This window comes from Schistocerca serialis, chromosome 3, assembly GCF_023864345.2.
Source record: "Schistocerca serialis cubense isolate TAMUIC-IGC-003099 chromosome 3, iqSchSeri2.2, whole genome shotgun sequence".
Lineage (NCBI taxonomy): Eukaryota > Metazoa > Arthropoda > Insecta > Orthoptera > Acrididae > Schistocerca > Schistocerca serialis.
Window position 1 is genome coordinate 953,209,861 of NC_064640.1, and position 144,179 is coordinate 953,354,039.

The 144,179-nt window shown below is 46.4% G+C and overlaps 1 protein-coding gene across 1 annotated transcript; it reads left to right on the plus strand.

Moving 5' to 3' along the window:
- Positions 1-27,707: 27,707 nt before the first annotated feature.
- On the plus strand, positions 27,708-93,653 carry LOC126471340 (circumsporozoite protein-like). Its single transcript, XM_050099460.1, has 2 exons — positions 27,708-28,102; positions 93,305-93,653. Exons 1-2 carry the CDS (start codon positions 27,708-27,710, stop codon positions 93,651-93,653), a joined length of 744 nt encoding a protein of 247 aa, XP_049955417.1.
- Positions 93,654-144,179: the final 50,526 nt, after the last annotated feature.

Sequence of the window (144,179 nt, forward strand, 5' to 3'; positions counted from 1 at the left end):
CTTGATTTCTATATCACCATCTATGGCCGTCCTATCGCCCTCACTCCCACCCTTAAGTACCTTGGCGTCACCCTCAACCGTCGCCTCTCCTGGAATCCCCACCTCCGGACAATCCAAGCCAAGGCCCGCTCCTGACTCAGTCTCCTCAAGCTCCTTTCCGGCCGTACGTGGGGTCTGGACCCCTCCACCATTTTCCACACCTATAAATCCCTCATCCGCCCTATCCTTTGTTACGCCCATCCGGCTTGGATCTCCGCCCCCCCCCCCCCACCTTTTATAAATCCCTCCAAATCCTTGAACGCCATGCTCTCCGCCTCGCCAATCGCATCCGTCTCCCCTCCCCCACGCGGATCCTGTACAATCTCATTCTGTTCCCCCACTTCCACCTTTTCCTTGAAAGGATACGGATCCTGTACACCTCCCGTAAACTCGATCCTCCTCACCCACTAGTCTCCCCGATCCTCTCCCACCTCCACCCACTGCCGCGCCTGTATTCCCACGTCCCACCCGGTCTCCATCTCTCCACCCTCCTTACCCTCTCCCACGGTGGCTTCCGTCAGCTCCCCCTCCCTGATGATGTCCTCCTCCCCTCCATCTACCCCTCCTATCAACTTTGACCCTGCCCCACCCCCCACTTCCGGTGTCCTTTCCTTCCGGCACCCTCCCTCCCTTCTCTTCCCTTCCCTTCTCTTTCCTTTTCCCCCGTCCCCTCCCTCCACCCCTCTTCCCCCGGGCTTCCCTTCCCCCTTCCTCCCTCCCCCCTATCTCCCCCGCCCGTGGCATCTCTGCTCTCCCCTCTCCCTCTCCCATCCCCCCTCCTCCTCCTCCTCCCAGACTTGCACACGCTCAGTGAACATTCGCGTGCCGGAGATCATCGCCATCTGTGTCTCTTGTGTGTGACGTTGTTTTGTGTTTTTTAGTGTCCGCCGTCACGCTTCTCCGTTCACTTGTGCCGTCGGATTCACCAGTGTTCTGTGCGCTGTGTCAACATGTTTTCAGTGTCGTTTTCGTCGAGTGTGAACGGCTCCGTGTTTTTTGTGTATCTGTGACCACTCTTTTTTGCACGTCACTTTGTTCATACTAATTCTCCATTCTGTGTTCTGTTCTTGTCAACACTATGGCTGAAGAGCGGCGTAGCATGCCGCTGACAGCCTACCTGTTGTTTAGGTATTAAAATAACAATAAAGGAAAAAAAACCTAGAGAGATATCTAGAGGGTTGGATCCCCTCCTTCGAAAGCGTCAGATTGCAAAGCCTGGGCTACTCTCAGGGTGGAATCTCCGTCTTCGAAGATTGTGTCTGTCTGTCTGTTCGCCCGCCGCCCGCCGCTTGCTACTGTAGCTGTTCGTCCGTCCGCCTGCTTGCTCGCTGTCCATCGCCGCCGCCGCTGCCGCCGCCGATGCTGTCTGCTGTCCGTCCGTCTGTTCGTCGCCGACCATCGCCGCCGCCGCCGCCGCCGCCGACGCCGCCGCTGCCCGCTGCCCATCGCCGTTCGTCTGCAATGAGTACTCCCACCTCCACTGTCATCTACACCACCCCCTCTCCCACAGTCACTTTCTGGAGTGCCGCCCCTGGCCTCCCTCCTTCCACCTCCCCTCCCCTTCCCCCACTTACCCATCCCCCTATCTCCTCCCCTGCTGTATACCCACACCTCTACACCCTTCCTCCAGCTTCCACACCCTCAACAGCTCCCACTACTACCCCCACTCTCACGTACGCTTCTGCTGCCGCCCCTCAGGTGGTCGGCTTCCCCTCTCTCACCCCCCCCCCCCCCCCCCGTCACTTTGTCACCTGCATCTCCCGCACGCATCACGTTGCGCCGAGCCACCATCGCCACCACTGAACTGGCTGCTTCTCCCGGCACCTCCACTACGCCACAGGGATCTGCCACCCGCCACCTCCTTCTCCTCCCCATTCCTCTCCCATCCTCCCAGCCTCCTGTCTCCAAAAAACGCCAAAAACGCGTCATTACTGACTCTGCTCCCGCCCCTTCCCACAAAAAGTCAACACCACCTCCCCCTCCCCCTGCCATCTTCATGGGCACCACCCCTCCTCCTGCCACCCATACCTCGGCTCCCACCCTCCATACCTTTGTCCTGTCAACTCCCGATCCTAAGTTTCTCGACGCTCGTACCCTCACCATGGAGATACGAAAGTACTTACCTGGTGCTCCCATTTCCCAACTCATTCCCCACAGGGACTCAGTCCTTATCAAGTCCCTGTCCCCATCCTTTCACACAGACTTCCTGCAAAAACTCCCACGAGTTATGTTTGGCCCCCACGCCTCTCTGACACCCTTCCTTTCCACTTCCACTCCTCGTCAGACCCAGCCTCCCCGTCGCCCCCCCCCCACCTACACCACTGTGATCACCAAGCTCAGCCCGGTGATCAGAGGATGAAGTGTTGGCAGAACTGAACTCCCACCCGCACTTGGAAATCTGCTCTGCCCGCCGTATCCACAATGCCTCTGGTCCCACCTACTTCATGCAGGTGTTCTCTGAGTCCGCCCCATCCATTGACCATCTCCTCACCCAGGGTGCCCTGATATACCACCGTCGCCACCCTGTCGAATCCTCCAAACCCCCTCCCCAATCCTACTGTTGCCAGCGGTGCCTGATGTACAATGACCACCTGACTGCCCACTGCAAAAACCCCCCACTTGTCCCCATTGCAAGGCCTCCCACTTTCTTAAGAACTGCCCCAACCTCGCTGCTCCTCCTTCCTGTAATATCTGCAATGGCCCCCATCCCACCTACTTCCACAAGTGTAAAGCTAAACCCCCATCCAGCCACCCCTGAGCTTACAGTCCCAGTCCGTCCCATCGATCCCCCTGTCCATCCCCCATGGCCGAGGACATCATCCGGTTCCTTACCGTTGTACTCCAAAACATTCACCCTTTTCAGTGCCCCTTCCAACAAATGTCCCTTGCCGCTCGCTCCGTTTTCCACCTGAACACCTTCGCCACCTACTCCCACAACCAAGCCCACTTCACCTTCACCCGCCTCGACACCCTAGTTTAAGTCTCTTCCCTTCCCTCTCTTCCCTCCCCCTCCTTCCCGCCATGGTGCAGCATGAGTATCGCATCCTCTTCCAGAACATTCGCTCCTTCCACTCCAACAAATACCTCCTCATGCACACCCTCCCCCACCACCAGGTCGACACCTTCCTCTTGAACGAAACCTTTCTCCGGCCCCACCATTCTATCTGCACCTCTCCCTATATCCTCCACCGCACTGACGCTCCTGGTCCTCGTGCGCAGGGTGGAGTCGCGATTGGCTACCTTAAGCATATCCCCGTCCGGCCACAACCTCTCCTCAATGACCCCACTGAACACCTTATCCTTAGCGTCTTCTTCCCCTCCCTCACCATTACCTGTGCCACCAGCTATGTCCGCTCCACTGCTCCTCTTCCTTATGACTTCATCTCGCACATTGACCGCACCTTCTCCACCTATGTGATTGCCGCTGACCTCAACATCCATAGCCGCATTCCTGCCGCCCTTCGGCGGTGGCATCAGTTCCTCTCCACACTCCAAGGTGACCTTGTTCCCCTTCCCCAGCACACCCGACCCGAAAGTGACACCATCCCAGATGTTGTCATTGCCTCCACCAACCTCCTTGGGCGTATTGCTGTCGCCGTCCTTGGCACCACAGGTAGCGATCACCTCCCTGTCCTTCTCATCATAACGTCTGCTCACCGCCCCCGTCCGGCTCCGCATCATGCACCCCGTTCTAAGGTCGTCCATGACTATCGCTGTGCCAACTGGGTTGCCTACTGGGACTCCATCTCCACCCAGGTCGAAAGCCACTCTCTTACCTATCACCATCCTGACATCATCCACACCTCGTCCTTCCTTCAGAAGGTAACTACTGACTCCGTGGAGGCCCATGTTCCTACTAAAACCATCCACCCACACCATCCCACTCTCCCTCCGTGGGCTGTCCTCCTCCTCCGTGAATCCCGCCGCCTCTATCGCTCCTTCCTGCGCACTCGTGACAGGGATACACTCCAACGCCACCGGCAAATACAGCGACACGAACGGAACCTTATTACAGCAATGAAATGCCGAGACTGGCGTCAGACCTGCACACGACTCAACGCCAACCTGCCTATCAACTCCTCCAAGTACTGGTCCGCCTTCCATCGCCTTACTGGTTCCCTTTCCACTCCCCACTACCCCCTTCTCCATAACGATCGCCCCCTTCCTGACAACCTCAGTAAGGCCAACCACTTCGCTTCCCACCTTTCCGAGGTCTTCTCCATCCCCGATGATCACCACCTTGATTATTCTCTTTTCCCCATCATCATGAAACGTACCGATACCTTGGTCACTCCACTTGCTCCTAGTCTCCAGTACTTGGGGCAGTTGCCCCCCTCCAACATAAACACTCCCATCACAGCACAAGACATTAAACTTATCCTCCAGTCCAAACGCAACACGGCCCCTGGTCACGACTGTGTCACCTACCGTCACCTTCGAGAAAGCCCCTATTCCTTCCTGACTGTCCTTGCCCATCACTATAATGTCATCCTCTCTACTGGCTTCTACCCTGACCTGTGGAAGACCTCCCACGTCCTCTTATTCTTCAAACCCTTCAAATCCCCTTCTGCCACCTCTTCCTATCGTCCCATCTGCCTCACCTCCGTCTTCAGTAAGGTCCTTGAATCCATCCTCTCCCACCGTATCCATCAGCACCTTGCTCAACACCACCTCCTCCCCCTTACCCAGTGTGACTTCCGACCCTCCTTCTCTGCTGACGACCAACTCCTCAACCTCGTTCACCTTCTGCCCTCTAGCTCAACTCCCGTCGCTCCACCATTTTTGTTTCCCTTGACCTCCAAAATGCCTATGGCCGTGTATGGCATCCCGGTCTCCTCTTTAAACTCCAAACCTACGCCCTGCCTATCAATTTTGTCCGTCTGGTCACTTCCTTCCTCTCGCACCGTCCTTACTATGTCACCCTCCACAACACCAACTCCCGTATCTTTTATCCCATGTCTGGCGTCCCCCCAGGGTTCTGTCCTCTCCCCTCTCCTTTATCTCTTGTATACGGCTGATATGCCCAAGCCACCCCCACCAGTCCACCTTCTCCAGTATGCTGATGACACTGCCTTCCTGGCTCTCTATCCTACCCTTCAACAGTCTCAAGGTACCCTCCAAACCCACCTTAACCAGTTCACCACTTGGTGTAACCAGTGGTTCCCCCATCTCAACCCCTCCAAAACCCAGGCAATCATCATAGGCTGCACCACTTGCTCCTTTTGCCTCACCCTTTATGGTCGTCCCATCCAGCTCACCCCCACCCTGAAATACCTTGTCCTCACCCTTGACAGACACCTCACCCTTGACAGACACCTCACCTGGACCCCTCATCTCCAGACCGTCCAGCAGAAAGCTCATTCCCGCCTCCGCCTTCTGAAACTCCTGTCTGGCCGGACATGGGGATTGCATCCTTCTACCATCCTCCACCCCTACAAGTCCCTCATCCATCCTATCCTCTGTTATTGCCAGCATTGCCTGGATCTCCACCCTGATCCGCTTTTACAAGGCCCTCTGAATTCTTGAACGCCATGCGCTCTGCCTTGCCTTCTGTATCCACCTTCCTTCCCCCACACGGCTCCTGTATGAACTGATCCCCTTCCCCCACCTCCTCCTGTTCCTCCAACATATCTGCATCCTTTACATTATCCGCAGGCTTGGTCCCCCCCACCCTCTGGTTTCCTCCTTCCTCTCCACCCCCCCACCCATTGCCGCGCCTCTATCGCTGTATCCCTCCCTCTCTCCACCTCCACACCCTCTATCTCCTTCATCAGGGCAATTTCCAACGCCTCCCCCTCCCAGATGACGAACTTCGCCGTGACATCTACCCTTCCTTCCAACTATAACCTGGCCTTGTTCCCCCCCCTCCCCAGGGCCCCCTTTTTTCCTCTTCCCTCCTTCTCCCAGAGCGGATTTTCCTCCTTTCCCTCCCCTCTCCCCTGAGACCCTGCACCCCATACTTGGCTCTTTCCTTCCCACATCCCTCCCTACCTGGCCCTCTTCAGCACGCCCCCCGCTCATCTCCCCAATCTCTTCCCCGCCCTCTCTTCTTCTTGTCTCCCTCATCTCCTTGTACCTGGCAGATCCTCTGTTTTGATCATCGTCAGTGTGCCACATCAGTGTTGTGTTTAGTGCTGTTTCTCCTGTGCGTCAAGAGGTGTGATTTTAATTGTGTACTGCCCTGAGGTTCGCCATCAGTGTTTGTTATGTGCTATGCCATCCGTCGATACCTTTTATGCTCCAGTCATACTGTGCCTTGTGTTCTTTTAATTGTCGCAGGCTGTGGCTCTTTGTGTGTGCTACTTTTAACCAGTTTTCACAGTTTTTATCTCCATTTTACGGTCACCCCATTGGATTTTTTTTTTTTTTAAATTGCCTTCCATGATGTTCCCCTTTTTTATATCTATGTTCACCATATTCTCTCCTTTGTTATTTTTAAATGTCTTCTATTGTTTGTTCTATGTCTTTCAGCTGAAGAGCAGCGCATATGCTGCTGCCAGCCCGCCCCGATGGGGAATTGAAATACAATAAAGAAGAAGAAGAAGAAGGGGAAAAAAAGAAAAAAAACTGGAGAGATCTCCCACATTGACCGTACCTTCTCCTCCTACGTGATCACCGCAGACCTCAACATCCATAGTCGATCCGCCACCCAGTTATGGCGGTGGCATTGGTTCCTCTCCTCCCTTCAAGGCGACCTCATCCCCATCCCCCAGCACACCCATCCCGAATCCAACTCCACTCCCGAAGTTATCCTTTCCTCCCCTAACCTCCTTGGCTGCATAACGGTGGATGTCCTGGAGCCTATTGGTAGTGACCATCTCCCTGTCCTCCTCACCGTTTCAGACGGTCGTCGCCCCCGCCCCGACCCTAGTACTGACCCTCCCCCAAAGTACGTCCATGACTATTCCCATGCCAACTGGAAGGCCTACCGGGATACCCTCTCCACCCAGGTCGATAGCCACCCCTTCACCTACCGCCACCCTGACGATGTAACCCATGCCGCCTCCTTTCTCCAGCAGACCTTGTCTGAGACCGTCGAGGCCCATGTCCCTACTGTCGCCATCCACCCCCACCGTAATACCCTACCCCCACAGGCCGTCCTCCTCCTCCGTGAATCCCGTCGTCTCTACTGTGCCTTTCTCCACACGCGTGACCCGGACATACTCCGACGCCACCGGCAACTCCAGTGACACATTCGTAATTTGCTCGTGGCTAAGAAACGCCGGGACTGGCGACAGACATGCACCCGTTTAAATGCTACCCTACCTATAAACTCGTCCAAGTTCTGGTCAGCCTTCCATCGCCTTACCAGAACAAAACCCTCCCCCTACTATCCTCTTATCCATAATGATCATCCCTTCTCTGACACCCTTAGTAATGCCAATCACTTTGCCTCTTACCTCTCCGATGTCTTTTCCATCCCCGATGATCCCCAGTTCGATTACTCCCTCTTCCCGGATGCCCGCAATCGAACTGACACCTCTGTCCTTCCCCTCGCACCTGGTTTCCAGTACTTGGACAACATGGCACACATGGAACTCCAGCCCCCTATCACTACACAGGATCTCATTGCTACACTCCGCACGAAACGCAACACCGCTCCTGGTCACGATCGAGTCACCTACCATCACCTTCGTGAAGCTCCTGTCTCTTTCCTCTCCACCCTGGCCAGGCTCTACAATGTAGTCCTGTCCACCAGTTACTACCCCGACCTGTGGAAAACCTCCTGTATCCTGATGTTCCTTAAACCTGGCAAACCGCCGTCCACCGTCTCCTCCTACCGTACCATCAGCCTTACCTTGGTCTTCAGCAAGGTCCTGGAATCTATCCTCACCCGACGCATCCACCAGCATCTCCGCCAGCACCGCCTCCTTCTCGTTACCCAGTGTGGCTTTCGGCTGCCCTTCTCTCCCGACGACCTTCTCCTTCACCTCACTCATCTCCTTTCTGAACAGCTTAATTCCCGTCGCTCTCCAATCTTCCTCTCCCTGGGCCTCGAACGGGTTTATGAACGCGTATGGCGTTCCGGTCTCCTCTTCAAGCTCCAAACCTTCGCCCTTTCCATTAATTACGTCCGTGTGATCGGCTCCTTTCTCTCCCACCGTCCTTCCTACGTCACCATCCATAACACGGATTCCTACACCTTTTTTCCCTCCGCCGGTGTGCCCCAAGGCTCCGTCCTCTCCCCTTTCTGTACCTTTTATATATGGCGGACATGCCGCCGCCGTCACCCTCCATCCACCTTCTCCAGTTCGCCGATGACACCGCCTTCCTTGCCCTTGCCCCCACCCTACAGCGCTCCCAACACCTTCTCCAATCCCATCTTGACCGGTTCATCGCTTGGTGCAACCAGTGGTTCCTCAAGGTCAATCCCTCCAAAACCCAAGCGATCATTGTAGGCAAAACCACTCCTTCCTTCCGCCTCATTGATTTCTACTATCTCACCATCTATGGCCGCCCTATTGCCTTCACCCCCACCCTTAAGTACCTTGGCGTCACCCTCGACCGTCGACTCTCCTGGACCCCCGTCTCCAGACAATCCAAGCCAAGGCATGCTCCCGACTCCGTTTCCTCAAGCTCCTTTCTGGCCGTACGTGGGGTCTGGACCCCTCCATCATATTCCACACCTACAAATCTCTTATCCGCCCTATCCTTTGTTACGCCCATCCGGCCTGGATCTCCACCCTCCCCCCCACCTTTTATAAATCCCTTCAAATCCTTGAACGCCATGCTCTCTGCCTCGCCTATCACATCCGTCTCCCTTCCGCTACGGGGATCCTGTACAATCTCATTCTGTTCCCCCACCTCCTCCTTTTCCTTTAAAGAATACAGATCCTGTACACCTCCCGCAAGCTCGATCCTCCTCACCCGCTTGTCTCACCCATCCTCTCCCACCCCCGCCCACTGCCGCGCCTCTATTCCCACGTCCCACCCGGTCTCCATCTCTCCACCCTCCTTACCCTCTCCCAAGGTGGCTTCCGCCAGCTCCCTCTCCCTGATGATGCCCTTCTCCCCTCCATCTACCTCTCCTACCAACTTTGATCCTCCCTCCCTCTACCTGTGTTTGCTCCTTTGGGCACCCTCCCTACCTTCTCTCCCTCTTCCCTCCCTCCTCCATTTCTCCCCACTCCTCCCCCGGGCTTCCCCTCCCCTGTCCCTCTCCTCCTCCCCCCATCTCCTCAGCCATTGGCATCCTTGTTCTCCACTCTCCCCCACCTTACCCTTATTCCCCTCTTGGCAGGTCCCCGGACTTGCACACGCTAAGTGGACATTCGCGCGCCGGAGATCATCGCCATCAGTGTCTCGTGTGTGCCGTCGTGTTTAGTGTTCAGTGTTCACCGTCACACTCCATCGTTCACCAGTGCCATCGACATCTTCAGTGATTGTGCTTCGTGTCAACAGTTTGTAGTGTGAATTGTCATCGAGTGTGAACGGCTTCATGTTTTTTTATGTTCATGTGTCAAATGTTTTTTTCCTCGCCGTTTTGTTCCAACTCATGTGTCTTCTCTGTTTTTATCATTGTACTATCTTTGGCTGAAGAGCGACGTATTGTGCTGCTGCCAGCCTACCTGTTCTACGGGTTTTAAAATCACAATAAAGAAAAAAAAAACCTGGATAGGTAGTTCACGCTGAGCAAGCCCACTGCGGTCATCGTAGCCAGCGTACGGGAGCCATCCTTGCAGGGCCTCTACTCGGCCTCGGGCTCAGGTAACGGCAACGTGGACTCCGCGCCGCTATTCACGAGACGCCCGGAACTTGGTTTGGTGAAGTTGTATGGTTACTACAGACAGTTTATGTCTGGAAGAATCTCTGATTTAGTTATTGGTAGGCTTGGAGGATCAGTACTACCTCACGAATATTGTTTTGTAAATTTTGAAGAAAGACTTTAGTTTAAATAAGAACGCTATAACTCACACTCTGAGATTTTCCTATCCGCGGACCGCGGATATATTAATTTCTCTTGCACATTTTTCTTGTTCTGTGTTGTAATTTTTCGAAGTGTTTTCTGGATTGTATGAACGACTTCATAACATAACATCACCAGTGCCTCCAAACTTATAGTAGGAAAGTAATTATAATATAGTACAATAAATCGTCTCTAACAAATCAATAAGACGTAACTTAACTTTATAAATGTCTGTTTTGGAAGGTATGCAAAAGTAATTTCGATTTTTTTTGTTATACTTAAATAAATTTCTTGTACCTATGTTAGGTAATTATTCAATGTCTAAAGTCTGAACAAAGAACGCTGCTAATTACGTACAAGAAATATAACTCCCACTGTAATCTCTTTTACTTCATTCTTGTATAACAAAGTGATCGGAGATTGCGACTTAGTGGAGCTGAGTATGAAAAAAAGCCCAAAACGAAAAAAGAACAAGAGATTATCTGTAAAACAACAAAAATTGACACTTTTTTAAAAGTGGAAGTAGTGTTGAAAGACCAGAAACTTCAACAATAAGCAGCAGTTGTTGTTGTGGTCTTCAGTCCTGAGACTGGTTTGATGCAGCTCTCCATGCTACTCTATTCTGTGCAAGCTTCTTCACCTCCCAGTACTTACTGCAACCTATATCCTTCTGAATCTGCTTAGTGTATTCATCTCTTGGTCTCCCTCTACGATTTTTACCCTCCACGCTGCCCTCGAATACTAAATTGGTGATCCCTTGATGCCTCAACACATGTCCTACCAACCGATCCCTTCTTCTAGTCAAGTTGTGCCACAAACTTCTCTTCTCCCCAATCCTATTCAATACTTCCTCATTAGTTATGTGATCTACCCATCTAATCTTCAGCATTCTTCTGTAGCACCACATTTCGAAAGCTTCTATTCTCTTCTAGTCCAAACTATTTATCGTCCATGTTTCACTTCCATACATGGCTACAGTGCATACAAATACTTTCAGAAGCGACTTCCTGACACTTAAATCTATACTCGATGTTAATAAATTTCTCTTCTTCAGAAACGCTTTCCTTCCCATTGCCAGTCTACATTTTATATCTCCTCTACTTCGACCATCATCAGTTATTTTGCTCCCCAAATAGCAAAACTCCTTTACTACTTTAAGTGTCTCATTTCCTAATCTAATTCCCTCAGCATCACCCGACTTAATTCGACTACATTCCATTATCCTCGTTTTGCTTTTGTTGATTTTCACAATAAGCAGTGACACAATATAAACTGGAGAAGACGAAACGGATTTGAACTCGGTGGCCCAAAAACAGGCATCTGCTGAACAATGTAATTTTGAAAAAACGAATATTTATGTTTTCGACGAAGATGCGGTAGAGGAATCATCAGTGAGTATAACAATTGAAGATGCATCTAAGAATCAGACGTTAAGTAATGAACATGTGCAAACAACAGTAAAGCTAAACAACGGTCCCGCTTTGTAGAGACTATTGCAAAATACGGCCTCGATCAAACAAGTCTTGTTACTTCTCTAAAAGTGAAAAAATACATGCTGATCACCGTCTTTTTTGCCAGTGAGTATCTTCCAAAGAAAAATAAAAAATAATTAAGTGAATGACCGAAATCGGCTAGTTTATTCTGAAAGTAAAATATCTGTATATTGCGTGCGCTGTTTGGCATTCGGTCTATTGGAAAAATGTAGAACCTCCAAGTAGCTTAGCACGAAAACTCAGCGCGTCATAAAACTAGGATCTTTAGTTTGAAAGTTAGAAGTGAGATTGATCGCCGACTCGACAATTTACTGCATGTCCAGACTGACGAAGAAATTACTTGTTGGACAAACGTTCTGTAGAAGGCTGTTGCTGTAGCAAAGTGACAGTGTTCATGAGGCCTCACTTTCACAGGAAAAAATGGAAAGTTCGGTGATCTACATAGCGGAAATTATTGTACGATTTTGGAACTGTTAGCTGAATTCCAGCCTCCTTTTAGCCAGTCATATTGAACGATTTGGGCATCAAGTTGCTTATCAAAGACCGTTTGCGAAGAGGATATTCTCTTGATGGGTCATGAAGTCTTAAAACAGGTTGGAGACGAGATAAGAAGGGAGAAATTTTTCCTGACTCATCGGTTCGACACCAGGTATAGCACATGTGGACCAACTTACCCTCGTCATTAGATACATTTTGGAAACAGGCGACCGTGTGAAAGATTTCTCAAGTCTTTGCCCGCAGTGGGACATGAAGCTGAAGAAATGTTTACTGCCATTATTTCGGAACTGGAAACACTTGGCGTAAATATTGAAGACTGTCATGCACAATCATATAATGCAGCGAACAAGTCTGGTGTGTGCAATGGCTTACAAGCTAAAATTCAAAGCCAAGCACCTTTTGCTGTTTTCGCTCTTTGCTCTTGCCATTCTTTAAATTTAATGGCAACTACGGCTGCCGACTCTTGCACAGTTTTTTTTTTTCTTTTGAACGCTAGACACAAGCTGGCAAAAATAAATGACTGAAATCGATAAAAGGAAAACGGTAAAAAGAGAATATCCGACACGTTGGTCAGGTAGAGAGGACGCATGTAGAAGTCTGAGACATTCTTAGAACAAAGTCCTTAATACTTTGGAATCAATCAAGGATGATTGTACCGAAAAGCCGGTAACACCAAACGAAGCGACAGGAATACTCTTGAATTCAGAAAAACTGGAAACCCCGGTAATGGGTGTTGTGTGGAATTTTTTTCGGAAAGACTAAAAATAGTGTTCAAATTCAGGCTTCTACTGTAAATTTGATTACTGTTACCGATATTTACGAATCTCTTTGAAAGTTTTTCGTAGCTGAACGAAAATATTTTAACTATTTCGGAGAAAAGGCAATGGAATTAAGCGTGTCGAAGTAGTATACAAAAGACATGAGGCAAAGACAACCGAAAAGGAAAGAAATTTATGATGAAACATCCGATGAAAACATGAGAATGACTGCGAGTGATAGTTTCAGAGTTAACGCATTTCTCATCCTCATTGACTGACTCGTATCCGAAAAAAAAAAAAATAGCGGCAGGAGACCTACAACAGGTTCAATGAAAAGTTTTCATTTATGACCAAAATGAATGAACTGTCCTCACCCACCCTTACGGGAAAAGCCCTGTTCTTGGAATAAATGTATCCTAAAGATTTAGAGACCGACTTAGTTCAAGAATTTGTACATTTTTGATCCCACCTTTCTTCTGAAAGAATTTTGGTAAAACCATATTCCGAATCATTGAAAAGTCTATCTCGTTCCTGCGAAAACAGTTTACAAAACGTTTATCCAAATTTGGATATAGCAGTTCGCATGCCTCTACGTACACCAGCGACAAATTGTTCGGGCGAGAGAAACTTTTCTTGCTTAAAACAGGTGAAACATTATCTAAGCTCTGCCTTAAGCCAAGGAAAGCCTTAGCTCTTTTGTGCACAGTCAGAACTAATGAACAAGAATTTAAACGATGATATAATTGAATTTCATCATCAGCATCAGCAAAATTGTTCCCATATAATTGAATATATTGTTTTCAAACTGTAAGTAAGCGCAAGAAAAGTTGTTAAATTCCTTTTACCCACTGTACTGTCATACCCAAAAACATCCAAACGACTGGAAATTCTGTTTCGTGTGATTTGCATGCAGCTGAAATAACGTAGCTGTCTTGCAGCTCCTAATCTCTTTGCAATATAGTCGCTTAAGTAAACAAAATGGATACCACAAGAGATCACTACAGAACATGTCCAGTTATAAATCAACACCACGATATTGCAAATACTAGGAAACGAGTCATTATGGATGAGACAGTCCTTAAAGCTTGTCAACTCAATTTTATGACATACGTGACAGTGCAGAATCACTACCACTCATTAGAATTTGAATTAAGTCCGTCACCTAAGTCATTCCAGCAACCTTTAGGTAAAATTAAATATTTTTATGAACAAGAGATGGTGAGACAACACCTGGACTTATAAAATTCTATAACAATTCGAAGAATATTTGCTCTTTAAAAGGTTTTCCCGCGCCTGTGAAACGTCGTTCCTGATACGAGTAGTTTGTCATACTGGTTGTTTAACTAACCGGTTAAAGGCAACGTGATTAACAGTAGAAAGCGATCTATAAAAACATCAAAATTAACATTGTATCACCAGTAATTTCTCTGTACTCATGATTGACGAATTATTTCCGCACATGCTTCAATTTTAAGTAACGTGATGCACTTTTTTTGTTTTGGATCTGGATTGAAACCAACCACCTCTAGCCATTGTAACTAAGCGAAGATTCTGTGCCTGACCGAGACTCGATCACAGCAACGTTCATCATTGGTGGCTAGGCATGAAGAGTCGTGAAGTACCGAAGTTTTCACCAGTATAAGTTAGCAGATCCGATCTTGAAAATTTTTGTGGTCTTCCTGGAATCCTTTCAAGACCGTTATGTCCCTGTTAACTAACCACGAAAAACGTTTTATATAATTTCAAGTAACAGAGTTTACACGTGTTTAAAACGAAGTGCCGTGAAGAAAAGTTTTATGACGGGAACTCGAACCCAGCACGTGATCAGCTAAGTAAAATCAGATGATAGATGTCGAATGTTTTCAACAGCAGCGAGACGTTTTAATTTGAAATGAGGTTACAAATTTTTGCCTGACCGGGAATTGAACCCGGCACCTACCGCCGTTGTTTTACACCTACGAACTGTTTGCTCACCAGCACTGACACGTGACACATATCGTTATTATTCACAACACGTGAAGATACATTAAAAATGAGAATTATTTATCACTTGCAGTTCGGTGTGCTTATGCTAGGGCTTGACGTGAAACCATGAATATTTTATCGTTGGACCAGGATTCTAAGCCACATACGCGCCTTTCGTCGAGACCTAGAGGAGTTTCCAATCTTGGGGACAGCGACGAAATGATCGAACTATGTATATCGTTCCATGTGGATCAGATACCACGAAAGAGGAGATCCGAATTCGAATCCCATCCCTGCACCAAATTTTTCATCGTCTCAAGCTGAAATAGAATAAGATCCCTGTGACTTTAATGATGATTGGCTCATTAAATAAAATAAAGTTTGTATTGTAAGGGAGCTCACTGGCGACAAAGTTCCTGTTTGTCGTGACTTCCGTCTCTGCTATGGCCCAACCTAAACCGGCTCTGCCCCAGTTGGTAGCAAGGGATATGTTTATAACGCGGATTCTGAACTACGGTGCAACCAGATGTTCTTCACTTGGAATTACTAAAGGTGAAGGAGATCTGTTCGTCTGTGTTTAAAATACATGCCATAATAGGGAATCGAACCCACAGTTCCTAACTATGACACGAGAATTAGTCCACCAGACCACTGAAGTCCACATTTGCTACAGTCACTCTTGCATCGAAACGTATGATGCGCTTAGGTTCAAATTAGACACGGTGAAAAATATTCAGTTCTCTATTCACTAGTTAATTATCAGCAGGCTTCCGACGCGGGAATTATGCTGGTCTCATGTCAGTGGTGTGTAAGGCCATCATAACCTGAATTCAAAGCCATTTTGAAATTTTCACTATTTCAAGAAATTTCTTAGGTCGATAAATACCACTGCAGTAATTAAAGATACCATATACTTCGGTTATTACTGCTATTATCGCTGTTAACTTCATTCTGCTGCTACTTACTACACGTGTGCTTTACCTAGTAGACTATCATACCACTTTTATGAACCCCTGTTTTAGACTTCTGTGATGTAATATGTGATGTAACACAGCTGACTAAAATACGATAGCCGGAGCAACATGACATGCATCACAACGTGAATATAAAATTTGCTTTTAATCTCTGAAAAACATGTCATTATTTTTACTACGTATGATGTTTTCAGTCAAAATACACTTACACGCTACTCGAAACAATACTCACAAGGAAGTAATTTATTTAATCTTTTTTCAGAGCATGTAATCGCGAATGAATTTGGCTTCTGAGGCAAAGGAAGTGCTCTCCACCTTGTATCGCACTTCGTTTCCTCCTGTCTTGTCAATAGGTTCTTACTTTCGAAATGTCACAGCTCAAGGAATTTTATGAAGGTCACAAAAATGGCTCTGAGCACAATGGGACTCAACATCTGAGGTCATCGGTCCCCTAGAACTTAGAACTACTTAAACCTAATTAACCTAAGGACATCACACACATCCATGCCCGAGGCAGGATTCGAACCTCCGACCGTAGCGGTCACGCGGTTCCAGACTGAAGGGCCTAGAACCGCTCGGCCACACCGGCCGGCTATGAAGGTCACATTCTTGCGCTTTATGAAGAATACTGTATCTGTGCCATTTTCCATGCCCTAGGACACAGCAAATCTACGACATGTCGTAACGCCCCGACTGGCAGGGCTCAAGATCTAACTCAAAACGACAGCGGATCGTACTGTACCAACGTCGCGATGCCGCTGATGTATGGCTTCCTGCCGCGCAAAATTGCTTGAGTGAACCAATCGACCACTACAGCCAAGAATTATGTACAGTTTTTGTGTTGAGAGTCGATGTTATGACTGGATCGCTATCCGATCACAGAAGATACCAGTAGTAGCCGAGCTCCTGGCAAACACTTGAAGTCTAGCTTGTACAGTAGTCGCACTCTTAGACATCAAATTGAGGACAGATCAACCCTTTGGTGATTAGCAACTGCAACGAAAATAAACACTGACGAGACAGCAGACTCAAATGCTAGGTAATAACAAACAGCATTTTCACTATAAGCAAAATTCGAGGTCGTAAACCAATGCTACTACACCACAAATAGATACACCGAAATATCCAAATGACACTGACAATCGGTATCTACCAGCAGTGACGAGACTAGCAGAATACAGCGTAGATTGACGTTGCTACGTAAATAATGATACGTAATGTATTCCACAGATTAACCACTACACCTTTGTGAGGATGATCGCTGACTTTTCGTAACAACTTCAAATAATAGTTGCTAAGTAACCACACCCAAAGGTTTTTTTGACCCAAGAAAACTTGTCTTTATTTGGGCTATGTATCTCAATAAAAGTTTAAATCTCATAAGTGATACAGTGCCAGGAAAGACTAAACTGCCCCCCCCCTCCACCCACAGAAACTGAAATTCAAGAACAAACAAAAATATTAACAAAAAACCTAGGCGCCACCGCCTCTTTTGCTTTAACCTTAATTAACCATTCAAACAAAACTGAGCCTCTTCAGGCGTTAGCACAACGGGACCCGTTATCGTTCCCAAAATTAAATCAGGTCACTCGTCACTTCTACTAAGTTTTTTGTTTAGTTACGTGCTGCTTGTAAATGGTTCCTTTCTTTTCCCGTCGCTTACCAACTCAACCTACTTGTGCGATCTCTCATATCAAGGTGAAACAGTTCGAATACACACGAGCCAATTCTAGATCCGCTATATGATCTTGGCATCCAAAGAAGAACCAAAAATATGTTCGAGGCTTTCCCTTCTCGATACACACCAGTCACTGCCAAACCACTCAAAAAAACAGCTAGCAACCCAATTACCTCTGGGCGAGCCGCAACCACTAATCATACAACACGGACAGGATACCGAGTTCTACCAATTCCCAAAAATCATCAAATACAGATATCTCTGTCTAACACGGCTCACACTGTATCTGTCACAGCAAAATAACCACCCCTTCCTCCCGAACTGTCCACAGGACGACAACCAATCGACCGCCAAAAACTACAATTTCAACAAACCAGTGTCTAATACGCGACTCTTCAAAATCCCGGAACCTACATATATTCCGTAGTTCGTCGTTGGGAGGAAAACTACAGTCTGAGCTACAACAGAATACTCTACTGCTGTGATTAAGACCCTTTCAGGATTAGGACAATATTTAGCGCTGATAACCTCGGCGTTCCAACAATAATTAGGAACATCCTTTAGCTAAGTGTGAGCAGATCAACCATCCGTCGTCGTCTCAACGACAAAGGAAGGTATTGACGAAACTCGTCGGTTAAGGAAGTGTTGAAGGCTGCCAGATTAAATTTCGCGCTGGCTTACAGAAGGCAAACGCTTTAGTCCTGGGAACAAGTATGTACGGACGAAAAGGTCCTTTCTACGGTACGAAATACTTTATTCAGTGTATATCGACCAAGTGAAGCGAGATTCGACAGCAGATGTATCCATCAGTGGCAAAGGTGTGACCGAATTGCTGTCACAGTTTGGGAATGGTTATCAGCAAGTAGTTGCGCTGTTCTGTGGCAGCTAGACCTGTTTTCTAGTCATTACTACTGCGAAATGTTGAACATATTGCTTTCTTCTGTTCGTCAGTGATTTTCAGGATGTAGAATAATCTTCTAATATGACCGTTCTCCTGTCCACACAGCGAATTATGTAAAACACAGGTTTCAAATGAACGGGCAGTTGAGATGTTGGACTACCCCCCCCCCCCATCCCAAAGGGCACACCCCCCCAGGAGGTCCCCAACTCTTTTGTGGATACGTGCGTGGCGAGCACGGGGCCCCGAGCTATTCCAGCCTTCTTTCTCTCCAGGGCTGCATTTCCTTCCCCTTCCCCTCCGTTCCCCTCCTTGCTCCTTTCCCGTCGCCCTCTCCTCTCCCTCTCCTCTCCCTCTCTTGGTGTCCTTGCTTATGTTGGCCCCCGCTATCCTCCTGGTTCTGTTCGTTTTACAATCCAGCTTCGTTGCGTAATCATCTCCTCCTTTTGGCATTCATTGGTCCCCCTCTGGGGTTTAACCTCCACTACAAAATTTCTCCTCCGTAGTGTGAGCCATTTGGGGAAGAGCACCTTACCTAGTGTCTCCGACGTGCGCCCTCCTAGTACATTCCACCTTCTCTTTCACGCCGTTGTCTGATGCTAGGGTGCATAGTCAGCACGGTAGCCAGCCCGTGTGGTGGGGTCGCTATGTACCCTTTTGGTTGAGCCCCCTGAACACACAGGGATCACACTTCTGATACCTGAGCTGTGACCTCCTCATGCATGCCTTGGAGTGGTTGCTCGTCATCCTGGAGCATCGGAACTCCCGGCAATGGCCGCCGTGCCAGACGGCCCTTGCTGTGGCTGGGTGGCACCCATGAGGAGAGCCCCAGATCGGAGTGGGCGGTATCAGGGCGGACGCTATGCAAATGAAATGCATACGGGTCCAGAACTCTGGCCGTTCTTCTGCGGCCATCTCTCTGCATGGAACTGATTCTTCAAATGCTTCTTCTCTTGCCCCTTCGGCCTTCCCTTCCATGGCTACCCCCTGGGAAGAGGGTCAGGCCCGTCGGCTAGTGGCGAAACATTTCCCCCATTATCTAGTTTGCACCAGGACTGATGGAGATACTTTCACCAATACCAAACCTTTATTCTTTGTGGAACACATTGAAGACAAGTTTGGCGAAGTGGACTCCCTGAGCAAGATGCGGTCGGGTTCATTGGAAATCAAAACTGCTTCAGCTGCCAAATCTGCGGCCCTTCGTGCCTGCACCAATCTTGGCACAATTCCTGTGTCAATTACCCCCCACCAGTCTCTAAATATGGTACAAGGTGTGATTTTTCACAGGGACCTCATCCTTCAAACTGATGAGGAACTTTGGGACAATCTCGAACGGCGGGGTGTTCACTTTGTTCGGCGTGGCCAGAAGGGTCCTAAAGACAATCGCATTGATACTGGTGCCTTTATCCTGGCCTTTGAAGGTGATAGCCTCGCTGAGAAAGTTAAGATCATGGTTTATCGATGTGATGTGAAGCCGTACATCCCATCTCCTATGAGGTGCTTTAAGTGCTTGTGTTTTGGACACATGTCTTCCCGCTGTTCACAGGCCCCTCTCTGGTGACTGTGGACGTCCACTCCATGAGGGGAGTCCCTGTGTTCCCACTCCTGTGTGTGTATATTGTCATGGTAGTCATTCTCCACATTCACCAGATTGCCCAGTATGTAAGAAGGAAAAGAAGATACAGGAGTATAAGTCCCTCGATCGTTTAACCTACACAGAAGCCCGTAAGAAATATACGCGTCTTCACCCTGTGTCCATGACATCTAGTTACGCCTTGGTTACATCTTCACCCCTTCCTCCCCCTTCCTTACCCCCATCCCGGACTCCTCTCCTCCACCCCTCCCCTGTGGCTCCCACACCTTCTCCTCTGGGCGCTGCTCCCCCTCCCCAGCCGGAGAAGTGTCCCACTCCTTCAGCGTCTGCCGGTCAAGGGCGCCTCTCCCGCGATGCCCCTTCCCGGCACCTTCCAGGCCAAAGGTCTGCTGTCGCGCGACGACCGCGAGAGCCGCGTTCTGTCGGCCCCCAGGTCGCCCGGTCTCTTTCTGTTCCTGACCTTGCTGCAGCTGGCTCCTTTATGCCACACAGCCCTCCTCGATCTCAGCCTGAAAAGAAGAAGAAACGTAAGTCCCGGGGCAAAGAGCCTCTGGTGTCACCAGAGGTCCCTTCCCCGACTTCGCAACCGGATTCTGACCTGTCGTTCATGGATGTCGCCCCCTCCTTGTCGGTGACGGGTGGGGACCCGGCGGTGTGACTGGCTTTAGCGTGTTCAGCCCCCATTTAAATCATTGTTCTGTGGTTCTGCAATGGAATTGTAATGGATACTATCGTCACCTTCCGGAATTGAAGTCCGTTCTTTCGTCTTACTCTGCAGCTTGTGTGGTTCTCCAGGCATCTCATTTTACTGATTCTCACTCACCGACCCTCTGTGGGTTCCATGTTTTCTGTCGAAATCCGTGATCGCCGTCGAGCTTTGCAACACTTTAAGAGGCACCCACCTGTAGCCAGCCTTACCACCTTTAAACGCCTCCGCGCTAAAGCCCGTTATTTAATCAAACAGAGCAAGCGGATATGTTGGGAACGATTCGTTTCTTCCCTTGGTTCTACTGTCCCTCTGTCACGGGTATGGGCTACACTTCGCTCTCTCCAAGGTTGCCATCGGCAGTCCACCCTCCCAGGCCTTCACCTCCCAGATGGCCTTTGTACGAACCCATTAGTTCTTGCAGAACATCTATCGGCCCATTTTGCAGTGGTCTCAGCATCAGCCTCCTATCCAGCTGCTTTCCTTCACTTGAAACAGCGGGCTGAAGCTTCCACCTTATGTTTTACCCCTTGTGAGTCAGAATCTTACAACGAATCTTTTACTGAACGGGAATTTCTTTCTGCACTTTCTTCTTCTCATGATACAGCCTCCGGCCCAGATTCCATTCATAACCAACTGGTTCAAAATCTCAGTGCTCCACAACGGCAACATCTTCTTTGGGTGTTTAACCGTATCTGGCTCCAGGGTGACTTCCCTTCTCAGTGGAGGGATAGCATTGTGGTTCCTGTCCTTAAGCCTGGTAAGAACCCCCTATCTGTTGACAGCTATCGGCCAATTAGTTTGACCAATGTTGTTTGTAAGTTACTTTAACGGATGGTAGCCCGTCGGTTCAATTGCGTCCTCGAATCTCGGGATCTATTGTCCCCTTACCAGATGGCTTTCGAGAGGGATGGTCTCCAATCGATCATTTACTTCGCTTGGAATCCGCAGTTCGGCAGGCTTTTTCCCAGCGCCGCCATTTGATTGCAGTGTTTTTTGACCTTTGCAAGGCCTATGACACGGCCTGGCACCATCACATCTTCCTAACCCTTCATCAGTGGGGTCTTCGGGGCCCACTCCCGATTTTTATCCGCCAGTTCCTGTTCCATCGGTCATTCAGAGTTCGAGTTGGTATTGTTTTTAGTTCTCCACGGACCCAGGAGACGGGCATCCCACAGGGTTCTGTCTTGAGTGTCCTTTTCCTCATTGCTATCGATGGACTTGTGGCCTCTGTCGGTCCTTTGGTCGCCCCTGCCCTGTATGTGTATGATTTCTGCATTTGGGTTAGTTCCTCTTCGATGGCATCAGCAGAGCAGCAGCTCCAGGGAGCTATATGGCGTGCCTCTGCATGGACGCTCTCACATGGGTTCCAATTCTCTCCTCTAAAATCGCGGGTGTTCACTTCTGTCGCCGTACTACGATCCACCCTGATCCAGAGCTCTATCTTGATGCCCACCGATTGCCTGTGGTCCCACAGTTTCGTCTCCTGGGTCTTCTTTTTGACAACAAGCTCACTTGGCTGCCCCATATCAGACATCTGAAGGTAGGATGTTACCGTAAACTCAATGTCCTTCACTTCCTTGCCCACTTCTCTTGGGGTGCGGACCGTTCCCTCCTTCTCCGTTTTTATCGTGCTCTAGTTCTGTCTCGCTTGGACTATGGTTGTCAAGTTTATGGTTCAGCTGGTCCTTCTACACTGCATGTGCTGGATCCAGTCCACCATCGTGGTATCCGTTTGGCCACCAGTGCCTTCCCTACTAGCCCTGTTGATAGTCTCCTGGTTGAAGCTGGGATCCCCCCCCCCCTTTCTGTTCGGCAGTCTCAGCATCTGGTGTCTTATGCACTCACTATCCGTTCCTCTCCCACTCCTCCTTCCTATTCTATCCTGTTCCCAGACCATGGACATCGCCCACCCGACTCCCATCCTCAGGCGTGTTTACCGGTTGGGCTCTGCCTTGCGTCTCTTTGCCGTGATTTTCAGCTTCCTTCTTTGTCCTGCCTTCCTCGCTCCCTCCCCTCCACCCCCCCCCCCCCCCGCTTGGTTAGTTCCTCAACCTCGAATTCGGATGGATCTCCACCGAGGTCCAAAAGATTCTATCCCCCTGGTGGTAGTCCGTTCCTTTTTCCGCCAAATTTTATGGGAGTTTCGGGATGCTGTTGTTTTTTACACTGATGGCTCTAAATCTGCTGATCATGTGGGGTATGCCTTCCCGTCCTCTGTCGGAACGGAAAATCATCTGCTGCCACCTACATGTGGGGTGTTTACTGCGGAATTGATGGTAATTTCCCAGGCCCTTACCTTTATTAAACAGTCCCAACACAACCGCGTTTTGTTATGTATGGACTCGATGAGTGGCCTTCTTGCTATTGACCGGTGTTTTTCGCGCCATCCCTTGGTCTCTGCCATCCATGATCATCTCGCTGATATTCACTGTGCTGCTTGTTCCATTGACTTCCTTTGGGTCCCTGGCCATGTGGGTATCCCGGGTAATGAGCTCGCTGATCGTTTGGCTAGGGGAGCAGTCACTTACCCCCCATTTTCTGTAACCCCTCCTGCAGCGGATTTACGGCTTCACATCAAATCCCACTTCGCACAGTCATGGGTCAATTCATGGGAGGCTACTCCCCTGTCTAATAAACTTCGTGCGATTAAGGTGACACCAGGCCCGTGGCGTTCTTCCTTTCGCCTCTCCCAAAAGGACTCGACCACACTGTCGTCGTCTCTGCATTGGCCATAGCAGGCTGACCCATGGTTTTCTTTTGCGTGATGAGCCACCCCCACTTTGTGGTTGTGGAGCCTTCCAGTCGGTAGCCCACATTTTGGTTGAATGCCCCGTTCTTTTGGCTCTGCATGCTAAGTACAGACTCCCCCACACTTTACCTTTGATGTTGGCTGACGATTCCCTGATGGTCTCTCGGTTTCTTCCGGGAAAGTGGTTTTTATTCTCAGTTTTAAGGTTTTTAATCTCTCTCTGGTATTGGGGCAGGGCGGTGAGTGTTTGGGTGTCTCCCACTGTAAGCAGTGTTCGGAGATTCCCGATTCACCTTCCTGACTGATATCCTCTTTTCTTCCCCTTTTACTCTGTTTTTACCCTTTTTTTTTAAGGCTTGGTTAGTCTCCTTTTCCCATACGTACTTTCTACATTCTAGTAGTTGTACCTTTTAAGTCACAGGTGGTCTTGCCTATGCTGCTTCAGCATAGCATTGGGTTCGTTCTCTTGCTGACTTCCCTCGTTTTGTTTTTACCATTGACAACATGACTGCCCCTTTACGTTTTTAGCCTTTCCCCTTTTATTGTTCTGACTTTCCTGAGATGTCACATTTGGAACAAGGGACTGATGACCTTGCTGTTTGGTCCCTTAAACCTCAACCAACCAACCAACCAAAGGGCACATATAGCCAGTGTGCTGGTGCACGCTAGCGCCAACTCACCATGAGGCATAGAGGTTACGAGAGTATTGATAGAGACTAATGACAGACTCACTGGAAACATGCCGCCAATGCCCTCTTGGCCACCAGTATTTAGGATCGCCACTGCAGACCGGGGGCACCCTCACCTACCTTGGACTCACCATTGACTGTCACCTCACCTAGATCCCTCATGTCCACTCTATCCAATCCAAAGCCTACAACCGCCTCCATATCCTTAAACTCCTCTCTGGCCAGACATGGGGGTTGAACCCCTCTACCATCCTCCATACCTACAAATTCTTAATCTGTCCCCTCCTCTGTTATGCTAGTCCCACCTGGATCTCTGCCCCCCTCCCCTAAATTGTATAAGTCCCTCCAGATCCTCGAGCACAAAGCACTCCACCTCGCCTTCCGTACCTGCCTCCCATCCCCCATGCGGATCCTCTATGACCTGATTCCTTTCTCCCAGCTGCTCCTTTTCCTCGAACATGTCTGCGTCCTCTACACCTCCTGCTGACTTGATCCCCCTCATCCGTTCGTTGCTCCTTTCCTCTCCAACCCCCATCCACTGCCGCACCTTCACTGTTGTGTCCCTCCTACCCTCCACCTCCACACCCTTCGTCTCCTTTCCTGAGGTGTCTTCCATCAACTCCCCCTCCCGGATGATGCCCTCTCTCCCTCCATTGATCCCTCCTATGATCTCTGATCCTCGCCTCCCCCTCCCTTCCTCTCTGTCCTTTTCCCGGGCTCCCTCTCCCCCCTTCCTGTTTTTTCCCTGCCTACCTTCTCTGATTCCTTTTTCTCCCCAGAGTCCTTTTGCTTTCCTCCCCACTGTCTTCCCCGCTCCTCCTTGCGCCTGCCCAGCCTCACTTTCTTCTGTGTCATCTTCCTCAATCGACTGCCCCCCTTTTTTGCTTTCCCCACCCTTTTTCCTCTCATCCGTCCAGGTTTTCTTCCCCCCCCCCCCCTCATCTGCCGTAGTCTGTGGGGTGTTATCTTCATCTCTGGTGTAGTTTGAGTGTTCAGTGTTGTGTGCTCCCTTTTTTTAAAGTGTTGTGAACAGAAACCATACTGTCGTGTTTTTTTAATTGTGCCTATGTCCTTATTGTGTGTCTTCATTAGCATCATCAACCCCATGTTTTTTCTATTTTAACTTCTGCAGCTTTCCACCACTTTACTGTTTTTAACCAATCGCCTTTTAACCAATAGCCTTTTTCATATTGCTTATTATCTTCCCATTATGTTTTTGAACTGTTCTATCGGCTGTAGAGCGGCGTATTAAGCTGCTGTCAGCCCGCCCCCCTCTGGGAGGGGGAATCTAAATTCAACAAAGGAAAGAAAGACCAGGGGGCCAGTTTTTTCAGTTCGAGACTGTTGCACCTAGTGAGTTCTAACGTGTCACCGATTTGGAGCTGCAAACTTAGCCTCTAGTACAGAGGCAGGCAACATATAGAAACCTTATAGTGAACATAGCGGACTTCTACTTCGCTGGCAGTGAGGTGAAACTGGAGTATATAGGAAAGCTTGTACCACAGCACATGAAGCTTAAGTTAAGAACCTCTTTGTTTATGAATAAAGAACCTAGTTAATAACTGTGTGCAGTTGGTGTTATAGAATGAGGATACCGGCCTCCAACCAGAATCTCTCCTTGGCTTCCCATGGTACAGCTCTACAGAAACGAGACGACATAAAAGCAGCTAAAGAGAATACAGAAGTGGCGATGAGAACCTTCAGTGAAGAATAATTTGTTTTTTTCTCTTGTGTTTCAGATAGAAGGGGTTCTATTGTTCAAGTTTGATACTTTGTTGTTGTATTCTTGCATGTATCCCAGGAGGGGAGCCGCAAAACTAATCAAATTTCTCTTTTCAGAGACTTTACTTGCTTTTTCGCTGTAACGTATTTGTGTAAACCATGGCTACCCCACCCCCTCAAACGCCTGCCCCCGTGACTCACCACCAGACGGTCAATGTAATGGATCTAACACAGCTGTCACCAGCTCACCAAGCGGCAAAGAGGTTACAATGCTATGGACAGAGGCCAACGACAGACTCGCTGGAAACGCGCCGCTAACGCCCTCTCGGCAGCCAGTATTTAGGATCACATCTGCGAACTGTGGGGGGGGGGGGGGGGGTAGAGGGGTAGCCTCTAGCACAGAGACAGGCAGGGTATTTATAGTAAACAATGTAGACTTCTACTTCACCAGCAGTGAGGTGAAAGTGAACTATATAGGAGAGCTTGTACCACAGCACATGAAGCTTAAGTTAAGTAGCTCTTTTTCTAATAATTTCCGGGTATGCAGCCGGATGCCGTCGACATTCTGCCACGATATTTCGGCCCAGAGACGTCCGGCCATCATCAGGTGAGTACACAACTACTGAAGAGCCCAGGTGCAGTCGCGGTATTTATGCCGAATCTCGCGCATGTTTATGAATAAAGAACCCAGTTAACAATTGCTTGCAGGTTGTGTTACAGAACGAGGATACAGGCCACTAACAAACATCCTCTCCTTGCTTCTCACAGTACAGCTCAACAGGTACAACGAGACGACAAAAGTGTCTAGCGAGGATTCAACAGGCAGAGATGGTGAAAATCATTAGGTGTAAAAAGACCAGCAGCGACATCCAAGCCTTCACTGTCAGAAGCAGTTCATGACGCATTGGAAGAGTTGTCAGAATAACAGATTCATCCAGAAACTTGTAGCCTCAGTCGTTCAAAAGCCTCTTGATTTTAAGTTACTTTATGACTTTTGATCAAAAAGACAGACAAATAGGAAACTTTTTTTGATCACGTTGTGCATGACGTCAGTGCTGATGAAGGCATGAAAGTGAAATCATTTATATCATAAAAAAGCATCACATTAATTTATATTCTCTTTATTTACACACAGGTCAGGACACCGATACCGACGAAAGCCCTGTGACTGAAAAATATCCGCCTTTATATGTTGCGCAAGATGTCGCAAAAAATATTGTTTTGTTTGTTTTTACGATAATTACCACTGTGGTTCTTGTTTATAATTATTATATGTATAAAAACTAAATGTTTCCCAATCGACTTTGTTATTCTGATTAAAAACCCAATGTTTCCCCTCATATAATTTAAAATTAAAAATGGAAAACCCACCGCCATGAATTGTGTTGTTGGACAAAAAGAAAATAATTTTTATTCAATAATGTAACTAATTTGTTAAAGATAACGTAGGTTTGCAAAACTTTCTGAATAATTGGTGGAATGACAAAAGAAAATGAAAGATGAAAGAAGTGCCAGAGGAGGAATCGAACCCAAGACCTCTGGCGTAAGACTTAGAGGCCTAAACATCTACGCCAGACGGCGGCTCGACAACGAACTAACATTTTATACTCATAAGGCAACTAAAATGGATCGATTTTTCCCGGGATTTTCTGGGTAGTGCGTCCTAATGTTTTAACCACATGAGGTGTTAGGGGTCCTCTTTCACCACACAAAATGTCGGACAAATCCCCGACCCCACGGTCGTGCCGTCTCCTTGTAAGAAGTGAACGAGGCACACTCCAGTTCCACCGAGCTGCACAGCCCGCTAGAGTGTGCTGTGCTCGGCAGACGACGGGCTGCCAACCTTGTGTTGGCGTGGCGTTGTAGTATTATCTGTGGCAATGATACTACACCCCTCCCCCCACAAAACGTCGCGGCGTCGTGGAATAAGGCTTCTGACGTAGGGAGGAGGGACCCGGCAGAACTGAGGGGGCGGACAGAGGGACTGCCCGGGATGACTGCCCGCCCGCGGTCCCGCATTCACGCGAAGGAGCGATGGAAAAACCCGGGACAAAAACCTCAGACCGCACACCACCCCGAGGTAGGCCCGAAGGGGGCGGGGAGAGCTCGACGTCCATTGGCGACGGGGGCGACGCCGCGGCTGCGGCGTGCGGCGGAGTGACCAGCGAGGCGGAAACCTCAGCCGGCGGCGGATCCAGCGCTGCTGGCGGAGGCGGCGAGGGCGGCGTCGGGGGCGGCGTCCTGCGGTCGGCCGGCGCGGAGGCCGCGGCGGAATGCCGAAGGGTGGCCGACTGCGGCCGCTGGCAGCAACGGCGGCTGAAGCCCACGCGCAGGAGGGGCGCCGAGAGTGACGACGCATGCGCAGTGGGCGCGCCAGGGAAGCGCGCGAGCCGCCGCAGTGGCGCGGGCTCCGAGGGAGACTGCGAGATGTCAGCATCTGCCGACAAAGTGGGGGCGGCGGAAGGCGGCACAACCGTAGCAGGTTCCTGTGCCGCTTGACCGAGCCGGACGGACCAGAAACAAGATACAGAGCGCAGCCGAGCGAGCGAACGATGCGCCCCTGCTTCCAACGCCGCCTGCCCGTAAAAACTCTGTAGAAGACCACAGCGTGCGGTACGAAGCCGGAAGGAGGCGACGCAGCCGAAGCGAGTGGCGAAGGAGGCCGCAGTTAACTGCAAAAGCGACCTGTGGGCGCGACCGTGAAGCAGTTCATCCGGGGAGTGAGTACCACGCGGCTGGGAGCGGTAGGACGACAAAAAGGTCCAAAGAGCACGCTAGCGAGAATGCGTAGTGCGCAACTTACTCATCTGTGACTCGAACGTTCGGACGAACCGTTTAGCCTCGCCGTTCGACTGCGGGTGGAACGGGGCGGTAGTCAGATGGCGAACGCCATTGGCAGAACAAAATGTTTCAAAAACCTTGGAGACAAACTGGGGGCCGTTGTCGGAGACAAGCACTTCCAGCAGACCCCCCAGACAGAAAATCGACGTCAACGTCCGAATGGTACTCACCGAGGTAGTGGAAACTATCGGGACAACAAAGGGGAAGTTGCTGTAAGCATCGATAACAATCAATCAGCGGGCGTCCCAGAACGTGCGCTGAACCGCCGACCCCGTCGCAGCAACTCAGCAACGATGTCTGCAGCAGGGGAAAGAAAGGCAGTCTGCAAACCAACAGGCTTCACAACAGCCTAACCGTGTACCCAATATCGACGGTCCGCCGCAGATCAAATTATAAGTTCTTTTCCCAGTTACTTGAAAAACCATGAAGAAAAACATTAAGCTGTAGCAGATTCAACCTAGAAATAAGGATAGACGCAGCAAAATTCACCAGTCCCTGTTGTAGGAAAGATATCGTAAAAAAATTTTTTTGACAGTTCAACAGTCACAGAGTTTCTATATATTCGTTGTGAGGTCTGACACTCCTTGATATCTTTGCCAGAATAAATTGAAATTCTCCTGATTTTTCCTTAAATAATTAATGTCACTAAAGAATCAATCCTGTTCTCATTCAACGAAATATTCCTCTTTAAAACCGATCCTCCAGACCACAATCGCCGATAAAGTTTCAAAACAGAATCCTAACACTTCACAGTATCGATTATTTTCAGAATATCAATACGTGTCGACCTCTCACCAATAAAACTTCAACCCAGTCAACCACTGAAGATCGTCCACACACTCGACAAAACCCTCTTAGAACCTCTTCAAGAAGTGAATTTTAATAAAACTTGCAAATCGCACACATAAATAATATTTACGATGCATGTCGTAACAACAGAGTCAACTGACTGTTTCAACTTCCAACTCTAAGTTTATTTAACAGTGGATAACCAATTGACATCCAATTACAAACTTTATCCTTCCACATTCAACATTGTACTCCTTTTCCTTTTTATAAAAAAAAACATCAAACATATTTTAATAATGGTCAGCATGATGTTTCAACGGTTCTTCCAGGCGCCGGCCGCCGACTACGATGCAATAGTGGTTAGCTCTCGTCGTCCGCCGCGTCTGGAGTCCCCACTGGATCATCTTGCTGCCACGCTCGACATGAAAGAAAAGAAAATCTTTTTAAATAACAAGTCTCCACTTAACACACTACAAATAAATATACAGGGTGAGTCACCTAACGTTACCGCTGGATATATTTCGTAAACCACATCAAATACTGACGAATCGATTCCACAGACCGAACGTGAGGAGCGAGGCTAGTGTAATTGGTTAATGCAAACCATAAAAAATGCACGGAAGTATGTTTTTTAACACAAACCTACGTTTTTTTTTATGGAACTCCGTTAGTTTTATTAGCACATCTGAACATAAAAACAAATACGTAATCAGTGCCGTTTGTTGCATTGTAAAATGTTAACTACATCCGGAGATATTGTAACCTAAAGTGGACGCTTGAGTACCACTCCTCCGCTGTTCGATCGTGTGTATCAGAGCACCGAATTACGTAGGGATCCAAAGGGAACGGTGATGGACCTTAGGTACAGAAGAGACTGGAACAGCACATTACGTCCACATGCTAACACCTTTTTATTGGTCTTTTTTACTGACGCACATGTACGTTACCATGAGGGGTCAACTGCCAATTTTTGCACCATACAGATGCCGGCCGCGGTGGCCGAGCGGTTCTAGTCGCTTCAGTCCGGAACCGCGCGGCTGCTACGGTCGCAGGTTTGAATCCTGCCTCGGGCATGGATGTGTGTGATGTCCTTAGGTTAGTTAGGTTTAAGTAGTTCTCAGTTCTAGGGGACTGATGACCACAGATGTTAAGTCCCATAGTGCTCAGAGCCATTTGAACCAGCCATTTTGAAGACTTCTCTCCACTGAGAATTACATGCTGCGTTCTGTTATCTAGGAACTCTTCAATCCAATCACACAATTGGTCTGATAGTCCATATGCTCTTTGTTCATTAAACGACTGTGGGGAACTGTATCGAACGCCTTGCGGAAGTCAAGAAACACGGCATCTACCTGGGAACCCGCGTCAATGGCCGTCTGAGTCTCGTCGACGAATAGCGCGAGCTGGGTTTCACACGACCGTCTTTTTCGAAACCCGTGCTGATTCCTACATAGTAGATTTCTAGTCTCCAGAAAAGTCATTGTACTCGAACATAATACGTGTTCCAAAATTCTGCAACTGATCGACGTTAGAGATATAGGTTTATAGTTCTGCACATCTGTTCGACGTCCCTTCTTGAAAATGGGGATGACCTGTGCCCTTTTCCAATCTTTTGGAACGCTACGCTCTTCTAGAGACCTAAGGTGCACCGCTGTAAGGGGGGGGGGGGGGGGGGGGGGGGCGCAAGTTCCATCGCGTACTCCGTGTAAAATCGATCTGGTATCCCATCAGGTCCAGCGGCCTTTCCTCTTTTGAGCGATTTTAGTTGTTTCTCTATCCCTCTGTTTATTTCGATATCTACCATTTTGTCATCTGTGCGACAATCTAGAGAAGGAACTATATTCCTAACGGCGCTCAGATAGCAGCGCCTTTGCATCGCCTACGGCGTAAAAATGTGCCTTTTGTGTGGTCTCCGGATTGTGACGCTGCTTTCCGCCAGCTCAAATCTGCGTTGGTCAGTGATCGATGTTTGGTTCCTTTTGATCCCTCCCGGCCTGTGATTTTGGCTGTCGATGCGTCTTCACACGGCATCGGCGCGGTTCCCTCGCGCCGCGTACATTCTGTCGATCACCCGATCGCATTTGCATTCGGCACAACAAAACTACTGATAGAAAAGGAAGCTCTAGCTATTGTCTACGGAGTCGCGAAGTTCCACGATTTTTTGTACGGTCGGAAGTTCTATCTGGTTCCCGACCACAAGCCTTTGACGTCGTTGTTCCAGCCGTCCAAGCCCGTTCCAGCCCGTACGGCGCAGAAATTGCAACGTTGGGCAGTGTTTCTGTCCGACTACAATTATGAAATTTTGTACCGGCCTACGCCTCAACATGGCAAAGCGTCCTCCTATTGGTCCGGACGACGCCTTTGACTCCTCCGAATTGTCGTGCCTCTATGTTGAGTCGCAAGACGCAGAGTTAGCCGATGGTTTTCCGGTCAACTTCCGTCGTATTGCTTCCGCGACGGCCGCCGACGCTTCTCCACGCCTCGTTTTGCAGTACATCCGTACGCAATGCCCGCCGTCTGCTTCACAAATTCCTGACCCCCCCCCCCCCCCCCTGGTTCGGCGTTATTTTGCAAAACGCCGTAGTTGTCAGTTCAGCGCGGTGTTCTATTACTCCGAACGGAAAATAATTAATCCCGTGTCGTGGTACCTCGTTCTTTGCGGTCGGAAATTCTCCGCCTTCTCCGTGTTGGTCAGTGGGGTATTGTGCGGACGAAACAGGTCGCTCGACGTCATTGCACCTGGCTTGGTATGGATCGCGACATTCAAGATTTTCTCGCTACTTGTCAGTCTTGCGCGGAGCATCAATCTACTCCCCGCCAACAGTTCTTTGCGTGGCCGACTCCTAATGCGCCTTGGCAGCGTCTCCATGTTGATTTCGCGGGTATGTTTGTGGTGTTTCAAAAGTCTAATCAGGAAACATCGCGCTTCTTTACCGCTTGAGCGACGCCAGGTAAATGTTATTATATACAGGGTGAGTCACCTAACATTATCGCTGGATATATTTCGTAAACCACATCAAATACTGACGAATCGATTCCCCAGAACCGCCTAGAACCGCTAGATCACCGCGGCCGGCCGAGAAGTCTTCCGAAGTAAGAGTGATTTCAGGTGTGCCGCAGGGGAGTGTCATAGGACCGTTGGTATTCACAATATACATAAATGACCTTGTCGATGACATCGGAAGTTCACTGAGGCTTTTTGCAGATGATGCAGTGGTGTATCGAGAGGTTGTAACAATGGAAAATTGTACTGAAATGCAAGAGGATCTGCAGCGAATTGACGTATGGTGCATGGTGCAGGGAATGGCAATTGAATCTCAATGTAGACAAGTGTAATGTACTCCGAATACATTGAAAGAAAGATCTCTTATTTAGCTACAAAATAGCAAGTCAGCAACTGGAAGCAGTTAATTCCATAAATTTTCTGGGAGTATGCATTAGGAGTGATTTAACATGGAATGATCATATAAAGTTGATCGGTGGTAAAGCAGATGCCAGACAGAGTCATTGGAAGAATCCTAAGGAAATGCAATCCGAAAACAAAGGAAGTAGGTTACAGTACGCTTGTTCGGCTACTGCTTGAATACTGCTCAGCAGTGTGGGATCCGTACCAGATGTGGTTGATAGAAGAGAGAGAAGATCCAACGGAGAGCAGCGCGCTTCGTTACATGATCATTTAGTAATCGCGAAAGCGTTACGGAGATGATAGATAAACTCCAGTGGAAGACTCAGCAGGAGAGACGCTCAGTAGCTCGGTACGGGCTTTTGTTAAAGTTTCGAGAACATACCTTCACCGAAGAGTCAAGCAGTATACTGCTCCCTCCTACGTATATCTCGCGAAGAGACCATGAGGATAAAATCAGAGAGATTAGAGCCCACACAGAAGCATACCGACAATCCTTTCCACGAACAATACGAGACTGGAATAGGAGGGAGAACCGATAGAGGTACTCAAGGTACCCTCCGCCACACACCGTCAGCTGGCTTGCTGAGTATAGATGTAGATGCAGATGTAGAATGAAGCGATTATAATAAGTAGTTGTTCCCAACACAGATTGGAGTTCCTTCAAGTTCGTAGGCGCCGGAAGTCTGATCGCACCGAGATGCGACGGTGAGGGGTGGATACCCCGTCCATTAATCACATGGCCTAAGTATTCTATCTCAGTCCTAAAAAACTTGCGCTTGTTCTTGTTACATTTGATACCAGCCTGTGTAAGGTTACTAAAAAAAGTTTTCAAGTTCTGCAAATGTTCTTCAGGGGTGCGACCTGACAGTGCAAGATCGTCTAGATAATTAGAGCACCCTGGAACCGTAGCACACAATTGCTGCAAATACGACTGAAAAATAGCTGGCGCCGAAGCACAACCGAAAGGACGTCGGCGAAACTTTAACAGTCCCAAGTGAGTGTTTATGACAAAGTAGCGCTGCGACGAGTCGTCGAGCGGAATCTGGAAGTACGCGTCTCAAATCAATCGTAGAAAAATACTTTCCTGCACCCAACTTATCAAATATGTCCTCAGGGCGCGGCAAAGGAAAAGTAGCAACAACAGTCTGGGGATTCACTGCGGACTTCAAATCTGGACAAATGCGGTGTCGACCATTAGGTTTCTTAACACACTATCGGTGACGCCCAGCGTGAGGCAGACACGGGTTCTAGGACCCCAACGTCTTTCAAATACACGAGTTCCGCAGCTACTGCGTCGCGTTGCGCATGCGGTGCCGGTACACAGGTATAGCATTGTCTAACTACAACATGCGCAGCGAAATTAGAAGAGCAGCCCAAGCCGTCGGAGAAAAGTTCACTAAACGACGCACAAAGGGAGTCAACACTATCATTATGGTCACTAGCTGAGACGGACAGGACATTGTCTTCCACCGAGAGGGCAAGAAGTTCAAATGCATCCAGTCCGAAAATGTTTGTAGCATCACGCGATTGAACGACGTGGAAAGTCACTGTTCTAATGGTGGGACCGTACGTGGCCTGTGTACTACACACACCGAGCACCGAAATTTCTTGTCCTGTGAAAGCAGTCAGCTTGGAAAGCGAGCAGCGGTGAGCCAAGCAATGCATATGTCTTCTGATTCAATGAAGAAACCGAAGAACCAGTATCTAACTGCAAACGCACAGTACGTCCAGCAATGCGGAGAGTCAAACGGTTTGCGTGCACCGCGCTCAATGCGATGGAGAGTGTCTGAGGAAGTGTGGCTAGGCACCTGACTCGTGGGAGACGTACGTGGCGGAATAGCATTAACGTCCATAGGTTGCTCAAAGTCAGTTCCACGGCGAGAGCCGTTGCGGCGATGCCGCTGCGAATTACGCTAACCTGCCACGTGTGTGGGGTGAGAGTTCAGTTTAGAACATACGGCTTGAACATGACCTGTTTTGTTGCAGCGAAAACACTGAGCCCGACAGGAAGGGCACTTGTCCCGGGGATGAGCACTAAAGCACTCAGGGCAAGATTTGGGTCTAGGCGCGGAAGCATGGTTAGCAAGTTGTTTACGCGCCTGCTTGCGGTGCGGCGAAGCCGGCCGCGGCAAAACGGGGATCTCAAGTTGATTCCGTATTTCTAGATTTCCGGAAAGCTTTTGACACCGACTTCTACTCAAGCTGCGGGCTTATGGGGTATCGTCTCAGTTGTGCGACTGGATTCGTGATTTCCTGTCAGGAAGGTCGCAGTTTGTAGTAATAGACGGCAAATCATCGAGTAAAACTGAAGTGATATCAGGTGTTCCCCAGGAAAGCGTCCTGGGACCTCTGCTGTTCTTGATCTATATAAATGACCTGGGTGACAATCTGAGCAGTTCTTAGGTTGTTCGCAAATGATGCTGTAATTTACCGTCTAGTAAGGTCATCCGAAGACCAGTATCAGTTGCAAAGCGATTTAGAAAAGTTTGCTGTATGGTGTGGCAGGTGGCAGTTGAAGCTAAATAACGAAAAGTGTGAGGTTATCTACATGAGTTCCAAAAGAAATCCGTTGGAACTCGATTACTCGATAAATAGTACAATTCTCAAGGCTGTCAATTCAACTAAGTACCTGGGTGTTAAAATTACGAACAACTTCAGTTGGAAAGACCACATAGATAATATTGTGGGGAAGGTGAGCCAAAGGTTGCGTTTCATTGGCAGGACACTTAGAAGATGCAACAAGTCCACTAAAGAGACAGCTTACACTACACTCGTTCGTCTTCTGTTAGAATATTGCTGCTCGGTGTGGGATCCTTACCAGGTGGGATTGACGGAGGACATCGAAAGGGTGCAAAAAAGGGCAGCTCGTTTTTTATTATCACGTAATAGGGGAGAGAGTGTGGCAGATATGATATGCCAGTTGGGATGGAAGTCATTAAAGCAAAGACGTTTTCCGTCGCGGCGAGATCTATTTACGAAATTTCAGTCACCAACTTTCTCTTCAGATTGCGAAAATATTTTTTTGAGCCCAACCTACATAAGTAGGAATGATCATCAAAATAAAAGAAATCAGAGCTCGAACAGAAAGGTTTAGGTGTTCTTTTTTCCCGCGCGCTGTTCGGGAGTGGAATGGTAGGGAGATAGTATGATTGTGGTTCGATGAACCCTCTGCCAAGCACTTAAATGTGAATTGCAGAGTAATCATGTAGATGTAGAAAACGGAGTGCGTGGGCCCGTTGTGAGAAGCACTAACAGCGTACACGCCTGGCGTCGCATCGAACGCGGAATTTGCCCTGTTCAACGTGTCCTGGCGATCCACCAAATCTAACACTTCTTGCAAAGTAGGGTTCTTAAATTTGAGGATCTGTTCCCGGAGGCGATGATCCGCCACATTTTGCGCGATAGTGTCTCTGACCATGACATCTGCATAGGACAGTCCGCAGGCACACTGAAAGTCACAGTCGGACGTAAGCCCTTGAAAGTCTGCAATCCACGAGCAGTTAGTCTGACCAGGTTCACGCCGCAAGCGAAAAAACTGATAACGTGCAGTCCTTGTAATGTGCATCCAACTTGTGGAGCACGTCGTCATACGAGGTGCATTCAAGTTCTAAGGCCTCCGATTTTTTTTCACCGGACTGGAAAGAGATAGAAACATGCGCATTGTTTTAAAATGAGGCCGCATTCATTGTCAATACGTCCCAGAGAAGGCAGCACCGTACGGCAGATGGAATTTTACTGCCAGTGGCGAGAATGAGAACTGTTTTAAATACTTAAAATGGCGACGTTTTCCTTACGTGAACAGCGTGCAATCATTCGTTTTCTGAATTTGCGTGGTGTGAAACCAATTGAAATTCATCGACAGTTGAAGGAGACATGTGGTGATGGAGTTATGGATGTGTCGAAAGTGCGTTCGTGGGTGCGACAGTTTAATGAAGGCAGAACATCGTGTGACAACAAACCGAAACAACCTCGGGCTCGCACAAGCCGGTCTGACGACATGATCGAGAAAGTGGGGAGAATTGTTTTGGGGGATCGCCGAATGACTGTTGGACAGATCGCCTCCAGAGTTGGCATTTCTGTGGGTTCTGTGCACACAATCCTGCATGACGACCTGAAAATGCGAAAAGTGTCATCCAGGTGGGTGCCACGAATGCTGACGGACGACCACATTGCTGCCCGTGTGGCATGTTGCCGAGCAATGTTGACGCGCAACGACAGCATGAAAGGGACTTTCTTTTCGTCGGTTGTGACAATGGATGAGACGTGGATACCATTTTTCAATCCAGAAACAAAGCGCTAGTCAGCTCAATGGAAGCACACAGATTCACCGCCACCAAAAAAATTTTGGGTAACCGCCAGTGCTGAAAAAATGACGGTGTCCATGTTCTGGGACAGCGAGGGCGTAATCCTTACCCATTGCGTTCCAAAGGGCACTACGGTAACAGGTGCATCCTACGAAAATGTTTTGAAGAACAAATTCCTTCCTGCACTGCAACAAAAACGTCCGGGAAGGGCGGCGCGTGTGCTGTTTCACCAAGACAACGCACCCGCACATCGAGCTAACATTACGCAACAGTTTCTTCGTGATAACAACTTTGAAGTGATTCCTCATGCTCCCTACTCACCTGACCTGGCTCCTAGTGACTTTTGGCTTTTTCCAACAATGAAAGACACTCTCCGTGGCCGCACATTCACCAGCCGTGCTGCTATTGCCTCAGCGATTTTCCAGTGGTCAAAGCAGACTCCTAAAGAAGCCTTCGCCGCTGCCATGGAATCATGGCGTCAGCGTTGTGAAAAATGTGTACGTCTGCAGGGCGATTACGTCGAGAAGTAACTCCAGTTTCATCGATTTCGGGTGAGTAGTTAATTAAAAAAAAAAAAATCGGAGGCCTTAGAACTTGAATGCACCTCGTACAACAGTTCTTCCGGGCGGGAGGTGGGGAAGAGTTTCTCTAACACACGGTACAGTTCCAACCAACGTGGGCATTAAGGAAAGGCAGCCGCGCATTACCTGCAATTTTGTTGGCCTCGTAGTGTGCTTCAAGCTGCGCTCGGTACTCGTCCCAACGTTCCGTGTCAGGGCTGAGGCGCCGGAACGGCGGTCCTGGTGTTGGTGGTGGAGGCGCCGGGGGTTCCGGCTGCGGCGTCGTGTTTGCTTGCGCCGCTGTAGTCTGCACGGCTACTAGTCCTCGGATCGCTGCGAGCAACTGCGTCATCTGCTGCGTCTGAAATTGTAAAAGCTCGAGCAGCGAAGGTTGTTCTCTTTGCGAAGCCACGGTGCAACAAACAGGAAGCAAGCAAATCTGTGAAGCGGGTAGCAACTACCGAGGGCAAACCGGAAAAGTGAGCAAGCAAGTGTCCGCAGAGCGAAAGCACGTCGCCAACCTAGGCGAAACTAAGTGGACAAACACGGAAGCAAAGAACCAGAAACGCAGCTAGTTTAGTGAACTCGGAAATAAGGGACCAGACTCGTCGCCATTTTATTTATTGTGTCTCACTGATTAGAGGCACCAAAACGCGTGGGTGTTTTCAGCTCGTTACTAAATGCAAATAAGTAGGAGGCCGAGTTGATAGGAGCTGAAGGAGTCCAGGTTGCAATAATATGCGGTACGGCGCACTGTTAGAAGGATTATTATTCCAGAAAACACATAGTACAATGAAATTACTTATCTTCAGTAGTCTGTAGGACTGCAGCTGCGGCTATGAACTAAATCTCGAAACGTTGGAATACCATGAATTAATACCACATATTCTCAGAGACTAAGCCTGATGGGCCCTCGTCAGAGAATCAATGCAGACAAAACTGGCTGATGGACGATTATGAAAGTGCGTCTGCCTAAGTTGAAATCTAGCTAAGAAGTGAACGAGGCACACTCCAGTTCGCCGAGCTGCACAGCCCGTTACAGTGCGCTGTGCTCGGCAGACGACGGGCAGCCAACCTCGTGTTGGCGCGGCGTTGTAGTATTATCTGTGGCAATGATACTACACAGAGTACTGTGTGCAAACCTGAATGTCGGCTGTAATGCCTTGGAAACAATGTTGGAACGTCTTGGTAATCGCAAAGTCTGTGCGAGATGGGCCCCACGGATGCTTACAGAAGAACAAAGAACTCATCGAATGGAAATTTGTCGGGATCTGCTGGACCAATAGGAAGCTGAAGGTGACAATTTTCTGAATAGGATCGTCACCAGAGATGAGACGTGGTGTCACCACTACGAGCAGGAATCCAAAACACAGTCCACGGATTGGTGACATGCAAATTCTCCATCGAAGAAGAAATTCCAGACACAGATGTCTGCAGGCAAAGTGATGTGCAGAGTCTTCTGGGACAGCCAGGGTGTGGTTCTTTTGGATGTCCTGGAGCCTGGAGAAACTGTTAGTTCAGCGCACTACAAGGTGACACCGACTAAGCTGAAATCCCAAATTTCCAGGGTAAGACCAGAGAAAACGATCAACTTTCACCTGCAACATGATAACGCTCCATAATTCGGCTGGACTGACTTACCGCATCCACTGTATAGTTCCAATTTATTGCCTTCATTAAGATTTGCATCTCTTTGGGCCTCTGAAAGATGGACTACGTGGTGAACATTTTCAAGACTCGGATGCTGTTGTCAAAACTGTAACGAAGTGGTTACCCTCAGTTGATTCCGAGTTTTACAAGCGTGGCGTGCAGGATCTGGTTCATCGTTGGAAAAAGGGCATAACGAATAGTGGTGACTATGTGAAAAAATGACAGTCTGTAGCTGAAATATTGCTCTATTTAGTGGAGCTGTTGTGATTTATATATCTACTGTAGTTTCCATGAATAAAAATAGGAGGCCTTCCTTTCGAAACGTATTTTCTAAGAAAACAGTTACTTACAAAATGACATCCGAAATATGTTTGGTCACTCAGTAACAGTCGATGGACTTCCAGGACAAGAACAAAATTGTCCTACTCAGTTCACTCACTTTACTTGTAATTTTGATGAAATTTTCTGAACAGTTTGTGCGTAAAACGTAACATGTGTTGGAAATTTTAAGTTGCGGACTGCAAGAAGGTTATTTAATGGGAAAATTACGTCTCTCGTCAGTTACTTTGTGGGAAACCTTCTTTCATCATTAATTGTTGCCACGTTTGCTATGCTTAGGAAACATGATTCTGTGGAATAATTAATTCCAAATCAGTGTCAGATTAACCAGTGCAACAGTGTGACGTTACACCACAGCTCCTCCAGAATAACAAAAAAGCAAATAAGTATGAGAAGCCTAAATCATAAGTGAACAACTGACATATGAAAAGTGTATCACACGATACCGCACCCCAGTGACTGACGCAAAACTATGTGCTTGCCACACAGGCTATGGTATCAATCAGAACGAGACACAGGTCCACGCCTGCAATGCCACCACTGGCCGTAGATTTCCGGGCACCCACTGACTACCCCACCCACAAATACTCTAACAGCCACACCAGCAATAAACAGTGAACGAAGTTAGATTAAGATAATTTATCTATATGTACGAGTTTTTGAATGCGTAAACGCCCGATGATGAGCAAAACATTCTTGAAACGCGTTGCAATATATTAAATTAAACATAAAATAAATAATTATATTGCTTCTCTCTAGCTTAGTCTGTACTACACAAATGGGAGAAAGTTCACATTCTTAAACCCTCAACAGCTGAGTGCTTCTAAAACTGTGGCCATAGGCTCACATCCCGCTAGAATAGTACCGGTGATCAAAAAGTCAGTATAAATTTGAAAACTTAATAAACCACGGAATAATGTAGATAGAGGGGTAAAAATTGACACACAGGCTTGGAATGACATGGAGTTTTATTAGAACAAAAAAAAGTTCACAAAATGTCCGACAGATGGCGCTGGACGGCAAAACGTCAGTGACTGCACATGACAATCATGTATAAAAGGAGCTGTAATGAGAGAGAGAATCAGATGCGCCAGCAGTCGCAGCATGTTGACGTTACCTGAAAAGGCGCTTTTATTGAAGCTGTATTATCAGAATGGGGAATGTGCTAGTTCAGCGTTACGATCCTATCGCCTTAGGAAGGGGATTCGAACGGGTAAAGGTCCGTTGTTAAATGCAGCTGTGGCGAGAATGATTTCGAAGTTCGAAGCCACGGGTTGTTTAGACGCTAGACCCCTAGTGGCCGACCGAGTACAAGGCGTAATGCTGCTGAGACAGTTCAGGAAGAAATGGAGACTGTAGCGGGTTCGTCTATGCACGGGGAAGTCAGCGCTCGTGCAGTCGCACGTCGCACCGGCATTCCATACACTACTGTTTGGTTGGCACTGAGGCGTACCCTCCGATGCTATCCGTACAAAAGCTATCGGCATCATGAACTGTTACCTGGCGATTTAGTGAAGCGGAGGGCATTTGCAGTGTGGGCGTTTCAAAAGATGGCGGAAGATGACGATTGATTGAGTAATGTGTTGTGGGCCGACGAAGCTCATTTCACGCTCGAAGGGTCTGTCAACGCCCACAACTGTAGAATTTCGGCTACCGAAAATCCTAGAACTGTCGTGGAAACTCCATTGCAAGAGGAGAAAGTCACGGTATGGGTTGGCTTTACCACATCTACCGTTATCGGGCGTTTTTTCTTCGAGGAAATGCGTGATTCTGGTTTTGTAACTGCTACCGTGACGGGTGCGAGGTACGCCGATATGTGAGAGAATCGCATCATCCCCAGCCTGGCTGATAAACACCTGCTGGAACGTACGATGTTTATGCAGGATGGCGCTCCACCCCATATTGCTAGACGCGTGAAAGATCTCTTGCGCGCGTCGTTTGGTGATGATCGTGTGCTCAGCCGCCGCTTTCGTCATGCTTGGCCTCCCAGCTCCCAGGTCCTCAGACCTCAGTCCGTGCGATTATTGGCTTTGGAGTTACCTGAAGTCGCAAGTGTATCGTGATCGACCGACGTCTCTAGGGATGTTGAAAGACAACATCCGACGCCAATGCCTTACCATAACTCCGGACATGCTTTACAGTGCTGGTCACGACATTATTCCTCGACTACAGCTATTGTTGAGGAATGATGGTGGACATATTGAGCATATTCTGTACAGAACATCATCTTTGCTTTGTCTTACTTTGTTATGCTGAGAGGCACCCGCATACCTTGCTCATACTGTGGCATCCAGCAGTGAGGCCTGCAAGATGAGTGGTCTGCCAAGGGAGTGGATTCATTTTTTATTTATCAAGTAACATGAACTCTAGTACTCGCAATTAAGTTAAAAGTTATTCTCCTGCTTGGATATTACGCAACGGAAACGCACATCTGACTATTAGTAATTTACACAACTCTGACTGTTCACTACACACTGGCAATACTACATTTTCGTTCTTATTCAACGGCTTTGGTCAACACGTGGCCATCGCACTGCATATGAATGGTGCACACATTATAAATTCTGGGTATCATGGCAACACACTATTCGAAGAAAAAGGTCACCAATCTTTTTCTTTTCACTATCTTATTTATTCCGATAAATTCTATAACCTAAACACACAAATTCTATAACCTACAACAATAACACATGAGAAATTCCGCTCAGTGGGCATGGCTTTACATTGGTGATTCTCTATCTTATGGTCTCGTAATTATTTAACGCTACAGTGCACTTTCTGGATAGGATGGTGGATCTTTTGCTATATCTCACACTTCGACTCTCACAACAATCATCACGAATCTTTCCTCCAGACCGAGCGGTACAAAAGGAACATGCATAACCCACTACCTCTGAAACTACCTTGCTACTCTCCCATGCAAACCACACATACTTAAATCGCATGACATACACCACACTGCAACATGGAATACAACACAAGGAATAGTCACAACATTATCACTTTCAGCTTTCCCACTTCAATTAGTATTTATCCCAGTTTCACACGACACTGCCCCACTTCGTAATTTTTCTTTCCTACTATGGACTCTGGAGGATATATGCACGTCTTCCTGTGCAATGCAAGCCTAGTGGCGTTGCTGGACAGACGGCTGACTCACCTTGCTTCTCTCTGAGTATTATAGTTTGAATCAAGCGTCACATGGAAACATAACACGCAAAGTAATATTAAGAACATATTCATCACACACGCGAGACCTCAACTGATACCATGGACGAGTACTTCTCTTTATCCTTTGTCTCATACACAGATTGAGACTCACACAGTACTCACCACGCGGAAGTACTCGTCTCTAATTTCAAGTCCTGCACACGCCATTTCTTAAATATTTCCAACTTATAGTACACACGCTAGTAATTCAGCTTAACTTAAGCACTCAGAAGTATTTCAACTTATTGCTACACGTGGTTTCATTGTGACCGTTGGTCACTTCCGAAGATTACTACGATCCTCTTAATATTACCTGCCTTACATTTAATTCTCCCCACAAAAGTTCCTGAAATAGAGAAATTATTATTCCAAATTACTCTTTAGTATTTCACATGCATACCATGTCTCCACTCTTTTGTCTTAACGGAGCACACCTAAGACAGGTCTTACCAACACTAGATCCAGCGGCAGAGTGCTGAAACATGGCCGTTCTTCAGGTCCTCTCGCACCTCTGCCGAAGTGGGGGAGCACCTTGCTACCGTATTGGTCAGCCACATTTCAGTTGCTCAAAGCTCCGGTAAGTTTCATCTCTTTGGTTCCACCAAAGGTGACCAAAAGAATGTCTCAAAGATGATCATATATTCACATTCACTATCTGTGGTTAGCAGACGACCATACATACATTCATTCATTTCACAGATCTCACCAAACTGGATGTAGGGATTTATTTTGTGGGAGTGCACATGTGATCAATTAAATAAATAAATTGTCATTCTTTCCCACACTGGTATCCGGCTTCGCTGTATTAATTGAAATCGAGTTATTAGAAAAAATATGTTGTACTGACAAGAATAATGAAGTATGTTGTACCTATTTTCAATGTCGGGTGGTACTGTGCCCTTTAAATGCCAATTATTGCTATTCTGATCAGATGAAGCGCCATCTGTCGGAAAATTTTTGAACTTTTATATTTTTTTGGGTCTAATAAAACCTCATGTCATTCCAAGCACGTGTTTCAATATGTACCTCTCTATCTACATTATTCCGTGATTTATTCAGTTTTCAAATTTATACTGGCTTTTTGATCACCCGGTATATTTAAGGTCAGACTTTTTCCTCCGCCTATACCTTAATTGATAAAGATCGCAACGAGTTTAAGTAACAGATTCCTACTAAACCCTTAAGTTTGTACTGCAATACTGTGTAGGTCAAAAAGTAGTTTTTCATAATCATCAGATGACAAAGTATATCAAATTTCACTGATTATTATGTATTAATTCATAGGTGCTTCTCTGTTGCTTTTTTCACAATTTTTCGAATAATAGACCTGGCAGAATGGAAACATTGGATGATCGTCATACAGATTGTTCATATTTACCTTAAGTATTTCTCTTTAGACCAACAGCAGGATATCTAGTCAGAAAAGCTGATAAGACTCCGGCTAATTTAGGTATAAATCTGCAACGGTGTCATAATTTATGAGACATTCATAGTAGGTGTGGCAGATGAGGGGAGAGAGTGGGTGTGAACGATGGTGTTTTAGATATAACACTCGTTTATCGCCTTGGTAATGGTGTGACATCCTGCGAGAGAAATTAAGTTGTAGCTATAAAAAATATAACACTCTGCGCATGGGGTGCATGGTGTCTCAGCACTACGCTTACTTTGGTGAACCTATTGACATCTTCGGGTTGTCTCAATCTTCAGCATACTGAAGGTTGAAAAACTCTTCATCATAGGCGCTTTTCAGTTTTACTGGCAAGCTTCCGATGCATTTTAATCATAACAAATAGATAACGTGTATCTTTTTGTTAGTTTTTATGGATTTAATGACAATTTTACTTAACGATTGCTCATTCTAGACATAACTGTCAGCGTTTTGTGCTCCTTGTTCCACTTTCTGACAACAGCAACTAGTCCTTTCGCATTAGGAGGAGCTGGAATCGAAGTTGCGACGCGCATACGTTCGCTAGTTTAATTTTCAACGGAATTTTGAGCCCGCATTTTCTGTCGTTTCTTATTGGTTCCTACATAGTAGCCTTTCTTGATATGGAACTTAATGTTACTTGTAGCTTAAGAAGTCTCCATGTGGATGTTACGTTTTGCAATCGACATTGTTGTCTCTTCATTTGTATGCCTGTCTTTCATGAATAGTGCCATTGACATCGACCTGAAGAAAAATATTTTTCAAGTCTCTTACTATAAAAACATGTGTCGGCTACTCATAACGTTTGCAATATAGTTACTGGAGTTGTTCAAAAATGTGACACATGTCTGGCAATTAGCTTTTTAGCTTCCGTACACTTAAGACAGAAACGCACAAATAATTGTGATAGTTAATGATTTGCATTGTTTACTTGCAGTCGGCGCATCGGAGTATTACACTCCTGGAAATGGAAAAAAGAACACATTGACACCGGTGTGTCAGACCCACCATACTTGCTCCGGACACTGCGAGAGGGCTGTACAAGCAATGATCACACGCACGGCACAGCGGACACACCAGAAACCGCGGTGTTGGCCGTCGAATGGCGCTAGCTGCGCAGCATTTGTGCACCGCCGCCGTCAGTGTCAGCCAGTTTGCCGTGCCATACGGAGCTCCATCGCAGTCTTTAACACTGGTAGCATGCCGCGACAGCGTGGACGTGAACCGTATGTGCAGTTGACGGACTTTGAGCGAGGGCGTATAGTGGGCATGCGGGAGGCCGGGTGGACGTACCGCCGAATTGCTCAACACGTGGGGCGTGAGGTCTCCACAGTACATCGATGTTGTCGCCAGTGGTCGGCGGAAGGTGCATGTGCCCGTCGACCTGGGACCGGACCGCAGCGACGCACGGATGCACGCCAAGACCGTAGGATCCTACGCAGTGCCGTAGGGGACCGCACCGCCACTTCCCAGCAAATTAGGGACACTGTTGCTCCTGGGGTATCGGCGAGGACCATTCGCAACCGTCTCCATGAAGCTGGGCTACGGTCCCGCACACCATTAGGCCGTCTTCCGCACACGCCCCAACATCGTGCAGCCCGCCTCCAGTGGTGTCGCGACAGGCGTGAATGGAGGGACGAATGGAGACGTGTCGTCTTCAGCGATGAGAGTCGCTTCTGCCTTGGTGCCAATGATGGTCGTATGCGTGTTTGGCGCCGTGCAGGTGAGCGCCACAATCAGGACTGCATACGACCGAGGCACACAGGGCCAACACCCGGCATCATGGTGTGGGGAGCGATCTCCTACACTGGCCGTACACCACTGGTGATCGTCGAGGGGACACTGAATAGTGCACGGTACATCCAAACCGTCATCGAACCCATCGTTCTACCATTCCTAGACCGGCAAGGGAACTTGATGTTCCAACAGGACAATGCACGTCCGTATGTATCCCGTGCCACCCAACGTGCTCTAGAAGATGTAAGTCAACTACCCTGGCCAGCAAGATCTCCGGATCTGTCCCCCATTGAGCATGTTTGGGACTGGATGAAGCGTCGTCTCACGCGGTCTGCACGTCCAGCACGAACGCTGGTCCAACTGAGGCGCCAGGTGGAAATGGCATGGCAAGCCGTTCCACAGGACTACATCCAGCATCTCTACGATCATCTCCATGGGAGAATAGCAGCCTGCATTGCTGCGAAAGGTGGATATACACTGTACTAGTGCCGACATTGTGCATGCTCTGTTGCCTGTGTCTATGTGCCTGTGGTTCTGTCAGTGTGATCATGTGATGTATCTGACCCCAGGAATGTGTCAATAAAGTTTCCCCTTCCTGGGACAATGAATTCACGGTGTTCTTATTTCAATTTCCAGGAGTGTATTAGTGATCACGGTCTGGCGCCTAAACCCAGCTACAGAAATGCAAATACGACTCACTGACATATGCTTTGGGTATTTCGGCGCTCTGATTGAATCTTGGCAAGACTGCAGGTTATGTTTGGCAGCCCTGTGACTGAGGAGTTACTTCCTGGATGACAGAGAATTAGCCTACAAAATTCACGTGATGTATTCGTATCATTTCCATTAATTAATTTAAAAGCTTTTCACATAAGATGTGAAATAAAGTTATCAATACATGGTTTTGAGTCCAGGAGAGTCATTCGACGTGGAAACTGCAGGTAATCTCGTCTTTTACTTTGCGAGCTTGTCTGTATTAACCAGAACTGGACCAATAATGGAAAGTACAATGCTGCAGTATTCCGCTAGCTATGAGGTAACGTGGTCACTTGTAAACTGGGGGCTGCTTCAGTTCCCGGTTTATTTAGTGCTGAAGGATATATTTTTAGACATTTTGTGACAGACCTATAAACAATCAGCTCGAAAACCAACAAGAAAATTTTATTTACGAAATGTCACATTTCCATACTACGTCGTTGTGACACAGGACTGCAAGTAAACACAGACCGATTCGAAGTACAGAAACAGTACTATCTTACTAATTCGTCCTGATATAGGTATTGTCCTGTTACAGTTACATTATGCTTTATCAAAAAATACTTTCGTCGTATGGATATCATGGTAATCTGAATTTCATCCGAATTAGTACACTGTATATGTTAATAGCATTGTCCATTATTTTATTGAACACAACAGTAAACATCAAAGAGAAGTTAATCATGAAAAGTATATTCTCTCGCATTATCTAGAACAGTCTGAAAATGCTCAGGTAGGGAGTTAAAATTGTCTTCAAACCATGTTTGAAGTGCATTTTCGTCCAGAGAAGAATTTTCTTGACTGATAAGGAGATGGAAAAATATCATTTGAGGGCATAAGATTAGAAGAATGAGGGTATGATGGATGACTTTTCAATCTCACGGATAGTTGTGTAAATGAAATCGGCAGAGTACGTTATCATGTAGTATCAACACGTGTTGAAGTTCTGTAGGTCTTTTTACTTACACTGCAGCCTATATATGTCTTAATTGTTGCCAAAAAATACCAGCTTTGGTATAATTTCCCCAGGGGTGGTTTTCGTAATGCACAACACCCTTTATCAGCCACCCTAAGGTAGCCTAAGCAAAATATTACGTTCACACTGCCATTTGCTCAGACCTCAGCCATTAAGTCTTCTGAGGAAGTTAATGTAGACATCGTAATTAGTCACCAGAAGGAATACTGCATTGGAATTCTCAGTGAGCCAACTGCTGACTGTAACATTGAGTTTATCTAGGCGAGGGTGAATTTGATGCATGGCTGGATGCTATCGGGCCTGGGGCTCAGAGAGCGCTGTGGCCAGCCCGGGTAGTTGAACGTTTCGAGCCAGCCAGGTGCAGAGACAAGAGGGCGTCGCCGGAAATGGGTAAATCCTAGAGATGGGAATTTGGACGACTGATGCTCACCTTTCCTTTGTGAAGAATATGCTGCAAAATTGGTGGAGTGTCAGACACTCTTAAAGATGGCCAAGTTACAAGCTCTTTGAGATTCGACAATAACTCACATCAAATATTAATGCAAGTCTGAATAAATTTGTGATCTCAGAAAAATGAGACGCATCCAATGACACAATAACATCTCAATATCTTTAAAACTACAGAATTCAATATCTTACAGCGAATAAACGTTTTCACAATGACCCTATGAATTAATAACTTTTAATCGCTTCATACGATGTCAACAAACGTTATCTTAGATGATAGCATTGCACTATAGCTATCGTCCCGGAGAGCTATGTATCTGTATCTATTTTATTTATTGATTTACGACGTCTTATATATATTTTTCACTATGCATATGTTTGTCAGAATATCGTATTCTCCACAGTTACATAGCTAGTGAACGCAGCATGAATACCTCATATTTTGTCATACTTGTTTTTGATTTAATGAATAGTGTACTATTTTGCGAGTAGCTTTATTTAAATGTCTATTACAAGTGCTATTAGAAAACTGTGCTTATTTAAATATCGTCAGTCGCCTGTGTTAGCGGACACTTCCTTTGTAAGAGAATGCCAAAAGGCACTCCTATCAAGAAGACATGAATAATTGTTTAAATAATATTTAGCGCAAATCTGTAATCATTTAACGTGAGCACACTTACGCAAGATTACTGGTTTATTTATTTATAGGCCAACTATTACTTACATTTGTAAACAATTTGAGTGTAACCGAATGTTTGTAACGTTTCTTTTATTTAAATATTATTGTAATAAATTAGTTTAGTCCGGTAAGTGGTCAACTTGAATCAAATCATGTCTATAGAGCTTAAGAATAATCTATTTTTGGTGGGGATGTCCTTCAGCTAATGAGAGTTGGACAGTGGCAGAACACTGTGGAGACGAGTCAAGCGCTCAAGGGAGCGGTTCTGGACACTTTATGTCAAGTTCTTGAAGAAGGCAACCTGCCTGAGGTAACGTGTGTGATTCTGTCGATTGGGTGTTGGATTCTGGGCAGTGTACAGCCGCTATGAGACTTTAGTTTTTGAGGACTCTTTTCCGTTAGATCTTGAAGCGACTCTTTTACGCTAGTTCTGGAAGGAGACAGTCCTGTCTAGAGTAATGTGTGCGATTCCGTCACTTAGGCGACTGATTCTGGGTGGTGAACGGCCGCTACCATACAGGAAATCTACACTACTGGCCATTAAAATTGCTACACCACGAAGATGACGTGCTACAGACGCGAAATTTAACCGACAGGAAGAAGATGATGTGATATGCAAATGATTAGCTTTTCAGAGCATTCACACAAGGTTGGCGCCGGTGGCGACACCTACAAAGTGCTGACATGAGGAAAGTTTCCAACCGATTTCTCATACACAAACAGCAGTTGACCGGCGATGACTGGTGAAACGTTGTGGTGATTCCTCGTGTAAGGAGGAGAAGTGCGTACCATCACGTTTCTGACTTTGATAAAGGTCGGATTGTATCCTATCGCGATTGCGGTTTATCGTATCGCGACATTGCTGCTCGCGTTGGTCGAGATCCAATGACTGTTAGCAGAATATGAAATCGGTGGGTTCAGGAGGGTGATACGGAACGCCGTGCTGGATCCCAACGGCCTCGTATCACTAGCAGTCGAGATGACAGACATCTTATCCGCATGGCTGTAACGGATCGTGCAGCCACGTCTCGATCCCTGAGTCAACAGATGGGGACGTTTGCAAGACAACAACCATCTGCACGAAAAGTTCGACGACGTTTGCAGCAGCATGGACTATCAGTTCGGAGATCATGGTTGCGGTTACCCTTGACGCTGCATCACAGACAGTAGCGCCTGCGATGGTGTACTCAACGACGAACCTGGGTGCATGAATGGCAAAACGTCATTTTTTCGGTTGAATCCTGGTTCTGTTTACAGCATCATGATGGTCGCATCCGTGTTTGGCGACATCGCGGTGAACGCACATTGGAAGCGTGTTTTCGTCATCGCCATACTGGCGTATCACCCGGCGTGATGGTATGGGGTGCCAATGGTTACACGTTTAGGTCACCTCTTGTTCGCACTGACGGCACTTTGAACAGTGGACGTTACATTTCAGATGTGTTACGACCCGTGGCTCTACCCTTCATTCGATCCCTGCGAAACCCTACATTTCAGCAGGATAATGCACGACCGCATATTGCAAGTCCTGTACGGGCCTTTCTGAATACAGGAAATGATCGACTGCTGCCCTGGCCAGCACATTCTCCAGATCTCTCACCAACTGAAAACGTCTGGTCTATGGTGGCCGAGCAACTGGCTCGTCACAATACGGCAGTGACTACTCTTGATGAACTGTGGTATCGTGTTGAACCTTGAAACGTCCCCTTAGAAAAATTTATGAATTGCTGGGCTGATAAAACTCTTACATTATTTGATTTTCAAACAGCTGAGCAAAACTGAACGTACTCAGTCATTTCGCTCTTTACCTATTCTGATCAACACTAAACTGACACACAATATCTTTAGCGCAACGCAATCTGACTTTCAATAATCCCTACAAAAGAATGGCCCTGATTAACATTAACCTATACCTTTCACAAATCACTTACCTCACAAAAATCTTCGTTACTCGAACTACTGCAATACAGCGAGCGCCACTACTGCCAGCTATATAAAAGATTCAAACTACTGAAGGCACTAACTACTGATAGGCATAGTTAGCAAATGAAAGATTCTGATAGAGAACAAACAATGTATTTACCTTAATAGTGTTCAAAAGTAATAATATATATAGCAGTTCATGACATCCAATCTTACAAATTTACTGTCTCTGATGGACACACGTCCAGATCATCCGCTCTCAAAACTCCGCCATTTCTCTCCGCACATCCACCACTGCTGGCGGCTCACCTCCAACTGCGGAACGCTACGCGCTGTTAACAGCCAACTGCCCAACACTACAATAGCATATATTACAACAATGCCAACCAGCCACAGACTGCACACAGCATAGTCAGTGATTTTCATACAGAGCGCTACAGGGCGTTACCAATACAAAAACCTAAACAGCCTACTTACAAGCTGCATGGGCAGCTGTACCTGTACGCGCCATCCAAGCTCTGTTTGACTCAATGCCCAGGCGTATCAAGGCCATTATTACGGCCAGAGTTGGTTGTTCTGGGTACTGATTTCTCAGGACCTATGCACCCAAATTGCGTGAAAATGTAATCACATGTCACTTCTAGTATAATATATTTGTCCAATGAATACCCGTTTATCATCTGCATTTCTTATTGGTGTAGCAATTTTAATGGCCAGTAGTGTATATTTCGAGACGTCTGTATGTGCTCCACACCGCTTTGTTTACGGAGGTGAGAATAGACAGAGTATGAGTTACTGTTCTTTGCATCGCGTGTGTTAACTTGCGAACCATCATGTTGAACTCTGAATTGTTTTAAGCTGGTGAATATTTTGTGTTGTGTGATCATGAAATGGACTCAGTTTCCGCGTATCTACACTCCTGGAAATTGAAGTAAGAACACCGTGAATTCATTGTCCCAGGAAGGGGTAACTTTATTGACACATTCCTGGGGTCAGATACATCACATGATCACACTGACAGAACCACAGGCACATAGACACAGGCAACAGAGCATGCACAATGTCGGCACTAGTACAGTGTATATCCACCTTTCGCAGCAATGCAGGCTGCTATTCTCCCATGGAGACGATCGTAGAGATGCTGGATGTAGTCCCGTGGAACGGATTGCCATGCCATTTCCACCTGGCGCCTCAGTTGGACCAGCGTTCGTGCTGGACGTGCAGACCGCGTGAGACGACGCTTCATCCAGTCCCAAACATGCTCAATGGGGGACAGATCCGGAGATCTTGCTGGCCAGGGTAGTTGACTTACACCTTCTAGAGCACGTTGGGTGGCACGGGATACATGCGGACGTGCATTGTCCTGTTGGAACAGCAAGTTCCCTTGCCGGTCTAGGAATGGTAGAACGATGGGTTCGATGACGGTTTGGATGTACCGTGCACTATTCAGTGTCCCCTCGACGATCACCAGTGGTGTACGGCCAGTGTAGGAGATCGCTCCCCACACCATGATGCCGGGTGTTGGCCCTGTGTGCCTCGGTCGTATGCAGTCCTGATTGTGGCGCTCACCTGCACGGCGCCGAACACGCATACGACCATCATTGGCACCAAGGCAGAAGCGACTCTCATCGCTGAAGACGACACGTCTCCATTCGTCCCTCCATTCACGCCTGTCGCGACACCACTGGAGGCGGGCTGCACGATGTTGGGGCGTGAGCGGAAGACGGCCTAACGGTGTGCGGGACCGTAGCCCAGCTTCATGGAGACTGTTGCGAATGGTCCTCGCCGATACCCCAGGAGCAACAGTGTCCCTAATTTGCTGGGAAGTGGCGGTGGGGTCCCCTACGGCACTGCGTAGGATCCTACGGTCTTGGCGTGCATCCGTGCGTCGCTGCGGTCCGGTCCCAGGTCGACGGGCACGTGCACCTTCCGCCGACCACTGGCGACAACATCGATGTACTGTGGAGACCTCACGCCCCACGTGTTGAGCAATTCGGCGGTACGTCCACCCGGCCTCCCGCATGCCCACTATACGCCTTCGCTCAAAGTCCGTCAACTGCACATACGGTTCACGTCCACGCTGTCGCGGCATGCTACCAGTGTTAAAGACTTCGATGGAGCTCCGTATGCCGCGGCAAACTGTCTGACACTGACGGCGGCGGTGCACAAATGCTGCGCAGCTAGCGCCATTCGACGGCCAACACCGCGGTTCCTGGTGTGTCCGCTGTGCCGTGCGTGTGATCATTGCTTGTACAGCCCTCTCGCAGTGTCCGGAGCAAGTATGGTGGGTCTGACACACCGGTGTCAATGTGTTCTTTTTTCCATTTCCAGGAGTGTATAATGACTATTTAGTTTGGGTATTTTGCTGCCGTTCTCGTAACGCTTTCAACGTAACTTTAATCTATTTCATAAGGGTATTTTCTGTCTGTATTTTAATAGAATATCGTGAGACCACTTCTCGTTTATTTGAGATGTTCTTTCTTGATTAAACGTTATTCAACATAATTCTCTGTTGTCTAAATCAATTACAGAAGTTAGAGTAGAACCCTTGATGTTAATTCAATCATTTATCTTTCGTTTTATATTTCTGTGTAATTTATTAATTCACAATCCTAGCCAATGCGTAGACAATTTGACTGCAGGCTCACAGCTACAGGATATTATTTGAAGCGAATTAGCTGCAGGGCATGAAAGCAGACGTTCACGGCTTGACCCTATGACTACATTGATCTATTCTTTTTAAGCAGAGATGTGCGTAGCCCAATTACCTCAAGTACGAGTAACAGGTAAAGGCGCGACTGGTTTGAACGTATGGGTAGCTGTTAGTCCAAATTCTGAGCGTTGTGATGTTGATAGGGGCGTTGTTAGAGGGGCAGACAGTCTGAAAACAGAGAAACGAGACGTAATAGCAAGTAATTCAATGACGTGGTTAAGGGAAGTTCGGACAAATTTGAACTCTAAATTGGGGATATTGTGTACAGAGATGGGTTCAATAAAAACAGAGATATGTTCAGTAGAGGCAAATGTAGCACAAAGTGTAAAAGTTGAGGTGAAGAAAATTAAATCCGATGTGGAAGGGGTGATAGATTCAAAATTAGAAGCTGTAAGGGCAGACGTAGGCAAAATTTCTAAAGAGATTGGTCTGGTTAACATCAGAGTCGACACAGTGGAAATAAATTTCTGGGACAAATTGTAAAAGATAGACTACGAGCTGGGTGGCGAAGTGAAAATCTGTGTGCAGAGGCAAGATGCGCTTGAGGACGTGGCCAATACATCTGCTAAGAGTTTATCATATAAAGCAGCACAATGTGAAAAGGAGGTGCTTAAAATAGAGTATATTTTGAATCAAGATTAAAGAAAAAACCTGTGCAGCATGAACATCTGTTTAAAGACATGAGGGCAAAATTAAATTCTTCAACGACAAATCAAGCTACTACTGCGAGACATGTTCCATAGGTTAATTCAGGAACGACAACGTGTTTTACAAATGATGAAATATACCGTCCAGTCGATTTTCTTGCTGCATGTAGAGACAGTTTGGTCACAGGAACGTCGGAAGAGGGGAAAATTAAATTCACGAAAGACGTCTTGGGGGCAATTAACAATCACGGGCAAATTTAATGAGTGCTTCATTTTCTACCTATGAAGTATTTGAGAGTTGTTTCCTGAACAAATTCTGGAGTGAAACGAAGCAAACGCAACTTCAGAGTGAGTTCCTAATCCGACGAAGTTTCAAACACGGAAGTGTGTCGATGCGGAATTTTTGAGTGCGTGAACTAGCTAAGTTGACGCGTATAAATCGTCCGCTGGCAATGTTAACAGAGATTAGGACGCTCAAGAGAAGACTATCGGAATTTTTACAATGGGATCTTGTCCACAGTCCGTCTAATCCCATTGACGAGTGTTTAGATTTTATTGATAAACTTGAACAGGCGTTGAAATTCAAGCCACACAATTGGAACACTGGACAGGTTAATGGGTACTAGAACTGGAATTATAATAATCATCAAAAGTTATAACCGTAATAATAATTTTCACAGGGGAAATGGAAACGGAAACTTTCAGAACGAACGCCACAACACGAAGTCGGGAAATCAGAGATCACCGCATCTCAGGTTCGAAGATGGCAAAATAAACCGGCGCTGGAGACACATTATTTTAAAAATTCGTGGATGTCGAAAATTTGGCAAAGAAGCCACAACTGTTGGAGGTAGAAAGCTATAAGACGTAAGAATATAATGTGGAATAATTTTAAGCAGCGCAGCAATAGAGAGGTCGCAAGAAATGTTATAAAATGGGTAGAGAAATTTGATAATGATGATATGGGGCTGAATAATTTGTTTTGTGAAAGGGAAGTGAATCTTGGAATGAATGTAAGGTTGGTGGAAAAGTCTCTAATCAGAAGAGTGACTGAGGTAGACCTGAATTTGGTGGAGTTGTAATGTATGACGAATTCTGATGAGGCACCAGCTTGTAACAACAATTACAGTAATGTAGGTGAAAATAATGTACATGGGTTTGTGTCGGAGGAAGTAGATGAAGCTATCTGCTAAGGCGGCGAAGCTGCCGTCTCATCAGCTGGAGATGAATGTTGTGCTATATAAACGAAAGTATGTGAAGGTATTTATGAAGGCGGCGTAGCAATAGTCTCGTCATCTGGTGATGAATTTTGTTATGTATCGGCTGATGTGTGGAAGGGAAGTAAAGATGATGTTTTAGGTGATGAAGTTGCGAAGGTTGAAGGTATCGATATAGATATCTCGGAGGAAGGAGTTTGTGCATTTATTTCTATTGATGGAAGTGAGTCAGTGGCTCTTGATGAAAACATGAATCGTGTATGAATGTTGAAGGATGAATGTGAAAGTGTGTTAGACTGTTTGTTAAAGCATAAGGTGACGGAGGCGTCTAATAGGGGGGGAAATGTGGAGGAGAAAGGGGTAGATCGGAGTTTCTCGGAATTCTAGTGTACTGTGAGTTCCAATGTTGAGCGATGCAATAGCTGCAATTTTTAAAGCGTATCGGAGGTTGACGGAGTTATTGGTGGTGATTTCTATAATGTTTTAAGTAAGGAATCTTATCAGTAACTTCCTGGCAGATGAAAACTATGTGCCGGACCGAGACTCGAACACGGGGACCTTTGCCTTTCGCGGGCAAGTGCTCTACTTGCCCGCGAAAGGCAATGGTCCTGAGTTCAAATGGCTCTTAGCACTATGGGACTTAACATCTATGGTCATCAGTCCCCTAGAATTAGAACTACTTAAACCTAACTAACCTAAGGACATCACACAACACCCAGTCATCACGAGGCAGAGAAAATCCCTGCCCCCGCCGCGAATCGAACCCGGGAACCCGGGCGCGGGAAGCGAGAACGCTACCGCACGACCACGAGCTGCGGACACAATAGCTCGAGTCTCGCTACGGCACACAGTTTTAATCTACCAGGAAGTTTCATATCAGCGCACACTCCACTGCAGAGTGAAAATTTCATTCTGGAAATCTTATAATTTACCGGTGGATATTAATGGAGTTAATTGTGACAAAGTTTGTAGCGATTTGGCTGGTATAAGCGAGGATTCGTTTAACAGAGACGAAGTTTTAAGCTGTGTGGTTAGTTGTGAGAAAGTTGCAATTGCTGATATCGTTAATTCGGGGGAAGCGAACAGTATATTTGATGCTTACATGGATGCTGAAACGACAGGTTTCAAGGGTGATATAAATCCTACAGATGAGTTCTAGGTATACCAGGAGAATCTAGAATTGGATAATGAAATTAAGGATAGTTCTGAAATTATAATGTGTACCATGAACATGGAACGAAAAGGCAGGGGCGTTGAAACTTATCATTTGAGTGTGCAATGTTTAGAGAGGAGTGAAATTAAAAATATCTATCCTCTAAGTGAAACAAACGGTGTTGACGAAGAAAGAAAGTGTGCATTTCTCGAATCTAATAATGGTATTCCAGCTGCGGTCACAAATTTTGTCCGCAAACGTAAGGGTGCGTTGGTGAAAAAGGAAAGAGGGTGCGAATTTGAGCAGGTGAAAAAGCGGGAAAATGTGAGATTCAGAACATACACTGACGAGGAAAATATTGTGAGAGGCAACGGCTGCGGAGTTGACATTACAAATGAAAAATGCGGTGTGTATTAATGTAAGCATCTAAAGAAGTGTGATTTTATGTCTCGTTTTTGTAGAATTTGGGTGATACTTTTGTTTTGTGTAATTTGGTATATTTAAGGTGTAAACGATAATATATATGGAGGTACAATTTAGTGCAAGGAGAGCGTCGATATTGGCCCCTCAATTCTTGGTGCATAGTGGTCGGCAAAACGTAATTAATTTCGTTATTTATGAAAGAGAGTCATATAAACAGTATTGTATATAATATTTGTGGGAGAAATTTCAAATGGTTATCCAAATGTGTTACTTCTAGTATTTTGTACAGGATTCTCATGTAATATGTATAAGTAGTTGGGCAAACTGTGTTCTGGCGCATTATATTCACGTGGGTTGCATACATTCAAGGGCAAGCATACACTAAGAGGTAAACTTCATTGTCTGATGACCCCCTCCCCCACTGTTGAACATATTGTTCTGGCAATTGATTTATAGCCCCCTGTGGGTTGATTTATGACCCCCCAGGGATACTCTGTCCTTCTGAGAAACCACCACCCCTCCCCCTCCCCTGCCCTGCCCCCACCACTCCCCCTCCTCCCCCCTTCTGGGAAATCTCCTCGCCAATACAAACACACCTTTGATATCAAATTAATTAACTGATTAAATCGATAAATTAATTAATCCCTCCCCCTTTGGGAAATCCCCCAGCCCTCTCCTCCTCCACCTGAAAATGGATGGGAAAAAGACTCAATCTGTGCATGATATGAAATTGAAGCTGTGGTCAGTTACATAGCTGCAAATAAATTGTTTACTTACAAAATTCAATTTGCAGGGGTTGGATCTCTCTTTTATTTGGCAGGAAAAGCTCATCATTCTCAGCTATTTTGGAAGATGCAGGTCTTGTAAAATACATCGAAAAGAAGTAATGAAATCGGGATATGCTCTGTCTATGCTGAGCTGTTGGACTGAAAGGTGCAAGTATTATTTTGTCTGGCAACTACATGTCCTAATTATGTAATTACACAGCTTCCGATTGGAGGTGTTGCCTTGTTGGAAGATTTTCGTGTGTGTGCTCACCCTGATGTGCAGGGATCAACTGAGCTACAGCACAGTGCCACCACCAGAGGAGTCCCACTCCCCTCCCAACCCTCGCTGCCTCCCATACGACACACCCCAGAAAAAACTGATGGGAAAAAGTCTCGTGCTCTGCTAGAGAGGTGGAGAGGAAGGATCTCACATCACGAAATTCAAATCAAAGTCAATAATTTATTTCTTTATTTAAACAGTTTGTGGAAGGCGAGGTAGATCTGGGTAGAGCTCACATCTGCACTTCCGCACCCTCACCTACCTTGACAAAATAACTGCAAGCTCCAAGGAATGAATGAAGTGCGGTGTAGCAGCCGCTGTTTGGGGTCTCCCGCACCTGTGTCTGTCATTGAGGCACCGACACAGAGTCCAAGAACTGCCCAAGGTCCTAATTACAGATCAAGATGCTAAATACCACTGAACACAGACTGAATGTCAGCCTCCTTTCATCTTGCAGCCCCAAAAAAAGCATCAAGTGGAGGCATCCCTTTGAAATTTGATACCAAACTCACTTCCCAGTCCCTATACTTGTTGGCACTTAGCCATAATAATTGTTCATAGGTATGAGTGATACGCAGGAAACAGTGTATATCACAAACCTGTCTCACACAAACATTTGTCGACAGTTCTAGCCTGCGTGAGCTTTCGTACACAAGTTCTTGGAGAATAACGTCACCGTGGTGACTCTGCGACTTTCTTCTGAAGCTCCTTGAAATTCTTTTATATTCTGCAAGTCTAGAGAATATCATGTTGGTACTTACTAATATCATTGCGAAGTTCCATATCCCATTTACAGAATAGTTATCACTATTGCAGTCAAAATTTGAGGAAATTGAATTATATTGCTTGGTACAGAGTAACGTTTTGTAGTATTGTATTGAACCGGGACCTAGAAACGACGGATATACTTCGTCCCGCCATAGCCCTCAGTGGTTCACAACCCCACAACAGGCCACAGCAGTCAACCCACACCACTGCCGCCCATAGCGAACCCAGAGTTATTGAGCGGTTCGGTCCCCAGTGATGTCACCCCCCCCCCCCCCCCCCTCGGGAAACGAGTGTAACCTAAAATGTTTGCGTGGTAGAATAATTATGGTGTACGCGTACGTGGAAATGGTGTTTGTGCAGCAATCGCCGACACGGTCTAACTGAGGTGGAATAAGGGGAATCAACCCGCATTCGCCAAGGTAGATGGAAAACCGTCTTAAAAACTATCCACAGGCTGGCCGGTACACCGGAGCTCGACACTAATCCTCCGGGCGGATTCGTGCCGGTGACCGGCACGCCCTCCCGCCCGGGAAGCAGCGCATTAGACCGCGCGGCTAGCTGTGTGGACGAGTAACGTTTACTCAGGACACGATCAGCATTTAGAAGTGTTTCTTCTCTTGTGACAAAAGTAGTGTTGTAGAATTGGGTTATTACGAGTACTAGTCGCCTGGTGTCAGTATGGTTATTCTGGGAATGCTACTCCTGTAGAGTATAAGTCCTGATGTTCAAGCGCTGCGTCGTCACCATTGGTCTCTGGTGTCTGTTCGTTTTTATATATGGGAGTAACACAAAATTAAATTGTGGGCATCTCAAAAAGTATATGTTGCGACATTACAGGGACGGGAAGAAAGACACAGATCAGGATGTCGTTTTTCATTAGACTGATGCTGCCAGCTACAATACCAGTGATAAACAAAAGCGATGACTCTCCTCTTGTCTTTTTCTAACCACCAAGCTGCCCGACTCACCTAGGCAGAGCAAGACGACCCCAACCGGCTGATGTAGGTCAGTGTACCGTTGGGAAATCGATTCACACAGGGGTGTCAGCAACCCCCTCCAACTCTGACCAACCTGTTGCGTACAGCAAAAGGGCTGGGACAACCAGTGCCGAGGAAGTCTCGCTGCGGCTAACGTTTCGTGCATTCCGCGACCCCGGAAATGGAGGCACGAAACGACGCCGTCTCTAGCATTGCTGTTTCAGAGCTAAACGAATTCTAATTTGAATGGTATCATACCTGGCACAGAAGCATGCGCTGCCCTGAGCAGAATATGTCACATATGTCAAATAGAGAACTATTAATCTTCAGAGACGAAGAGAATATGAAGCTTGGTAATAACTACCAGCACTGAGTCACTATAGACTGCCGCGCGGGATTAGCCAAGGGGTCTTGGGCGCTGCAGTCATCGACTGTGCGGCTGGTCCCGGCGGAGGTTCGAGTCCTCCCTCGGGCATGGGTGTGTGTGTTTGTCCTTAGGATAATTTAGGTTAAGTAGTGTGTAAGCTTAGGGACTGATGACCTTAGCAGTTAAGTCCCATAAGATTTCACACACATTTGAATATTTTTTTCACTATAGACTCAGTGTTAGAGGAAACAATGAAAAGAAATAACGACCCACGTCAGCGTTTAATACGACTCTTATGAGTTTCGCAGGATGTACCAAGAACCTGGACTAGAGTTCCAGATGAGTACCAGCTCCAGCAGAAGGAGGGAAGACAGCACATCGTTTTAGCGAACGACTAGCGGGCTGTCGACCGCGTTTTACTCTTTATTCGTAGTAGCAGTATGGCGAATTTTTAGCTCTGGACCTCCGTTTCTCTACGGCGTATTTTATAGACCTTTCTCCACGTCCATCTTTTTAGCTGTCTTCTCTTCCGTCGATTGGGATTGACATGTAGTCGTTTTTAACTCCTCTCTTTGTCTTCGTGTTCCACAGTTTTGACATGGGCTCGTATGACCCTACTTGTTTTTGTGCCCTAAAACAAAACGAACAACAATAACGACCAACGTGACGACGTCTGGAGTAGCACCGAGGCCCACGAGAAAGACAGGCCGCGGCGCGTACGTCACGAAGGTGGGCACTCAGCAGACAAACTGCGTTTCTGCACCTGTTAACTCGTAACTAGGTGTTTACATACAAACGAGAATCGCATCTTCTACTGGAATCCTCTACTATGGAGCCTTACTGTTATTAACCCTACCGTGATCATAAGTCCACAGACCTACTAATAATTTGTTTGGGCTGTACTGCGGTACAATAAAATTAAAATCAAGCCAAAATAGTTATCAGTTACATAAGGCAGCACTTCGTGTATGAAATTACAACTATTAAGAAGAAGAGACTAAATGCTATTAACAAGCCGTTATATCATTTATATCTAGTATTGACCTTAAATTGAGTTTTGTTGTAGCATTGTTAATCAGTTAGACTACACAATAGCAGATTCCAGTAGAAGATGCAATTCTCGTTAGTACGTACGCGTCCAGCTTCGAGGTAACAGGTTTAGGAACGCATTATGTCTGCTGAGCTGAGCGAGCGAGCGAGTGAGCGAGTTCAGGCCTACGTTCGTGACGTACGCCCCGGCCCGTCTTCGTCGTTGGCCTCGAGTAGCACGGACTGTCGGCACGGCTGCCATTGCAGGAGCTCCCCTTGATGCGGCAGCAGAGAGGGGCGCGTCGGCAGTTGTGCGCCCAGAGGCAAAACTGGACGCAGGCGTGGCATCACTGAGTCTCGGTTCTGCGTATACCTGTGGAAAGCTCCAATGAGAACTAAAGTTGTAATTTTGCATTCGTTATCGCCATACGTGTCTGCTATCATGGTTTTACGGAGTAACACTGGATACACAACATGATCACCTGTGTTTCGCATAGACCGTAATGTGGACTATGGGCGCTACATTTGTGATGTCTTGACGCCAGTGGCATACCCTACCTTCGAGATGTCCGTGATTTCATCTTTGAACAAGATAACGCAAAACCGCTTGCTGCTCGTGATTTATAGACCAACTTAGTTTCAGAGGGTGTTCAATTGATAAAGACGTCTCACAGCAGTTGCCAAAAGACTGTCACTCCACCACTCAGCAGCCACTACGATTGACCAGTTCTGTAATAGACTTGAAGAAGCTCGGAATGATGTACCTGTATTTGTCATCCAAGCTCAGTGCGAGTTAGAACCATTGTTGTCGTGAGAGATATCACCTCTGTACTATATTTCGTACCGTGTACTGCATCAAATCACCAGCATTCAATCGTTTATTCTTGTTACTGTATTGTACACCCAGGATGAATAACGTTCATTTATTTGCTATCTTTCCTGGTGTTGCGATTTTGTTGGTCAGGATTGTATCATCATATTATAATTTACATCCATAACACACAAACTTCTGAAATTTCAGAATCAGCGGATTTCAAAAAGGTATGTGGAAAGAATCTAACTGAGAATGAATCCACAGGATGGGAGCGGCAGAGGCAAAAAAGCAACTGGAAGGAGCTATTGGAGGTGTACACATGGTCCGTGGCTGCTGCACGGTTTCTGGATATGTCAAGAATCTGTGGCATTGGCGCTGTGTAAACTCTGCAGTCTACAATATTTTTCGCCAAACTGTCAGATTTCCGTCTTGTGCTCGTCTTTAGTTGTGTGTCCATCAGAGAGAGTAAATTTGTAATACTGGATATCAGGAACTGATATATATATTATGACTTTTGAACACTATTAAGGTAAATACACTGTTTGTTCTCTATCAAAATCTTTCATTTGTTAACTATGCGTATCAGTAGTTAGTGCCTTCAGTAGTTAGAATATTTTATTTAGGTGGCAGTATTGGCTCTCGCTGTATTGCAGTAGTTCGAGTAACGAAGATTTTTGTGAGGTAAGTGATTCATGAAAGGTATAGGTTATTGTAAGTCAGGGCCATTCTTTTGTAGGGATTATTGAAAGTCAGATTGCGTTGCGCTTAAAATATTGTGTGTCAGTTTAGTGTTGATCAGGATAGGTATAGAGCGAAATGTCAGTACGTTCAGTTCTGCTCAGCTGTTTGAAAATCAAATAATGTAAGAGGTTTATCAGCACAGTAATTCATTAACTTATCTAAAGGGACGTTTCAACTGAAACTATGATATTATAAATTACATACGTCTCTGATAGGCTTTATAAAGCGGATCGCTGACTGCGGACGACCGCAGAACCAAAGATACTGTTTCTGGTTTGAGACAGTGGTGTTAGAGAGCGGTTGGCGCACGGTGGTAGGTAGCTGCATGTCAGCGAAAGAGTATGGAGTATTCAGTTTTTGTGCTGTGTTCTGTGAAGCCACCAAGTATCAGATTAATGTAGGTATGTCAATATTGTTGAACACGGAAGCAGAATTCTTCATGCAAGCAAGGTAAAGATGTCAAATAATTATTATTTTTCTTTTGCCAGCGCGTTAGTATAGATGAGTTGTCTGATACTTCGTAATTGTTGAGCAGCCCCAGAATGTACGTAAACTGATTTGATAAAAAGGCTAGTTAGATATTTCACTTTCAAAATGTTTCTAAGATTTGTTAACGGAACTACACGTAATTTGATGACTTGCATTAATGTTGGTTAAGTGAGGTTAGATAATACTTGCTGTATGAATCTCATTGTTCGTGAATGAATTAGTAAAAATGAATTTTTTTGACCAATGTAACGTCAATTGTCAGATGCTTTTGAAAAGACAAACTTAACTTGCAATATAATTTTGCTAAAAAAATCAGTGTTAGTAATTCACCACAATCAGTACCACCTCCCTGTCCAGGACATATGTTTTTCAAAGACGTTGGATTTTTCTTAGATGTTATCAAAACGGTTCAAATGGCTCTGAGCAGTATGGGACTTAACATCTGAGGTCATCAGTCCCCTAGAACTTAGAACTACTTAAACCTAGCTAACCTAAGGACATCACACACATCCATGCCCTAGGCAGGATTCGAACCTGCGACCGTAGCAGTCACATGGTTCCGGACTGAAGCGCCTAGAACCGCTCGGACACCGCGGCCGGCTGATTTCATTTATCAGCCAAAAGAATGTACATTCCAAAGTATGGCCAGCATTGAACACTGATGAGACTGTAGCTAGCACAATTTTTTTTTTTTTCCATGAGAGACGAGAATATATCGCATTCAACCGTTGCTGCTCTAGAGGTAAGACAAATTAGTTTATTTGTTATGTGCACAGGGACTAAAGTTATTAGTTTTGAACAAGGCCAGAGAAATTCATTGCTTAAGGGGCTCAATGAATTTTGCAGTGACTGTATTTCTTTATTGGTACTGGGAGTTCCATTGCCCAATCAGTTCGTATAAAGGTTTTTGCTATAAATGACACAGAGTGAGTGCACCACTTGCAGTTACAACACGCTACACGATAACTCCAGTTCTGTATCCATTCCACAGTTCAGACATTTATTCAACGAAATCTAAAGAATTAATTTTTTAAGAACGTTACAGTGTGTGTTTTGTGTCTTGGGCAGAGAGACGTCATGTTGGAGCGATACTCTTGTTAGCAATAAGAGGCCTAGAGTTCAAATAAGCTTTTAAAAAACATAATGAAATTGTGTCCAATATTTTTGAGGAATTATACATATGTAAGCATTGGACTGTCATTAAAGTAGGCTTCTATGGAAGTTCTCTTGCGACAGTTAAAACCTACATTAGTTAAACCAACATGGAAAGGATCTCTGACAATCCATCAAATCCTGTGTTTTTTTCGTAGCATTCCATGGAAATCCAAAACATGTTATTTATGCGATAAATTATTGTTGAATTGAAGACAGATCGTAGGTAATACCATACTGACATTAGCTCTGTGTAGTGGAACCATGACATGCTTAAAGACAATATTTTCACCAGCCATAGCTGCTAGAGCATAAAAAGCTAGTTCCTAGCCTTGCGTCTGTAGGAGAACAACGAGTCAGGTGGAAATCTCACAACTCCAAAAGAAATGAAAGTGTAGATGTTTCGTGTGATGGATTTCAAAGTTAAAACTATAGGCATACAACACTTAGTTTTAGAAGCCATTATAGGTCCTGATTGTCTTTTTTTTTAGTGTATTATCGACTTATAGTATTGGATCCTATTACTACCAAGTGATTAATTAAAACTACAGTCTTCCACAACAGGTACACAGCCAGCTAAAAACGTCGACTGTAAGTGGTTATGGTATGTTGACATAAGACACAGGGGGTGGTCCCATTATTGTGACTGGATGGTGTATTAACCACACGGTGGAAATGAAGGAAAGTGCGGGAGCGTATTGCCAGAGGTCTACCAGCTGTGCACAGAAGGCCGGACGTCGTATGGCGTCAGGTGAGCGTCACTACAGAGCCAAATGGAGTGTCCTCCATAACACGAGGCAGCTGAAGAAACGGAAAAAGACAGGGTCTGTCAATCAGGGAGCGGTTGTGATCTACTCTGATGGTGTTTTCCATTGCAACATGACACAAAACAACATTTGAACGACTTCACATGGGGAAGAATCATACGGAAACTGGAAGGAGAACGAAACGAGACAAGTGTAGCTCAGGAATTAATGAGTGCTGTTGACAAGGGATCTCAGATAGATTCCATATTCCTAGATTTCCAGAAGGCTTTTGCTTCCTTACAAGCGACTATTAATCAAATTGCGTGCATATGGAGTATCGTTTCAGTTGTGTGACTGGATTCATGATTTCCTCTCAGAGAGGTCACAGTTCGTAGTGATAGACGGTAAATCATCGAGTAAAACAGAAGTGATACCTGGCGTTCCGCAAGGTAATGTCATAGGCCCTCTGCTGTTCCTGATTTACATAAATGATCTAGGTGATAATCTGAGCAGCCCCCTTAAGCCGTCGGCACACGGACCGTGCAGTCGAACGTTAACGTTGAGCGTGCCCAGTTCAACGTGCTGCTGAACGCTCAGGAATGATGCTACTTGAGCATACGGTACGTGGGCCCCAACGAGGTATACGCGATCGCAACGCACTCCAGCGGCAGTTGAGGGATGTTTCTAGTTCGTAAATCGCACTGTTTTCTAAACGGGCGCGCGTAAAATTCCCACGTTATCTCTATTAAAACGCACATTTACCCCATCGTCCACGAAAAGGAAAGTACCATGTCCAATCAATAAGGACAGAGACATATAAAAGTTGCATTACAAGCAGTGGGATACAAATTTGGAATACTTCTCCGCATAAGATAAACGTTATTTCATCATTCCCACATCTTAGTAAAGCCCCAAGGTCAGTCTTACTTAATCACTGTTCCTACCCAGTAGCAGAATCTTCGCAACATGTGAATTACGAAGCGTAAAAGGAGAAGGAGCAAAATATCTCTATACAAGTAGCACAAGCTGTCCTGTAGATTAAGCCAATCGAACAAAGTCACCCCTCAAAAAATGGTGAACTTATATTTACATAACATCAGAATTATAGTATATACTTATGTTAAACTAATAACACAGTATCAGAACCTAATAAAAGCGCCTCACGACTCTGTACTGAAGGGAGACGGCGTGCGTGTGACGTAGGTGGCGTTGTGCCATCTCATTGGTCAACGCTCAGATGCACGCTCAGAATATCTGACATGCCAGATATTGCTCTCAACGTTCGGATGCACGGTCCGTGTGCCGACGGCTTTAGATTGTTTGCAGATGACGCTGTAATTTACCGTCTAGTAAAATCATCAGACGATCAATTCCAATTACAAAATGATCTAGAGAGAATTTCTGTATGGTGCGAAAAGTGGCAATTGGCACCAAACAAAAAAAAAGTGCGAGGTCATCCACATGGGTACCAAAAGAAATCAGATAAATTTTGGGTGTACGATAAATCGCACAAATCTAGAGGCTGTCAATTCGACTAAATACCTAGGAATTACAATTACGAGCAACTTAAATTGGAAAGACCACATAGATAATATTGTGGGGAAGGCGAAAAAAAGACTGCACTTTGTTGGCAGAACACTTAGAAGATGCGACAAACCCGCTAAAGTGACAGCCTACATTACACTTGTCCGTTCTCTGCTGGAATATTGCTGCGCGATGTGGGATCCTTACAAGGTAGGATTGACGTAGGACATCGAAAAAGTGCAAAAAAAAAGGGACTTCGTGTTATCGTGCAATAGGGGTGAGTGTCACTGATATGATACGCGAGTTGGGGTGGCAGTCACTGAAACAAAGGTGGTTTTCTTTGCAGCGAGATCTATTTACGAAATTTAAATCACCATCTTTCTATTCCGAATGCGAAAATATTTTGTTGACACCCACTTACGTAGGGAGAAATGATCATCATAATAAAATAAGAGAAATCAGATCTCGAACGGAAAGATTTAGGTGTTCCTTTTTCCTACGCGCCATTCGAGAATGGAATGGTAGAGAAGTAGTATGAAAATGGTTCGATGAACCCTCTGCCAGGCACTTTAGTGTGAATTGCAAAGTAACCATGTAGATGTAGATGTAGGAGTTTGCTACCGCTCACAGCACTGTTTCACGAGTATGAGGATAATTCCGAACCGCAGGCACTGCTGTCCAAAGAAGACAAGTTGGTCGACCACGATCAACCACAGCAGCAGACGACCTCTACATTGCGCAACAGACAAGAAGAGACCTATGTCAAACAGTGGATACAGCAGATTGAACTGCAAGGGACAGAATCTCAAGTTCCACAGTGAAAGGGCGACTACACGGTATGGGCGGGAAGAACCATTTCCGATGGTGTGAAGAGCACAGACACTGGGCCTATGAGGAGTGGGATTGGGTGCTCATCACCAGTGACAGCAGATCCAGCGTGAGTAGTGATTTTGGACCTATCCTGATACGGCGAGAGAAGGGAACTGTTAATGCACGCAGCAGTGCTGTCGAACATAATCGTTTTAGTGGTTCTTGTCTTATGCTGTGGTGAGGCATAACGTTGCATGGGCGTCCTGACACCCAAGTCTTTGAATACAGTACACCAACCGGTCAACATTACTGCGACACAGTACCCGTTCCCTGTGCTTGTCTTTTCAGGAGTGCTTCAGGCCTGACTTCATTTATATACAGGGTGTAAACGGTATAAGGCGTCAAAATTGTACAGATGGTACATCTCGGTGTGCTTGACAAAAAAGTCTAATGACATTTTCTTGTATCATGTACTTTATTTTTGTATTATTAAAACCTAATGTTCGTAGGATAGATAGCATACGCATTTCTGTCTACGTAGTCAACCGACAGTACACGGCGTAGCGAGCTTATTGCCTGCAATGACCGGGCGGCCAGAGAAAGGCAACGAGCCGACCAGAGGATTGAAATCATTAGACGTGTACAACGACGTGGTGTGATAATCAGGTGGTACCGAAAAAATGAATGTAAACGGTTTTTGGGTTGTCAAGAATGTGTAATTCGCTTTACGTGAATTGAATACAACCATTCTGTTTCTCAACAAGTCGATAACGAAGGTCGTAGTAGTAATGACAAGCTAATATCAAACAATGTATTTCCATTAGTACAAATTCAGTCAGTCACCAAGTGGATAGTTGTGCATTAATTAAAATCAACTGTTTCACCTTTTTACGGCAATGCCATAACGAATACTAAATTCGCATTATTTTCCTTCTGTACAACAACAACGTAACGAAAAGAAAACCCATTACTTCGTTTCCTCTTACACCAATACTACAATAAATGTTCGAAATGACCACTATTCGCTTCTACACATGCTTCATTACGGCGAACCCGGTTTCGTCGCACTCGTTCACACACATGCACATTGCCTTTATGGTATTGGCAGCATCTAAAATCTTCTGCGTCAATTCGTCTACATTATTTACTGGCTCAGCATAAACAAGTTCCTTCATATCCAGTGGATTTAAATCAGGGCTGCGTGCTGGCCATCGACGTGGACCCGAACGCCCGATCCATCGTCCTGGAAATCGACTATCCAAAAATCTGCGTACTCTGTGACCAATGTGGGGTAGAGAACCATCGTGGAGGAACCACATGTTATGACGTATGCCTAACGGAATGTCTTCTAACAACGTTGGTAACAATGTTTCCTCTAGAAACGTTCGGTAATAGTTGCCAGTCAAACGTGCAGGTATAAATGGTTCAAAAGGCTCTGAGCACTATGGGACTTAACATCTATGGTCATCAGTCCCCTAGAACTTAGAATTACTTAAACCTAACTAACCTACGGACATCACACAACACCCAGTCATCACGAGGCAAAGAAAATCCCTGACCCCGCCGGGAATCGAACCCGGGAAACCGGGCGTGGGAAGCGAGAACGCTACCACACGACCACGAGCTACGGACGAACGTGCAGGTAAAACATAGGGCCCAATAATGTAATTATCGATCATACCCGCCCACACATTTACGGAAAATCATCGCTGAAGATGTGTTGGCACTAGGTGGCGAGGATTGTGTACACTCCACGTGTGCATGTAATGGAAATTAGTTATTCCGTTGCGAGTGAAACACGCTTCATCTGTGACGAGTATTTTGTTGACAAAATCATGCTGCGCACTGTGTAACAAAAACCACTCTGAGAATTCACGTCGTGGAGGGAAATCTTGTTCTTCCAGTGCTTGTACGCGTTGAATGTGGTAAGGTCGCAGACGCTCCTCTTGTAAAGTGCGATGAACGACAGTCTGCGATACACCCACGTGGCGGGCGATGCTTCTAGTACTCTGAGAAGGATCCTCCTGGATGCGGTCCAAAATTCTTTCCTCAGCTTCCAATGTACGATCGGCGCGTTGTGGGCCTCTGCCTTCTGCGCGGGGCGGTAAAGAGCCAGTATCTCTCAATCTAAGGAAATTAAATAGGTACTCGTCAGTTGTATTCTATCATGATGTAACAAAAACGGAAAGCATATCAGAACAGAAGATACGTTTCGCATACGGACGAAAATTTACAAAGGTGCAGATAACTACTGTACTTTATTAAGATGTAAATGCATAATAATCGCATACAACTAACGAACTACAATGACACAAACCTTTGGTGCACAGCAGCAAATGTCTTTCGTGCAGGAAGTCGTCGTCGTGGGAAGCGTTCTCGATAAATTCGTACAGCTGCCTTCGCAACACCTTTTGCCTCGTCATAAATTAAATGCATGTCGCATAGTTCAGCATAGTTCAGCTATAGTAAATCTCCTTTCCATCCTAACAGTTAACAGAGTTGGCAGTTGCCTATGTGTTTACGATTTACGCTCGCGATGTCAATACGCGCAGCGGGCAATAACAGGAACCGATTGCTTACGTACGTGCACGGCCAAGTATCTACTTTTCCAAAACCATTATCCTGAGACGAACTGTTTTTTTCTGGGACAACCGTAGGAAATACGCAAACATGTTACTAGACTTTTTTGTCAAGCTTTGCGAGATGTGCCATCTGTATAATTTTTGCGCCTTATACCGTTTACACCCAGTATATTACAATACAAAAACGCGTTGAATAGAGCAGATGGAGGAACACTTGGAACAAGATGAAGTTCGGAGAATGCACTGGACTTCCCGTCCCCCAACTTGAATCCCATTCAGCACGTTTAGTAAGCGTTAGGGACACTTACTGCAGCACGTTCACATGCACCAACGACAATCCATCAGTTGACTGCGCTAGTGGAAGAATGGAAACCTTTACTACAAGAATATCTTATAAAACTTATGGCGAGCATGGGGACATGTTGCAGAGTGTGCATTGCCATGTCGATCTGCGTTAGTATTAGGAAAAGTGTAGGACAAACACTGGATTGTGTCATAACATGGCAGTATGACCACCACCAACAACTGCTTTTTACTAACGATTCTTATTCACTGTAGAAGCGAAAAACCATAGGGCATAGGTCATCATTGCCACACTTCCGGTCACGTGATGTTCTAAATGTGATTGAACTCATACTATATTGTGTGGGCTGTGATTTGGATATCCAATAGTCATGGGATGGGGGCGATAAGTCCAGCAACGACGAGCAACATGCATAATGCTTCTCTACACCCCAAAAACGCGTATATAGCAATGTATATTTATTAAAGTATCAGACCAGCTGTCTATAAAATACATCTCCCAAGCCAGGTGATAATGCTACCCTAGGATCGTTACAATATATGAATAACTTTGACATCGTTTGAAGTGTATTTTTGTAAAATAAAACGCATAATCTAGACTTAACCTTAGCAGTACCAAGGCATTCTCATAACGCACATTACCAAGGGCGGAGGGGTAGTTAATGCAACACAAAAAAATTAAAACAAAAACAAAATTCTTTAACTGTTGAATTAAATTAACTACATGGTTTTTTAACAGCTACTGATCTGAAACTAAGGTCCACAAACAGAAAATACTTTGTAGCACATTCTTAGCAATATAAACGCACGTTCAACAGCGGGTACTACCGACATCATGAGAATGCTAGAGAGACAAGACAAAATTATCATATTCCCATTGGTTCTATGTGTGTGCGAGGGAACGGTAGTATTATTTTATTCTGAATTCTATAGCACTATCCAACCCAATACATGTTAGTTGCACGTCGTATGTATTTGAAATCGTAAAACATAGGTGGATGCAGTGTAAAGTGATATCATTTAACAATCGAAACATATTGATTGCATACTGACATTACTATATGCTAATCATGAAAAGTTTGCTGATAAAGGATAAAAAAGTGACTGTGGGCAACTTTGTTAGCATAAGTTTTGTTTAAGTGGCTTAGATTAGCTCCTAAAGAATTGCTTGGCGTTTGTCTAATTTTTTAACACTATTTATCGTACATTTAACCTTTTTTTCGACTGTCCTCTTCAGCTGTATCAACTATAGCAAATTAACTGCTTTCGACACATATACAAGGCAGTGTTTTGATGGAGAGTGAAAGCGCGTTGGCGAAGGATGGTTTAAGGCGTCGTTAGCATTGACGCTGCTTCATGTCTCATCGCTAGAGCTCTGTAGCTTGAGAGTCTGAACTTAATCAGTTAGGGTCGTTCCGATATCTATATCTGTCTGCTTGTGACATCCTGTGTCCACTCTCTTTTTAGAATTTTACCGACATACTGAAATATGATTGCTATAAAGTGGGCTGGGTATCGGCTCTGAGCACTATGGGACTTAACATCTGAGGTCATCAGTCCCCTGGAACTTAGAACTACTTAAACCTAACTAACCTAAGGACATCACACACATCCATGCCCGAGGCAGGATTCGAACCTGCGACCGTAGCGGTCGCGCGGTTCTAGACTGTAGCGCCTTTAACCGCGTGGCCACCTCGGCCGGCGGCTGGGTATCTTCAGAGTGAATTCCTCCACTAGTATGCCACCACGCATACTGAAAATGAAGTCGCATCCACCCTACCCTTGGACGTGGAGTATTCTCCTAAAAAGCTGTAATTCCAACACATGTTCGTTGATGATCGAAAGTGCTGTCATTTGGAGTCTTCACTCTTATGTTTCAATTATCAATATGGATAATGGACTAACTGTGTTTGACGTGTTGAGACTATTATATATCTGACTATATTTTTAAGTTCGATATCAGTTACCCAAACTGGTGTTGGTGTGAGCTCATATTAAAAAAATAAAATAATAAACATTGTGGTCCACTTACTACTGCAACAGAAATTGCATAAGCACTGTACTAAGGACTTAACTCTAGATTATGGCCGGCCATTGTGGCCGAGCGGTTCTAGGCGCTGCAGTCTGGAACCGCGCGACCGCCACGATCGCAGGTTCGAATCCTGCCTCGGGCATGGATGTGTCTGATGTCCTTAGGTTAGTTAGGTTTAAGTAGTTCTAAGTCCTAGGGGACTAATGACCTCAGCAGTTGAGTCCCATAGTGCTCAGGGCCATTTGAGACGACCAACGCCTGTGCTAACTGAGGGACTCAAATTCCAGACAAAAATTCAAGTACTTATACTTGAGAGTAAAAGTCACTTACGCGAAGAAAACCGAGGACAAATGTAACCATACGAGGGTCGTCTGCTAACATCCGATACTAGCAAGGTGGGAGGGAGGGCATATTCAGTGCGAAGGACCAAACGGCGAGGGGAATACAGCAAAATATGGATCACCCTGAGCGGAGCCCCGGGGCAACAAAGGGGGGGGGGGTCTCAATGTGGAGTAAAAAACCATGGGTGCACCTTTTATGGCCAATACGAAGACGGCAGAGGATGTTAGATTCGAGAGGCAGAGGGAAGAACGCCACATGGTGGGAGTCTCCCCGAATGATTGCGCTTCATTTGTACCAGCTATCATATACACCACCATATGCATTGTGCAAGTTTCTCAACCACTCCTGGAGAGTTGTGGAACACTATTTTGCGAACTGGTGATTATCCAGCGAATACAGGGGGGAGAGCAGTGAGTGTTTGTACCAGTCTTTGATATTTCTACCTACGTCATGGGATGTGTTTGCCGTTATTACCGAGGGAGGGAGATCTCTCATTCAAAACTGATACAGCGGCAATGTCAGGCACCATACGGGTGTGCATTATCTCGCAAAATTGCTGGACTGTGTCTGTAAGCATCGGCGTTCGCGGCAACACACCCACACGTCGGAGTCTGAGGCGATGGCTACCCTGCAGACGACATGATTTTCTCTGGGGTTGTCACGGATACTCGACGACTCTCTACAAGCGTATTTTGCAGCACAGTGCTGGAAATGCAGTATCTTTGGTTGGAGGCAATAGAATTTTACTATGACTTCACCCAATCTTGTAATGTAGAGTGGTATTTCTGATACAATACCTTTGTTTAGAAATCGGTAGTGCTTATAGACTTCTCTATTACGTCATCGACACAACGTACTGTTTCTGCCAATATGGTCCTTTCTGACACTACGACGTCGCGCACTAGTAATGAAGTGGTGTCTTAGGAATGGTACATAAATTTGGACAATGCTGGGAGCAGCATGACGTCGATACAGCGCGATGCGACATTATGACGCGACGTCGTGACACACATAACTCACGTAATAGGGTGAAATTGTGGAAAAATGAGAGTAATTACAGATCTGTCTGGGTGTGTCCTCTACTGGTGCCTCGAAATATTAATTTGTTGCTAACAAAAAGACCTCGACTGATGTAATTTGTTATTAACAATATGACACCGCCTACAACCTATGGTACCCACTCAGGGGTCCCAGTAGTAAAAGATAGAGTTGGGAAGATGTGCCTCAATATCAACGATACCTAATTGAAGCACTTACAGCGTTTAGATTGTCTGGGACCATCATGATGTCGGGAACAGAGGGGCGGATATTGCGTAATGGGACAAAATACGAAAATTGGAAAAAATGCGTAAAAAGTTCGAAAATATGGAATTATGAGAGTACCTAGATATCTACAAGCTGTGGCCTCTGCTGGTGCTACGTAACACTAAACTGTTATTAACAGATAGACCTAGAGTGACGTAATTTGTTGTTAACATATGGACTCCATCTCTCCATGTGCTACTTAACACTACCCAGTTATGAAATAGGAAAACCGGGTAAAAATATGAAAGCTGAGGAAAATGTTGAAAAATACGTAGAAATAAGTATGCTTACGTGTCTGCCTCGATGTGGTCCCTGACAGGGTCGCGTTATATTCTTATTAACAAATACACATAGCCTGTCCCTTTGCTGTCCAACTCCATAGTTATATAAGATAAAAGTGTGAATGGGTTGCTTGATCCTCATTGGTCCAATGTGGCCAGGAGGGGAGGGGAGGACTAGAGGGGCTTTCCACCACCTTTATGAAATGTGACGACTATAGATTTACATCACGACCTTGAATATAAGTAGTACAGTTGCTTAAGTTATTCCCCTGGGTGATCTTGATCAATTACCTGCGGTTCTTCGGTGGGGAGGGAGGGGGGGGGGGGGGGAGAAAGTGGGTCAAGCGAACACCTCATCTAGGTAACGTAACACGGGATTTCTAACACAAGATCTTTATCTTGGCTTTAAATCTCACTGGTACACTACTCACGTTTTTCAAGTTATCTTTCTGTACGTATCTAATCCGTATACACGAAGTATTGCACAACTCCTATTATTAGCTTCCAGGAATTGTATAGTAGATAGAGTTTCGATAAGGAACACATGTACAGAACTATACCGTTGGGATGTAAAATAAGCTTGAAGATGGGATCGCTTTCACCGTACGCACACAGAGAAAACAGTGAACTCTGACCTGTGTGTTCTACAGGAGTCCATGGCATGGGCAAAGTTTCGAGTACCCGTAGTCGGGTTCTCTTCTACGTAACACGTACATCTTCTTCAAAGGCAAGAGTACAACGCGTCTGTGGAGTACCACAGTCAACCCTGCTAGCTACAGACATGCTACATTCTTGCGGCCTTTGTTATAGGCTGATGACGGCGCCTTGTTCTAGGTTTGTGTGCATAACACGACGTGGCAGATTTGAAAGCGATCCGATCTTCAACGTTGTTTTACACCGCTTGTAAAAAGAATGAAGCACCCATAAAGAGAGAAGAACACGAAATGTAATTTGACGGTATGGGAGAGTACAGACCACTGAAAGACCTGAGTCGAAACAAGGCCCCCGGAGTAGACAACATTCCATTAGAACTACTGACAGCCTTGGGAGAGCCAGTCCTGACAAAACTCTACCATCTGGTGAGCAAGATGTATGAGACAGACGAAATACCCTCAGATTCCAAGAAGAATATAATAATTCCAATCCCAAAGAAAGCAGGTGTTGACAGATGTGAAAATTACCGAACTATCAGTTTAATAAGTCACTGCTGCAAAATACTAACACGAATTCTTTACAGACGAATGGAAAAACTGGTAGAAGCCGACCTCGGGGAAGATCAGTTTGGATTCCGTAGAAATATTGGAACACGTGAGGCAATACTGACCTTACGACTTATCTTAGAAGAAAGATTAAGGAAAGGCAAACCTACGTTTCTAGCATTTGTAGACTTAGAGAAAGCTTTTGACAATGTTGATTGGAATACTCTCTTTCAAATTCTGAAGGTGGCAAGGGTAAAATACAGGGAGCGAAAGGCTATGTACAATTTGTACAGAAAGCAGATGGCACTTACAAGAGTCGAGGGGTATGAAAGGGAAGCAGTGGTTGGGAAGGGAGTGAGACAGGGTTGCAGCCTAACCCCGATGTTATTCAATCTGTATATTGAGCAAGCAGTGAAGGAAACAAAAGAAAAATTCAGAGTAGGTATTAAAATCGATGGAGAAGAAATAAAAACTTTGAGGTTTGCCGATGACATTGTAATTCTGTCAGAGACAGCAAAGGACTTGGAAGAGCAGTTGAACGGAATTAAGTCGGGTGATGCTGAGGGAATTAGATTAGGAAATGAGACACTTAAAATAGTAAAAGAGTTTTGCTATTTGGGGAGCAAAATAACTGATGATGGTCGAAGTAGAGAGGACGTAAAATGTGGACTGGCAATGGCAAGGAAAGCGTTTCTGAAGAAGAAAAATTTGTTAACATCGAGTGTAGATTTAAGTGTCAGGAAGTCGTTTCTGAATGTATTTGTATGGAGTGTAGCCATGTATGGAAGTGAAACGTGGACGATAAATAGTTTAGACAAGAAGAGAATAGAAGCTTTCGAAATGTGGTGCTACAGAAGATTGCTGAAGATTAGATGGGTAGATCACATAACTAATGAGGAGGTATTGAATAGAATTGGGAAGAAGAGGAGCTTGTGGCACAACTTGACTAGAAGAAGGGATCGGTTTGTAGGACATGTTCTGAGACATCGAGGATCACCAATTTAGTATTGGAGGGCAGCGTGGAGGGTAAAAATCGTAGAGGGAGACCAAGAGATGAACACATTAAGCAGATTCAGAAGGATGTAGGTTGCAGTAGGTACTGGGAGATGAAGAAGCTTGCACAGGATAGAGGAGCATGGAGAGCTGCATCAAACCAGTCTCAGGACTGAAGACCACAACAACATTATGTTATTTCGGTGATTAGAAACTCGTGTCAAATTTAGAAATAACTCGGTAAGGTGAGCCCACTTATCCGTATGACGTTACACTCCTTTCGGAGTAGGATGCTTTCACCTGTCCACGGGAATTCCTCAACATGAAGATTCATGGCTGGACATAATGCGATGCTACTCATCGTTAATCCATGCTTCCCAGCCACGGAACCACTCCAAATGCAGCCGTCTGTGTTGTCGTGTTAAACGCAGCCTATGCATGGGGCCGTAAATCTCTATTCCAGTTGCTTCTAGTCTCCGACCAGTAATGCAAGATGACACAGAATATTGCATCTAATCTATTACTTGGTCTCGAACGGCAGGCGCAGATGTGACTGGGTCACGATGTTCTTGGTGCACAGTGAGACGATATTCCCTGGCAGCGATCAGACTTCGTCGGCTGGAACCTTGACGGCGGGCATGCTTGCCCTCACGTTGCCATGCAGTCCCACTCTCGCATCGGAATGCCCCACAATACTGGATATGGCACAATCCGGCCAGCCAGCCAAATCGATACCCACAGTGAGGCCACTTTCAAATTCCGACAGGTGCTGATAAACCAGCCGCGCCGGCCGGAGTGGCCGAGCGGTTCTAGGTACTACAGTATGGAACCGCGCGACCGCTCCGGTCGCAGGTTTGAATCCTGCCTCGGGCATGGATGTGTGTGATGTCATTAGGTTAGGTAGGTTTAAGTAGTTCTACGTTCTAGGGGACTGATGACCTCAGAAGTTAAGTCCCATAGTGCTCAGAGCCATTTGAACCAAACCAGCCGCGTCCTTCATAGTCATCCCTCAAAATGTGACGCTGTCCACACTCCTTACATAGCCTACCAAGCCCGGTATGAACACTAAACGCGAAGAGCAAGGATGCAGTCTTGCAGCCGTTCTAGTGTTGAACGCTATCCACAAGGGATTTCAAATTGATTCCTTGGTTCTGGATTTCCGGAAGGCTATTGACACTGTTCCACACAGGCGGCTTGTAGTGAAATTGCATGCTGATGGAATATCGTCTCAGTTATGTGACTGGATTTTTTTTCCTGTGAGAGAGGTCACAGTTCCTAACAATTGATGGAAAGCCATCGAGTAAAACAGAAGTGATTTCTGGCGTTCCCCAAGATAGTGTTATAGGCCCTTTGCTGTTCCTCATCTACACTCCTGGAAATTGAAATAAGAACACCGTGAATTCATTGTCCCAGGAAGGGGAAACTTTATTGACACATTCCTGGGGTCAGATACATCACATGATCACACTGACAGAACCACAGGCACATAGACACAGGCAACAGAGCATGCACAATGTCGGCACTAGTACAGTGTATATCCACCTTTCGCAGCAATGCAGGCTGCTATTCTCCCATGGAGACGATCGTAGGGATGCTGGATGTAGTCCTGTGGAACGGCTTGCCATGCCATTTCCACCTGGTGCCTCAGTTGGACCAGCGTTCGTGCTGGACGTGCAGACCGCGTGAGACGACGCTTCATCCAGTCCCAAACATGCTCAATGGGGGACAGATCCGGAGATCTTGCTGGCCAGGGTAGTTGACTTACACCTTCTAGAGCACGTTGGGTGGCACGGGATACATGCGGACGTGCATTGTCCTGTTGGAACAGCAAGTTCCCTTGCCGGTCTAGGAATGGTAGAACGATGGGTTCGATGACGGTTTGGATGTACCGTGCATTATTCAGTGTCCCCTCGACGATCACCAGAGGTGTACGGCCAGTGTAGGAGATCGCTCCCCACACCATGATGCCGGGTGTTGGCCCTGTGTGCCTCGGTCGTATGCAGTCCTGATTGTGGCGCTCACCTGCACGGCGCCAAACACGCATACGACCATCATTGGCACCAAGGCAGAAGCGACTCTCATCGCTGAAGACGACACGTCTCCATTCGTCCCTCCATTCACGCCTGTCGCGACACCACTGGAGGCGGGCTGCACGATGTTGGGGCGTGAGCGGAAGACGGCCTAACGGTGTGCGGGACCGTAGCCCAGCTTCATGGAGACGGTTGCGAATGGTCCTCGCCGATACCCCAGGAGCAACAGTGTCCCTAATTTGCTGGGAAGTGGCGGTGCGGTCCCCTACGGCACTGCGTAGGATCCTACGGTCTTGGCGTGCATCCGTGCGTCGCTGCGGTCCGGTCCCAGGTCGACGGGCACGTGCACCTTCCGCCGACCACTGGCGACAACATCGATGTACGATGGAGACCTCACGCCCCACATGTTGAGCAATTCGGCGGTACGTCCACCCGGCCTCCCGCATGCTCACTATACGGCCTCGCTCAAAGTCCGTCAACTGCACATACGGTTCACGTCCACGCTGTCGCGGCATGCTACCAGTGTTAAAGACTGCGATGGTGCTCCGTATGCCACGGCAAACTGGCTGACACTGACGGCGGCGGTGCACAAATGCTGCGCAGCTAGCGCCATTCGACGGCCAACACCGCGGTTCCTGGTGTGTCCGCTGTGCCGTGCGTGTGATCATTGCTTGTACAGCCCTCTCGCAGTGTCCGGAGCAAGTATGGTGGGTCTGACACACCGGTGTCAATGTGTTCTTTTTTCCATTTCCAGGAGTGTATATAAACGATTTGGCAGACAATCTGAGCAGCCGTCTTAGGTTGTTTGCAGATGACGCTGTCTTTTATCGACTAATAAAGTCATCGGATGATCGACACAAATTTGTAAAACGATTTAGAAAAGATATCTGTATGGTTCAAATGGCTCTGAGCACTATGGGATTTAACATCTGAGGTCATCAGTCCCCTAGAACTTAGAACTACTTGAACCTAACTAACCTAAGGACATCACACACATCCATGCGCGAGGCAGGATTCGAACCTGCGACTGTAGCAGTCGTGCGGTTCCGGACTGTAGCGACTAGAACGGCTCGGCCACCGAGGCCGGCATCTGTATGGTGCGAAAATTGGCAGTCGACCCTAAATAACGAAAAGTGTGAGGTCATCTACATGAGTGGTAAAAGGAATCCGTTAAACTTCGGTTACACGATAAATCAGTCAAATCTAAAGGTCGTAAATTCAACTAAATACCTACGAATTACAATTACGAATAACTTAAATTGGAAGGACGACATAGAAAATGTTATGTGGAAGGCTAACCAAAGACTGCGTGTTATTGGCAGGACACTTAGAAAATGATGCAGATGGACTAAGAAGATTGCCTACACTGCGCTTCTCCGTCCTCTATTAGAATACTGCTGCGCGGTGTGGGATCCTTACCAGATAGGACTGACGGAGTACATCAAAAAAGTTCAAAGAAGGGCAGCACGTTTTGGATTATCGCGCAATAGGCGAGAGTGTGTGGATACAGGATTTGCGGTGGATGAAGCGTGAATTTACTTTCAAAATCTTTCTTCTTAAAGAATTTACTTTATTTACTAGCGATTCATCAAGGACATTAACACATTTAATCACTGTAGGTGAGCGTGGAAGTAGTTGCCAGGAAGTAACTGATGGAAAATGAAATTACTTTTAACCAAAGTGAATTTTATTCCTATAAGCTTTTCCAAAAACAGATTTAAAATTTTATAGCAGAAAAGCACCCTCGAAAATCAAGTTACAATTTTATTTAGAGGCAGAAAGAACAATATTAACAGCATGAGCCTTTGGGCTGAGAAGCTTGCCTGCTCCCTTTCAACACGGCCGTATTCATGACCGCTCACAACAACCTCTGAAAGAGTACACTGGTGCAAATCTGCAACATACCAGATTACTTTAAACTAAAAAAATTTTAACAATTCACACAAACACGTAAACTATGCACCCCATAAGAGGGATGGAAATGGTACAACACTCAAATTATTTGCCACAGAAACTGCGATCTGTTTTCTTTCCTTTTTTATTTTTTTAAGGACTCTTACGGCGGAAGGGTCTCAACCTTATAACCTAAAATGACTAAATAAAATCTATATAATGCAGACTTACATAAAATGTACAACACGCTCTAATTTACACATATACCAGCTCGAAAGATGATAGGCAAGATAAAAACATATTTCAAGAATTCGACCTTTAAGCAATAAATTCGTTAACACCGAATCCGACAAACATGACATAGGCAGACCGACAGACAGAACGACAGCCACTAACTGCCTAACAACTGCGAACAAGAGATCGACAAGCAAGCTGGGGACGAGAGACTGACCAAGAAAACAAGTAGAATTTAACAAATAAATGAAACAACATATCTCAAGTCACTTAACTTCTAATAAACTGCGATTTCTGGCGAATACCTGGCGCAGCACCCCCAACGCTCTCCCGAACCGTCCGCTGCCAGCCATTTCAACGGACGCAGGAAGGCGCGCCGATCTCCCGTCTCACGGCGTCGCAGCTCGCACCGGCCAGTCCGACGTCGTGGGCCGACCCCTGCCGCTCCCGCTACACGGCGCGGCCCAGTGGACCGACGTGGCGACCTCACACGCGCCGACGCCCTAGACGGACAAGTCATCCCGCGTCTCAGCGCGCGACCGACCAACCGATCGATGCAACCGCCAACGACCACTGCCCGGACTAACTCGAGCAGGCTTGCGGCCTAACACATACTAGCACTACGGACGACAGACACTGACTGCCCCACACCGAGCCGGCTAACCAACTGCCCAGCCTCACTCCGACTGACCCCCTGCCGAGTTTTTTTTCTTTTCTTTATTGTGATTTCATTCCCCTGCCCCATATGGGCAGGGGAGGGCTGTCAGCGGCACAATCCGCCGCTCTTCAGCCGAGTGATATGACAACTTAAAATAATAGTAAAATGTTACATACATAAGGCGATAAAGGGGAACTTAAAACAGAATAATGGGAGAAAATGGAGGTAAAAAATAGACTAACATGGAGACGTTCATGGAGGACAGTTAAAAAAAAAGTCACCAGAAAGTTAAAAAACATAGTTGGCGATTCTTCAAAACTCGGAGAAGACACTGAATGGACATGCACACGTTAAAAGTCAGCCACAGTAGTAAAAACACTCTGGAACAACAACACACTTAAAACCCTCTTGGAGCACACATGACGAAGAATAAAACTGTCAGGCGGGACCTGCCGAGGGAAAGGGCAGAGAGGATGGAAAAGGATGGGAGAGCAAGGGGCAGAAGGGGAAGTGGCGGGATGAAGAGAGTGGCATCAGTGGGTACACGAAGAGGCAGGAGACATGTGGGGCGGGAGACGAAGAGGGAAGACAGGGCAGGAGGGAGTGTAGAGACACTGAAAGGAGGCACAAGAGATGGAGGGGGAGTAGGAGGGGGAAGCCGCTCAGGAGGAGGAAGGGGGAGGAGAGGGAGCCCTGAGGAGGAGGCAGGAAGATCGGGTTAGAGTTGGTAGGAAGGGTAGATGTCAGGGCGAAGCTCATCACCCGGGAGTGGTAGACGGTGGAAGTTGTGTCGGGAAAGGAGATGGAGGGTGTGGAGATGGAGAGAGGGTGGGACACAACGGTAAAGGTGCGGCAACTTGTTGGGGGTGGAGTGGAAGGGAGACACCAGGGGGTGGGGGGATCGAGGCGGCCGACAATATATAGTGTGCGGATGTGTTCGAGGAAAAGGAGAAGGTGGGGGAATGGGATGAGGTCGTAGAGGATGCGTGTGGGGGATGGAAGGCAGATGCGGAAGGCGAGGCAGAGCGCATGGCGTTCGAGGACTTGGAGGGCTTTATAAACCGGGAAGGGGCGGAAATCCAAGTTACGCTGGCATAACAGAGGATGGGGCGGATCAAGGATTTGTAGGTGTGAAGGATGGTGGAAGGATGCAGACCCCACGTCCAGTCGGACAGGAGTTTCAGGAGGCGGAGCGGTTGTGAGCTTTGTTTTGGATGGTAAGGGGATGGGGAGTCCAGGTGAGGTGGCGGTCGAGTGTGAGGCCAAGGTATTTGAGGGTAGGAGTGAGGTGGATAGGACGGCCATAAATGGTGAGGTAGAAATCATGGAGGCGGAAGGAGTGGGTGGTGCGGCCTATGATGATCACCTGGGTCTTGCAGGGATTACCCTGCCGAGCTGATAGCGCCCCTTAAATGCACGTGAACAGCAACTTTTCCTCTTTTCTACCAGAGGGAGACACCAAAGCTGCGATTGCCGCAGCGGCGCCACCGCCAGAGACGGAAGGCGACTGCTTTACACTAGGCGCTGCATCGCGCTCTTCAAAACAGCAAATTTTACCACGGCTCAGTGGACTTCATTAAAATTAAGGCGTTTTTCGTTGCAGCGGAATCTTCTCACGAAATTCCAATCACCAACTTTCTCCTCCGAATGCGAAAATATTTTGTTGACACGACCTACACAGGGAGAAACGATCACCATCATTTTACAGAAAGATATAGGTGTTCGTACTTACTGCGCGATATACGAGATGGAATAATAGAGAATTGTGAAGGTGGTTCGATGAACCCTCTGCCGGGCACTTAAGTGTGATTTGCAGAGTATCCATGTAGATGTAGATGTAGATGTACCTGTTACTGAATGCTGTGAGTCTTAATCATTTACGATGGTTGGAACTTTAATAGTGGCAACTATTTATTTACAGCTCGTACAAAATAGATACGTGTTTCAAAGTTTTACTGACCTCCAAAGTAGTCACCAGCATTGTGTATAACCCGGTGCCAGCGATGTGGAAGTCGTAGGATACTCTTAGCAGTGACAATTGTGTTGATAGTTCGAGCGGCGCAGTCTATTGCCCGACGAATTTGTAGCAGCTCTGAAGCGAAAACCGTGAAATGTTTCTTTCAGTTTATATATCGAGTTGAATTCGCGAGAGCTTTAGTCAGGGGAGTGCAGAGGGTGATATAGCACTTAGCAGCCCCATCAGTCAAACAAATCAGTAACAGCTTTCACTGTACGTGCTTGAGCATTGTCATGCAAAATGATGGTCAGGCCCTGCAGAAAGTGTCATCACTTCTGTATCTAAGCTGGCCGTAGGTTGTGTTCAAAAAATGAATAGCATTTTTCTCTATCTTTATGTTTAACTGTTTACACGATTCAGAACTTGCACTGAGATTTAATTTAGTTTTACTCGTTTGCTCTGACACATTTTGTGACCTTAGCTATGCCTGACAACTGTTTTCCAAGATTAGGCGTGAGGGAAATTAATCTTTTTTTTTCGAATTTACAAACATCTGTGTTGTGTCGGCCGTAATACTAAGATCTTGTCAACTACAGAATCCAAATGCTTAACCTGTTTCTTTAGCAAACAGGCCTGACCAACTCAAATTAATATTTTCATAGTTGCCAGCCGTCAAATGAAAGATGGCGCTGGTCTGGAGGAGTTTTATTCACCGAATTTCCATATGTGGAAATGTTTCACATCGTTTCAGTCGCCTGCCGGAAAGTGTGTTCTTCCCGTGCGTACACTGGCCCCTTTCCTTGTGGATATGTGAGAGTTGTGTCGTATGTGTAATTGTAGAGTGTTGATGAGGGTATGGGATGTGTGTGTCGTTACAGTGCGGAAACGCTGTGACAAATATATCTGAAAAGATCGCGAGCAGAATCGTGGTGTTTTTTTTTGGGGGGGGGGGGGGAGGTCTTGGTGCTCGATTTCTATTTGAGCTAGGAACATGGGATGGTGTAAAAAGATTTTGGTTTTGCTCAGACCAGCGGTCGTTTGTATAGTCATTCGAACATTTGTCATACTGTAGCTGTTTTATAGTATATTACGAAAGGTTTGAAGGACGAACCGAAGCTTTCACTCGTGTGAATCGATTAATTCCTTTTGCAAAAGATTTTAAATGGGCTGAAATTAATGCTCAGATTATGGCACCATTTGTGTATGCACCGTTGGGGATTTACGTGCAAACACGGTCACACTAAAATAACTCCGGACAGGAGCGAGATTGATTATTGAAATTTGGTCTACCGACGCATCGGACCTTGGTCTAAAACAAGTTTTAACTAGATGAAAAACATGCTTTTCTGGGAGGTTAACAAAGTGTGCCACTTCTATGCTTTAAACTTGAACAAAATCACTTCAAACTTTGCACGAAGGCAAAAAAATGGATGAAGTCATAACGAATTATTTTATTATCCAATAATATTTATTCGTTATCGAGAAATAATGGTTCAAATTCCAGGTAAATGTAGCACGTAAAATTCCTTCCTTCTTGAACTGTATGCGTGGAAACGGTTTAACGCGAATCAAATTATAAAATAATGTATTTTTACGGTAAAATTGTAAACTCTCTTTGAAAAATCTAGCTTCAATTGGATTTTACGTGCAAAAAAGACGTTTTCGTCAGTTTTTTACGCGCACTACTTTCATGTTTGAAACTTGCGCGAATCGGTTCAAATTTTGGAAGAATGTAGACACATACATATAATTAATGGTCGTCCTGTTGTTTGTGAAATTTTTACTCGTTGCCATTGTATAAGGAACATGGTTCTAAATGAATTTGCAAAACTTATACTGAATTAGTTGTCACCTGAAACATCAAAATTATGGTAGAATAAAAGCTGGGAACCACAATAAAAATGTCCCTATCATGGCACAAAAAAGGTAAAATTGTCCCGCGCAGAGTTAGGGATGTGAAAGAAGAGAATTAGTTTTAAGACATATCTGGCAGCTTCAAAGATATTTAAATAAAAATATCTTGACATATTTGCGTTTTTTGCGAGTTCACTGTACTTCCCCAGCGCAGTGAGCTCTCTTAGACAAACGCGCTGTTACATATATGGTGAGGAGTGTAGGAACAAATAGACACAAATTTATATGCTTCTAATGAGTGGGATGCGTCTACATGTTTTAGTGTTTTATGGTGGTGGTGGTGATGATGATGATGATGATGATGATGATAGAAGTAGAGGCTGAATCTCGTGGTGGTAAATAGCCTTTTGCTCCTGATTAACAGCAAGGGGGCCACCGAGCTTTACGTCCACATCCCATGCACAGATCATCATGCACAGTATGACATGCCCTCACTTCATGAGATGCTGCAGAGAGCTTTGGAGATTAATCGAGTACTGGTGATCAGGAACTTTACACTACCACCTGTCAAATACTGCAGCAGAAATTTTATCCACCACCAGGATTCGAGTGCATCAGCAACTTCGGCTATGGAGATGGATTATTACCCGATGCAGCGGTGGGTGTACTTGAACTTGGAAGTCTGTGTTTTTTTTTTTCCATGTCGATAACATATGGGCGATCAAATAAAACCTTCTGTAACACTTTAAATCCCGTGAACATTTACGACCGATTATACGTTTGTAGCAGACATTTTGCTCTCTCAGTAAATGCGCTGTTCTCTTCAGCATGAGCTACCTCGGCACGCCTCGAACCTACACGGAATTAAACACCCGTTCAATTGGTCGCAGAGAGTTGCTGGGAACAGTTAGAGTGTGTAGTAGTGGCGACAACTGGAAGCGTTCTAGTCTCGGTAGCAGAAATCGAGTGAAACTGTCGATAAAGTTGGATGTGCGCTATTTTTAGAGAAATCGACATGCAAAACTAATGCAGCCGTGTATGTTCGGAAGGAAAAGAAGAAAGGGAAAGAGTGAGACAGGGAGGGTGGGGGGGGGGGGGCAAGAATGGTCTTTGTTTAAAGTTCTCTTTCCTATTTTTTTTAAAAAAAAGTTACACCGCCAGATATTTTCATCTATTTTGCCAGCTTCAAGAAGTGAGGTTTCAGTCCTAAGCATGTTACAGATTATGATGAAATTTATTTGCAAGAAATTTTTAATTCGTACAACGTAACGTTTGTGTCATTCGATTTCACCTGAGCAGCATGTATTTAGTATAGACACATTAAAAACTCACAGCCCTGGCCAACGCATGACCTGAACGTATGATCTTTGCTTTACTAGGCAGCAATGCTGTCCTGTGCCACGGAGGCTAACCGGATGCTAAATGTTTATTATGCGTTTCCACACTAACTATCCTCCTCCAAAAAAAATGGTTCAAATGGCTCTGAGCACTATGGGACTCAACTGCTGATGTCATTAGTCCCCTAGAACTTAGAACTAGTTAAACCTAACTAACCTAAGGACATCACAAACATCCATGCCCGAGGCAGGATTCGAACCTGCGACCGTAGCGGTCTTTATCCTCCTCCACCAGTCAGAAAGAACTTGGTACGGATGGACTTCTATAAACAAAATATTGTTTTCGGTGAAATTTCGGAAACCTATGAGAGCAATATAGTTAAGGGGTGTCAACCTCCAGAGCAAAGTGTTTGTTATTCTTTTACATTAGCAGAGTCTGGTTATACAGAGTACTTAAAATAAGAAAGTAACGGGGTCGGCAGTTCTGCTGGGGGAGGAACAGCTACCCAGTGATCCGGCAGAAGTATCTAGAACATGATCCTTTTCTATCACTACTCTGCTATTGGCTTGTTATAGCCCAGTGGCGCTCCGGGTTTCCTAGAAATTTCACGGCGTGACGGGGGATGTCGGAGGGACGCTCAGGAGCGATCAATACTTCCCATATGGCTAGCACGAAGCACGTCGGCTTGCCTCGGCCGAAAGGTTGAGCGTGGGGGGAACACGTGGCTGTCTCCATGGTTACGGCCGGTGCGGACGGCTGCTGAGCGCGCGAGGGGAGAGTCTGCAGACAGCGGCTTGCTCCGGGCTTCAGGGAAACCACACCTGCTGTTTCCAAGTCTGCCCGACAGAACGCGCTTCTGCCATTCAATACTAATTCGTCTTTGCCTCGCTTCAGGTTGTTTCCCTCGTGCCGGCCAGGGTGGCCGAGCGGTTCTAGGCGCTACAGTCTGGTACAGCGCAACCGCTATTGTCGCAGGTTCGAATCCTGCCTCCAGCATGGATGTGTGTGATGTCCTTAGGTTAGTTAGTTTTATGTAGTTCTAAGTTCTAGGGGACTAATGACCTCAGAAGTTAAGTCCCATAGTGCTCAGAGCCATTTGAACCATTTTATTTGTTTCCTCCGTAGAAACGTAGATGCTTAAGGCTTAGATGAACTTTCCGTAGGTGCACAAAATTAGGCTGACTTCCAGCTTGCAATAGCAAAACCGTGATACAGCTCTTTTTACCGAAGAGGCTAGAAGACGATTTATTGCAATCTCTTTAAAGCTATAAGAAAAAAGTCAGCAAGCAAATCATATTGAAGGGCTTATGCCTTCACTTCTGTTAAGCAAAAGTATCTCAAAATAACTTTGTGTAGTTTTTCACTTTTAAATCTTATTCCAACTGTCACGTAAAATTGAGCAGATTGTTGATCTATCAAGATCAAGAAAGAACTATTTGTCTACACAGTTACATGATGTTTTGTCAATAACTCGTCATTTTCTTGACTGATGGTTTCCTATTCGAGGGAAATAAAACAAACTGCGCTGCCTTGTAACGTGGCTGTCGTAGGTTGGAGACCCTCCTTGATCATAAGTGTGACTTTCAAAATTGCCGCTACAGAGTGAATCCTTCAAATTGACCGACAGTAATCACGGAAATAATGGCGCATATATTTAAGTCACGAATATGAGATTACACAAATCAATAATCAACATTACAAGGCAATGAATACAGTTTATGACAAGTGTATCAAAATTACGCTGTCTGCAAGGACGAGTACCGAAAAGTAAATTTAAGATAAAAATAATTGTAGAAGCTACTATACGACAACAAAAGAGAGAAGCCAAGGACCATTGACTCGCTATTGTAATTTTCAGAAGAGACTACGTACATAATTACTTGCTAGTGCTGACATTCATATATCAAAATGTGTTCTTTTAGAAAATTTTTGAGTTCACGACGTGAAAACTTTCAGATTAGAATTATGTTGAACTTCCTCCTCTTGTTTGTGCAGTGTAGCAATTCATGGAAAATAAGCTCTAAATTTTCAAAACTAATCGCTTTCATTCGTAAGGTAATGTGCTGCACACCAGATACACTGCATCAGGAACTTTCTTGACTCTTAGGAGCAAGACTAGCACGGAATAAAGAAAAATAAAGTCGCAGTGAGGGATTTTTTTTCTTTCCGTGTAAACATCACTCTCTTCCAAAAGAAGTGCAGTCAGCTGACACTTCATGTGTTAAATTGCTGATTTGAGTAAAAAAAAAAGTGGTATGTTATTTATGCGACTCCAACGATAACGACTGGAGCCAACGATAATGAGAACAAATCCATAAATTAAAATTAGTAATTACTGTTAATATTGTCCACCCCTGGTAGCTAAGTGGGCAGTGCCACGGAATGTCATACCTAACGGCCCGGGTTCCACTCCCGGCTGAATCGGAGATTTTCTCCGCTCAGGGACTGGGTGTTGTGTTGTCCTTGTCATCATCATTTCAGCCTCATCGACACGCAAGTCGCTGAAATGGCGTCAGCTCGAAAGACTTGCACCAGGCAAACGACCGAGCGAGGAGGCGCAGTGGCTAGCACACTGGACTCGCATTCGGGAGGACGACGGTTCAATCCCGCGTCTGGCCATCCTGGTTTAGGTTTTCCGTGATTTCCCTAAATCGCTCCATGCAAATGCCGGGATGGCTCCTTTGAAAGAGCACGGCCGACTTCCTTCCCTGTCCTTCCCTAAACCGATGAGACCGATGACTTCGCTGTTTGGTCTCTTCCCTCAAACAACCCAACCCAACTCAGGCGAATGGTCTACCCGACGGGAGGCCCTAGTCACACGGCATTTCCATTTCCACTGTTAATATTGAATATAAGAAACAATTGTTGTTGTTCATTCTCGTTTGCATGCTGTTAGTGTTAGAACAAGGTGGGCACCAGTCAAAAGTTCAGTCATCGAAGATGGCGGCGATGACGTCAATCAAGATGGCGGATTTTGGCGGGCAGTTTGAATTTAGGCGAGAAAGTGCCACGCCCCCTCGCCCAGAAAAATGGCGGATAGTTCAAATTCCAGCATGATAATGCAACACACCCTGGTTATTTCTACTAAGCAAAGAAAGTGGCTGGAGAAAAGGACTTGTCTTTATTATTTAACCAATTTCCATCAGGTGTGTTCTCCACTGGGTCTGGACTCCAACTGGCTTAGTTCATATCCGTGCCAGCAGAGGGCGCCACTGTGACGTCAGATTATGACGCAAGTACCGTCATTCAAGATGGCTGCACCCGGTGTATCCACCACGAGCTCCATAGCCCAACTGGCTTAGTTCATATTGGTGCCACCAGAGGGCTCACGCCTGATGTCAGATCATGATGCAAGAACCGGTATTCAAGATGACGGCACCCACAGTGTTCACCGCGAGCTTCAGAGTCCAACTGACTTAGTTCATATTGTGGCCAGCAGAGGGTGCTATCGTGAAGTCGGGTGATGATACAAGATCATCTGCTCTCTCGTGCGCGCGTGTTGTAATTGGACACGCGCCATGTCAGCGGCCCGCGCGCGACCTCTTTACATCACAGCCTCGAGCCTACACCTCTATACTCGTGCCAGACGTAGTCTTATGTAAATATGCTAACTAAAGTAACACGCACATTGCGCATCTAACCTATCAATTACCTAAGTACTTAATTCAATTTCAAATTCAATCGTATTCAATAAGTCAATTTACAAGTTCAGTATTCAATGATCAAATGAGAAATTCTACATTTTCCCACTATCAGTGCGGTGTTCATTCATGACCTGACCTAGCACCCCCCCCCCCCCTTAGAGTGCTGCACTCCAATTGGCTACTGCATTAGGCACTTGATTCGATTTCATAGAACCTAGGACTTGGAATCAATTTTCACCGATGCCACAGCCACCTGGACTTGGAATCAAATAGTTAAATTCTCAAGCACGACCCTCAACCCGGCACCACGCCCCCTTACCGACCCATGTTGGTGGCACTAACCTGTACTAACGTGCACTCCTAATTTACGCAAATAATTTAAGTACAGACATTCAAACTCCTCCTAAATAGTTCAGCACAGTTGTATCTAGACACGCTCATTACTCGTAAACTGTCCAAATAACTCATAGCACAGCCTACAGACCTGCTCGCAAAATAATTCATCAACACGCGCAAGCAGCCTCCGCCAACCCCTCTCCAGTAGAGCGCACAGATAGCCCACCGACGTGGCGCGGCCGTCGGCTGTCAAACCACGCACAGCCCCCCCCCCCCCCCCCCCGCCCCCGGGTCCCACAAGTATGAGGCGGCGAGATCTCATTCATACTTCATTTCTGAGAAATTCCATGTGTTCACCTAGACACACGTGATTGGGCGGGAGCTCAGTTGTATGTAGGCGCTGTTGATGACGCGACTGCACAGGGGCGAGGGCTTACTTCAGAGCGTGCACTCCAAGCAGGACCGCGCGTGTGGGGCGTTCCTCGCTACCCCCACTCTAACTGCGGTCCAGCCGGGACGCTGCACAAATCCGTTCCACAATAACAGAACATGCTTTCTCCTTAGCAATACTAACGGACCATAAGTGACGTTTGACTGACACTTCGCCGTGCGTAGTACATACCATCGCAAACGCATCTAGCAACGTTATCAATCTTGTACTCAAGTCTTATTGCTATCTAAAATAATAACCAAGTCTGTTGTTGTTGTTATCTTCAGTCCTCAGACTGGTTTGATGCAGCTCTCCATGCTACTCTATCCTGTGCAAGTTTCTTCATCTCCCAAGTCTAAGTCTAGTAAATTCCATACTCCCCCAGAAATACTTAATGTGCGCTTTTGTACTAGTTTTCGTCTTCTCTCAGCTTTTATGCACTGAAATTCTTGCCCTAACAGAACCTCTTTACGAAAATAGCGCACAATTACGTCCAATGTAGTCCTTCCTCGCTGACCTAACCCCATCACGTTACACCAGTCCTGCTCTCAACATATGCAAATGTTCGCACAGCTATGTAGAGGCTCCCATATCCCAGCACAAAGCATGTTAATCAATCAAACATCATCATTTGCTCTTATCGAATTTACTCGTAGAATTACTGATGCCAGCGGTATCCAAGCAGCATCCACCTCTTCTTTCTGGGACTTTCAGCGGTAAAATTATTTTGCACAGATTGCTAAAGTGCATTACTATTAAACCCTTAAACTTCTCTATAGATCATCAAATGCATGCCATACTCACAACGATATTGGAAGCCAGGAACATATTTACCAGTGTAACTACAATTAAATATTACTATTCATGCTATAGTCTGACACCCATCAATGTACAGTTAATGTCACCTCTTGACTACTCTGCTTCAGTATCTATAGCGCATATAATTTTCCACGAAAGAAATCTCTCGCTATTATCGATGTGCTCAATCTATACCTCTCTCACTATAGGATACACAATCATCCTCTCTAGTCATGCCATAACATAAACCATAGTAACTTCACAATACAATATATACACATTGTACACAAACAGTCCAATTATCTTTTATATCTGTACAGCACCCGAAAAAATTATACTATGCCTACAATCACACAGGCTATATGTCACGATGCTCCCTAGTCCTAGGAAAGCACCGCCCACCTTTTCTTTCTTTCTACAGACGTGACATTCAACCGCAATAAATTATTTTACACTGATCACCATTTCGCACCAGCAACTAAACCTTGCAAAATTGTCTACAGATCATCTAATACATATCAGACTCGCAAGAATACTGGAGCGTGAAACCGAACACCATCCCAGCAATATATCACCCAGTACCGTGTCGATCTAGTAAACATGCAGTTCATATCCCCCACCATACAAAATCACCACTTTTACATCAGCGGCCTGAAGTCGCTCTCAGAACTGTTCTACAAGTTCGCGATCGTTTCCCCTCGACACAAACGCGTAACTGTCTCTGCTTCCTTGCCTGCTTACTTTTCTGTACACATCTCCAGACTCGTCGATCACAAGCACACACTTATTTTTGCCATAATATTATACCATTTTCGCGATACTTTCCATATAAAGCACTAGGCGGCGTCCTACCGATCACTAATGCAACATAATTCCCGACATACAGACTCGAAATCATTTCTCTACAAACATGAAACTTTACCTACGTGGAGCGTGCTCTAGACCACTGACTAACTAGAAATAAAAACATTAAAAATAATTTTTCCACCCATGAATACCGATCTCGCTGATCTAACATACTCCAAATCATCCATATGATTTACATGCCAACTGTTGTATTCTCCAACAGTTTATTGAACGTAACTTCTTCTACAATACAATAGCTGGCTGTACAATAGATGTAGACGTCCATCGATCTAGCCGGAGATGTGGTTCCTCTCGGTCGGCTGGTTCTTCGATCGGCGGTGCAGTACAGTGGCTTCGGTGATATCTTCTCTGAGACTCTGCTATAGCGGTTGACATTAGCAGTGGACAAAGACTGGTCTGCCTTCGACCGGCCAGGCCTATATAGTGAGCTGCAGCCAATAGAAACCCGACGTAGGAATCCGCAGCGACCTCTGCAAGGAAAGGTTCCTATTAATCGACTGGAATCTTCGGCGTGTTTACCTGATGTCTTCGCCTGTTTGGCTGTTGGTTTGTTTCCCTCATAGCGTGGCCGTTATGTGGTGCTGCCTGCCATTTAGGGGGACCCGATGGCAGAGAGTACACACCTCCCTTCCTGGGAGGGGGGGGGAGGGGGGAGAGGAGGGCGCGTCATCCTGCTCAGCCTTGGCGGCCTCGTGGAGGAGGCGGTGAAAACTCGCCCCCGCAGAGTAGGGCGTGGCGTGGCGGGCCAGACGGGCGGAGCTGCGTCGTGGAATAGGCGGGGAAGCCGGCCACGATGGCACCAGGGGCATATAGGTTCATCGACGTCTGCGGGATGCTGCCCGGAAAGTGCGGGCGTCGGTGGCTAGGCTGCGACATCGGCGGTGGCGGTGCCAAGGGCATGGGGGCATCGTCAACGATGGTGGACGGCGCAGCCAGTCGGGCTGGCAGAGGAGCCGGTGGAGCCTGCAGCCGCTGTGGAGACGACGGCTGTTGCTGCTGGACTGGGTCTGGCGCCCCACCATTGGTGGAAGCCAGCACATCCGGGCAGCCGGAAGAAGGCGGCGGAGCAGCTTGCTGGAAAGAAGAGGCGGTCGGAAAACCCTGATGCCGGTGCCGGAGTTGGTTGCGGTGCTGGTGGACGACTGTGTCGGCGATGCGGTGGTCAAAGAGCTGATGGCCTCATGGTCGGACGATCACCCCCTGAATCCATCAGGCTCTCGGGCCGAAACTTGGCACCAAGATAAGGGATCCCGGAACAAAGGGAGCCTGTGCAGCCGGAACCCGTTGTTTGGGTCTGGGCTGAAGGAGGTGCAAAAGGGTATGAGGTTGCCAGCCATGCAAAAGTTCTGCCGGACTATGGAAGCCGATGGGCGTCGACCGATAGGAACTGAGGAACAACGTCAGCAACTCATCCAAAGTGTGGGCGGAGGCATATTTTGTCATTTGGGCCTTAACTGTCCAGACGAGGCGTTCGGCCTCGTCGTTCGATTGCGGGTGAAAGGGCGGAGTGAGGACGTGTTGGATGCCATTGGCAGAACAAAACGTCGCGAATTCCTGGCTCTGGAATTGAGGGCCGTTATCGGTAACAATTGTTATTGGCAACCCTTCCAAGGAAAAAATTTTCTGGAGAGCAGCGAGGGTCGCTTCCGAAATTGTGCTGGTACAATGGATAATGAACGGAAAATATGAAAAGGCATCGGTGACAAGAAGCCATTGGTAGACGAGGAAGGGGCCGACGAAGTCCCAATGAATGCGATCCCAGGGACCCGCCAGCTTAGGCCAAGAGAGGAAGGTTTGAGGTGGCCGGGAGAGCTGTTGGGCGCACGTGTAGCAATTCCGAACCATGTGAGTGACGTTCCTGGTAAGCTTGCACCAAAAGACATGATGCCGGGCCAACGCCTTGGTGCGAGCGATTCCCCAACGGCTTTAATGTAAGAGATGCAAGACTTCGGTCCGTAGATGCTGGGGAACGACCACACGCGGATTGGACGTAGGGTCTACCTACAATAGGACAACATCCACCGCCGACAGCTGATGGCGGATAGAAAAAAAGAACTGAAAGTGCTGCTGGTCACGGGTGGGGGCAGAGCTGGGCCACCCACGCTGAACATAGGAGCGGACACGGCGCAACAATGGGTCATGCGTGGTCGCAATTGCCACTGTGGAGGCCATGATGGGAAACCCGCGCAGGGTGTTGTGGATCGCTTAATGAACTTGGAACACGAGGATGTCCAAAGAGTCAAACGCAGGGTCGGGACCAAGAGGAAGGCAGGAAAGAGCATCTGTGTTGGCGTGCTGGGAGGTGGACTTAAAATGCAAGGTGTAACGGAATTGCGAGAGGATCAAGGCCCATCGTTGAAGCCTCTGAGACGTCTTCGTAGGAAGCCAGGCCTCTGGGGAAAACAGGGAGAGGAGGGGCTTGTGGTCAGTGACAATATGAAAGGCCTGTCCATATAAAAAAAGGCATGAGTTTGGAACAGGCGAAGACGATAGCCAATGCCTCCTTTTCGATCTGAGAGTACTTCAGCTGGGTGGCAGATAGGGCCCTGGATAGAAAAGCCACCAGACGCTCTGTCCCATCTGGAAACTTGTGGGGGAGGACAGCCCTGACGCCATAATCGGAGGTATCCGTGGTCAGGAACAACGGCAGAGATGGATCATACGGCATCAGGCAGGAGGCCGATTGCAACTGGCGTTTGAGGGTGGAAAAGGCCGTCTCACAGGCCGGGGACCAACTGAAGGGGACATTTTTGCGGCATAAGTGATATAAGGGGGCCGCCACCTGAGCGGCCGATGGAAGGAACTTCGGGTAATAAGATATTTCTCCAAGGAAGGATTTCAGATGATGGATGTCCCGTGGGGGAGGCAGGCGGTGTATGGCGTCCACATAGGAAAATGACGGAGAGATGCTTTTGTGTGAAATAACATGTCCTAAATAGGAAATAGAAGGTTGAAAGAAGGAACACTTCTCCTTATTGCATTTTAGCCCAGCCTGGCGGAGGCGAAGAAACAGCTGATACAAGTTGGTAAGATGGGCTGCAGCAGTAGGGCCCCTAACGACAATGCTGTCAAGGTAATTAATGCAACCGGGAAAGTCCTGCAGAAGTTGTTCCAAGAAGTGTTGGAAAATGGTCGGGGCACTAGCCAGGCCAAACATGAGGTGTGCGACTTGGTACAGGCTGGCAGGCGTATTCAGAACGGTGAGGGATTGAGAAGCTTCATCCAAAGGAACCTGGAGGTACGCCCCAGCGAGATCAATTTTGGTAAAGTAAGGACCACCAGCCAATTTACGGAAGAGATCATCAGGGCGAGGGAGCAGAAAGTCGTCCACCTGGAGCTGGGGGTTGAGGGTCGCCGAAAAGTCCCCACAGAGACGGAGACGCCAGCCTGGCTTCTGGATGATGACGAGAGGCGTGGCCCAGGGGCTGAACTGAACAGGCCGTAGCACCCCTTCCTGTTGCAAACGGTCCAATTCGTAGCGCAGCGGCTGCTGGAGAGCGACGGGGAGCTGCCTCGCCCGGAAGTATCGAGGGCGGGCTGACGGCCGGAGGTGGAGGGTCGCTGCAAACCCCTTGGCGCACCCGATGCCGTGGGAGAAGGGATCCTGGAATTCGGTGCAGAGAGAGTCAACTTCAGGAAACGGCACCTGTGGAGAAACCAGATGTACATGATCGTCGTTTGTGAACTCGAACATTTGGAAAGCATCCAACCCAAACAGATCGGTAGCATCGGAACTGTTGACTACCAGAAAAGAAATCGTATGACTGGCAGATTTGTAAGAGACAACCGTCGTGAACTGCCCCAACAAAACGATTTCCTGCCTGTTGTACGTTAGGAGGCGTCGAGGAGCTGGTTGAGGGCTTGGCACTCCTAAAACGGTGTAGGTAGTGTAATTGAGCAGGAATACCGCAGCCCCTGCATCGACCTGCACTCGAACTGGCTTACCCAATATGGTGACATCAATATACAGTTTGGGGGACGCCGAAGACACAACTTGGTTGATGTCCATGGACGTCTCGGTATCGGAGCGCCTGGAGATCGGCGCCGTGGCAGAGCGACAGGCAGATGCAAGGTGCCCGTCCCGACTGCAACGTCGACACGTCGCCCAGCGGTCAGGACAATCCTCGCGTTCATGCTGGGAGTAGCATCCCGGAAGAGATGGAAGGCGCAGGGGTTCCCTGCGGCGGCGTTGCTGGCCCGGCTACGGAAGCTGGTTATCTTCCTGGAACGACCGTCTTTTTTTTTCTTTTCCATACGCCGAGAAGATGCCGGGGTGTTGCGCTGGGGAGTGCGGCGTGAAAGTGCGTATATGGCCGCGACGTCCTCCTGGACGTCGGAAGTCTCTTCTCGGATGGCTGCGACGTCGGCCCATGTTTCCAATCTGCGGTCAGCTGCAGTGGAAACTTCAAACTTGAATGCAATTTCTATGATTTGATCTAGCGACGGGTCCTCCAACTTTAAGGCGTTGTGGCGGAAAGCCGCGTAGGGGGCTGCTTGGATCAGGTGATCCCGGACCATGTCATCTGTGTAAGATTCCCGGGATATGCGGGTGACAAAGTTGCACTTCCGAGCGAGACCTTGGAGTTCAGCAGCCCATTGCCGTTACGTCTGATCGGGTTTCTTTCGACTCTGGTGAAATTCCAATCTTGCTGCCATGACGTGATATCTGAGGCGATAGTAGGAGGTGAGACACTCACATATGGCGGTGAAGGTAAGACTGTGAGGATCACGTGGCTGGAGTTTCGTTAGGAGCACGTACATACGGAAGACATTCCAAGAAAGAAAATAGGCTCTCTGATCATTTTCCTGGGATACCTGATGAATCCGGAAATGTTGACAAATCCTCTTTTCGTATGTTTCCCAATCTTCAGCACCTTCATCGAATGCCGGGAATGCTGGCGGTGCCGGTGGACGGTGAAGACTTTGAATTTCGGCAATCAGTTGCTGCTGCAGTATCGCGAACTGTTCAAAAAGTTGATTCAGTACCTGCTGCACTGATAGATTCTGCTGTTGCAGTTGTGGTTGTGCTTGTTGTGGTTCCATCTTCTTTGGGTTGTCGAATCCTTACTCGTCGCCACTGTTGTATTCTCCAACAGTTTACTGAACGTATCTCCTTCTACAATACAATAGCTGGCTGTACAATAGATGTAGACGTCCGTCGATCTAGCTGGAGATGTGGTTCCTCTCGGTCGGCTGGTATTTCGACCGGCGGTGCAGTACAGTGGCTTCGGTGATATCTTCTCGGAGACTCTGCTATAGCGGCTGCCATTAGCAGCGGACGAAGACTGGTCTGCCTTCGACCGGCCGGGCCTATATATTGAGCTGGAGCCAATAGAAACCTGGCGTAGGAATCCGTGGCCGGATATGTCCCGGCGACCTCTGCAAGGAAAGGTTCCTATTAATCGACTGGAATCTTCGGCGTGTTTACCTGATGTCTTCGCCTGTTTGGCTGTTGGTTTGTTTCCCTCATAGCGTGGCTGTTACGCGATGCTGCCTGCCATTTAGGGGAACCAGATGGCAGACAGTACACCAACTATGGTCTTTCCTATGTCTACACAACAGGCAAACGTATCTTCCACAAGCCAGATGCACACACCACAATCGATCTTCTCTCAACTAAACAAAGACGCGAAATGTGCAGAAGCAGTCAACCGAACAATTTACATGGGACGGAATAACGGTCCAGCGCAAACGCACCATCTTCTCAAATTGCCGCTTGATCACGAAAGCCGCCCATCTTACGATCTCGATCTCAATTGAACGTTATTTGACAATGAGCGAAGTATCGTAAATACACCCTACCGAAGGTGGTGGCTCTGGAAATGGAAATATCTGCACCTGTCTCACGTCTGGACATACGAGGTGTGGCTAGAAAAAAACCGGACTAGTACTGGTGAAACAATAAAACGAATGCAATAAGGCTGAAAGTCGCGTGGCCTGTCACGTGACTCTCGCTCCGCCTACTGCTCGAGTTTCATCTGCCTCCTGCACTCAGTCTGCCCGTGGCGTCTGTTTTAAGTAGTTGACGTTTTGTCTGTGCGTCGGAAAATGTTGAGTGTACAGAAAGAACAGCGTGTTAACATCAAATTTTGTTTCAAACTAGGAAAATCTGCAAGTGAAACGTTTGTAATATTACAACAAGTGTACGGCGATGATTGTTTATCGCGAACACAAGTGTTTGAGCGGTTTAAACGATTTAAAGATGGCCGCGAAGACACCAGTGATGACACTCGCACTGGCAGACCATTGTCAGCAAAAACTGATGCAAACATTGAAAAAATCGGTAAACTTGTTCGACAAGATCGCCGTTTAACAATCAGAGCAGTGTCTGAGTTAACAGGAGTTGACAAGGAAAGTGTTAGGCAGATTCTTCATGAAAGTTTCAACATGAACAAAGTGTGTTCAAAAACGGTTCCAAAGTGTCTCACAATTGAACAGAAGGAACGCCGAAGAATGATTTGTTCTGACATCCTGGAAAACATTGAAAGTGATCCCACCTTCTTACAAAATGTTATTACTTGCGATGAATCGTGGTTTTTTACTTACGATCCCGAAACTAAACGCCAATCGATGCATTGGAAAACTCCTGGTTCTCCATGACAAAAGAAAGCACGAATGTCAAAATCGAAATTCAAGGCAATGATGATTGTTTTTTTTTGACATCAAAGGGATTGTGCACATTGATTGGGTACCAGAGGGACAAACAGTGAATCAGCATAACTACATTAGCGTCCTGGCTACCCTACGTGAGCGAGTACGGAGAAAACGGAACGATTTGTGGAGAAAAAAGTCATGGATCCTTCACCAAGACAATGCCCCAGCTCACAGTGCGTTGTCAGTGCAGACGGTTTTAGCAAAACACAACATTCCCATCTTAGATCATCCACCCTACTCACCTGATTTGCCCCCTGTCACTTTTTTCTTTTCCCTAAAGTCAAGTCAACTTTGAAAGGAACTAGATTTCAGACTTTTGAAGCAGTAAAAGAGAAAGCGACGGAAGTAATGTATGGACTTACCGAAAATGATGTGCAGCATTGCTATGAACAGTGGAAAATTCGTATGGAGCGGTGTAGAGACCGAAGAGGAGAGTACATTGAAGGAGTTAACATGAAATTGTAAATAATTGTAAATAAATGTTTTTTCCAGCATCAGTCCGGTTTTTTTCTAGCCGCACCTAGTACACTTCCCTTTACTATCACAGCACTCCAAGTCAAATCCATACCCACCTCACGACTAGACATAGTCATTTTCTTTACACAAACACACATACTTTATAAACCTGATGCTGAAATGCGAACATATCACGCACCCAGCACTAATACCAAGTATAATATTTCGTCAATAACTGTTTGCCTACGATACGAAATAATTCTGACCCAAAATCAACGATTCATGTGAATGTCTCGTACGTTCTTCTTACGTGTCCTGCCACCATGTCATAGACGTAATCAACCAGATGTCAAAGAGAAAAACTCTGTCCCAACAGCTACTGCGTGTTACTGTCACAAGCAGTCTTCGTTCTATAGGTGCACACAAGTATCCATGTTAAATGCTATACCCGTTTTACAAATCGAGGTACGACATTACCTCTGAATGAGGTAGTGTTTCCCGGACAAATACTATGACAGTGCGTGCGTGCGTGCGTGCAACAGCAGCGTGTTTTGACCATTCGACGGAAATGCGCGCAATGTCCTACGTCCCCAACGTGTACATACGTATTATCAGCCAACGATGCAACCTTGTTATTAAATCAATGAACTTTGAAAGTGATTCGGCTATGGAACGTGGTATGTAAGAGGTATTTGTGACTCCCTCAAATGTATAATTCTATACTATTTCCATCGCATTCTGTGTCGAGACCATATCAGAGGTTCCACGATATATCCACTGAGTTATAGGCGATGACTGATTGACAAGGAGCACAAGCAGTAGTAGCAGATGATGTACCGATTGAGGTCCTAAGGGGAAAAATGTTCACTAGCCTCTCAGATCTCTAGTGTTACGCTATATGTTAGAAATTATGTTCATCATTTGGAATCAGGCCTTTCCATTCAAGCACATACTTGCATACCCTCAGACCCACGAGTGAATCGTATTTCACGCACTCTCATATCTCTAAACGAGTCAGCTTCCTCGAACCCGTCTGCTACAGTAAAATTACAACATCCTTCTAGTCACACCCAACGCGTCTTGCAGTCGCACCCATTTCTACAGTTTTCCTCAAGTGTTGATTCCAATTTAAGTCGGAACTGAGCAGAAGTCGGAGAAAAACATACCCACCACATTCGGCACTCCACTTAGAAACAAAACGACCAGAGCTACTGCAACAGGAGCGTGTTTTGACCATTCGATGGAAATGCGCGCAATGTCCTACGTCCCCAAACTACATTACTGGCCATTAAAATTGCTACACCATGAAGATGACGTGCTACAGATGCGAAATTTAACCGACAAGAAGAAGATGCTGTGATGTGCAAATGATTAGCTTTTCAGAGCATTCACACAAGGTTGGCGTCGGTGGCGACACCTACAACGTGCTGACATAAGGAAAGTTTCCAACCAATTTCTCATACACAAACAGCAGTTGACCGGCGTTGCCTGGTGAAACGTTGTTGTGACGCCTCGTGTAAGGAGGAGAAATCCGTACAATCACGTTTCCGACTTTGATAAAGGTCGGACTGTAGCCTATCGCGATTGTGGTTTATCGTATCGCGACATTGCTGTTCGCGTTGGTCGAGATCCAATGACTGTTAGCAGAATACGGAATCGGTGGGTTCAGGAGGGTAATACGGAACGCCGTGCTGGATCCCAGCGGCCTCGTATCAGTAGCAGTCGAGATGACAGGCATCTTATCCCCATAGCTGTAACGGATCGTGCAGCCACCTCTCGATCCCTGAGTCAACAGATGGGGACGTTTGCAAGACAACAACCATCTGCACGAGCAGTTCGACAACGTTTGCAGCAGCATGGACTATCAGCTCGGAGACCATGGCTGCGGTTACCCTTGACGCTGCATCACAGACAGGAGCGCCTCCGATGGTGTACTTAACGACGAACCTGGGTGCACGAATGGCAAAACGTCATTTTTTCGGATGAATCCAGGTTCTGTTTACAGCATCATGATGGTCGCATCGGTGTTTGGCGACATCGAGGCGAAGCAGAATAATGCACGACCGCATGTTGCAGGTCCTGTACGGGCCTTTCTGGATACAGAAAATGTTCGACTGCTGCTCTGGCCAGCACATTCTCCAGATCTCTCACCAATTGAAAACGTCTGGTCAATGGTGGCCGAGCAACTGGCTCGTCACAATAGCCCAGTACTGATACTCTTGATGAACTGTGGAATCGTGTTGAAGTTACATGGGCAGCTGTATCTGTACACGCCATCCAAGCTCTGTTTGACTCAATGCCCAGGCGTATCAAGGCCGTTATTACGGCCAGAGGTGGTTGTTCTGGGTACTGATTTCTCAGGATCTATGCACCCAAATTGCGTGAAAATTGTAATCACATGTCAGTTCTAGTATAATATATTTGCTCAATGAATACTCGTTTATCATCTGCATTTCTTCTTGATGTAGCAATTTTAATGGCCAGTAGTGTAGTATAAAATAATTTTATGTTTATGCCTAGCATATAGTTTGCAAACATAAACAGCAAGCTACTGTCGGTCATGGTTTAAAGTGAGGTGATAAAACTATTGAGATTATAGTCCGATAGTAGTGGAATGGCAACATTGTGCCATAAGCAGATTTATATTCAGCACTAATTATCGCGACTAATTTCAACGGTACACACCAGGTTGTGTGAGGTAAAAACAGTCAGTGGTGTTCTTAGCTCCAGTAGCAATGACTAAACTCGCATTACATACTGAAAAAACACAGTAAAGCTAGGCTTCACTGCCGCAAACAGCCACACAATGAAAGTAATGTCGGGAAGAATTGTAAGAGGAAAAGTTAGAAAGTTATAGAACATCAAAACTACGTAAATCATACAGTTAGTACCTACAACAGAGTACATAAGCTCTGGGATTTTTCTTTGAGCACATTTGTAAGTAACATTACACGTACCGACAGAGGATGAGTAATAAGTTGTCAGTGGCAAACAGAACTGTCGGTTGTGAAGTAGTGCACGTAAATTTGCATTTCACGGGAGGACTCTTTATACAAGATCAAAGAGAAATATGTTTTATCAAGAGACGTTATAGGCGTGGTAATACAATTTCGCTTGGTGAAATAAATACAAAAACTTTGCACTAATGTCGAATATGGACGGCACTCTTAGTGGCAAGTGAACTTAATTTGTGTACTCACCCAGAAGACAGCACAGAAGTGATGTGATGATCCGCTGAAGTGGAACACAGTGAAGTGTTGTTACTTGAAACCCAGATAGTGTGTATTGCGCGGAAACTGTGGAACAGATTGTAGCGCTGGAACTTTATGAATGTGACGTCACGTGTGACTATTACACGCCGACGCGAAGCTAAGCGCATAAGAAACGAAAACTTTGATAAACATTTTGCAGACATGTGTAATGTACGGTATTCTGAGAACACTAATGAATGAACGGAAACTGGAACTAACATGAATGTGTTTGTGCGGTAACGGTGTTGATGTCAACTGACAGTAAAGTGCATGAACAAAAACCATACATTAGACCTTTTGTATCACAACGCAAACATGTATACTATGTAACCCACAGCTATCACCCAAAAACTGACGTAAATTAGTGTTGCAAGTGATTACAGCTACGTACTAGTCAAAATTCGTTTTCGGGAATGTGTATTAAAAATTGTGTTACTGGCCCCAGTCTACGAATGTTTCATGCAATCCCTATATCCTGAGCTGGCTGGATCCTATCGAGCACAACCGGTCCAGAACTCCTCAATCTTCTTGCTCCATCGCAGACAACGCAGATCGTCATGGCTGACATGTATGCAGATTTTGTCAACATCGCGAGCACGCTCCCGTGGCCGCTCTACACCACAGCAACGGCGAATGCTGCAGCGCGATTGATATCACCTACAATGCGTCGCCTTTACAACCGTCGAGCAAGAATGAACAATGTTCAACTGAGTGATTATTGCAAACTGTTTCAAGAACCACACGTACAGGGTTATTACAAATGATTGAAGCGATTTCACAGCTCTACAATAACTTTATTATTTGAGATATTTTCACAATGCTTTGCACACACATACGAAAACTCAAAAAGTTTTTTCAGGCATTCACAAATGTTCGATATGTGCCCCTTTAGTGATTCGGCAGACATCTAGCCGATAATCAGGTTCCTCCCACACTCGGCGCTGCATGTCCCCATCAATGAGTTCGAAAGCATCGTTGATGCGAGCTCGCAGTTCTGGCACGTTTCTTGGTAGAGGAGGTTTAAACACTGAATCTTTCACATAACCCCACATAAAGAAATCGCATGGGGTTAAGTCGGGAGAGCGTGGAGGCCATGACATGAATTGCTGATCATGATCTCCACCACGACCGATCCATCGGTTTTCCAATCTCCTGTTTAAGAAATGCCGAACATCATGATGGAAGTGCGGTGGAGCACCATCCTGTTGAAAGATGAAGTCGGCGCTGTCGGTCTCCAGTTGTGGCATGAGCCAATTTTCCAGCATGTCCAGATACACGTGTCCTGTAACGTTTTTTCGCAGAAGAAAAAGGGGCCGTAAACTTTAAACCGTGAGATTGCACAAAACACGTTAACTTTTGGTGAATTGCGAATTTGCTGCACGAATGCGTGAGGATTCTCTACCGCCCAGATTCGCACATTGTGTGAGTTCACTTCACCGTTAAGAAAAAATTTTGCTTCATCACTGAAAACAAGTTTCGCACTGAACGCATCCACAACCATGAGCTGTTGCAACCGCGCCGAAATTTCAAAGCGTTTCACTTTGTTATCGGGTGTCAGGGCTTGTAGCAATTGTAAACGGTAAGGCCTCTGCTTTAGCCTTTTCCGTAAGATTTTCCAAACCGTCGGCTGTGGTACGTTTAGCTCCCTGCTTGCTTTATTCGTCGACTTCCGCGGGCTACGCGTGAAACTTGCCCGCACGCGTTCAACCGTTTCTTCGCTCACTGCAGGCCGACCCGTTGATTTCCCCTTACAGAGGCATCCAGAAGCTTTAAACTGCGCATACCATCGCCGAATGGAGTTAGCAGTTGGTGGATCTTTGTTGAACTTCGTCCTGAAGTGTCATTGCACTGTTATGACTGACTGATGTGAGTGCATTTCAAGCACGACATACGCTTTCTCGGCTCCTGTCGCCATTTTGTCTCACTGCGCTCTCGAGCGCTATGGCGGCAGAAACCTGAAGTGCGGCTTTAGTCGAACAAAACTTTTTGAGTTTTTCTACGTATCTGTAGTGTGTCGTGACCATATGTCAATGAATGGAGCTACAGTGAATTTATGAAATCGCTTCAATCATTTGTAATAGCCCTGTATTTCTGTAACAAAAACGCATACGATGATTCCTAAGTGTTTAATATGAACATTTCAAAACTCAAACTCAAATCACAAGGACAAATAAGTCAAAAATGTAAATTACTACCTTGATGCTTTTTCCTAACGATGTAATTTGTTCATTCTGACTAATATACTAAATGATCTGATTTTGTCAATGTGCAATGTTTTTAAAATTTTATGAAAAAACATAGCATGTGAAAAAAGGAACGGGATGCCTATGCCTTTCCTGTCGTTTCGCCAGGTTCCGGCAGAATCGAGCCGAATGGGAAGGTAAATTACATTCCTGGCAAAGCTAAAACAGGCTCCAGTTCAAACGAATAAAATGATGAAAAAAAAGAACAATCTAAAGACTAAAAGTTAATGAAGCGATGTAAATTTTTAAAACTTTTCACAATGACTTGACAAACTTTTAAAAATTTAGGGGGCTATGTAATTGTTAGTGTGTTAGTGTTTCGTGAATGTGTGTTTTGGCGCAGTAGCGCTGAGACGATTTTACAACGAAATTAATATTTCTATAATTATATTGTCTATGTAATTAAAGCGAACAAGGACTCGCAACCTTTTGTTCTCTCACTTCCTAGTCAGCCATTGTCTGGTACGGTCAAAAAGAATTATTGCTTGGTCAATGTTATGTAGAGATTTTGTTATTTGTGCTCATTTTGCATGACAATGTCTATTTAATTTCATTGTGTTTGTTATTACGACTAATCATACATTTTTTCCTCAGCCTTTTTCATGAATTTGATAGTTAAATGTGGCTTCTTTGTGTGGGAATATCTGTTAGTGAATGATCTCGTATTAACGACACCAATCAGCGTAATATGTTTGGTTTGCATTCAGGATAGAACCTGCGTCTAAAGTTTCACTTTTCACAAAACTAAGTCCGATTGCTTTTAGGCTTAAATCACGTCCCAAAATTATATTCGCCAAACAGACAATCGCGGTAGAGGAGCCAAGCTAAAAAAAATATAAATCATGATGGTGATAATTAAGTTCCAATTTCAATATTTGAAAAAATATTTTTACATGATTTCTCAAGTACGTAATATTTCTTGATTTAATTGAAGATTCAATTAGCCAAAGATAATTTTAATTTGATTCAGACTTGAATTTGAGTTTCAAACATTTCAAAAGCCAGAATGTAATAAAATTAAATAATAATAAAAAATAACAATTGAAAAGCCACCATTAGAGAGCCCCTGAGCGCAGTGTGGTGTCGTGTTTACGTGGACACGTGGTCACGGTGTTTGATTGCCAAGCGGGAGAACCACCATCCGCCTTCGGCGTTGCAGCGGCTCGGACGTGCCTAGCGCAGCGGCCGCGCCCCGTTTAGCGCGAGCTTTGATTACATCCGTGAGGCTTCGCATAGCGGTGTATTTGTTACTACAGATCACGATGGCTCTTTCTTACCGGAAGGCGACTATCAAGTTCACATTCGACGCACAATACACAAGACCTAAAGCACACGAAATCGAACGTTCCATGCGCGAAGTGGTAAAACTAGATACCCGGGAGCTGATAAGAATTCACCTATCAAAAGTGGCCAGCGCCGTATACGTAAGACTCATAGACGAGGTAGCGTCCGACAGACTTATCTGTCGATCCACCGAAGGTTACCGCTTTTGCCACGCCGTCGGGAACGTGGGTGATCATGCCGGTCTCGGAGGCAGAACGGTACGCGAGTTGCGGACATGGTTATTCGCAGCACTTCGCCCTTACGGCACGGTCCTTCATCATACTGCGGAGAAATGGAGACGTATCCTGTACTCAACGGAGTGCGTCAAATAATAATTGATCTCCAGAAGCACAAACCATCTTATGTGACAATGGGTGGCTGCCGAGCCATCGTTATTGTTGTGTACATAGTTCCGCGTAGTCAGCGCGTACACAACTTTCCCACTAGAGCGCGCCCCGCTAAGCACAACAGCGCAAGCGCAGCGCTCGTCCGTCTCCGCACTACGAGATGGCGCTGCCATAAAGACGGACCAAATTTTGCTTCCGCCGATCCGCGTATTAATATGTAACGCAGCCAATGAGATTTCTGCTAACGTAGAACCTTTTCTCCTCGCGGATCTCACTCGCGCAGTGATACCTGAATGCGCGAGGTATTATAACGAGTGTTCAGACCTCAGATGAGCCAGTCTGCATTATAGTTCAATTCTTTTATCTTGGCGGCTCGCACATGCCCGCCCAGACGCGGGAGATTGCTGCGTTGCCAGTTGCACACGACGCACACGCCAAGAGAAGCAGCGCCACAGTATAGCATAGTTCGCAAGCTTACGTTTAGGGGGGAGCGCGCAGTTCATGACGTAAAGCCACCACGGCCGCATTAACCCTTTCGCTGCTACAAAGACGTGCTCCCTGCATTCTGCGCTGTGCGCGATTTTGTCACTGCACTGCTCGCCTGTGCACACACATCGTGTACCGACTGCTTTGACACTCTTATCATTCGATTCCACAAAAACTCTTTGGCCCAAAAATTAGATTTTTACACATCTTCTTGACTGATACCTTCCCCCCATAAATGACTTAATTTTGTTTCGATGTTCAACGCAGTTATTATGCAGCATTAAATATAGTAAACCATTGCAAGAAATTTTGAAGAGTTTGCAGAGGTAAAAGTCCATAGAGTATACTTTCCGTATAGTCGATTTTAGTTGCCACAAAGTTGAGAATGAAATGTGGACAAGATACCTAAATTTCATATAAAATTTACTGTATACCAATATGTCATTTAAGTACCACATAGGTGTCGTATGTAATATTGAGAAATATTCCGTCTTTCGCGACTGTAACAAAAGTTTTACCAGCACTGAGCACATTTGGCTTTATTTTAAAGCACTTCAATCAATCAAAAGGAAGTAGACAAAATACATTAAACAACACTGTGGACTTACAGAAACATTAGGACTTGAATATATCGTCTATGAGTGAAGTGCTCTGAGCTATGTCAAATATAATTTTTGTGTGTGGCACACACAAACATCATTTATTTGCTAAAACACTGATCAGCCAACACAAACGTTGAATATTGTGTTACCGCAGCACAAAACTACGAAAGGTGACTTGGCAATGGAGGAGACAAAATACTGTCCACTGAAGATGCTTCAAAAGAGAGAAACGTGTCTGTTCTAAATAAGTCGCTTATTACAGTTGCAGAAGAGGAATATACACTCCTGGAAATTGAAATAAGAACACCGTGAATTCATTGTCCCAGGAAGGGGAAACTTTATTGACACATTCCTGGGGTCAGATACATCACATGATCACACTGACAGAACCACAGGCACATAGACACAGGCAACAGAGCAGGCACAATGTCGGCACTAGTACAGTGTATATCCACCTTTCGCAGCAATGCAGGCTGCTATTCTCCCATGGAGACGATCGTAGAGATGCTGGATGTAGTCCTGTGGAACGGCTTGCCATGCCATTTCCACCTGGCGCCTCAGTTGGACCAGCGTTCGTGCTGGACGTGCAGACCGCGTGAGACGACGCTTCATCCAGTCCCAAACATGCTCAATGGGGAACAGATCTGGAGATCTTGCTGGCCAGGGTAGTTGACTTACACCTTCTAGAGCACGTTGGGTGGCACGGGATACATGCGGACGTACATGGTCCTGTTGGAACAGCAAGTTCCCTTGCCGGTCTAGGAATGGTAGAACGATGGGTTCGATGACGGTTTGGATGTACCGTGCACTATTCAGTGTCCCCTCGACGATCACCAGTGGTGTACGGCCAGTGTAGGAGATCGCTCCCCACACCATGATGCCGGGTGTTGGCCCTGTGTGCCTCGGTCGTATGCAGTCCTGATTGTGGCGCTCACCTGCACGGCGCCAAACACGCATACGACCATCATTGGCACCAAGGCAGAAGCGACTTTCATCGCTGATGACGACACGTCTCCATTCGTCCCTCCATTCACGCCTGTCGCGACACCACTGGAGGCGGGCTGCACGATGTTGGGGCGTGAGCGGAAGACGGCCTAACGGTGTGCGGGACCGTAGCCCAGCTTCATGGAGACGGTTGCGAATGGTCCTCGCCGATACCCCAGGAGCAACAGTGTCCCTAATTTGCTGGGAAGTGGCGGTGCGGTCCCCTACGGCACTGCGTAGGATCCTACGGTCTTGGCGTGCATCCATGCGTCGCTACGGTCCGGTCCCAGGTCGACGGGCACGTGCACCTTCCGCCGACCACTGGCGACAACATCGATGTACTGTGGAGACCTCACGCCCCACGTGTTGAGCAATTCGGCGGTACGTCCACCCGGCCTCCAGCATGCCCACTATACGCCCTCGCTCAAAGTCCGTCAACTGCACATACGGTTCACGTCCACGCTGTCGCGGCATGCTACCAGTGTTAAAGACTGCGATGGAGCTCCGTATGCCACGGCAAACTGGCTGACACTGACGGCGGCGGTGCACAAATGCTGCGCAGCTAGCGCCATTCGACGGCCAACACCGCGGTTCCTGGTGTGTCCGCTGTGCCGTGCGTGTGATCATTGCTTGTACAGCCCTCTCGCAGTGTCCGGAGCAAGTATGGTGGGTCTGACACACCGGTGTCAATGTGTTCTTTTTTCCATTTCCAGGAGTGTATTTCATGATAAAACTGCGACTGTGGAACAAAAACAAGAAAGAGAACATTAGTACCATTTTGTATGTGCCATACCTTTCATTGATTGAAGTGCTTTAAAATAAAGCCAAACGCGTCTGGTGTAAATAAAACTTTTATTACAGTCGCGAAAGACGGAATATTTCTCAATATTACATGCGACACCTATGTGGTACTTAAATGAGATATTGTCATACAGTAAATTTTATATGAAATTTAGGTATCTTGTCCACATTTCATTCTCAACATTGTGGCAACTAAAATCGACCATACGGAAATTATACGTTATGGACTTCTACTTCTGCAAACTCTTCAAAATTTCGTGCAATGGTTTACTACATTAAAATGCTGCATAATAACTGCGTTGAATATCGAAACAAAATTAAGTCATTTATGGGGGGAAGGTATCAGTCAAGAAGACGTGTAAAAATCAAATTTTCGGGCCAAATAGTTTTTGTGAAGTCGAATGATAAGTGTGTCAAAGCAGTGGGAACACCATGTGTCTGCAAAGGCGAGCAGTGCAGTGATGACAAAATCGCGCACAGCGCGGAATGCGGGGAGCACGTGTCTGCAGCAGCGATAGGGTTAATGAAGAGACAAAGCACTAGAAATTTCAAAAAATTGCATTCAAACGAATATAATTCTTGAAGTAAGGCACTTCGATATTGGTTTTAAATAATGAAAATATTTAGCTCCACACAAGGTTTGAACTCATAATCTTTGGCATATTAGCCAAACACCTCAACCGTTACGCTAACACAGCTCGCCTGCCAATAGAACGCCATTAGGAGTCTAACACGTCACGCAAATACTGACAAACACTGTTGGTATGACTATGAATTACTCACGCTTCGTTGAAGTACAATAGGAAATAAACAATTACTGCTGTTCTTTATTGTGAAAAAGCGGTTCGTGAGATTGATACAAACACCTTTCCTTGCTATCGCCTGAATTAGGAGTCTTATTGCTTGTTTGGTTTAATTAATTAATAGAATATGTAGAATATGAAGCAATTGGTAGAAAGAATGCTTTTTCCAAACTTTCTATAAAAGAAAGTCTGCTATCAAGACATTGCTTTTGTTCTATTACTTTATTTATGACTGAACGTTTCTAAAACTGAAGACACTCGTCCATGCTCTGCAGTCTGCACTGCAGTCGAGACCTAGCAACGTCGTTCTCTGTTCATTGGCTGACTGTGTTTTGTGACGTCAGATGCGCAGAACGAACCTAAACTCGGCCGCCAACATAAATGACGCGCACTTTAGTCTGCGTTACTCTGCATTAGTCTGTAGTGAAGTTTCAGTCTGCACCTAATAAGATTATCATATTCCTGTACATAGCCATGAAGATAAATGTATAGACACTTTTGTCAAGTATCAGAGATATGTGAGAATAAGATTAACGTACCAAGACCAAAGGAACTTGAGATTGTCAATTGTAAACAGCATCCAGAATCAAGTTACGTAAAATCTATTATTTCTATTATTTTAATAAATGTGTGTGAAAATTAATCAAGTTCTGCTTAAAGTTGGTCACTGTCAATCTGCTACTCTAAGTGTGGAAGTGGCATTTCTATCGTCTGACCTAACGGCAGAAGATGAACACGCCACGATAAGACCACGAGACATATTGCTGACACTCGCCTACTTCGTTAGAGCGACAAGTCAAATAATCTGATGGTATGTGTACCGAAGGTCGTACAGTACGCAAACCACAGTTATATACGATGGTCAACCGAAAACCTGCTCTGGCTGCGGGCAGGAAGGCCATGTCCGAACTGACTGTCTTTAGCGACGTCTAGTACAGCTACCTCGGGACACCCAGCAGCCGCCACAGCAGATGACGTCGCTGCCTCTTATGTACGTGGAAGCGCTACGGAACGACGTGGGCGACGCGCTTGACAAGCCGTTGCCCGTAGACTCTGCGAGGTATCGCCCCCTACCCCACGTCAATGACGGCGCAAATGGCCTTGTCTCACCCCCAGCCAGAGGCCCCACAACAGCTGCGCAGTCTCGGTCCTACCACTCTCCCGTGGAACACGTCTTCAGGTATGGAAGCGGATCCACAAGAGGATCGCACTGAACAGCACCCCTCAGCAGACGTGGAAGCTCCACCACCAAAACAGCGCTCGAAGAAACGAAAGAAGAGACGGCTGTCCACAGAAGACGAGCACCACAACCGAGGCGATGAACAAGACAGTGGGAACGATCAAGATTCGTTTCCACCGCCAGGCCAGGACGCCGTCAAGTCCACAGCGTCGGTGCTACAAACCGTGGAGAAGCCGCCACATTAACGAGACGCGATGGATACAGATATGCAACAGGATGAGGTCCCACCTGCAGATGAACGCCCGTCAACAGAGGCAGTCCTCACTAATCCACTAGGAGATTGGGCACAAGAAATGGAACAAACTGATGAGATGCAGGAGGCCGACGTTCAATCATTGGCTCCCACCGGCAACGAGTCGGGAGAGAACCTTGCCCATGACGGCCAAAGAGGCCGTGTCGTGTGGTCCCGGTCCAGGAAGAACGCCCCGTCGACGGCCGACCAGTAGATGCGTGAATTCCCAGCAGTGCACAACCGATAAGATGTCACACGTCTGCCGTATTGGTACAGTTAACATCAATGGCATTCGCACCTCTGTAAATATACAGATGCTGCAAGATAGACTGCGGGCAGTTTTTCTGCCAGAGGTACGAAACGAGGCCCCAGTTGAGTTTTACAGTTATGACGACTATCGTTTAACAGGTTACGACGGTAGCCGTTGCACAGCCATGCTGTTACGAGAAGGAATAGTGGCGGAAGATGTGTAATACTTACCACCGACCCGTGGTGTTGCCCTGACTGTAGAGGATGTACGTTCGGTGAATGTTTACGTACCGTCTGGCTCGACCAAGAGACACTAACGCACAAACTTTTACACAGAGGAAGTGTCGCCGCTATTTCGAGGATGTCAGTAGAATTATATTGCAGGCGGCGACTTCAACTGCGTTCTGCGGCCAGAGGACCAACGACCACACTTCGTTCTTTGGCCGGCGTTACAGACTCTGGTCCGGATCTTGCACTGCACGACACCTGGGAAATGACGCACGGCGACAGCCGCGGATATACGCACTTTACAAGCCACGCAGCTAGTCGACTAGACAGGGTGTAAGTGTCACGTGGGCTACGCAAGGCGACGATTGACGCCGAGGTGTGGCCTACAGCTTTTACAGACCACCAGGTTTACATCAGCACCATCGCTCTGTCACGACAGAACACATGGCGCAGTAGGGGCCCATGATAGCTCAACGTTACCCACCTGCAGGATGAAAACTGTATAAGGGAGGTTGAAGTCACATGGCGACAATGTCAACGGCGTCAACATTGATACGATTCGACGCTTAAATGGTGGCTCTGCTGCGTCATACCGGCATTACGCAGAACGTTCACACGATATGGCCAAGACAAGTCACATTGGCAACGGGCGACTTCAGAATTTTATTTCACATCCCTACGTGAGTTGGCAAAACAACCACCATCTCCCGACTGTAAGCAGGCTGTCCATCGTATCAAAGCCCAACTGCTGCGTCTTACAGTAGTGAAGATGGAAGGAGTTAAAGTACGTGCGAGGATGCTCGACGGATTACGCAACGAACGTCCGTCATTCCACTATATACTGAGAGAAAGAAGGTAGCGGCGACGTGCACTTATACGGGATGTCGAAATGCCGATGGATCGCGGGCCACGTTACAGAAGGATATTGCACGTGCTTTTGCTCACCACTACCGCCGTTTCTATGCAGAGGGCCAGCTGGACAGAGCAGGACTGGCAGACGTGCTTCGCGAAGTTCCAGCTGTCGAGCATGTCTCTGAAGTGGGCGGCCTTACGGCTGAAATCACCGTAGATGATCTGGACGCTGCCCTAAAGTGTGGTGTGTCAAACAAATCCCCTGGACTGGATGGACTCCCTCTTGAGTTTTACTGCACCTTTGCTTCTCTGATGGGACCGACGTGGGTACAGATGTACAATGAACTCTTAACACCTTCCTTATGTGTCCCTCCCGAGTTCACAGAGGGTATCATGATGCCCCTTCCAAAAACAAGTGCTGGTTGTCGACCACAAGACTACCGGCCTTTGACATTATTGAATGGAGACTACAAAATATTTGCACGTATTCTGTGTGCTCGCCTTCAAGCGGCGATAAAGGACAAAATACATTTAGATCAAACGTGTCTAGGTGGGAAGAGCAATATACACACAGCTCTAGGGGTATACAGGAATGTCATAGCATTGATGTCGGCATCTTGATTACGAGGAACCCTCATGGTTCAAATGGTTCAAATGGCTCTGCGCACTATGGGACTCAACTTCTGAGGTCATTAGTCCCCTAGAACTTAGAACTACTTAAACCTAACTAACCTAAGGACATCACACACATCCATGCCCGAGGCAGGATTCGAACCTGCGACCGTAGCGGTCTCGCGGTTCCAGACTGCAGTGCCTAGAACCGCACGGCCACTTCGGCCGGCGAACCCTCGTGGTAATAGATTTCGATCACGCTTTCGACTGAGTGGACCATGTGTTCCTCCGAGGGCTCATGGAACGGATGGGAAACCCCCTCCAGCTTATGGACACGATCATGAGGTTGATTCATGGCGCAAACTCGAGAGTCTTGGTGAACGGAGTTAGCTCCGAACCTTTCACGATCCAGCGCTCAGTGCGGCAAGGTTGCACCCTTTCGGCCATCTTATTTGCAGTCGCTCTTGAACCTGCACTACACGGCCTCCGACGACGACTTGAAAGCGTCCAACTAAGCACTGCATCCTTCCAATGCGACGCATACGCAGACGACGTCGTTCTTTTGGTCAAGTCAGGAGACGAAATCCAGGCGGCGTTGGAATGGCTCCAGCAGTATGGAGCAGTGGCGGGTAGTGTCATCAACCTACGAAAGACCCGATGTATGGAGTGGGCAGAGGGCTGTCACGAGGGACAGTAGTGCCCATCACCAAGGTCTCCACACTCAAGTGTTTGGGAGTGGTATTCCACGGAAACGTACGACGTACAGCGGTGGATAATTATCGACGGCTACTGCGACAGATTCGCACATTGGCACGACAACATGCACTGCGCGCCATAGATATGTTCCAGCGCGCACAGCCGGCCGAAGTGGCCGTGCGGTTAAAGGCGCTGCAGTCTGGAACCGCAAGACCGCTACGGTCGCCGGTTCGAATCCTGCCTCGGGCATGGATGTTTGTGATGTCCTTAGGTTAGTTAGGTTTAACTAGTTCTAACTAGGGGACTAATGACCTCAGCAGTTGAGTCCCATAGTGCTCAGAGCCATTTGAGCCATTTGAACCAGCGCGCACATTATGTCAACGTCTACTTGGCACCGAAAATAAGTCATTTGGCGCACATACTGCCATTGCCCACCACTATGGCGTCAAGACTAGTCGGCGAACATTTCGTAAGTTCTAATCTCCTCCTCAACATGCGCTACGATACCTTGACGCTGTCATCGAGAGGAGGAGGCATAGGACTCGTAAACGTGAAGAACAGGGTGCGTGCGTTATTTCTTAGTACGATGCAACGCCATTGGAGAACCGATCACGTCACATTAATAAGTGCTGTGATCAACGAAGTGGCTCCCCATTCACTCTGTCCACCAGGCAATGTAGGCCACATCACGGCACCGCCCTCACACCTTCGGGACTTCTTCGTCGGTTACAGTTACGTTCAGGACAGTTTGCCGGAGACCAGGCTGCTCACAATGAAAGACATATATCGAAGCTTCCTTCAGCAACAATCTCGCAATGTGGCCGAAAAGAAGTACCCGGCGATACAGTGGCAGAGAATATGGAGAGCGGTCCATCCTCCATCTCTCCCTACACAGGTACGCGCATTGTGGTATGTAGTGGTGAACGGCAAATTCCCGAACCGTCAACGACTGCACTCTATTCATCTGGTCGAAATGCTGATATGCCCGTACTGCACGGTCGTCGACTCCGACGAGCACCATTTGGTTTATCGCACGGCAATCGACTGTTGGCTTCTAACGAGGAAAATGCTGGCCCTTTTACTGCGTACGGCGCACATGGCGACCTACTGTTCCCGGACAAAGTATACTTTCCCACCGCCAGGGCAAACGCCGTAAACTGCATAAAGGGAATGGCGACGTATTATTTGTATCGCACCGATGACAAGAACGTCATAGACTTCTGGTACGTACTGCAAGAGCAAATGATATCTTGCGGCTACACGTTAAATGCCCCCCATGAACCATGGACGTTGCCGCTGGTGGGGAGGCTTGCGTGCCTAATCGATACACATAGCCGTACCGTAGGTGCAACCACAACGGAGGGGTATCTGTTGAGGGGCCAGACAAACGTGTGGTTCCTAAAGAGGGGCAGCAGCCTTTTCAGTAGTTGCAGGGGCAACAGTCTGGATGATTGACTGATCTGGCCTTGCAACACTAAAAAACGGCCTTGCTGTGCTGGTACAGCGAACGGCTGAAAGCAAGGGGAAAGCACAGCCGTAATTTTTCCCGAGAGCATGCAGCTTTACTGTATGGTTAAATGATGATGGTGTCTTCTTAGGTAAAATAAAAAAAATGGTTCAAATGGCTCTGAGCACTATGGGACTCAACTGCTGAGGTCATTAGTCCCCTAGAACTTAGAACTAGTTAAACCTAACTAACCTAAGGACATCACAAACATCCATGCCAGACGCAGGATTCGAACCTGCGACCGTAGCGGTCTTGCGGTTCCAGACTGCAGCGCCTTTAACCGCACGGCCACTTCGGCCGGCTTAGGTAAAATATTCTGGAGGTAAAATAGTCCCCAATTCCGATCTCCGGGCGGGGACTACTCGTCGGCCGCTGTGGCCGAGCTGTTCTAGGCGCTTCAGTCCGGAACCGCGCTGCTGCTACGGTCGCAGGTTCTAATCCTGGCTCGGGCATGGATGTGTGTGTCGTACTTAGGGTAGTTAGGTTTATGTAGTTCTAAGTCTAGGGGACTTATGACCTCTGATGTTAAGTCTCATAGTGTTTAGAGCCATTTGAACCATTTTTTTGGGGACTACTGAGGAGGACGTTGTTAACAGGAGAAAGAAAACTAGCGTTCTACGGGGCGGAGCGTGGAATGTCAGATCCCTTAATCGGGCAAGTAGGTTAGAAAATTTGAAAAGGGAAATGAATAGGTTAAAGTTAGATATAGTGGGAATTAGTGAAGTTCGTTGACAGGAAGTTAGATATAGTGGGAATTAGTGAAGTTCGGTGACAGGAGGAACAAGTTCGGTGACAGGAGGAACAAGATTTCAGGCCTGGTGAATACAGGGTTATAAATACAAAATCAAATAGGGGTAATGCAGGAGTATATTTAATAACGAATAAAAAAGTATGAGTTGGGTATGCTACTACAAACATCATAGTGAACGCATTATTGTGGACAAGATAGACACGAAGCCCACGCCTACCACAGTAGTACAAGTTACTATGCCAACTAGCTCCGCAGATGACGAAGAGATTGATGAAATGTATGATGAGATAAAAGAAATTATTCAGATAGTAACGGGAGACGAAATTTAATAGTCATGGGTGACTAGAATTCGATAGTATTAAAAGGAAGAGAAGGAAACGTAGTAGGTGAACATGGAATGGGGTCAGAAATGAAAGATGAAGCCGCCTGGTAGAATTTTGCACAGAGCATAACTTAATAATAGCTAACACTTAGTTTAAGAATCATGAAATAAGGCTGTATACATAGAAGAAACCTGGAGATACTGGAAGGTTTCAGATAGATTACATAATGGTGAAACAGAGGTTTAGGGACCAGGTTTTAAATTGTAAGACATTTCCAGGGGCAGATGTGCACTCTGATCACTAACTGAACTGTAGATTAAAACTGAAGAAACTGCAAAAATGTGGGAATTTCAGGAGATGGGACCTGGATTAACTGACAGAACCAGTGGTTGTAGAGAGTTTCAGGGAGAGCATTAGGGAACGATTGACAAGAATGGGGGAAAGAAATACAGTAGAAGAAGAATGGGTAGCTTTGAGAGATCAAATAGTGAAAGCAGCAGAGGATCAAGTAGGTAAAAAGACGAGGGGTAATAGAAATCCTTGGGTAACAGAAGAGATATTGAATTTAATTGATGAAAGGAGGAAATACAAAAATGTTGTAAATTTAGCAGGCAAAAAGGAATACAAATGTCTCAAAAATGAGATCGACAGGAAGTGAAAAATGGCTAAGCAAGGATAGCTAGAGGACAAATGTAAGGATGTAGAGGATTATATCAGTAGGGGTAAGATAGATACTGCCTACAGGAAAATTAAAGAGACTTTTGGAGAAAAAAGAACCACTTGCATGAATATCAAGAGCACAGATGGAAACCCAGTTTTAACGAAAGAAGGGAAAGCGGAAAGGTGGAAGGAGTATATAGAGGGTCTTGAGGACAATATTACGGAAATGGAAGAGGATGTAGATGAAGATGAAATGGGAGATATGATACTGCGTGAAGAGTTTGACAGAGCACTGAAAGACCTGAGTCGAAACAAGGCCCCGTAAGTAGACAACATTCCATTAGAACTACTGATAGCCTTGCGAGAGCCAGCCCTGACAAAACTGTACCATCTGGTGAGCAAGATGTATGAGACAGGTGAAATACCCACAGACTTCAAGAAGAATATAATAATTCCAATCCCAAAGAAAGCAGGTGTTGACAGACGTGAAAATTACCGAACTATCAGCTTAATAAGCCACGGCTGCAAAATACTAACACGAAATCCTTACAGACGAATGGAAAAACTGGTAGAAGCCGACCTCGGTGAAGATCAGTTTGGATCCCGTAGAAATGTTGGAACACGTGAGGCAATACTGAAGCTACGACTTATCTTAGAAAATAGATGAAGGAAAGGCAAACCTACGTTTCTAGCATTTGTAGACTTAGAGAAAGCTTTTGACAATGTTGACTGGAATACTCTCTTTCAAATTCTGAAGGTTGCAGGGGTAAAATACAGGGAGCGAAAGGCTATTTACAATTCGTACAGAAACCAGATGGCAGTTATAAGAGTCGAGGGACATGAAAGGGAAGCAGTGGTTGGGAAGGGGGGGAGACAGGGCTGTAGCCTATCCCCGCTGTTATTCAATCTGTATATTGAGCAAGCAGTAAAGGAAACGAAAGAAAAATTCAGAAGAGGAATTAAGATGCATGGCGAAGAAATAAAAACTTTGAGGTTCGCCGATGACATTGTAATTCTGTCAGAGACAGCAAATGACCTGGGAGAGCAGCTGAACGGAATGAACGGTCTCTTGAAAGGAGGATATAAGATGAACATCAACAGAAGCAAAACGAAGATAATGGAATGTAGTCGAATTAAATCGGGTGATGCTGAGAGAATTAGATTAGGAAATGAGACTCTTAAAGTAGTAAATGAGTTTTGCTATTTGGGGAGGAAAATAACTGATGATGGTCGAAGTAGAGAGGATATAAAGTGTAGACTGGTAATGACAAGGAAATCGTTTCTGAAGAAGAGAAATTTGTTAACATCGAGTATAGATTTAAGTGTCAGGAAGTCGTTCCTGAAAGTATTTGTATGGAGTGTAGCCATGTATGGAAGTGAAACGTGGACGATAAACAGTTTAGACAAGAAGAGAACAGAAGCTTTCAAAATGTGGTGCCATAGAAGAAAGCTGAAGATTAGATGGGTAGATCACATAACTAATGAGGGGGTACTGAATAGAATTGGAGAGAAGAGAAATTTGTGGCACAACTTGACAAGAAGAAGGGATCGCTTGGTAGGACATATTCTGAGGCATCAAGGGATCACCAACTTAGTATTGGAGGGCAGCGTGGAGGGTAAAAATCGTAGAGGGAGACCAAGAGATGAATACACTAAACAGATTCAGAAGGATGCAGGTTGCAGTAGGTACTGGGAGATGAAGAAGCTTGCAAAGGATAGAGTAGCATGGAGAGCTGCGTCAAACCAGTCTCAGGACTGAAGACCACCACAACAACAACAACACGTGAAATATAGAACATGTTCTTCCAATTACCTGGGTTCGTTGTTCCCGGAACCTCCGGCTAGTTGGGGCGTTCCGGGTATGAGAAGTGAAATGAGGAGAGAGCTCAACGTTCAGGAACTGACGTTCATGCCTGATGCATTCAGGGGACTATACATAGTTTTTAAGTTAACGAGAAACCGACCTGGATACACGCCAACAGGGCCGTTGCACGGTCCTGTTTTCCTTTCTTTTTCTAGTGAACTCTTTAATTCTAGAAGGCGTTTGGATGTGTTGAATAGCACTTTTAGTTTCTGTATGTTGTGTCTAGCACCTATGAAAGACAATAAAAATTAAGAGACACAAAAAAACCTAAAAGAGTGTTCAAATGTCGCTCGAGACAAATATTTTATTTCCGCTATTCGCTTTATTCAAATCGAGTCTGTGTCGTGGTGTAACATCTGTTTGCAACACCGAGTTGTAAGGTATGGACCTGTAGTGACAGTTGATTCTGTACAACTACTCTATTAGCAGCCGTAAGGAAGTGTTTTTCTAATGGGAACTGCAAACTTTTGATGACAAGGTCACAAGTCAACCGAATCCTCCACCGGAAAACACGCCTTGTGTGTCATACACGGCATTCGTGACAGTACGTGGGTCATATGATAGGAATCTTTTATCGAAGCACCTAATTTGTACGACTACTAAGTGAGTGAGATATGCCTCCTTGCGCCTTGCCGGATATAGGTGTTCGTATGAATGTGAGTGTGATCACTCCCTAGGAAATGATGAAAACATAACATTTTGTCACATAAGGTGCAAAAAATTAACTCAACAGTTTCACAATCACATAGTTTCTCTGTGCTCTGTCAAAACATATGTTTTTAACGTTTTTGAAGTTGCGTTCAGTTTTGGAAGTTTTGACTCTTGAATTCCTTTGTTGTAGCATAGTTCACACCCGTTTATTTGTTGTTTTCATTTCTGGGAGACGTCTATGTGGTATCTCGCCTGCTCTCTCTGTTAATCACATTTACTTGCGATGGTAACGTATTCTTACCAAATGACTCATATTCTATTACCCGTGTATAGTATGACAACCGCCAAGACTACAGAAAGAGAACAAACATTTTAGTGATCGGACGGCTGTGAAAAAAAGTAAATAAATAACACGAGGGAGCTTTGAACACAACTCGCTCTCTTGGCAGTCCCATACCATGATTACGCACCAATGACGCCGTTGCTGTTTTAGCCTGCTCTTTACTGCACTTCCTGTTCTTGGACCGTTCATGGTTTCTATTTTCCTTCTTTTTTCGTGCTTGATCTGTATTCAGTTTTTGATAGGCCATCTTACCGCTAAATCCGAGGGGACGCGATGGGGAGTTTTCCTTATTAGTTCCTTCTCCAAATCTGCAGTTAATGTAATGTTACCTGTAAACCTTATAAAATGTATTTCTTGTCCGTTGATTCTAATACCTTTTGTCTTTTGCTTGAATTTGGATATGGCCTCCTCAACGAACATATTGAACGAGTACGGGGATAGTGCGCAACCTTGTCTCACTCCTCTTATAATGGATGCAGTTTTACTTTTTCATTAACGCTTCTCCTACGTTTTGGTTTTTGTACAACAGTGGAGTGAGTCTTCTGTCTCTGTCATGTTTGTCATGGTCTTAAGTAGCTATTTCAAGTTCGTATTAAAGAAGGCTTTCCCTATATCCACGAATACAACCTACGTCTCCCTGTTAACACTCGATCTTCTTCCTTGATTACTTTTTACTGCTAGGAGAACTTCTCTAGTTCTCTTTGCTGATGTGAAATGAAACTGATCCTGAGATGTATGTTCTTGAGTTTCCTTTTTAATCGTGTTCTTAATTACACTCCTGGAAATTGAAATAAGAACACCGTGAATTCATTGTCCCAGGAAGGGGAAACTTTATTGACACATTCCTGGGGTCAGATACATCACATGATCACACTGACAGAACCACAGGCACATAGACACAGGCAACAGAGCATGCACAATGTCGGCACTAGTACAGTGTATATCCACCTTTCGCAGCAATGCAGGCTGCTATTCTCCCATGGAGACGATCGTAGAGATGCTGGATGTAGTCCTGTGGAACGGCTTGCCATGCCATTTCCACCTGGCGCCTCAGTTGGACCAGCGTTCGTGCTGGACGTGCAGACCGCGTGAGACGACGCTTCATCCAGTCCCAAACATGCTCAATGGGGGACAGATCCGGAGATCTTGCTGGCCAGGGTAGTTGACTTACACCTTCTAGAGCACGTTGGGTGGCACGGGATACATGCGGACGTGCATTGTCCTGTTGGAACAGCAAGTTCCCTTGCCGGTCTAGGAATGGTAGAACGATGGGTTCAATGACGGTTTGGATGTACCGTGCACTATTCAGTGTCCCCTCGACGATCACCAGTAGTGTACGGCCAGTGTAGGAGATCGCTCCCCACACCATGATGCTGGGTGTTGGCCCTGTGTGCCTCGGTCGTATGCAGTCCTGATTGTGGCGCTCACCTGCACGGCGCCAAACACGCATACGACCATCATTGGCACCAAGGCAGAAGCGACTCTCATCGCTGAAGACGACACGTCTCCATTCGTCCCTCCATTCACGCCTGTCGCGACACCACTGGAGGCGGGCTGCACGATGTTGGGGCGTGAGCGGAAGACGGCCTAACGGTGTGCGGGACCGTAGCCCAGCTTCATGGAGACGGTTGCGAATGGTCCTCGCCGATACCCCAGGAGCAACAGTGTCCCTAATTTGCTGGGAAGTGGCGGCGCGGTCCCCTACGGCACTGCGTAGGATCCTACGGTCTTGGCGTGCATCCGTGCGTCGCTGCGGTCCGGTCCCAGGTCGACGGGCACGTGCACCTTCCGCCGACCACTGGCGACAACATCGATGTACTGTGGAGACCTCACGCCCCACGTGTTGAGCAATTTGGCGGTACGTCCACCCGGCCTCCCGCATGCCCACTATACGCCCTCGCTCAAAGTCCGTCAACTGCACATACGGTTCACGTCCACGCTGTCGCGGCATGCTACCAGTGTTAAAGACTGCGATGGAGCTCCGTATGCCACGGCAAACTGGCTGACACTGACGGCGGCGGTGCACAAATGCTGCGCAGCTAGCGCCATTCGACGGCCAACACCGCGGTTCCTGGTGTGTCCGCTGTGCCGTGCGTGTGATCATTGCTTGTACAGCCCTCTCGCAGTGTCCGGAGCAAGTATGGTGGTTCTGACACACCGGTGTCAATGTGTTCTTTTTTCCATTTCCAGAAGTGTACATTGAGCAATATTTTTAATACGTGCGACAACATTGTTAGTGTCCTGTAGTTCGAACAGTCACTGACATTTCGTTTCTTCTGTAAGGTGACTTGTCATTTTTAGCAAAAGTCTTCCGGGATTTATCCATTAAAAAGCTTCTTACAGTGATGTTGTACAGCTCTTGTTTCACATTTTCTCTTATTCTCTTCGGAAGTGGTGTTGGGATATCGTCTGTTCCTGTTGCTTCCTTATACTTCAGCTGCTGAAGTACTAGATCTATTTCTTCTCGTGTGATTATCGGTCACTTATTATCTTCTTCCACCATAATTCAGGTTCGAGATAGTCTTTAATTTCCAACACTTCCTCATCGTAGTAGAGGTCTTCAAGATATAACTTCCACCGGTCTGTCATATCTTCTGTATCAATAAATGGTTGTGCATTCTTATCTTCTGTCATAGTAATTCTTCTCTAAATACGCAGTGATTTTATCGTACTGTATGCTTTATCTGTTCTTCTTCCTGCTACATCATCCTCTATACTCCGCCTAACTTCCATCATTCGTTCTTCTTTGTCCACTTTACATTTTGTCACAATGACATTCAGTACTGTTCTCTATTGCATTTGGCTTTCTTCTGTATTTTCCTTCTTATACTGGTTTCTTTGATGTAAGAGATCTAGTATTTCCTAAATAATACAAGGTTTTCTTGATTCGATATGCTTATTCCCCAAAGCTTTTATTTCTTTCTCAATGATACTTGTTTCAACAAATTCCAGTCTTTCTCACTATTATTAGCTCCCATGAATGTATTAGTATCCCTCTGCATATTTCTTTAATGTTTGTTCATTTCGCAATTTATTAAAATTTTGTCTTACATCGTCCTTTCTTACCATCTTTTTAAATGTAAATTATATTTTTCTAGACAGGTGTGTGGGCACTGTCTACATGAACACCAGGGTAGCTGTGGCTCAGTTTATTTCGATTTATATACCAAGCTTTGACCAATAGTAGTCAGTTTGGTATCTTTACGTGTAACCGGGATTTTTTATGTATATATTCTTCTCAAAGCAACTTCTAACATAGTGACAGTTATTACCAAATGTTACTGTTCACAAGTACTTCTGACTTCCCTTTATTTTTTTTTTATAGTACCGGAAGTATTCCGTTGTCTCAGGACAAATCATTGATCATAATCTTAGCTGTAGCGAAGAATGATGTGTGTGGGTCAAACTGCTTTTGAATCAAAAGTGTTCTGATGTGGAACTGAAGTTGAGAAGTTTATTAGTAAAATCCAGCGCCGGATATACGATATATCCGAACTGGGGCAAAAACTTAATAGTGCCCCGGACTTCCCTCGAGCGTTTGAGGTAGCACGTCAAAAATTTAAGAAAATGATTATGCAAAAATGCTTTCATTTTGTAGCGCACATCTTTAGGGAGAGTTTGACATATAAAAAATATATGTTTGAGAAAATGTAAGACATGTTATTTGGTGTTAAATGTGCCAAAATGCAGTGCTACGCCTCCTCACACAGCTTCTGTCGCACGTCACTGAATTTCGCACTGCGGAATTCAGACATGTATATTTTGTAATGGAAGTCATGTGCTCAAAAGTATCCGGACACCTGGCTGAAAATGACTTACAAGTTCGTGGCGCCCTCTATCGGTAATGTTGGAATTCAGTATGGTGTTGGCCCACCCTTAGCCTTGACGATAGTATCCACTCTCGTAGGCATACGTTTAGTCAGGTGCTGGAAGGTTTCTTGGGGAATGGCAGCCCATTCTTCACGGAGTGCGGCATTGAGGAGAGGTATCGATGTCGGTCGGGAAGACCTGGCACGAAGTCAGCGTTCCAAAACATTCCAAACCTGTTCTGTAGGATTCAGGTCAGGACTCTGTGCAGGCCAGTCCATTACAGGGATGTTATTGTCGTGTAACCACTCCGCCACAGGCTGTGCATTATGAATAGGTGCTCGATCGTGTTGAAAAATGCAATCGCCATCCCCGAGCTGCTCTTCAACAGTGGAAAGCAAGAAGGTGCTTAAAACATCAATGTAGGCCTGTGCTGTGATAGTGACACGCAAAACAACAAGAGGTGCAAGCCCCCTTCATGAAAAACATGACCACACCATAACACCACCGCCTCCGCTCGCAAACGACGTTCACTGGACATTTGCCGTACCTACACCCTGCCATCAGATCACCAGATTGTGTACCGCGATTCGTCACTCCACACAATGTTTTTCCACTGTTCAATGGTCCAGTGTTTACGCTCCTTACACCGAGCGAGGCGTCGTTTGGCATTTACCGGCGTGATGTGTGGCTTATGATCAGCCGCTCGACCACGAAATCCAGGATTTCTCACCTCCCGCCTAACTGTCATAGTACTTGCGGTGGATCCTGATGCAGTTTGGAACTCCTGTGTGATGGTCCGGATAGATGTCTGCCTATTACACATTATGACCTTCTTCAACTGTCGGCGGTCTCTGTCAGTCAACAGACGAGGTCAGCCTTGCGCTTTTGTGCTGTACGTGTCCCTTCACGTTTCCACTTCACTATCAGATCGGAAACAGTGGACCTAGTGATGTTTAGGAGCTTGGAAATCTCGTGTACAGACGTGTGACACAAGTGACACCCAATCATCTGACCACGTTCGAAGTCCGTGAGTTCCGCGGAGCGCCCCATTCTGCTCTCTCACGATGTCTATTACTGAGGTCGCTGATATGGGGTACCTGGCAGTAAGTGGTAGCACAATGCACCTAATATAAAAAACGTATGTTTTGGGGGTGTCCGGATACTTTTGATAACATAGTGTATATTCAGGATAGTGGAAAATAAAATATCTTGTGGTACCTCTCATGTTCCCAGTCGGCCGGTTTGACACCTTACCCCCCCCCCCCCCGCCCTTAAAAGACTCACAATTAATACTGGGTGGGATTATTTGTTACCGGGAGAATTAGAACTCTTCAGAAAACTTGCACTCTATATTGCCTATTAGCTAACAACTTTCTTTTCTGTGTGACATAAAATTAAATATAAGAAACATAAAACCAGTGAAGACAAGAGACAAGCAACACAATACACATTTCTTTAATCCTTGGGTACCAGCATTTTTTCCTCTTTTACCTTGCTATAGTTTTATACGGCATGCTTACCTTTCTGCGAAAGAATCTATTATCTCATCGAAGTATATCAACCGTTTTTCTACGTGAAAGTCAAAATGTCGTTGTCTAATATTGAAAAGCTGTTACTACGAATATTACGCAAGACTGATGCCGTTTCTCGATTTGATTACCTCTACTTTGTCACTGTCTGCTATATAAAACGAAACGGGCTTTTGTAATACTGCAGCAGTTGTAACACACGGCAAATAAGTGAGACTGTTTTGGCACATATGGTCAATTTTATCTACCTCATTTATATAAATAACACGACAGAATATAATTCACGAAGTGCCAATGTCAAACGCCTATTAGGCCTACTACATGCAAAAAGTTTTATGTTAGGAAATAGTTCCTCATTTCATTTTTACGCTCCAGTTTCTCAATCGCAAAGTAGCAGTACGAAATAAACTGCGATTTCCGTGACAAGTCGCAAGTAGCAACTAAAAAGCGCAGTTAACATTAGATGCCGTACTTCATTCTAAGAACCTTGTATCTCATGATATGGATATATTACATGTTTATGGTCGCAGAAATGAACCAAGAAGCTAATTTGCTCTGAGGAAAGTTTTACACTCGGCTGAGAATTGGAGCAGCCGAGAAATGTGAAGACCGAGTAAAGGTTCTACTAATAGACAGACCTGGAATTTTTTTTGACTCTTCATCAGTTGACACTACAGGGTAATTTCAAAAACAGATAATGCATAAGGCTCCGACGAGTATTTTGATGCGTAACACACACATATATTGTACATAAACTACTAAAAATGCAATCTGGTGCCGCGCGGGATTAGCCGAGCGGTCTGTGCCGCTGCAGTCATAGACTGTGCGGCTGATCCCGGCGGAGGTTCGAGTCCTCCCTAGGGCATGGGTGTGTGTGTTTGTCCTTAGGTTAATTTAGGTTAAGTAATGTGTAAGATCAGACTGATGACCTTAGCAGTTAAGTCCCATAAGATTTCACACACATTTGAACATTTTTTTGCAATCTGGTGTCTACTACGTGAATTTTACCACATGTTTAACAACTGTTTACACAAGAAGAATACTTTTTTCCGACACTACAATACGCAGTTAAACTTGTCTGTATTTTCAAATATTGCATTAGTAATATTCGCAACGTCAACTTGTAACTGTAAGATCAGAGCTTTCCACTGTTTTCACTTGCACATCATCAACCTTAAAACACGCAACCTTCCAGCATAACCTAGACCTTGGGCAACGCTATAGGTCTCACTGTCATCACAACCAACATTCAAGGTGGGAGAGATGGACGGATCAGTATCACACTCTAGCAAGTCTTTTTCACTAAATACATGGCAGAAAATTTTGGGGTGCGGGATGAAAGATCAGACTGCAATTTTCTTAATTCACTCACAGTTTAGTTCACATTAAATTATCATCCCTTTCAAGTCACATAATGACTTCTCAATGGCACAATACAAATACTCATTTTGCACACTTATGTTATCAATTATGACTCTTAAACGCTGCGAATTCTTCAAGGGTCGTTTTGAATCTTCACGATTATCCCTTCTTGATGTGGATGAGCACATAGAGCAGTCAGTAATCGAAATGGGAACTGCGTCTGGAAAATCCCGAAGATTATTCAACTTTTATACTGGTACTAATTACTAGCAATATAATTCACATTATACAACTGCTAATACTTCTGGGAATGAGAGCAGTTGAGTGGGGAGAGGTTTCACACTTTCCATAAACGATGCTCCTACGTTTATTCACGAACTGTGGCACCTTTTCCAGTTCTGTTGTCACTGACATTTTGAATTATTGCTATATCCAGTGACTGACAATGTGGTTCAGATACTTGTGAACGTAACAAGGTGGTTAGAATCCGTATTCTAAACATGAACTTCTATGGTACTGTGTGGTATTTGTCTGGTACCGCGCGCCGCGGAATTTGAATCCGCGCCAGACGTCATGGACGTCGCAGACCCATAGAGGTCTCTGCACCATCGCGCCGTAAGCTGTGGCGGCGCGCGCCTCCTGGCCCGCTCTTAGTGTGAGGGCGCCACAGCGGAACATGTGGTTCCAGCGGCCAGTAGCGGCGCCCCCGATATCGTACTTCAGCGCCTGCCTCTCGCTCAGCCAGCGCCGACCTCAACATCTACAGCCGTGCTCGTGCCGACCTCCAGCGGTGGCATCGATTTATCACCACCCTCCAGGGAGACCTGGTTCCCCTCCTCCAGCACACCGGACCCGAATCCAACACCACTCCCGATGTGGTCCTTGCCTCTCCCAACCTCCTTGGGCGCATCACCGCAGATGTCCTCGACCTCATTGGCAGTGACTATGCTCCTGTTCTCCTCACTATCTCTAATGGTCGCCATCCCCACAATGCTCCTCACCCTGACATCCCTCCTAAACTTGTCCACGATTACTCCCGTGCCAACTAGGATGCCTACCGGGACTCCATTCACACCCAGGTTGAAGGCCACAACCTTACCCTCCAATCTCCTGATGACATCTCTCGCACTGCTGCCTTCCTACACCAGACCTTGTCTGACGCCGACGCCACCCATGTCCCCACCAAAGGCATCCACCCTCACTGCCCCGCCCTGCCTCCACAGGCTTTCTTTCTCCTTTGAGAGTCCCGACGCCTCTACCGCTCTTTTCTCCGCACTTGTGACCGGGACACACTTACCCACCACTGGCAATTACGACGACACATCCGCAACCTGCTTACTGCAAAGAAACGCCGCGCCTGGCGCCAGACATGTACACAACTCATCACCACACTCCCAGTAAACTCTTCCAAGTATTGGTCTGCTTTCCACCGCCTTACTGGGAACCGCCCCACCCCCCAGTACCATCTCCTCCTTGATGACCGTCCCTTTCCTGACAACCTCAGTAAGGCCAACCACTTTGCCTCTCACCCCTCTGATGTTTTTTCCATACCAGATGATCCCCAATTTGATTATTCCCTCTTCCCTGACGTCATCGACCATATGAATACCTCTGTTCCTCCCCTTGCTCCTAGCTTCCAGTACTTGGGCCACACACCACCATCTGATCTTAACACTCCCATCACTACATAGGACGTCAGCCTCACACTCCGCACTAAACGCAACACTGCTCCTGGCTACAACCTCGTTACCTACCGCCACCTCAAACACTGCCCTTTATCCTTCCTTTCAGTCCTTGCCACCCTCTACAATGTCATCCTTGCCACCGGCTTCTACCCCTACCTGTGGAAAACCTCTCATATCCTGATGTTCTCCAAACCCAACAAGCCTCCATCTGATGCCTCTTCCTATCGTCCTATCTGTCTCACATCAGTGTTCAACAAGCTCTTGGAATCCATCCTTATCCGGCACATCCATCACCATCACCACCTCCACCGCCAGAACCTCCTCCCCGACACCCAATGTGGCTTTCGACCTTCCTTCTCTGCCGATGACCAACTCCTACGCCTCACTCATCTCCTCTCCCTCCAGCTTAACTCCTGTCGCTCTGCCACTTTTGTCTCCCTCGACCTTGAAAAGGCCTATGACCGTGTCTGGCATCCCGGTCTCCTGTTTAAACTCCAAACCTACGCCCTTCTTGTCAACTACATCCATCTGATGGCCTCCTTCCTCTCCTGCCGCCCCTCCTATGTTCCTATGTTACCATCCATAATGCCAATTCCCACACCTTCTACCCCTCTGCAGGTGTGCCCCAGAGCTCTGTCCTCTCCCGTCTCCTCTACCTCCTGTATACGGCAGATATGCTCCAACCCCCCCCCTCCAGTACACCTCTTGCAGTATGCCGATGACACCGCATTCCTCGCCCTCTCTCCTACCCTTCAACGGTCGCAATGCCTTCTCCAGAATCATCTTGACCTTTTTGCCACATGGTGTAACCAGTGGCTCCTGAAAATCAATCCTTCCAAGACCCAAGCAATCATTGTAGGTCGTACTACTCACTCCTTCCACCTCCTGGATTTCTCCCTTACCATCTGCGCCCGTCCTGTCCACCTCTCCCCCACCCTCACCTACCTTGGCCTCACCATTGACCATCACCTCACCTGGATCCCTCATCTCCGCTCCATCCAATCCAAAGCCCACAACCGCCTCCGACTCCTCAAACTTCCTCTCTGGCTGGACATGGGGGTTGCACCCCTCTACCATCCTCCACACCTACAAATCCTTCATCCGTCCCATCCTCTGTTATGCCAGTCCTGCCTGGATATCTGCCCCCCCCCCCCCAAATTCTATAAGTCCCCCCAGATCCTTGAGCGTCATGCACTCCGCCTCGCCTTCCATATACACTTCCCGTCCCCCACACAGATCCTCTATGACCTCATTCCTTTTCCCAATCTGCTCCTATTCCTCGAACATATCTGCATACTCTGCACCTCGTGCCGCCTTGATCCCCCTCACCCCCTGGTTGCTCCTCTCCTCTCCCATCCCCACCCCCTCCCATGCCTTCACTGTTGTGTCCCCCCTACCCTGCATCACCACACCCTTCATCTCCTTTCCCAAGGTGGCTTCCATCAGCTCCCCCTCCCGGATGATGCCCTCTCTCCCTCCATTTATCCCTCCTATCAACTCTGATCCTCACCCCCCTCCTTCCTTCTGTCCTTTTCCCTGGGCTCCCTCTCCCTCCCCCCTTCCATTCTGTTTTCTCCCCTACCTCCTTTCTCTCCCCCCCACCCCCCGAGTCCTTCTTTATTCCCCTCCTCTGCCTTCCCCACTCCCTGTCACGTCTTCCCAGCACTCCCCACCCCTCTTATGGGTCCTCATCCTCCATCGGCTCCTTTCCCCCCTCCCCCCTTCGTTTTTCCTCTCCTCCCCCCCCTTTTTATTTTCCCATCATCTGTCCAGTTTCCCACCACCTGCTCTCGGCTGTGGTACGTCATATTTGCCAACTTTTTAGTGCAGTGTAGAAGTGAATGTTCAGTGTTGTTTCGTCTTTCCAAAGTGTTGCGAACAGAAACCATGCTGTCGCTGGGTGTGAATTTTGTCTTTTGCTAACAGAAACTAGACTGTTGCCGTGTTTTTTAACTGTCTGTCTATTACTTTACCTGTCTGCTTCATATGTATTTTATTGGCATCATAATCCCTTTGTTCTATGTTTTAAGTTCCACGTTGTTACCATTTACCATGTTACCATTTAAGTCTCCGATTTTATCGCCTGTTTTTATTATTTATTATCTTCATCTTTTTAAAACAAAGTCTGTTGGCTAAGCTGCTGCCAGCCCGCCGCCCGCCCCCTTCGGGGGGAATCGAAACTCAACAAAGAAAAAAAAAAAAAAAAGCTCAGCCAGCCAGTGTAATCACGCGTACGTCGGTTGACACCGCGCCTCACGTTAGTTAGACAGTTTACTTCCTTGTTCTGTGTACGAGTGGACGTGCTTGTTTCCTTGTGACTCCGTGGTTCGATCTTGTTGTGTTCGTTCTGTCCTTCGTTGTTCGTGTCCGTCCTCCCCGTTGTGTTGCTGTTCGCGGGCCTCTCCGCGGGTCCCGCCGCGCTTTCCGTCATTGCTACCCCGCGACCGTCCCGGTCGCAGTTACATCAATTTGTGTTATAATTCTCAACATCACACTATCAATATTTTCACACTTGTTCCATTAATATAAAACTAAAGCCAAAGGAAAAACATACGTAAAACATACTTAATACTGACTGTTCTGTTCAGATGAAATTTTGTCTGTGGGCAAGTGTTTCTTTCGTATACCATATAACAACTGAGGAAGAATCGTTGGAAATATTAATAATACCACTTCAGGTAACTTTTCGTCAGTTGGGTCACTGAAACGTTACATTAGGCCCTCATAAATAATTGCCTATACAGGAGAGAACATGTTTCTCGGTTACATTGACACGGTTCATTTCTTACTTGCGCCTAATGACCGTGTAACATCTACGGTGATAAATCGCGTTAAGCGCAGAAATCGCAGAATTCGCAGAAATCACATAACTCGCAGAATTAGCGGAGGGCCACAAGTTGTGAATTCGTTAACTGCGACTCTTAATTGTGACAAATCGCAGTTAAGAATCGCAGTTACCGAAAAGTAGCATCCATAGAAATCACTGATATCGGAAAATCGCAGTTTATCCGATCCCTAATATGCAAGAGAAGACGACGACGCCAGCCGGCAGCGAACCCCCCCCCCCCCCCCCCCGAATTCCCGCCACCTGTACTCAGCGGCCGGAATGTCCCGTGAATTGTGGGGCGAAAAGCGGGAGGGCGGGAACTGAGAAGACGCAGCAGACGATCGTCCACATGCGCGCCGCAATGCGCAGCGTCGTCGGCCCTCAAAGCCGTCACGGCACAGAGACGACTGCGTCTGCAGCCGCTCTGGCTGCGGAGAGGGGAGAAGCCTTTCGGCAGCTGCGTGCAGAGCTTACTGATGCAGAGCAGGCTGATGGATGCCTGCCCCTGCCACTGCCACAGCGGGAGAAGGACGCAGCCAAGGAGGCAGCCACTCCTCAGGCAATTACAAAAGCCCCTAAGAAGGCCCCTGACGAACATGCCCACGGCATGTGATGTAGAACTAAGCAAGAAGATGAAGGATGGCAGCACAACGCAGTGACGAAGCAGCACCCGAGTAGATGAATGCTTTCACAATAGGCACTAGACAAGCACTGTCGGGTCTTCCTCACCACTAACCTGGTGGTGCGGTTGGGAGGAGCGGGGGAGGGGAGGGGGGGGGTGCAGGGCGGTGCCCCCTGCCAATACTGCAGCTCGGTAGAAGACGCCGGACGACGACCGGACCTGCTGCTGTGCCCAGTACCGCTGACACAGGGGTGCAGCAGTAGATCCCCATAGCAACGAGCTGTGCTGCCACACATATTCGGACAGGCCTCATTATGACGTTCAGATGGTTATGACACGTTATCGAGCTGCATGATCTCCTATACTAACAAAACCTACGCTTGCAAGATAAGTCGCAGACAGCAAGAAATCCGCTACCGCTCTTGCTATCCGTCGAAACTATCGTGGAGGTTTTCTGCTTTGGCGCTTGCCTTGGCACTTTTTTTCCCTTTACCCCTAAAACACTCTTCTTTCAAACGAATGTCGAGCAGTTCCTTTCATCCGATGGGCCCGTATTAATGAGTAATCAAACACAGACATGCGGACAATTTCGCAGACGCCACCCCTGTGAACTCTCCAATGTACACTACTGGCCATTAAAATTGCTACACCAAGAAGAAATGCAGATCGCAAACAGGTATTCGTTGGACAAATATATTGTACTAAAACTGACATGTGATTACATTTTCGCGCAATTTGGGTGCATAGATCCTGAGAAATCAGTACCCAGAACAACCACCTCTGACCTTAATAACGGCCTTGATACGCCTGGGCATTGAGTCAAACAGAGCTTGGATGGCGTGTACAGGTACAGTTGCCCATGCAGCTTCAACACGATACCACAGCTCATCAAGAGTAGTGACTGACGTATTGTGACGAGACAGTTGCTCGGCCACCATTGACCAGACATCTTCAGTTGGGGAGAGATCTGAAGAATGTGCTGGCCAGGGCAGCAGTCGAACGTTTTCTGTACCCAGAAAGGCCCGTACAGGACCTACAACACGCGGTCGTGCATTATCCTGCTTAGAGGTGTACATGTTCCGCTTTTAACCCGCCCATGCTTGCCCGGTGGCCAGGCGGGCAGGCCGCCGCGCGTTGTCAACAGAACGGGCAGGCTGCTTCACTCCCAGCCAAGCCAAGCAGAACCCAACCCGGGCAGGCTGCGGGAAACTTGCTTGCCTGCCCATATTACTGCTGAGCTGCGCTACGCAGCCGTTTAGTCTGCGCGCGTCATTGTCGTACTATGAACGTTAGTTAAAAGTTTTTATTTTACCTGAGCACCAAAAGACAAAAAAAAAAAAAAAAAATGGTTCAAATGGCTCTGAGCACTATGGGCTTAACATCTATGGTCATCAGTCCCCTAGAACTTAGAACTACTTAAACCTAACTAACCTAAGGACAGCACACAACACCCAGCCATCACGAGGCAGAGAAAATCCCTGACCCCGCCGGGAATCGAACCCGGGAACCCGGGCGTGGGAAGCGAGAACGCTACCGCACGACCACGAGATGCGGGCACCAAAAGACAAACCCTAACATTATATATATATTAATTTCAGGTCAAAAATATATTGGATTTTATTTGAACATTCTTCCTTTACGCGTATATTTCGGGCTTATTATCTATATAAATAAAAATGAATTGCCAAATGCGTTGATAAGCGTAAAACTCGAGAACGGCTGGACCAATTCGGCAATTTTTTTTTTCTGTGTTCGTAATTCTCAGGACAAGGTTTTTATGAAATAAAATTTTTCGAAAATCGACCGAAAAATTGGAAAACTTGAGAAAAACTGAAAGTGTGTTGTCATTGTCTCCGTGTGTTTGTATTGCATACAATCTTGATGAAATTTTGCACACTATACCTTGAAACCAAGAGGAAGGTCACAGTCTACTTAAAATTTCGTAGGGTGCATGGCAGATGTTGTTACTTTACCTAATGGAATTCGACCAATTGTACGTTTTTATTCCGATCTTGATGAATTTTGGCATACTTGATATTCAAAGCAGGATGAAGGGCACTGTCTGCTTAAAATTCTGAATGGTACATGGCGGAGGGTACTTTACTTACACACTTCTACACCAACCTACAGTTTCATTCCGATCTTGAAGAAATTTTGCACACTTGACCATCAAGAGGAACATTACTGTCTACATAATATTTCGGACAGTGCATGGAATAGAGTACCTTACAAAAGATTTTGACATCGTTTGCGGGTTACCATGAAATCCTTCTCCCTCTATACTGCTAAATGGTCTCAGGTCCTTACCACACATTTCGACGCCCTTTTCGGCCACTAAATCTTTGTCCTCTTTCAAGATATTTACGAAGTGAGGGAACTGCTTGTCAAATTTGCACACATGTCGTAACATACTCGAGGTTCCTAAATAAGTACTTAAGAGCTTTTTACAGTTTTCATTGAGATACACCTACCGATTTATTTGAAGCGGCCTCATAAACACACGAAAACGTTTCCTATGGGGCACTTGTGCTCTGTTTCGTTACCAGCATGTATTCGCCAGTTGTCAATTTTTTTTCAGTCTCACTAAAGTCCGACCTATTCATTGTGCTGCCCCCACCGTTGCGATAAATGTACTGCGGGCTAACTACCTGGCTACTCTAGTCACGGCAACTTGACAGCGCAACCTGTTGTCAGGCGCAGCAAGCTGAGCGGGTCCCGTGAAGCTTGGCAGGCCTGCGGGAACCCAGGTATCCCGGGCTTGCGGGAGCCCAAGTCGGTCGCATTACCCACTATGCCTCAGTACACGCGTACTCTTGTGTTTACGTCGCGGCAGGCTGACCTGCATGAATGGTTGCAGAGGAGCTAGGGGCAAGCAGGCTGCAATGGGAATTCGTACACCTCTGATCCTGCTGAAATTTAGAGTTTCGAAGGGATCGTAACACATCTAAAATGTAACGTCCACTGTTCAAAGTGCCGTCAATGCGAACAAGAGGTGACCGAGACGTGTAACCAATGGCACCCCATACCATCACGCCAGGTGATACGCCAGTATGGCGATGATACACGCTTCCAATGTGCGTTCACCGCGATGTCGTCAAACACGGATGCGACCATCATGATGCTGTAAACAGAACCTGGATTCATCCGAAAACATGACGTTTTGCCATTCGTACACCCAGGTTCGTTGTTGAGTCGCTCCTGTCTGTGATGCAGCCATGGTCTCCGAGCTGATAGTCCATGCTGCTGCAAACGTCGTCGAACTGTTCGTGCAGATGGTTGTTGTCTTGCAAACGTCCCCATCTGTTGACTCAGGGATCGAGACGTGGCGGCACGATCCGTTACAGCCATGCGGATAATATGCCTGTCACCTCGACTGCTAGTGATACGAGGCCGTTGGGATCCAGCACGGCGCTCCGTATTACCCTCCTGAACCCACCGATTCCATATTCTGCTAACAGTCATTGGATCTCGAACAGCGCGAGCAATAATGTCGCGATACGATAAACCGCAATCGCGATAGGCTACAATCCGGCCTTTATCAGAGTCGGAAACGTGATAGTACACATTTCTCCTCCTTACACGAGGCATCACACAACGTTTCACCAGGCAACGCCGGTCAACTGCTGTTTGTGTATGAGAAATCGGTTGGAAACTTTCCTCATGTCAGCACGTTGTAGGTGTCGCCACCGGCACCAACCTTGTGTGAATGCTCTGAAATGCTGATCATTTGCATATCAGAGCATCTTCTTCCTGTTGGTCAGTTTTCGCGTCTGTAGCACATCATCTTCGTGGTGTAGCAATTTTAATGGCCAGTAGTGTAATTACTAACAAATGCGGAGGTGACAGAAGATCTTTTGAGATGGTCACAATGCTAGTGGGGACGTAGTGGGGCTCCTATCTTCTGTTCGAAAAACATCACCTTCCCTTCACTCCGTGCTTCCCAGTGTAATTATCCACTGTGCTGTGGATGACATTCGCCCCCTGCCGCTTTCCCATCAAAAGCCACTTGTCTTGACAAAATTATACAAGAGGATTTCAAAAAGTGTATTACACATTATTATGGCAAACCAAGCAACATTTACAGAATGGCGCACTAGACTTCACAGTGAAGCAAAGGAGACACTATTGTTTAACATTGTTACCAAGTCTCCATAAAAAAATTTCAGTGTTCTACCAACCGTTCAATTTCTCGACAGTACAAATCCGCTCCTTGCTCATGAAACCATACGAGAACTGCTGTGTGAACGTTTTCATCGTTGAAAATCTGTTTCCCTCAGATGTTCTTCCTTGGTACCTGGACATTTTCATCTACAGTGGATTTCGATGGTCTTCTTTCGGCACAACCCATTTCAGTGCGACCTTGGTCAAATTGTTGGCACCATTTCACTATGGCTGGACGTGACACTGTATTTGGTCCACATACGGCAGAATTTCACGGTGAGTCACTTTATTCAGAATACTCATTCTATCTGGTGTACAACTTGGGAGTACATTTCCAGCTGTCGCAGCATACCATGCTCGCCCCCCCCCCCCCCCCCACACACACACACTTTTGCAGCTGTTATCCGTCTTTGGAGACGAAATTTAAAATAGAACTGGCCTCTACACCAATCGGGAATTAATCCCGCCTTAACAATCCAGTCGCCTCCGAGGATACATCAGTCTTAACACATCCCTTCACTCTTAGATCTGTTTTATTTGCCGTCTAGTATTCTCCGGACTCTAGCCAGAATCTTCTCCATTTGCGTACATGCTTATATTTAACAAACTAATTGTAATTAACCGCCGAAACGACACAATCTAAACCCAACAACCCGCACACAGGCTGCTCGCTAAGGGCGGCACATATAGATGTCAAGTGCGGTCCCACCTTGTAGCGAATCACACTCATAACCTTTCCCTGACCGTTAATTCATTTTCATAATGCTTGCTGCTCCCTTTGCGCCTCTGCGTACTCACTCTTTGCGTCCCTGCTTACCACAACCCCAGCAGACCACCTTACGCACTCTTCGACTTCATTCTTGCAGCTGTCGATTATTCTGTCAGTCCTTCCGTGCACGAACATGCTACTCCGTTTCACGTGCCTGTTCCTATTCACACTCGCTGTTCCATGTCTACCCTATGCCTCCCTCCGGTATCAAGAAATTCGATGGCCTGTGCCTGTCTCAACATTTCATCTAATTGTATTGAGCTTTTCGGAATTCCACAAAATACTGCACGTTGTCTAATTTCGGTGTTTGATCCCACTAAAATATGCGTTACCACCTGCTCCTCCGTATACAGCAGAGCAAAGGCTACCACACTCTTTCTAACCCGTTCCACTTATTGCACTAATGATTCATCACGGCCTTGTTCCCTTGTTCACGTTCGTGATACGGAAAATTAATTCTTGTAAGACACGAGGTGGAATTACCCTTACAATTGTTTCGCGAAATTTCACTCAAATATTATTTTCTTTTACGGCCCTCAGTACTTCGCCGCACAACCTATCTTGCATCTTAACCGCCATAATTTTTAAGATGTCGGCATCATTAATCTGACATACCTGCGCCTTGCCTTTGAACTGAAACGTGAAATAAAGCAAATGGAATATTTGCTTCAATGACATCAGTGACAATTTAGCAAAGGCCTGGAGTATTTCCTGTAAAGGGTTAGGTAGTTTATCAAACAAGGTTTCCATGACGCTTCATGTCACTTCCTTCTAATTGCTACATCTGCATCTACATTTATACTCCGCAAGCCACCCAACCGTGTGTGGCGGAGGGCACTTTACGTGCCACGGTCATTACCTCCCTTTTCTGTTCCAGTCGCGTATGGTTCGCGGGAAGAACGACTGTCTGAAAGCCTCCGTACGCGCTCGAATCTCTCTAATTTTACATTCGTGATCTCCTCGGGAGGTATAAGTAGGGGGAAGCAATATATTCGATACCTCATCTAGAAACGCACCCTCTCGAAACCTGGCGAGCAAGCTACACCGCGATGCAGAGCGCCTCTCTTGCAGAATCTGCCACTTGAGTTTGCTAAACATCTCCGTAACGCTATCACGGTTACCAAATAACCCTGTGACGAAACGCGCCGCTCTTCTTTGGATCTTCTCTATCTCCTCCGTCAACCCGATCTGGTACGGATACTACACTGATGAGCAATACTCAAGTATAGGTCGAACGAGTGTTTTGTAAGCCACCTCCTTTGTTGATGGACTACATTTTCTAAGGACTCTCCCAATGAATCTAAACCTGGCATCCGCCTTACCATCAATTAATTTTATATGGTCATTCCACTTCAAATCGTTCCGCACGCATACTCCCAGATATTTTACAGAAGTAACTGCTACCAGTGGTTGTTCCGCTTTCATATAATCATACAATAAAGGATCCTTCTTTCTATGTATTCGCAATACATTACATTTGTCTATGTTAAGGGTCAGTTGCCACTCCCTGCACCAAGTGCCTATCCGCTGCAGATCTTCCTGCATTTCGCTACAATTTTCTAATGCTGCAACTTCTCTGTATACTACAGCATCATCCGCGAAACGCAGCATGGAACTTCCGACACTATCTACTAGGTCATTTATATATATTGTGAAAAGCAATGATCCCATAACACTCCCCTGTGGCACGCCAGAGGTTACTTTAACGTCTGTAGACGTCTCCCCATTGATAACAACATGCTGTGTTCTGTTTGCTAAAAACTCTTCAATCCAGCCACACAGCTGGTCTGATATTCCGTAGGCTCTTACTCTGTTTATCAGGCGACAGTGCGGAACTGTATCGAACGCCTTCCGGAAGACAAGGAAAATAGCATCTACCTGGGAGCCTGTATCCAATATTTTCTGGGTCTCATGAACAAATAAAGCGAGTTGGGTCTCACACGATCGCTGTTTCAGGAATCCATGTTGATTCCTACAGAGTAGATTCTGGGTTTCCAAAAACGACATGATACGCGAGCAAAAAACATGGTCTAAAATTCTACAACAGATCGACATCAGAGATATAGGTCTATAGTTTTGCGCATCTGCTCGACGACCCTTCTTGAAGACTGGGACTACGTGTGCTCTTTTCCAGTCATTCCTTCTTCCTTCTCCCTGCTGCTCGGGCACCTGGATATTGCTACTACCTTGGAACCATTCCTGGATTGCGTTACAATAAGCTTGAAACTGCTAGGCCTGAGGCTTATCTGCTTCGGCCAGATCACTCATTCTGTCTAAGTAGTGACTCAAACGAGCATGTAGTCCACGCATTTGATTGGCAGTAGTACGACCTTAACCCTGTAGGACTTCAATAATTTCCTCAAATGTGGTAGAAATGGAGGCGGCAGAAAGACTTACCTTCTTGGAGTTCGAACTCTTATGTAACGGCCGCATACTATAGCTATTTGGACGTAATGCTTCCATCAGTTCCTGAACAGTACCTCCCGCTCGAATATTCCTTCTTTGCAACTCATACATCAGCTCACTCGCTGCACAGAAGTCAGATACCCGGACATGCTGAAATCTCAACAGTCGATTAGCATGCAACAAGCGACAGTACAAGGAACAAATATATTACCGTAGCTACAATAATTACACTTCAATGAATCAACCACAATCTGATATTAAAATGTTTTGGAAGGAGGGAGTTGTGGTACAAAATAATTACTTACGGAGGCGATTGAGTATAGGCCGGCAAGAGTGGCCATGCGGTTCTAGGCGCTACGGTCTGGAGCCGAGCGACCGCTACGGTCGCAGGTTCGAATCCTGCCTCGGGCAGGGATGTGTGTGATGTCCTTAGGTTAGTTAGGTTTAAGTAGTTCTAAGTTCTAGGTGACTGATGACCTCAGAAGTTAAGTCGCATAGTGCTCAAAGCCATTGTGATTGAGTATACAATACAAGGCCGAATTTATTTATCAAATTGCGCGTTAGTGACCTCAAGAATAAATAGCATATTTAGTACAACGTAATGACTGCAAATTAATACAAGAGTGATTAACGGGATGAAGGTACTAAAAACGGAACTGCTGCGGCAAACGCGTATCAAAAAAGAGTTTCCAACCTTTAACTTCCATAATATAGCTTATGATAATCAAAGACAACATGATGTCAAGACAAGGATCTTTAAAACCAGGAAACACAAAATCTTAAATTACTGTTTTTGTAAAATACAATCATACTGATTTATCCCCTTTATCGAACAAATCATAATCTGGTCTTTCGATCGAAGTCAGAACCTCGTAGCTAAACACCCTTTATAGACCTACAGAAATCTGTAAAGAATACAAAATGGTGCATCCCTGCTGTTGTAGCACGCCAAAATCGCTGCCATTATCCTGTCCAGTAATGAAGCAGCATAGGGCGCGTTTATAGCGTGTTTTCCGTTTACAAAAGCAACGTTACGTCGAGTTCATCGACGCAGACCGTGCCCTCATACGAAAAGAATATAGACACTGGTTTGCTCAACCTTAATGCAAACATTGACGTCGTACGTGCTTACATCACCACAAATTGTAGCTATCACGTCTCTCGATCATACACTAATACACTACTGGCCATTAAAATTGCTACACCAAAAAGAAATGCAGATGATAGACGGGTATTTATTGGACAAATATATTACACTAGAACTGACATGTGATTACATTTTCATGCAATTTGGGTGCATAGATCCTGAGAAATCAGTTCCCAGAATAACCACCTCTGGCCGCAATAACGGCCTTGATATGCCCGGGCATAGAGTCAAACAGAGCTTGGGTTGGATTGTTTGGGGGAAGAGACCAAACTGCGAGGTCATCAGTCTCATGGGGTTAGGGAAGGACGGGGAAGGAAGTCGGCCGTGCCCTTTCAAACGAACCATCCCAGCATTTGCCTGGAGCGATTTAGGGAAATCACAGAAAACCTAAATCGGGATGGTCGGACGTGGGATTGAACCGTCGTCCTCCCGAATGCGAGTCCAGTGTGCTAACCACAGCGCCACCTCGCTCTGTAAACAGAGCTTGGATGGCGTGTACAGGTACAGCTGCCCATGGAGCTTCAACACGATACCACAGTTCATCAAGAGTAGTGACTGGCGTATTGTGACGAGCCAGTTGCTCGGCTACCATTGACCAGACGTTTTCAGTTGGTGAGAGATCTGGAGAATGTGCTGGTCAGGGCAGCAACCGAATATTTTCTGTATCCAGAAAGGCCCGTACAGGACTTGCAACATGCAGTCGGGCATTACCCTGCTGAAATGTAGCGTTTCGCAGGGATCGAATGAAGGGTAGAGCCACGGGTCGTAACACATCTGAAATGTAACGTTCGCTGTTCAAAGTGCCGTCAATTCGAACAAGAAGTGACCAAGATGTGTAACCAATGGCACCCCATACCATCACGCCAGGTGATACGCCAGTATGGCGATGACGAATACACGTTTCCAATGTGCGTTCACCGCGATGTCGCCAAACACGGATATGACCATCATGATGCTGTAAACAGAACCTGGATTCATCCGAAAAAATGACGTTTTGCCATTCGTACATCCAGGTTCGTCGTTGAGTAGACCATCGCAGGCGCTCCTGTCTGTGATGCAGCGTCAAGAGTAACCGCAGCCATGGTCTCCGAGCTGATAGTCCATGCTGCTGCAAATGTCGTCGAACTGTTCGTGCAGATGGTTGTTGTCTTGCAAACGTCCCCATCTGTTGACTGAGGAATCAAGACGTGGCGGCACGATCCGTTACAGCCATGCGGATAAGATGCCTGTCATCTTGACTGCTAGTGATACGAGGCCGTTGGGATCCAGCACGGCGTTCCGTATTACACTCCTGAACCCACCGATTCCATATTCTGCTAACAGTCATTGGATCTCGAACAGCGCGAGTAACAATGTCGCGATACGATAAACCGCAATCGCGATAGGCTACAATCCGGCCTTTATCAGAGTCGGAAACGTGATAGTACGCATTTCTCCTCCTTACACGAGGCATCACACAACGTTTCACCAGGCAACGCCGGTCAACTGCTGTTTGTGTATGAGAAATCGGTTGGAAACTTTACTCATGTTAGCACTTTGTAGGTGTCGCCACCGGCGCCGACCTTGTGTGAATGCTCTGAGAAGCTAATCATTTGCATATCACAGCGTCTTCTTCCTGTCGGTTAAATTTCGCGTCTGTAGCACGTCATCATTTTAATGGCCAGTAGTGTTCTTCTGCAATAACACTGCTTGACAGGGCTCCCGTATTATAGACCCCTTGTTCCCGGCCAATTCCCTCAACCTACTAGCCCGCCGCGTTTCTGTCTTGCCCCACTCCAGTCAACAACCACCTCCCTCGCCACCGACTTCGGCGCCAGAGCACCCCCCCCCCTCCCCGCCAGAGCCCCTCCACCCCCCTCCCCATCCCCGTCAGAGCTCCAAAGTCCGAACATGGGTCATTGCCTCATCATGCGCTTATCGATAAGTACCGACGTGGCACAGCCAAGAGAAAATATAAAATACGTCTAAGAGATCATAAAAACAAAATATAAATGCCTTGCTAATAACTTCGTCGTTTTAGATGCTGTCGTTCCATTTTGTACTTCACATCTAGATAGTGTCGATTATTTGCGCTTCATCAGCCTTAAAGAGAAATGTCCTGCCAGTGTGAATACTGTATTGCAGATACCTCTCTGCCTCACGGTTTTCCTATTGTCAGACTCACACACACTTCGCCCCAAAGATAGTCAACACTTGATCAAGTTTTTGTTTCTAGATTGAGTCGGTTGGGAGCCAGTGAATTGCTGGTGTCCTCATTATTTATTTGTATACTTTGCTTAGAGTGTGGCACTTGATCGCCAGTAAATCGCAAACAGTTCAAAGAGCAAACGTCTCTACACATGCCTCGAGCATAAGTTAGGGGCGTAGGCACTTGGAATCTGGGCGGCTTACTAAAAAGAAATCAGCCGCGCCCTCTTGAAATGAATCAGTTTAACATTTACCTAAAGCGGTTAATGAAATCTCGGAAAACGTAAAACTGGATGGCCGGACTGCGTTAGAACCGTCGTGTCCTAACCACAGCGCCACCACGCTTGGTGACGCCGTTAGCGCAACATGGGAACAAGCAGTGATCGTCTACTACGGAGTTTCATGTTCAAGAGCTCCGAAGCACTTTTATCTGCACGAGCATTGGACTCCATTGTCAGATGTGCCGCAGATCGACGCCTATCCTGAATTACAGAATGGACTCGCCCCCCACTTCCACATTCTGTGATGAGATATGGAAATCTCACCATGATGTCACCTACTGTCGTTGCTGCGTCCTTCATCCATTTTCCATCGGTGCTCACAACCGTGGCGTGCAAAGGACCGATCAGCTTCGTCAATTCGGAGATGCTTATTCCCAGGTGGTGGACATAAAAAAAATTCCCTTTGTCGAAGTCGTTTACGTCAGTGGATTTCTCCATTTGCATCCCGTATCACCACACGAATGATCCCACTTCGTCTCTTCTTTAGTTCTAAATTGATTTGTGATGTATAAAAAATGCTGTCCATACACTGTTGTTCACAGGAAAAGGTATATTACGTAAGAAAAAATATTTCAAGCATTAGTCTATTTAGTTTTTAATACTAAGAGGAAATACAGTCTTAGCAATATTTCTCTGACAAATCGGTATTACAAATGTCTATTCATTCCCACACCATCGTACATAACAAATACTGCAAACCACACAGGCTAAATTTTAATGAAATATGAAAACAAACAGTTTTGCTTCTGAAAATTTGTAGTTAACTAGTGAGACCTCCTCCCGACGTTCAGAATAGAAACATTAATAACGTACAACACAGAAAACA

Coding starts and splice junctions, on each gene's coding strand:
- LOC126471340 (XM_050099460.1), top strand. CDS start 27,708: ATGGAAAAACCCGGGACAAAAACCTCAGACCGCACACCACCCCGAGGT. Junction 28,103..93,304: donor TCCGAGGGAGACTGCGAGAT/GTCAGCATCTGC, acceptor GGCGGTGCCAAG/GGCATGGGGGCATCGTCAAC.